This window comes from Symphalangus syndactylus, chromosome 5, assembly GCF_028878055.3.
Source record: "Symphalangus syndactylus isolate Jambi chromosome 5, NHGRI_mSymSyn1-v2.1_pri, whole genome shotgun sequence".
NCBI classification, from domain to species: domain Eukaryota; kingdom Metazoa; phylum Chordata; class Mammalia; order Primates; family Hylobatidae; genus Symphalangus; species Symphalangus syndactylus.
Genome location: NC_072427.2, coordinates 90,599,714 through 90,743,892, shown reverse-complemented (window position 1 = coordinate 90,743,892; position 144,179 = coordinate 90,599,714). Strand labels below are relative to the sequence as shown.

General features: G+C 43.9%; 2 protein-coding genes across 3 annotated transcripts; one reads left to right on the top strand and one right to left on the bottom strand.

The window, feature by feature from the left end:
• Positions 1 to 35,641: 35,641 nt before the first annotated feature.
• On the bottom strand, positions 35,642 to 50,367 carry LOC134736827 (putative uncharacterized protein B3GALT5-AS1). Its single transcript, XM_063640589.1, is given in 3 exon segments — positions 35,642 to 35,926; positions 47,557 to 47,643; positions 50,272 to 50,367. Coding segments are annotated over 3 exon segments (441 nt in total). The 5' UTR covers positions 50,341 to 50,367.
• Positions 50,368 to 50,984: 617 nt separating this feature from the next.
• Positions 50,985 to 102,128, top strand: B3GALT5 (beta-1,3-galactosyltransferase 5). Of its 2 annotated transcripts, XM_055276962.2 has the most exons (3): positions 50,985 to 51,046; positions 97,351 to 97,510; positions 98,165 to 102,128. In XM_055276962.2, exon 3 carries the CDS (start codon positions 98,165 to 98,167, stop codon positions 99,098 to 99,100), a length of 936 nt encoding a protein of 311 aa, XP_055132937.2. In that variant the 5' UTR covers positions 50,985 to 51,046; positions 97,351 to 97,510; the 3' UTR covers positions 99,101 to 102,128. The 2 variants fall into 2 exon arrangements, with proteins under 2 accessions (XP_055132937.2, XP_055132938.2); XM_055276963.2 differs by lacking the exons at positions 50,985 to 51,046; positions 97,351 to 97,510 and adding an exon at positions 95,488 to 95,499.
• The last annotated feature ends 42,051 nt before the right edge of the window (positions 102,129 to 144,179 follow it).

The window sequence follows — 144,179 nt, the reverse complement described above, 5'->3', positions numbered from 1 at the left end:
GTTGTGGAAAATACCACGCTCTGCGGCAGTTCTAGGTATGGCTGCAGACACTGCCACATCCCGAGACAGATCGCCCTGAGCTCTTCTAATAAGAGACAACTGCTGGGTCCTGTCTGGTGAGTAATCGAAATTGCCTCTTTCCAGGGCATGTGACCCATTGTGACTCTTCCTGGAGAGCAGCAATCAAGACTAAAGTATTAGTTCCTGGAGCTGCAGGAGACATTCAGAGTGGCATCTGTTCTCACTGGTTGGCATCCAGCAGAATTGGTTCATTTCAGCCTGCAATCCTCTTCCAGTAAATCCTCTTCTCCACCCCCATTTACCTATAAGACCCCCTCCTCCCTCTCCACTTCCTCCCTCTCCCTCTTTCCCTTCCCCTTTCCCTCCCTCCTTGTTCTCTTCCCTTCTTCTCTCTCTCTCTTTGTCTGCCTCCCTCTCTCCTTCCTTCTCCCTCCTTCCTCCTTCCTTCTCTCTCTTTCCTCCCTCCTTCCCCTCTCCCTCCTTCCTCCTTCCCTCCCTCCCTGTCTCCCTTCTCCCTCCCTCTCCATCTCTCTCTCTCATTCCTGCTTGGATGTCATGTTCAGAGGGCTGAGCTGGTCACCCTCCTCGCTTCTTGGCACATTTTTAGTGTGGCTTCTTGCAAGACTCTCACTTGTTTGGTTCTTTAATTTCCTTTTATAACAGCAACAACAATTACCCAACCCTTCCAATGTCACTTTCAGACCAGATGCTGTTCCAAGGGCTTTATGTACACTCACTGTTTGCTCGCCACTTACAAGTGTTGAGATGGATTCCACCGCGGCCTCCAGCTGGAGGAGCTTGCTGAGTTGCATGTGGCGTCAGGGCTAAGCCCAGGCAGTCTGTTCCTTTGATTTGGGCTCTGCACTGTCCCCCTTCCCCTCCCCTTAGGTTTAATGGATATCATTTTGTTACGTGTTCCTACAAAATGGATATCGTTGTTTTGTAGTCATTTTAAAAACAGTCAAGAAATTATTGTTGTAAATGTCTCCGTTTCTTATTTTCTCTAAGCCATCACTTCTCTTGGAGGCCAGGTACTTTCCGGTTCCCCCGGAGGAAATCATTTCACCCATCCTTTCTTCCAGTGGTGGACGCAGAGTGCTTCCAGCTCTCTGTCCTACAAATAAAGCTGTGACAAATATTCTCAAATATGTCTCCACAAGGGGCCATGGGGACATTTCCATGGCCTGGAATCAGAAATGCCAGGCCCTGAGGTGCTGAGGCCTAATTGGTGAGCTAGGCCTGACTGTGCCCAGCCTCCCCTCCCACCAGTGGGCACAGTTCCAGTGTCCTTCCATCCATGCCCGTGCTTGGCATCAGCTGCTGAATTTGTGCCAGGCTAATAGGTGTGAAGTGATTGTCCATGGTATTCATTTGCATTTCTCTGACTATTGATGATGGCCAGCATCTCCCCCAGTGCGGGTGGCCTTTCGTCTGGCTGCATTTCAGTAAACCGCCTGTATACATTTTACCATTAGAGCTGCTGGAATTTTCTTGTTGGTTTGTGGGGTTTTTGGTTCTGTATTTCTATTTTTTTATCTGGTAGATTTTATCTGTTGCAGAATCTTCTCCCTGTCTGTCATGTATTTAGTTTTGTCCCCAGGGTGACCATTTGGAACAAAACTCCTTCATTTTCATATAATCCAATGTACTAATATTTCTGTACAATATTTCCAGTTCATATTGGAAGTTTTAAGAAGTACTTCCCTATCTACAAGTCATAAAGATATTCTCTGACATGTCTTTCTGTTATCCTCACCCTTTCACCTTCCTCAGGCAGGTATTCATTCTGGAGCACATGATGATTTCTGTGTGAGGTAGGGATTCAGTCCTATTTCTATTGATTGATACAGTCATGGTCTCTTCAGCACTATGTACCAACCATTGTCCTCTTTTCCTTATCGAGTTTTGTTCCCCTTTACTATATGTTAAATCCTTTTCAGACACAGGTTTCACTCTGTACTCTCTGTTCTGTCTCCTTGACGTAGTTTCTACTTTGTGCAGCTTGCTTGCTGTCTTTTCATTACCATAACTTTGAGACGTGTTTTAATGCCTAGCAGAACAAGCCTATTTTACTTTGCTTTTTTTTTTTTTTTTCTTTTTCTTTTTGAGACAGGGCCTTGCTCTGTCCCCAAGGCTGGAGTGCAGTGGTGCAATCATGGCTCACTGCAGCCTCAATCTCTGGACCTCAAGGGATTTTTCTCAACTCAACCTCCCAAGTAGCTGGGACCACAGGTGTGCACCACCATGCCCGGCTAATTTTTGTTTATGTTTGTGTGTGTGTGTGTATTTTGGAGATGGAGTTTTGCCATGTTGTCCAGGCTGGTCCTTAACTCCTGGGCTCAAGTCATCCACCAGGCTGGGCCTCCCAAAGTGCTGGGATTACAGGTGTGAGCCAGCTGTGCCTGGTCTCATTTGACTCTTGGCTTTTTAAAAGTTGACATAGCTTTTTTTTGTTGTTTTTTGGAGACAGGATCTTGCTCCGTTGTCCAGGCTGGAGTGCAGTGGCACGATCTCAGCTCACTGCAACCTCCACCTCCTGAGTTCAAGTGATTCTCCAGGCTCAGCCTCCTGAGTAGCTGTGATTACAGGCACACGCCACCATATCAGGCTGATTTTTATATTTTTAGTCGAGATGGTGTTTCACCATGTTGGCCAGGCTGGTCTTGAACTCCTGATCTCAGGTGATCTGCCCGCCTCGGCCTCCCAAAGTGCTGGGGTTACAAGCATGAGCCACCGCACCCGGCCCAACCTAGCTCTTCACAGACCTTTCTTCTTCCATGTTATAATTAAAATAAGTTCACTGAGTTTCTCAAAACACCTGCCTGTAATTTTATTGCAACTGGATTGCGTTTATATCTTAATGTAGGGAGAATGACGTCTTTATTCTGGTTTTCACCCATCTAAGTGGCATCTTTTGAGGATTCCTGACATTTTCGCATCTATTAACAAGGATCTAGAATGTACCCTGAGTGCTTGAAGTAAAGCCTTCCTATGCCTAGCAGGGAGTGCACCTCTCCTGGTCTCCTACCCTCCACCAAGAAGGATTTCAATGAGGCTCTGGAGAGAGGCATGGCAGCTGGGGGGAAGGCCTCCCTCGGCAGGGGTTTGAGGGAATCCTGATCCCCTCCTAGGCCCCAGCACCCCGTGTCAACACACGCACTGGCCCTGGGTCCACCACGGCTTCCCTCTGAGTGACTCTAACTTACATACATGTCAATCACCACGGATGCCCTGGAATTCTAGGTGGTTCCTCATCACTTTCCCGATCCTCACTGTGTCTGAGTATCCCCAATATCCGCTGCATTTCTCATTCCTGCCCAAACCCTTGCCTTTCCACTGTTCCTTCTAGAAAACACTCTGCTGGACCTGGAAGTGGGGCAGGGGTCCCTCCTGCTTCTTCTTGTCCCTTCTGGACCTCTCTAAATGCCTCCACTTTGCCTCATCCCATCAGATCGCATCCCCCTCTCCCCCTGGCTGCAGCCATCTGCAGACTGCTCACTTCTCAGTGACTGGGGCTCCTGGTTCCCTGTCACTCTCTCCATCACCACTCCAGCCTTAATTCTGCATGATTTCAGTCTACGTGGTTGATTCTTCCAACAAGGAACCTTCCAGTTCCCCGAATCTCTCTCTTAATGATTGTGTCATACACAACCCCTCCTGCCTGCAACCCAAGTGCCTCACTCTTATGGTTCATTATATCTTAGACTTGTGCTGTCCAATATGGTAGCCACTAACCACTAGTGGCTATATACATTTAAATTAGTTACAATCAAGAATAAGTAAACATTTGATTTCTTAGTTGCATTAGCCACATTTCAAGCGCCTGTGGCTAGCAGCTACCTTGTTGGCTAGTGCAGATATTGGACACTTCCATCATCACAGATAGTTCTATTGGAACTTTCTAGCATTGCCCTGGGCTTTGTCATTACCAGTCAGTATAATGTCTCCATAATCCTAGCTGGACATCTCCACTCCCTGCCCACCACCTCCTGGCCTTGCCGTTCTTCTCTGTCTACTGCCTGAACTCTGCCAATCCTTGGACCCTTCAGCAACCTGCACACAACTCATGGACCCCTTTCCACTGTCCTTCCCCTGTGGGCCCTGCGCCTGTCCTCATTCCTCCTCACTTGGTTAAATGTCCTGGTCACACATGATAGTCACTTGCTGCCATGTTTCCAGTTCCCTGTTGCTGCGCTTTATTGCACTTGTTATTTTATTGCTCTTGCTTGCTCAGGCCGTGGTGCTGATTTGACAACTGCAATTTGCCATGTGCTCCTCGTTCATGCCGATTTAACAGAATGGGGCTAGAGAAAAACACAACTGCACCCACCGGTCCCACTTACACGAATGACCGACATCATCAAGTGGGCACCTGCACGCCCCTGCAAGTCCGCAGTGCTGTGTATTCCCGGCGCACTGGCTTTTCCATTCTCCTAGATGAAGATGCCAAGAGGTTCTCCTCTTCTCAGATTCCCACCATCCTCTCCTTCTTCCTGTCTCAGCTGGTGATCTTGCTTCCTTCTTCACTAAAGACACGAAAGAGAACGTTTCCAAACTCCCACTGCACCTACCCACCCACCTGTGTCTGCATTTATATCCTCCATGTTCCCTTCTGCTGCAATAGAGATGAACTGCCCAAGCTCCTAGAGTGGGGAAGTTCTCCTGCTTGTGCCCAGGACCTGTCCCCTGTTACGTATTGAAAGGTGGGCTGTGGCGTGAGCCTCCCCTCCCTCTCCTACGTCATCATTTCTATCTCTTTCCTGGCTCATAAGTGCACAAACATGCTTTCATTTCTTCCACCTCAAAAAAGATAATCTGTTGATCCCACTCTCCTCCTTAGCTATTGCCTATTTCTCTGCTCCCTTTTACAGAAAACCTCTGAGAGAATTGTCCATACTTCCGGTTCCTAGTTCCTCTCCTCTTGTTCTATTTTATTAAGGAAAATGTTTGTTTCAGAATAATCTTAGATTTATGGAGATGTTGCAAAGGTGATATTCTCATTTGAAATTGCTGTAATCAGGTTTTCTCACGCCTCTCCCCAAACTGCTCTTGTCACTGTCATCGATAAGCTCCCCTTCACCAAGCTGCAGCGAGGAAACCTCAGCCTTCAGCTTCCTGAAGCCATCAGCAGTGCCTGGTGTGACTCACTCTCCGCCCTCTGCCTGCTTCCTGGCCTTCCGTGGTCTACCACTCCAGGTTTCCCTCCTGCCTCTCCAGCCGCTTTCTGTTTTTTTTTTTTTTTTTTTCTCCTTCGCTCTCCTGCCTGCGTCCCCGTCCTGGGACCTCTTCTCTGTCTACACCTGCTCCCTCTCTTCCCAGCTCATGGCTGTGGATACAAATTACATGCACACGACTTACACATTTTCATCTCCACTTCACTTCCCACCTGGACTCCAGACGCCTTGATCCAGCTTGCGGCCCGACCTCTCTGCTGGGATGGCTGCTACACAAACAACACATCCAGGACAGAACCTGTGGTCTCCCTCCCGACCTGCTCTCTCCACTTCAGTGGCAGCTCTACGTCTGTAGCTGCTCAGGCCAAAAACACTGACAGTCCCCCCGGACGCCTCTCTTTTTCTCACACCTCATAGCGAATCAATCAGGAAATGCTGCTGAGTGGCCCTCCAAAATACTTCCAGAATCTGACTGCCTCTTCCTGTCTTCCCTGCTGCCTCTGTGGTCCAACCCTCTTTGCTCTTCCTAGATATTTTCTGTACCTTCTCATTGCTTTCCCATCTTCCCTTACACTCTATCTGGAATGATTTTTTTTTTTTTTTTTTTTTTTTTTGAGATGGAGTATCGCTCTTTTGCCCAGGCTGGAGTGCAATGGTGCAATTTTGGCTCACTGCAACCTCTGCCTCCCCGGTTCAAGCGATTCTTGTGCCTCAGCCTCCCAAGTAGGTGGGATTACAGGCTCGCGCCACTGTGCCCAGCTAATTTTTGTATTTTTAGTAGAGAGAGGGGTTCATCATGTTGGCCAGACTGGTCTCGAACTCCTGGCCTCAAGTGATCTGCCCGTCTTGGCCTCCCAAAGTGCTGGGATTACAGGCATGAGCCACTGTGCCTGGGCTGGAATGATTTTTAAAAATGTCAATCAGAAGGTGTCATTCCTTTGTCCAGTGGCCCCTCATTTCTCTACACATCGTCTCCTACATCTCCTGCTCATTCACCCTGCTCCACCCAGACTGGCCTTGGCTTTGGTCCTTGAATATGCCAGGCACATTTCTACCTCAGACTCCCTGCACTGGCTACTTCCTCTGCCTAGAACACTCTTCCCCGACGTATCCCCATGCCTCACTCTGCTTTTTCATTCAAGTCTTTGCTCAATTATCAACCTCTCTACAAGGCCTACTTTGGCAACCCCCTTCAATCTGAGACCCCCTCTCCATCATCCCTAAACCCATTCTATTGCACCCATGAAACTTACATTCTTATACTACCCTATAGAATTTATTTCTTATATTGACTTTTTATTTTCTCTCTCCCACTAGCATTTAAACTTCTGCTCATTCTAATAAGGAAGGAAAAAGCAATCAGAGATTTAGGAATTGGGAAGGAAGTGACAAATCTACCATTTTCTGTACCTTCTAAGAAATACGAACAGATCAAGGGACAAAGCTCTTGAACTAATGAGTGGGTTCAGAAAGAACACCAGAAACGAGCTTACCCAGGCTGGACTCAGTGGCTCATGTCTGCAATCCAAGCACTTGTGGAGGCCGAGGCAGGAGAATTGCTTGAGCCCAGGGTTTCGAGACCAGCCTGGACAACATGGTGAAACCCTGTCTCTACTAAAAATATGAAAAATTAGCTGGGTATGGTGATGTGCATCTGTGATCCCAGCTACACAGGAGACTGAGGTAGGAGGATCACCTGAGCCTGGGAGGTGGAGGCTGCAATGAGCCATGACCTTATACTACATTCTTATACTACCTTATAGAATTTATTTCTTATATTTACTTTTTATTTTCTGTCTCCCACTAGCATTTGAACTTCACGAGATCAGAGATTGGTTTGTTATTTTGCTCTACCTTTAGACTCCAGTACAGTGCATGGCACCGAGCAGGTATGCAACCATTTTTGTTGCATGAGCGAATGTGTCCTGTACAGAGTTTTAATTAATGTTTTTTTGTTTTCCACAGAGAGCTGTAAATTCTTGGCTATATTAATATCTTGATACTTACAGTTTTAGTTCTTTTTTAGTGGCATCTTATTTTTGACGTTTTCTAGTTGCAATGTCATTGCATTTTTGCAGGGTAAACTCATTTCTTTTGTTGTTGTTGTTGTTTTTGTTGCGACAGGGTCTCGCTTCGTTGCCCAGGTTGGAGTGCAGTGGCGTGATCATGGCTCACTGCAGCCTCGATCTCCCAGGCTCAGGTGATCCTCTTACCTCAGTCTCCTGTGTAGCTGGGATCAGAGATGCACGCCACCATGCCCAGCCAATTTTTTGTATTTTTAGTAGAGACAGGGTTTCATCATGTTTTCCAGGCTGGTCTCGAACCCCTGGGCTCAAGCAATTCTCCTGCCTCGGCCTCCCCAAGTGCTTGGAATGCAGACGTGAGCCACTGAGTCCAGCCTGGGTAAGCTCGTTTCTGGCGCTCTTTCTGAACCCACTCACTAGTTCAAGAGCTTTGTCCCCTGATTCTGTTTGTATTTCTTAGAAGGTACAGAAAATGACACATTTGTCGCTTCCTTCCCAATTCCTATATCTTGAGTTGCTGTTTCCTTCCGTATTAGAATGAGCAGAAGTGGTATCATGGACTTCCTTATCTTATCCTGATTACAGGCATGAGAGTGCTTATAGCATCTCTCCCTTGATGTTTGCTGTAAGATTTTGGTATACAAGCTTTATGAAGTTTAAGAAACTGATTTCTATTCCAGAGACCTTTTAAATTATAAAATATACACCGAAACTTGTCAAATACTTTTTCATTCCTGACTGAAATGGTCATGGGGTTGTACGTACTTTTAGTCTATGAATGTTGTAAATTACATCGACAGATTTTTCTTTGCTTTCCTAGAATAAACTCTATTTGGTCACATTGTATTTTTAAAAAATACATAGAGTTAGATTTAGCTAGCTAATATTTTATTTAGAATTTTTGCTAAATAAATGATTTAGTAAAATAAAGAACAAAATGAGTTTGCAAATATAGATACGTGTGTGTGTGTGTGTGTGTGTAATTTGCGTTGTTGTTTTCTGGTTTTAGAATTAAGATTACATTAGTCTCTTAAAGTGAGTGTGTCTGATTTATTTTGCTCTTTTAATATTTTGTGAACATCTTAGGTTAAGATAAGATAACTTAGGAATTAATGGTTTCTTGAATGTTTGGGAGATCTAACAAGGGAAATTGTCAGAGACTGGAGGTCTTTTGGTAGCAGAGATCTTTGACCACTACTTCAGTTTCTTTAACGTTTACTCTCTATTTGTCTTTTTTTCCTGGTGCCAGGTTTGGTATTTGTCTATCTGTCTCCCCTGCTGCACCCCAAGTGAACCTTCCCCATCCTGGGCAGGCACAGCTCCCCTACTGCACCTCAGGTGTCTTCAAAAGCACTTTCAACAAATTGAAAATAGACAGGTGGGACTTGATTACACTAAGGAGCTTCTGGAAAGCAAAATAAACTATCAGCAGAGTAAACAGTCAATTTTCCTAGAAGTAGATCCTTTCTAACCTAGGTCCCCAGATTTATTAGTATATGGGTGTTCTTACACTATTTCAAATCTCATTTTGCCTATAGTTATGTCCCCTTTTTATTTTATATTTATTTATATATTTTCTCTCTCGGTCTTTCTCTTCTTCACTATTTTGATGATTCTTGCCAAAAATATGTCTTCTTAATTTTTGTAGGTCTGGGAATCAGATTCTGAGCCTCTGAGATTTGTGTGCTGGGGACATATTGAAGAATATTTTCTTTTGAGGGGTGAGAGGAATATGATTGGGTGGAGGGGGAAGGTGAACTGTGATTGAGTTGCCCTTGGTTGAATGCAGGCCATCAGTGGATGCTGCTAGGAGCCCTGGAGCTAGGATGGCCCTTGAGAGCCATCCCACTGAGGCAAGGGGGCTGAGCCTTTGTCCCCACTCCACCTCCTTCATCAGATGCAGGCGGTCCCAGCAAAACCTTAGGAAAGGCAGCTTCCTTTGCCAAGGGCGATTCCTGGACGGCTCAGTGCTGAAAAGGGTAGGGTAGGGGACCCAGGAAGTACACAACAGCATCTACTATCTCACATTCCTGGAGCATCTACTGCAGATCGACTCAGATCTACTCCCTTCACAGAGCAATGTGCTTTCAAAGGTGTGCTGAAACTAGCTTGTAACAGATTGTGACAGCAGATTGTTAGACTTTTCAGGAATCTTGCAGGACAGTTGTTAAGCCATTGGTAGCTTGAAATAGGCTATGGAGGAAATTTTTACACCATGGTAATTGGCAAATGCTCCAAGTTAGTATCTTTCCCCCCTTTTTTCTAACAGATGATGTAGCAGCACATAATCATGCTTAATGAAACAGCTGCACCAGCATTCTGGCTAATCTTCCTTCCTGGGGAAACTCAAGAGAGTCCTATAGTCCTGCAGTCTTTATTGCTAAACTTATCTCAAAGTCACAGTGGGTACTCATCTTCTCCCTCCACCCTTACACGTTCTGTATTCCCCTGCCCTTGGCTGAGTAGCACTTCTGGTCTAAGTGGCTGACCTCATGGGGGTGACCTGGACCCTCATCCCTAAGGAGTCTGAACACCTGGCTACCATGTTAACACAAAACTACACTTGGACATTTGTTGTCAAGATTGGGCAGGGGTGTAACAAAAGACACGCAGTGGATCACCTGGGTGCCAATGTAATCTTCCCTACCGCCACTCATGACAGTAGTCTTACCCACCCCAACGAGCAGGGTCAATGGCCCCTGCTGGGAGGGAAATACCTTCCTGTCTGGTTGGTCTCTTGTCACAAGAAGCTTAAAGAGAGTGGGCCAAAACCACAATGGGACTCTTACTGTGTGCCCTGGAAGAAGCATTCCCTCTCTGTCAACTAGGACCTTACACTCACAGCACCTGGAGTGTGGGCACGAGAAGTACAAATTTCCCAAGCAGATCGCGGAGAGTAACGGGGAGCAGGGCCACTCTGTCCTCCCCCTTTTGTTCTTGTGACCATTTATCGGAGACAAACTACCATATGATGGTCCTTCATGAAGGGTTTAGGCTGCCTCCTGGAGGATGGTGGTTCATCTTTGCAGGTTAACGCCTCCAAGCTGATGCCTCAGTTGCATCTTCAAAAGGTGATTCCAAGCCTTCACTAAATTAGCAGCTTCCATGTGTTGTGTTATATGATAGGACCAAGGGATTGCATGCTCAGGTATACACTGCCACACTTCTTTTATTGTAAAGTGAGTCTCTTGACCCACAATATGCAATGTTATGTAGGCTGTTTAGTTGGTGGATAAAAAAGTGTGTGTGTGTGTGTGCGCATGTGTGTGTGTGTGTGTGTGTGTGTATAGTTTTATAAATTTTATCAGATTGTGATGCCGGCTAAGCTTTCTAGGCAAGAAAGGCAAAACCATACTCAGAAAATGTGTTGGTTCCCATTAAGATGCATTGCTGCATCAGAAAGGGGTCTGATGTAATTAACTCGCAAAGACGTGTCTTGTTAGTCTTCTCCAGGGATGATGGTATCTTGGAGGCTCAGAGGTAGTCTCTGTTGCTTGCAAATTGGACATTGGGTAGTAGCAGTAGTTAGATCAGCTGGTGAATAGGAGCCCATGCTTTTGGAATCATGTGTAAACTCCGCCCCTGCCATTATGACTCCTTTGTTCAGGAGCCTGCTAGTGTGGCTGGTGACAGAGGCTGGCTGCAGTAACTGGCCAGGTCATTCTGCCCACTTGGTTGTTTAGTGCCCTTTTCATGGTGAATTCTCTCCCTGGGGCATTGACATGTGATCGAAAGATCTCCCTTGTGTCCATTCACTTGCTTCTTCCAAATTCTCTTTTCCAGGCTCTGAATCAAGCAGCTAAGATATGTGGTATTGAGTCTAGGTCTAGGCTTATTTTGGGTCATTCATCTCTGTCATTTGCTTGGAATGTATATTATTTTCAATTGATCTAAATATTGAAACATTGACCAAAAATAATTTTAAAATTTAAAAAGAGTAAATGAAAATTTCCGCATTTAGTTTTCTTTCCCTGACTGCACGTGCTATGCTTATGAGGAAGAACTGGAGACTTAACTGACAATAAGTTAAAAGTGGGACAAAACATAAGGCAATGGAAATGCTCAGGCCACATTGATAGAAAAACTGTGTCACATCGTTTCCTTCGTTGCCTGGGTGGGCCGACAGCACTTAGAGTGCGCATCCATTTATGGGGGTGACGTATTTTCCGAAGGGATGCCCAGATTAGACCAAGCCCAGGACTGGTTACAGGAATGAGAAACATTTAACTGAGAAGGAGAGAAATTTTGGGTGAACTTGTTGCCAGAATAAAGTGATGCATTAGTGCTGGCCCATGAATCAACTGCATCCAAATCTGTGGAGAAAATTCTAAAAAATCCCCATTCCTAGGATGAAACCTAAGATCGTGCCCAGCTCTAAGAATCTGTTATAAGATAAGGGAGTTGTGTTTTTACAGGCTACCACGAAGAATCAGGTACAATCCTGGGGAGCATGTCACAGTTCATTTGGGCTGCTATAACAAGAACAGAATACCATAACCGGGGTGGCTTGTACACAACAGACATTTATTTCTCACAGTTCTAGAAGTTGAGAAATCCAAGATCAAGGTGCCAGCAGACTTGGTGTCTGGTGTAGGCCTGCTTCCTGTTCTTAAAGGGCACCTTCTCTCCTGTGTCCTCACATTATGGAAGGAGCAAGGTGGCTTTCTGGGACCTCTTTAATAAGGACACTAATCTCATTCAAGACAGCGCCCTCCCCATGACCCTAATGACCTCCCAATGGTCCCACCTCCTAATACCATCACACGGGCAGTTAGGATTTCAACACATGAACTTTGGGGGAGGGACCTAAACATTCACACCATAGAGGAACATTACCACAGAAGAATAAACTGGGACCCACGTAGAACAGGTGTAGGTGTAGAGTGATTCAAGTAAAAAAACCCAAACCAAGCAAATAACCAGGTGTAGCCATGAGTAGAACAGGCTTCCTCCTGCCGTGGAAAGCTCTGTGTCGTTAGAAGTATTTAGGCAAAGTGTGGGTTGTGGGGATTCTATTAAAAAGAATTCCAGCTTTGGGAGGGAAGTTAATTTGGGAAAGCTCAAAGATTCTTTCATTTATTCAACATACATTTGCTGAGCACAAACTATATGGCAAAGGTTATAGGGCTGAAGAAGACAAGTCCCTGCCCTCTGGGAGCTCACATTCTGATAGAATGATTTCAACAAAGTCCAGATTTAAAGAATGTCAAAATAGAAGGAGAATCCTAAGGCATGTATTAGGGAAAAATTTCACTTAGAAATAAATGTATTCCTATGTTTCTAGCAAAGAGTTAACTGGAAAAAAAAAGAAATAGGAAAAATTGATTTTAAGTGTGAATTTAGGCTTTGGAAAATTGGCAGTATATGAAGTGTTATCAAGTATTCTGAATACACACACACACACACACACACATATATGTATTATATAAATTTAGCATTGTTATATTTAATAGAATGAAATCATGGTGCTTAATTAGCCCACAAATGGAAGAGAATAACAGTTTGGCAGCCCTACAAGGGAAACATGTGGGCATATTTCCTCTCTTACTCACTGGCCTTGGTAAGGTGTTGGTGCAGGCAGTTAAGCTTTTGAGAAAAGGATGCTGACTCAGGAAGGTTTTTGAGCTTTCCTTGAGCTTCAGTAAGAGGAAATTTAAATTTGAACATTCCCTTGCTTCCGTGATTAGCTTGGAAGTCATAATAAGAATAATGTCATTGTATTAAATGTATTCAAATGCTATGGTTTAAAAAAGTAGCTTAGGGCTCTAAAGAGTTCTTTGGTGTTCTTTTTGAATTTAATATTAAATTTTAAAAACTTAAAAAATACACAGATTAGGACTTCTATCAATGATGTAATCCACATACCCCAAAACTATTGTTTTTTTTTTTTTTTTTTTTTTTTTTTTGAGACGGAGTCTCGCTCTGTCGCCCAGGCTGGAGTGCAGTGGCGCAATCTCGGCTCACTGCAAGCTCCGCCTCCCGGGTTCACGCCATTCTCCTGCCTCAGCCTCTCCGAGTAGAAAACTATTGTTTTTTTATGGCAAAACAATAGTTTTGCCACAGAAAACAGAACGAAACAACTAGAAATAATAGATAAAATACAACCAAGATTCTTCTAAAGGAAAGTTCCACTTGCAAGAAAGTGAGGGACACCTTCAGGCCAAAACAGAGCAGGACCTAAGGAGCAGAGCAGTCAGAGAGGAGTGATGCTGCTACTGCCTTGGGAGGTTTGCTCATCTTCCTAACCAAGGGGTTAGATTTTAATATCCACGCTGGGAAAGGAGCATCGTGCTGGGCCAGCTTATGGTAGAAACCTGGAACTGAAAACATTTAATATCAGGTCAGGACCCACAGAGTGCTGCATCTTCTATAAAAGGGCAGATTTGAAGAATAATCTGCCCACCAGGGCAAGTGATAAGGAAGCATGTCTGCTGTGGCTCAGGCTTTGGGTGGGAAGAAAGGAATCTGTTCACCTGCCCTCAGGTAGGGGTGGGGCTTGCATTTTCTCTACCTGCAGAGTCTGACAGCCACCAACCCATCCAGCTGAGCAACGAACTAAGGTGGTCTAGGCTGATAATTTCCCTTGGTGTCTAGCAGAAACAAACAGCTTTGTGGGGACACACTCTTAAATTAGACCACACAGCATAATTACAGAGAGAGCTCCACTGAGATGAGCTCACAATTAGAAATGACAGAATCAATTCACCATGCAGGAATGTCAGCAGGCATGTCAGCACAGGACAGGACTTTTAAGATACTCAGGTGAAAGAATACTTGTTACACACCATGAAATACTTATTTTTAAAATAATTAAGGACATTAGAAAGAATGAAAAAAGAAAAGAGACACAAAAAAGGCCAGAAGAATTGCAAAGAAATCAAATAGAACTTTTATAAATGAAGAAAGCTATTGAAATTAAAACCTAAATGGGGCAAAGAGCCAAATAAATGAAATAAAAATTAGATGTGAAGAAATTATCTAGAAGATGAGAGAGAGAATATAAAGGCAAGGTCAATAGAATGGAAGACAGAGAGAGATCCCAGCAGTTGTTTAACAGAATTTCCAGAGAGAGATAATAGAAGAAATAGAGGTAACATTCGAAGAAATAATGGCTGAGCATTTTCTAATTTCCATGAAGGAAATGAAACTTTAGATTCAGGAAGCACAATGAGACCTAAGCAGCATAAATTTAAAAAAAGAAATCAACATCTAGACACACAGCAATGAAATTACAAAACACCAAAAACAAAGGTCCTACCTAAAAGTAACCGGGAGCAAAGTCAGGTTAAATGCAAGAGACACAGGACGTTTGGCACCATCAGACTTCCCAACAGAAGCAATAAAAGTCAGAAGACAATAAAGTAATAATAAAAATAATTGTCAGCCTTATTTAAGGAATTGTTATGTTCTAAGTGCTTTACATTTATTATCTCATTTAATTTTTACAGTAACCCTATAAGATGTGAGCTAATATTATTCTTATGTTTCCAGTGAGAAAACTGAGGCACAGAGACTTTGAGTCATTTGCTAAGGTCGGATAGCTCCTAATTGGCAAAGTCAGGATGGGATCCCAGGGATTCTGACGATGGAGCCTGTGTTTAATAACCATTATGCCAAACGAGCATTTTCAAATATCTGAGAGAAATTACTATCAATCTAGAATTCTAGAGCCAGCTAGCGATCATTGAAGAGTGAGTGCAACATAAATGGAAAGTAGTAGACCCTCAATGAAAAAGACTACTAAAAAACAAAAGCACAGGCTACATAAAATAAAAATAATGAAGACTAGTTTTGGGCTATAAATGAGGTAAGATGCAATGCAGGACAATAATGCCATGTGACCTGGGGAAGGGTGACTGGAGTCCACATTGTGATGTTCTTGCATTGCAGGAGGACGAGAGAGATTGGACTAACTTTGGACTTTGTATATGTCTATAGACATATGCCTAGTCTAATTTTAAAGGATACTAGCAAAAGGATATGTCGGAAACAAGTACTCAGCATAGCCAAAAGAAACCCGCACTTAGACAGAAAATTTCTCAGCAAGGTACGTTTACTTCTGCAGAAGGGTGCTGCTTGAGCCTGTTGCAATCGCAAAAGCACACTGAACAAAGGAGGAAAGGAGTTTTTTTTTTTGAGACGGAGTCTCGCTCTGTCACCCAGGCTGGAGTGCAGTGGCGTGATCTCGGCTCACTGCAAGCTCCGCCTCCCGGGGTCACGCCATTCTCCTGCCTCAGCCTCTCCGAGTAGCTGGGACTACAGGCGCCCGCCACCACGCCCGGCTAATTTTTTTGTATTTTTAGTAGAGACAGGGTTTCACCGTGGTCTCGATCTCCTGACCTCGTGATCCGCCCGCCTCGGCCTCCCAAAGTGCTGGGATTACAAGCGTGAGCCACCACGCCCGGCCAGGAAAGGAGTTTTTAATCCTAACGCAGTTCCTGTTTCTGTGTCCTTCTCCTATTGGCTGGGGTTGGACCACACAATCTAAGCTAATCCCGATTGGCTAAGACTTAAACTTTTTCCAAAAAGGGTAAATGTGCTATTTGCATTTGAAGAAGAAGAGGGGTAGGATTGATTTACAACTTATACAGCTTATGACCAGAAAGTTGAGTCTTTGAAGAGGAACTTAGTTGCCCCAACAGATAGAAAGAGAAAATAATTTCCAAACTAATCTAGGGAAAAATAGGAATAGAGGAAAGTTGATTTATCTGATAATTATTTTGATGAAGTATTCAGAGTTGTATTGATTTTCTTTTCCTGGGTTTTTATTTTTGGGTGTGAATTTACATGTGACCTTCATGTTGAGAGGAAGGACGCTAACTTTTATTGAGTGCCTACTCTGTGCCTGCTGTTTTGCATATGTTATTGGAGTCAATCTTCACAGTAAACCTGTAAGGGAATTAGTATTATTCCCTGTTTACAGATAAAGAAACCAAGGCTCGGAGAGTTTACATAACCTGCTCACAATTATAGAGCTTTTGTGAGCCAGAAAATAACTTCAAAGTCAGCTGTCTGACTCCAAGTCCAGGATATTTCTCCACTTTACTAGAATTTCCAAACCCCTGAGGAGCAGAGAGCTCTGAAAAGGAGCTGTGGAATCCCAGTGTGCCCTCAACCGTGGGAGTATCCTGGATAAAGAATCTCTGTGTTCCATTTTTTTGTGTAAATGTGTGGAAAGGCCCTTGTGAAATAGAAGGTGCAAATTCATTTAAAATCTAGGCGGTCTTTTGTCAGTGTTTATCTTCTCAGGCAGCAGATGTTATTATGTGAAGGGATCCAGGACCTCTTTTTTTATGTGAACAAAAAAAAAGCAAGCAGTCTTCTTACTAAATACATGGGAATCCCTGAACGTGGTTTTTCACCCAAGACCCATAAAAACCCCAGGGCATTTGCACTGTAAGGGGTGCTTTCCGCATGGCTCTGTCTCCACTGTCAGAAGGGCACGTCTCCACTTCTGCTGCCTTCCTAAGAGATGCCAAATACTCTATCTGATATGGCTTGGATTTGTGTCCCCACCCCAATCTCATGTTCAGTTGTAATCCCCAGTGTTGGAGGTGGGTCCTGGTGGGAGGTGATTGGATCATGGGGGCGTTTTGAAACCGTCTTTGGGAAATTATAACTGAGGAAATTATGACAGTGAAAGAGATCAGACCTAACCGACCCTACCTTGCTTCTAACCCTTAAGCTGTCCTTGTTCATTCCTGGGTATAGGCCGAACTAACTTTGGGACGGAATTCAGTTCATCGTTTGACTCTAAAACAAAATTGTCACAGCCCTTTCCCTTTTTGCCTGGGAACTAGTCTGCCTTTGCGGGACTAACAAATTAGCTACAAGATTAGAAATTACAATTTAAGGGTTATGCATCGTCTGGCTCCAAGAGTTTGAACCTCACCAAATTGCTCCTGGGGATAACATCACTATTGTGAAACCTAAGATCAGTGCTTGAGATATTTTGCAGACCCTGCACTTGACGGGTCAGCTGACACCACCCAGACCAGTAATCTGGCCCAACCAGTTCTGCCATCGCACCCAGGAACAGAAGACATTGAGAAAACCTAACTTCGACTCCCTATGATTCTATCTCCAGCCTGACCAATCAGCACTTCTCACTTCCCAAGCCCCTACTCACCAAATTATCTTTGAAAACTCTGATCCCCGACACGGATTTAAGTAATAATAAAACTCTGGTCTCCCGCACAGCCGGCTCTGAGTGAATTACTCTTTCGCCACTGCAATTCCCCTGTCTTGATAAATTGGCTCTTGTCTGGGCAGCGGGAAAGGTGAACTCATTGGGTGGTTACAGTTTTCTCATGAACGGTTTAGTGCCATCGCCCTTGGTTGTGACAATGAGCGAGTTATTGTGAGATCTGGTTATTTAAAAGTGTGCGGTAGCTCCCCCTTCTCTCTCTTCTACCTGCTCTGGTCATGTAAAACGTGTGCCTGCTTCTCGCTCTCCTTGTGTCATGACTGAAAGTTTCCTGAGGTCTCCCCAGAAGCTGTCAAGCTTCCTGTAGGGACAGGGAGCCATGAGCCAATTAAACCTCTTTTCTGTATAAATTACCCAGTCTCGGTATTTCTTTATAGCAACGTACGAATGGACTAATACACTGCTCTTTTCGGTTTTAACCCTATATGCCGTGACTGATCTTAAGATTTTAGTTACCAATGAAGGATTCAAATAAATCTCTACCTATGGCTTCACATCTTCTGATCTGGATTTCAGCCTATCCTGCACTCATTCATTCATCCATCCATCACTTGTTGAGGGCCACTGTGTGCCAGTCCTGTTTCTCAGTGAACCTGCACATGACCCTTTGGTTCAAGGCTGTCGGAGGGGCTTGTCCAAGGTTATGAGCTTGTAAACAGAAGGGCCTCATCTTTAGATTCATTTTATAGGGCTCCTCCCACTTTACTTGTATTCACTTTTATTATCTCCTCTCTGTCCTTGACAAATCTACATGTTGTCTAAATTGATATATGGTGCAATACTTTCTGCACTTTATCAAGGGAGGGTTGCAGTTTGCTTTTCTGTAACTTTTTTTTTTCCTTGAGGTGTTTGACCTGCGGTGTGTCTGGCCAAGCACTGCCATGGATTAAATCAGTCCTGGGACCAAGCAGGTGGGATTCCCAGACATTGCCAAGGGGAAGGACAGCTCAGGCTGGTTTCTTGCCCTGGCAGGACCATAGCTGTGGGGACATTGGCGAGGGTGCAGGCTCTGGAACTGACTCTTGGGGGATCTGGAAGGACAGCTGACTCAGCTGAGTGTAGCCTGAAGGCCTGTGTCCTAGGGAAGCCGGTTGGATGAATGGATTTGAGTCAGAACAGAGCCATGTTGTTGTCATCTTTAGACCTGAAGGCTGTCCAGGGAGCGAGGCGATCTGAGCAGAAATGGGCTCTACCTGGCCTAGTTTTGCCAGTGCGGTACTAGCTGCTGCCTGCTGCCTCTATGTCCTGCCTCACTGAGTGTCTGTGCTTTCTTTAACACGGAGTTGATTTTGAAAGATGACTTAGCAATAAGCTGTTCCTTTTTTTTTTTTCTGATGCTTTTTAAATGACAACATAAATGCAAGGTGGGCAAGTGGGCCTAGGGACAGTTACCTAACTCTTGGGAGGAGGTGGCAGAGGTATTTGATGCTACTGCCCCGGCTGGCTACTTAGTGTCCTGGCCAGTGGGGCAAGGTCTAGGCCAAGAGCTGTGAACAGATCCCCACACCACCAACAGGTGGGAGTCCCTGGAAATGGGGATATTGCAGGTTAAGTCTAGGAGGAATGTGTGTGTGTAGATGCGAGGCTGTCCTGCCGAGGGGCCTGTAGAGAGCAGTCGGGATGCCCTGGCTACTCTGGTTTTGTCATTTATTATACGACATTGGCAACGCAGGTGGTAACCTTTGATGTGGTCACTTTAGTAAAGCCATACTTTAAAGAAATGGCAAATTCTCCATCTTTAGGTAACTTTGTAACTGATCACCGGGCAACTCAAGGGTGTTCAGAAATGAGATGGCCTATCACATAGGTGTGCTGGCAGAATAATGGCCTTGCAAAGAGGTCCACGTCTTCATCCCCGGAACCTGTGACTATGTTAGGTCACATGGAAAGGCAGATTGAAATTGCAGATGGAATTAGGTTTGGTAATCAACTAACGTTAAATTAGGGAGGTTATCTTGGATTATCTAGGTAGGCCAATTAGAATCATGAGGGTTTTTAAAAGTGGAGGAGGGAGGCAGAAGGACCAGAACGATGACAGTGTAGGGAGGACTCAACTGGCTGTTGCTGGCTTTGAAGATGCAGGAGGGGGTCAAAAGCCAAGGCATGAGGGTGGTCTCCAGAAGCCAGAAACGGCAAGAAAATGAATTCTCTGCTAGAGTGTCCAGAAAGGAAAGTAGCCCTGCTGCTGTCTTGATTTTAGCCCCATGAGACCATGAGACATTTCTGCCCTCCAGAACTATAAGATAATAAATTTGTGTTGTTTAAGCCACTGAATTTGTGGTCATTTGTTACCGCAGCCGCAGGACACTAATACATTAATACAGTACACACGAGCACGAGCTCAGAAATCAGACAGGCCTGGGTTTACATCTTGGTTTTGTCTTAACCAGCTGCTTATTCTTGGGTAAAAAAAACAGAACCTCTCTCAAGTTCCAAGGAGCATATAATATTTTCTCTATTTTACAACTTTTATTAGAGTCAAATGGGGAAATGTACACGTTGGAGAACAAATAAACAATTACAAAACAGAGTCAGTTAAGAGTCAGTTACCATCATGTACCACATAACATTTCTGTCAATGACAGACTGCATGTACAACAGTGGTCCCATCAGATTGTAATATAATTTTATGTGCCGTTTGTGGGTTAAGATATGTTTGGATAAACAAATACTTACCATTGCATTGCAATTGCCTACAGTATTCAGTAGAGTAACATGCTGCACGTTTGTAGCCTAGGTGTGTAGTCAGTTGTGTCATCGAGTAGCCCATAGCAATAGGCTGTACCATCTACTCCAGGTGTGTGGTATGCTATGCAGTAGGCTATGTCACTTATGATGTTCACACAATGATGAAATTGCCTAAGGACGCATTTCTCAGAATGTGTCCCCTTTGGTAAGCGACGCATGACTGTATTTGCTAGTGGGAAAAGTCAGGGTTTTTTAACTGCTAGAGATGAGGAGTTCATGGTGATTATGAGAGTTAAGCCTTAAAAACTGCCCTCTACACAGGATGGGATGAGTCCATAAATGTTCCCAGTCTGTCAAAAGAAGACTAGTTGTTCACTGTCAGGAAACAACAGGCAGTTTTGATAATTCAAATGATGCTATAAATGGAAATCACCTCTTCCAATCCCTCCTTTTGGGAAGGCAAATTATCACATTTTCAGGTTGGCACTATCATCTTGGTTTCCGTTTATCATGGAATTAGAATGGTCAATAAGAAATAAAAGCCTCATGACTAAACAATGGTAAGCAAATTAAATGTAAACCATATTACTATTTAGAGTTATTGTAATAATAAACAGTATCAGAATAAAGGAAAATATCCTCCTTTAAGATATAATATATGTAAATTTATAGGAATATCATAAATAATCACTTTAGAGTAGAAACTTATTATAGACAGAGCATTGACAGACCTCTAGTGTTCTATTTTAAAACATAAAGTGAATTATAATTATCCTCAAAAAAGGATAGTTAAATGTAGCAACAAAATCTCTCTTACAACAAGTGAATTGGTAGACTATTAACGTATCAGTTTTTGTGCGTGAACATACGTGTCCTTCTTCTTAACCTGAAAAGTGTGTATTCACAAAGACATAGCTATGTTAATAATATATTGCTTCTATATAATTAAGCTAGGAAGATTAAATTTCTCTTTTAATTAGTTAGGATTTTCTCTCTTTCTTTCTCTCTTTCTTTCTTTCTTTCTCTCCTTTTTCTTTTCTTTCTTTCGACAGAGTCTCGCTCTGTGGCCAGGCTGGAGTGCAATGGCGCAATCTTGGCTCACTGCAACCTCCACCTCCCGGGTTCAAGCCATTCTCCTGCTTCAGCCTCCTGAGTACCTGGGACTACAGACACGTGCCACCATGCCCAGCTAATTTTTTGTATTTTTAGTTAGACGGGGTTTCACCATGTTGGCCAGGATGGTCTTGATCTCTTGACCTTGTGATCCATCCGCCTCGGCCTCCGAAAGTGCTGAGATTACAGGCATGAGCCACCGTGCCCAGCCAGGATTTTCTTTTTTTTTTTTTTTTTTTTTGAGACGGAGTCTTGCTCTATCACCCAGGCTGGAGTGCAGTGGCCCGATCTCGGCTCACTGCAAGCTCCGCCTCCCGGGTTCACGCCATTCTCCTGCCTCAGCCTCTCCAAGTAGCTGGGACTACAGGCGCCCGCCACCACGCCCGGCTAATTTTTTTTTGTATTTTTAGTAGAGACGGGGTTTCACTGTGGTCTCGATCTCCTGACCTCGTGATCCACCCGCCTCGGCCTCCCAAAGTGCTGGGATTACAAGCGTGAGCCACCGCGCCCCTGAGTTTGATAAGCAGAAGAGCTCTCAAGATAGTTTTGCTTAATCAAAGTCTGGAGAATACCAAACAAACTCAATTATTTTTGTTATTTTTCCTTTTATACAGTGAAGTAGCCAATATACACATGTATCAGTGGCTACTCAGGAAACCCCAAAGACATTTTAGGTGTAAAAGACATCTTAGTTTATGATTCTAAATTTGGAGACTAAATTTGGGCAAAATGGTATTAAAATGATTAGTCAGGATAGATTAGTCACAGAATAAGAAATAGTTGTTATATTGGTATCCACATTAGCAAGAGTGAAAATACATATTTAAAAATTAGCATGATGAAAGTTAACACAAGGGGATTAATAATTAAGAATTGTAATTCTTTCTAAAGATGCATCTGTATTGCCTCATCTAACATAACCTAAGACACATACTTCTGGTGCTGGCCAATATGAATTAAGCCCAGTATAGCTTATTTCTTCCACAGATTACAACTAATAACTCCAGGCAAACACAAACAGCAAATACCTGATGCTACCCAAAGCAATCGACAGATTCAATTCAATCACTGTCATTATACCAATGACATTCTTCACAGAAATAGGAAAAACAACCCTAAAATTTGTATGGGACCATGAAAGACCCCAAATAGCTAAAGTAACATTGAGCCAAAAGAATAAAGCTGGAGGCATCACACTGACTGACTTCATAATATACTACAAAGCAATAGTAATAAAAACAGCATGGTATCAGTATAAAAACAGACACATTGACCAATGGAACAGAATAGAGGACCCAGAAATAAATCCATGTATCTATAGTCAATTGATTTTTGACAAAGACATCAAGAACATACATTGAGGAAAGGACGTATTCTTCAATAAATGGTGCTGGGAAAGCTGAATAGCCATTTGAAAAAGAATGAAACTAGACCCCTATCTCTCACCATATAAAAAATCAACTCAAAATAGATTAAAGATTTAAACATAAAACTAGAAATGATAAAACTACTAGAAGAAAACAGAAGAAATACTTCAGGACATTAGTCTAGGCAAAGATTTTATGGGTAAGACTTCAAAAGCACAGGCAAGAAAATGAAAAATAGGCAAATGGGACTATATCAAACCAAAAAGCTTCTGCACAGCAAAGAAAGCAATCAACAGAGTGACGAGATGACCTGTTGAATGGGAGAAAATATTTGTAAACTATTCATCTGGCAAGGAACTAATTTCCAGAATATACAAGAAACTCAAACAACTCAACAGCAGAAAAACAAATAATCTGATTAAAGAATGGGCAAAAGATCTGAATAAACATTTCTCAAAAGAAGACGTAGAAATGGCAACAAGCTATGAAAACATGCTCACATTAGCAATCATTAGGGAAATGCAAATCAAAACTATAATGAGCTATCATCTCACCCCAGTTAGAATAGCTGTCATCAAAAAGACAAAAAATAACAGATGCTGGCAAGGGTCAGGAGAAAAGGGAACCATATACTACTGGTGGGATGCAAATTAGTATAGTCACTATGGAAAACAGTATAGAGATATCTCAAAAAACTAGAAATAGAACTGCCATATGATCTAGCAATCCCACTACCGGATATTTACCCAAAGGAAAAGATCTCAGTATGTCAAAGGGCACCTGCACTTTCATTTATTGCAATACTATTTACAATAGCAAATATTTGAAATCAACCTAAGGCTTCACCAATGGAAGAATGGATAAAGGAAATCTGGCATATATATGGTATATGGTATATATATGTGTGTGTGTGTGTGTGTATGCTATTCATCAATTAAAAAGAATGAAATCATGTCATTTGCAGCAACATGGATGGAACTGGAGGTCATCATATTAAGTGAAATTAGCCAGGCACAGAAAGACAAACTTTGTATGTTCTCACTCATTTGTGGGAACTAAAAAAAATTAAGCTCATAAAAGCAGAGAGTAGAATTTTAGTTATCAGAAGATAAGAAGGGTAGGAGGGAAGGGATGATAGGGAGAGACTGGCTAATGATATAAAGTTACAGCTACGTGGGAAGAATAAGTTCTAGTTTTCTGCAGCACTGTAGGATGAACATGGTTAACAGTAAGTTTTGTCCAAAAAAGCTAGAAGAGAGGGTTTTGAATGTTCACAACACAAATACATGATAAATCTTTGAGGTGATTGATATGTGAATTATCCTGATTTAATCATTATAAATTGCATACATGTATCAAAATATCACTCTATATCCTATAAATATGTACAATTACTACATGTCAACTAAAAAGAAAAAGAAAAAAAAGCAATTACCTGATGGCTCTGAAAAGTAAAAATAGTAGGCAAATTCAGGAGAGGAATCAAAGCCTGAAGAAGTGACCCAAATGAGGTAAATTCTCTGTTTTCTTTCTTCCTTTCACCTTTTTTTTTTTTTTTTTTTTTTCTGAGGCAGAGTCTCACTGTGTCCCTGAGGCTGGAGTGCAGTGGTGCGATTTCAGCTCACTGCAACCTCTGCCTCCTGGGTTCAAGCAATTCTCCTGCCTCAGCCTCCTGAGTAGCTGGGATTACAGACACATGCCACCACACCCAACTAATTTTTGTATTTTTAGTAGAGACGGGGTTTCATCATGTTGCACAGGCTTGTCTCAAACTCCTGACCTCGTGATCCGCCCACCTTGGCTTCCCAAAGTGCTGGGATTACAGGCATGAGCCACCACGCCTGCCCTCTTTCACCTTTTATCTTTGACCTGTGGGTGGTCCTAGTCATGGAACTATGCAGAAGCTGTGGGCAACAAGAACCTGATGAAAAGCCCCATTTTTCTATCACTGTCTGAAAAAAGGTGGGCTCTGCAAGCCTGAGAGTGTAGAATGAATCTCCATGTTTTCCTCTTTCAATTTTTCTCTTCTGACCATGTCCCAAGATGTGGCTCTAGTGTGGAACGATCTGGAATCAACATTGACAGCTTTGTCTTTCTGGCAGGGAGAAGAAACTGGAGAAAGAGACCTCTGTGTTCCAAAGAGTGATTTTTTCTTTCTCCTTTCTCTTACTGCTTTACCTTAAATAGAGCTCTATTTGCATAGAACTCCATGGCAGCAATGGCAGCAGCTAGAACTCTGATAGAAATTTATTTTTCAGAACAGAAGAATAGACAAGGGCCTCTTGGCACCTGGGAATGTGGAGATAATTCTGACGTTGAAAACTGAACTGACCTTGAAACTACTGCCAGAGAAGGTGAGAAAAAACTTATGGTCTGAATGTAACCAGGTTGACTGAATGCTTAAATAACAATGTTAAGAATAAAAAAAATCAACATTCTTCAGAAGATTTTAATGTGACCCAGAGTCATATTATAACATAATATTCAACCTATCCAGGATACAATGCGTATTTACTGAACATACAAAGAACCAGAAAAATGTAGCCAATTCTCAAGGGAGAACACAATCAACAGATGCCAATCCTGAGATTACCTGAATGTTGGAATTATCAGACAAAGACATTAAAGCAACTATTACAATTATACTCCATGAAGTCAAGGTAAACACTCTTGAAATGAGTAGAAAGTTAGACATTGTCAGCAAATAGAAAGTTTAGGACTGAGAAATACCCTCATCTGCAATTAAAAGAGAAATTACTGGATGGGCTCAATAGCAGAATGAGGATGACCAAACAAAGAGTCAGTGAACCTGAAGAAAGATAAGTAGATTTGAAGAATAGAAAGAATAAATTAGAAAGAGAATGAAGAAATCTCTTAGTCAGTTTGTGCTACTGTAAGAAAGTACCGTAGACTGAGTGGATTGTAAACAATAGAAATTTATTCCTCACAGTTCTGGAGCCTGAAAGTCTGAGATCAGGGTGCTGCCATGGTCAGGTCATGGTGAGGAACCTCTTCCAGGTTACAGATAGCCATCTTATTATTATAATCTCAGATGGTGGAAAGAGTGAGAGAGCTCTCTGGGATGTCTTTTATTTTATTAAAAAATTAAAAAGTATGTATTTAGAAAGTACAAGTGCAGATTTCTTATGTGTATATATTATATAATGGTGAAGTCTGGGCTTTCTGTGAACCCATAACCCAAACAGTGAACATTGTACCCAATAGGTAATTTTCAGCCCTCACCCACCTCCCATCCTCCCATCTTTTATAGTCTCCAATGTTTATTAAAGAATGTCTTTTAAAAGGCAACTAATCCTATTCATGAAGGCTCCACCCTCGTGAACTAATCACCTGTCAAAGGCCCCACCTCCTAATACCATCACTTGGGGGTTAGGATTTCAACATGAATTTTGGGGGAACACAAACACTCATTCCATAGTAACAAAGCTTCAGAGACTTTTGGAACAATACCAAAAGATCTAACATTTATGTCATTGGAATCTCAGAAGAAATATAGAGAAATAATGGGGCAGAAAAAAATATTTAAGTAAATTCTGGCCAAAAACTTCTCAAGTTTGGTAAGACATAGCTGTTTAGGCTCAAGAAACTCAGTAAAGCCTAAACAGGATAAAATCATGGAAAAGAATATATAAACACAGAATAATAAAATTGGTGAAAACCAAAGAAGAGGAAAGAATCTTGAAAGCAGTCACAGAAAAATGAAACTACAAATGGGAGAACAACTTTTCAAATGACTGCAGATTCCTCATCTGAAACCATGGTGTACAGAGGACAGTGGAACAACATCATTAAAGTGCCAAAAGAAAAAAACAGTCAACCCAGAATTTGATAGCCAGTGAAAATATTCTTCAGGATTGATGGCAAATTAAGGAATTATCAGATAAATGAAAACTAAAGAATGTGTCACCAGCATACCTGCTCTAAAAGAAATGCTAAGGGAAATTCTTCAGGCTGAGAAAAAATGATATCAGAGGGATACTTAAAACTTCAGGGCCGGGCCTGGTGGCTCATGCCTGTAATCCCAGCACTTTGGGAGGCTGAGGTGGGTGGATCACGAGGTCAAGAGATCCAGACCATCCTGGCCAATATGGTGAAACCCCATCTCTACTAAAAATACAAAAATTAGCTGGGCATGGTGGTACATGCCAGTAATTCCAGCTACTCAGGAGGCTGAGGCAGGAGAATCGCTGGAACCCGGGAGGCAGAGGTTGCAGGGAGCCTAGATAGTGCTACTGCACTACATCTTGGCAACGGAGTGAGACTCCGTCTCAAAAAAAAAAAAAATAATAAATAAAATAAAAAAAATAAAAACAAAAAACTTCAGGAGTGAAAGAAGAGCAACAGAAATGGTAAATATCTGGGTAGACATAGTAAGATAATTTTTTGTTTTTAGGTATTTAAAAATATATATGGCCGTTAAAAGCAAAAATGATAACACTGGTAGAGTTTTTAATATGTGAAGAAATGATACATATTACAACTATAATAAAAAGTGAGAAAGGCAAAAGAACCTATACGGTTGTAAGTCTTCTACATTTGACTTGAAGTAGCATCAAATATGAATTCCAGGTAGACTGCGAAATATACATAAGGTCTATACATATACATATATACACACATTTATATACAATATATGTATATATTCATTTATATGGTAAGCCCACTATGATGACTAAAAAACAAAGTACTATGTGATGTTGTTAAAAAGCCTATAGATGAATTAAAATGGAAATCTAAACACAATGAAGCCTCGGAGGCAGAAACACTGGAATAAAAAACAAAGAAATGAATGGAAAACAAATAACATGGAAGACTTTTTTTTTTTTTTTGATGGGGTTTTCATAAATTTATTATTGAAAAATAGCTGTCTTAATAACAGTGACATAATAATACATTTTTGTTATTGTTGTGTGTTTTACAAAGCCTCATTTTCTCCTAGGAAGCAACATGATGAAACTGACTTTTTGCTTGAATATATGATTTTAACATTTTTACACCTTTTCATGGACTACACTGTCTAGGTAAGGGTAAACATGAAAAGCTCCCCGAATTCTCTTCACACCTGGATACAACAATGGGACCATATTAACATAAGCCACACCATAACATGGAAGACTTACTTGACCATATTAATAATTATGTGAAATACAGGTGATCTAAAAATACAAATTAAAAATCAGAGATTGTCAGTTGGGACAAGAAAACAAGACCTAATTATATGCTGAGTACAAAAAAATCAATTTCTAATTATAATGACAGGTTAAAAATAAAAGGATGAAAGTATCAATCAGTGGTAACCTGGAGTGACTACATTAACATCACACAAAGTAGACTTCAGAGCATACAAAACTTACCAGGAATAAAGAGGAGCATTTGACAATGATAAAATGGTCAGCTTACCAAGAAGAATAATCATCTAAATGTGTATACATCTAAATTTTAAAATACGAAGCTAAAATGGATAGAGTTAAAAGTAGACACAGACAAATCTATAATTCTGCTTGGACACTGCAACATTCCTGTCTTAGTAATTGAGAGAGCAAATAAGTCAACAAACTATAGAAGACTTGAATGATATTATGAACCAATTTGATGTAATTGACATTTATAAAACACTCCACCCTACAGCAGCAGAATACATATGGTTTCCAAACATACACACAACATTGAACAAGACAGACCATATTCTGACCCACAGAACAAACCTTAACACATTTAAAATAATCGAAATGTTGAAAAGTGTCCTCTGACCATAAGAGAATTAAACCAGATATCAATACAGAAAGATATCTAGAAAATCCTTTAATACTTAGAAATTATAAATAATCCATAAGTCAAAGAGGGAGTGACAAGGGAAATTAGACAATTTTGGTTGAACCGAGTGTAGAAAGAAACAAAATCTATTAAAATTTGTAGAATTCTGATAAAGCTGTAGTTAGAGGAAATTTTAAAGCATTAAGTGCTTTTATTGCAAAGAATAAAAGGTCTCAAATCAATAATCTAAGCTTCCACCTTAAGAAACTAAACAAATATGTTAAGCCAAAAACAAATAGAAAGAAAATATAGAGTATTCTAAAGTTTATTTGGAAAGGCAAAGGAACTATAATGCCAAAACAATTTTGAAAAAGAATGAAGTAGGGCCGGGGGTGGTGGCTCACGCCTGTAATCCCAGCACTTTGGGAGGCAGAGGAGGGTGGATTGCATGAATCCAGGAGTTTGAGACTAGCCTTGGCAAATATGGTGAAACCTTGTCTCTACAAAAAATACAAAACTTAGCTGGGCACAGTGGCACGTGTCTGTAGTCCCAGCTGAGCCCGGGAGGTCGAGGCTGCAGTGAGCTGAGATTGTGCCACTGTACTCCAGCCTGGGCGACAGAGTGAGACCCTGTGTCAGAAAAAAAAAAAAAAAAGAATAAAGTAGGAAGAGCCAGTCTATCCAATTTCAAGATTTATTTTATAGCTATGGTAATCAAGAGAGTATATTATTAGGAGAGGGGTAGACATATAGATCAATGGGAATAGAATAGATAACCCAGAAATAGACCCAAACAAGTATGGCGTATTGATTTTTTTTTTTAACTTTTAAATTCAGGAGTACAAGTGCAGGTTTATTACATAGGTACATTTGTGTCATGGAGTTTTGTTGTACAGATTATTTCATCACCCAGGAATTAAGCCTAGTACCCATTAGTTATTTTTCCGGATCCTCTCCTTCCTCCCAACCTCCACTCTCTGAAAGGCCCCAGTGTATGTTGTTCCCCTCTATATGTCCGTGTGTTCTCATCATTTAGCTCCCACTTACAAAGTGAGAACATGCAGTATCTATCTGGTTTTCCGTTCCTGTGTTAGTTTGCTAAGGATAATGGCCTCCAGCTCTACCCATGTGCCTGCAAACATGATCTCATTCTTTTTTATGGCTGCATAGTATTCCATGGCGTATATGTACAAGAAAATGTGGTACATAAACAACATGACTTATTGATTTTTGACAAAAGTGCACAAGCAATTCAGTGAATGAAAGAAAGATCGTCATTTAGGTAAACAGTTTAAACAATTGGACATCAATAGGTACAAAAGTAAGGCTTGGTTTAAGACTCACGATTTATTTAAAAATTAATTCAAAATGGATTGTGGCTTTAAATGTAAAATGTAAAACTCTAAAACTCTAAAACATTTAGAAAGAAACATAGGAGAAAATCTTTGAAATCTAGGGCTAGGCAGAGTATTCTTGGACGTGACACCAAAGGCACAATCCATAAATGGAAAAATTGGTAAACTGGACTTCGTCAAAATTAAAAAAACTTTCCCTTGGTGAAAGGCCCTGTTAAGAGGGTGAAAAGACAAGCTACACACAGGGAGAGAATATTTTAAAGCCACATATCTGACAAACAACTAATGTACATGAAGTTAAAATCCTAGTATATTATACACGTGTACATACATATACATATTTATATAAAGAACTCTCAAAATACACATAAGCAGCTGAATGAAAAATAGATCAATGGTATAAAGAGAATTTCACTGAAGAGGAGATACAGATGGTAAATAAACACATGAAAAGGTGCTCATTAGCTTTTCTGGAAATTCACAGTGGGCTATCACAACACACCTATCACAGTGGCCAAAATAAAATACCACCACCAAATGCCTACAATGATGTGGGGACACGGGGTCACTCATGTGGTGTTGTAGGAATGTAAAATGGTGCAGACACTCTGGAAAACAGTTATAAGAATTAATCCCTCTTATAGAAATATCTATTCAAATTCAATTTATGATTTAGTTTTTTGAGACAGAGTCTTGCTCTGTTGCCCAGGCTAGAGTGCAGAGGCGCAATATGGCTCCCTGTAGCCTTGACCTCGTGGGCTCAAGTGATCCTCCCACCTCAGCCCCCCGAGTAGCTGGGACCATGGGCATGAGCCACCACACTCAGTTAATTTTTTTGATTTTTTTTTTTCCCCTGTAGAGATGGGGTCTTACTATATTGCCTAGGCTGGTCTGAAACTCCTGGGCTCAAGTGATCCTTCTGCCTTGGCCTCCCGAAGTGTTGGGATTACAGTCATGAGTCACCATACCTGGCCCAAATTCAATTTAGTTGAACACATTTTTGTAATCTTAAAATGTATAAAAGCAATGTTAGTTTAAGACCAGGGGAAATTAATATAGGAAATTTAAGAAGTTCAGATTAAGCTTTCTATGAGGAAGTAAATAAACTAAATGTACATAAATTAGAATATTATACTACTATTGTTTTTATACTATTATTAAATCAAAGAGAAGGCAGATTATCAAAATGGTTTAATTTTTTTTTTTGGGACAGAGTCTTGCTGTATTGCCCAGGCTGGAGTACAGTGGTGTGATCATTACTCACTGCAGCCTTGCACTCCTGTGTTCGATGGATCCTCCTGTCTCAGCATCCCGTGTAGCTGGGACTACAGGCACATGCCACCTTGCCTGGCTAATTTTTTGCAGAGACAAGGTCTCACTATATTGCCCAATCTGGCCTTGAACTCCTGGCCTCAAGTGATCCTTCCTCCTTGGCCTCCCAAAGTTCTGGGATCACAGGTGTAAGCCACCATATCTGGCCTCAAAATGGTCTAATTTTGAATGATTCATCTTGATTAAACATTTTTTGTTTGAGAAATTTCTGTCTATACGGATATGTGTGTATAACTCTCTCTCTTTAAATTGTTAACAGTGGTGATTCAGCTGTGACCCTTCTTATGACCCAAATATGATTAGCCAAGGCTATTAAATCAACTCTAGCTAAACCTTTCTTTTTGCTTTCAGAACTGCAGTCTCAATAAGAATATTTTACTTAAAAGAACCAAAACATTTGAAGCATTAGGCATTCATATTTTTTTCTTTTGGATTTATTCTATTTAAAATTTATATAAGTGCTTACAAGGCTGTATAAAGCATTTATTACAAGAAACTTTGTAATCTGACACTTTAATTTTCTTCTATTTAGTGTTAACTCTATCTATCTGAACTAGATAATTCTAGAGTTTGCAGATAATGGCCATTGCAGAATTGAAATAGTTTCTTAAGGAGTGGTGGGGGTGGTGTTAACCATTTCAAGCTCAGCTGTCCTAGGCTGAGCACATCAGGGACATAGAAGAATTTCCCTCTACAGCCTAAGTCCTGGGAAAAGTGGCAATTTTTCATCTTCTGACATATCACAGACACAACGAAAACAAACTGAGACTGAAACCTCAGAGGACAAGACTCTAGAGTGGATGTAGTATATACTGCTTGGGTGATGGGTACACCAAAATCTCACAAATCCCCACTAAAGAACGTACTCATGTAACCGAACACCACCTGTTCCCCAATAACCAGTGGAAATACAAAATTAAAAAAAATAAAAAATAAAGTCTCACAGGAGACTACTGATCAGTTACAACACAAGGCATGAGCTGTGGTACTTGGACAGCTTAGCTTCAACAAAACAAATTGCAGTTTCAGTGAGAAATCCAGGAGCACTCTGAGCTCAGTTGCCTCTGCAAGGCACCCAGGCTGCAGGAGAGTTGGAAGACCAAGCCTCAGCACTTGAGGGTTCCAGGAGCTGTGCTTTTCTGCTTTACAGGTTCCAGCTGGACAATCTCAGTGGACTCACCAGACCGTCCAAGAATAAAACAAAGACCACCGGTGCTAAATAATACAAAGCCATCTTTATTATTTTGACAGGGAAAGGAACATATGCCAGTGAAGAAATTTGCTGAGTGGTGTAATGATTAATTTTATGTGTCTACTTGCCTAGGCCATGGTGCCCTGTTCTTTGTTTCAACAACATAAAGATATTTTTTAGATGTCATTAACATTTAGGTCAAAAGATTTTGAGTTAAGCAGACTCCATAGTGTGGGTGGGCCTCCTCCAATCAGCTGAAGGCCTTAAGAGAAAAAGACTGACCTCCCCTGAGCAAGAAGAAATTCTGCTGCCAGATTGCTTTTATTTATTTGTTTGTTTGTTTGTTTTTTGAGACAGGGTCTTGCTCTGTGCCCAAGGCTGGAGTGCAGTGGTGTGATCATGGCTGACTGGAGCCTCCTAACCTTCTGGGCTAAAGTGATCCTCCCACCTCAGCCCCCTGAGTAGCTGGGACTACAGGCATGTGCCACCATGTCCAGCTAATTTTTAATTTTTTTTGTTGAGCTGGGGTCTTGCTATGTTGCCCAGGCTGGTGTCAAACTCCTGAGCTCAAGTGACCTTCCCACCTCAGCCTTCCAAAGTGTTGGAATTACAGGCATGAGCCACCATGCCCGGCCCAGACTGCCTTTCAATACAACTCTTCCCTGGGTCTCTACACTTGATGGCCAGCCCTGCAGATTTTGGACTTGCCAGCCCCTAAAATTGTGCGAATCAATCCTTAAAATCGGTCTCTCTCATTCTTTTCACAGCCTATTGTTTCTGTTTCTCTGGAGGACGTTGGATAATACAACTAGTTTGCCGAATAGAAAACTCTGGGGGTGTTAACTGCTAGAATGGGGAAGTTCACAGTGATGGGGAAGTTCACAGCGATAATGCTAATTAAGCATTGACTTTTGTCTTCTAGACAGGATGAAATTATTCCATGGGTCTATATGCAGTCTGTCAAAATAATTCCCACTGCTCATTGTTCAGGAAATTGTCTTCTGTGAAGTCCAATGGGTTCTGACATCCCAGGTCCCAGATACTCATACTGCAGCTGGTTGGAGCCAGCCAAGATAAAGCACAACATCCATTTTGATAATGACTTGGCAAGTGCTGCTGTAAGTGGGAAGATTTTCTTTCCTCTAATTTCCCACCAAGATTTTCTTTTGACTAATGTATACTCAGCATACATGAGTTCTCAATAAAAATTGTGTTTTCTTTTTTCTTTTAAGATTCAATAGCCATAAATTGCCACACCAAGGAAATAAGGCTAGAGCAAAAGGAAGGCAAGAAGTAAACATTAAAGAAACGAAATAAGATTTTTCACTCTTTTCCCTCAGTGCACTGATGTATTTTAATGTCAACCATGGCCAGAGACCGTTGAGGTATGAAGGGTTAGAATTTGGGTCTTGTTCATACTTCCTGAATCCTCCATCGAGAAACCTGAGTGTTAATGACTGACTTGTGCTCTCTGTCCCAAATTCTTTTTTTTTTTTTTTTTTTTTTTTTGAGACAGAGTCTCGCTCTGTCGCCCGGGCTGGAGTGCAGTGGCGCAATCTCGGCTCACTGCAAGCTCCGCCTCCCGGGTTCACGCCATTCTCCTGCCTCAGCCTCCGAGTAGCTGGGACTACAGGCGCCCGCCACCGCGCCCGGCTAATTTTTTGTATTTTTTAGTAGAGACGGGGTTTCACCGTGGTCTCGATCTCCTGACCTCGTGATCCGCCCGCCTCGGCCTCCCAAAGTGCTGGGATTACAAGCGTGAGCCACCGCGCCCGGCCTCTCTGCCCCAAATTCTTATGTTGAAGCCCTAACCCCCAATGTGACTGTATTTGGAGGTAGGGCTTATAAGGGGGTAATAAAAGATAAATGAGATCAGAAAGATGAGACTCTAATCTAATAGGATTGGTGTCCCTCGAAGAAGAGGAAGAGGCATCAGAGACCTCTATCTCTTTCTGCTGTGTAAAAGGCCATGTGAAGACACAGCAAGAAGGTGGCCGTTTGAAAGTCAGGAAGAAAGCCCTCACTGGGAACCAAATTTGCCAGCACTTCGATCTTGGACTTTAGTCTTCAGAACTGTGAGAAAATGAACGCTTGTTGTTTAAGTCACCCAGCATGTGGAATTTTGCTATGGCAGCCCACGCAGACTAAGACACTGAGACAGTCTCTCCTTTGGACCACTGATTGAGGGGAGTCAGCTTGGCTTCTCTGATCTAATAGTTTTGCTCAGTGTGAAGGTGACACCAGGCCAAAGACACATTGACTCCATCCTTTACTTGTGTTTTCTTGTAAAATATAGAGTCTGCCACACCCTGGCTTTAAGTCTTTTGGGGTTTTCTCAGTGACTACATGATCACATTCTAATTCTTCAGAAAGTCATTCAAAAATCTTCACATTATGTGGCCAGGCATGGTGGCTCACACCTGTAATCCCAGCACTTTGGGAGGCTGAGGTGGGAGAATCTCTTGAGGCCGGGAGTTCAAGACTAGCCTGGCCAACATGACGAAACCCTGTCTCTACTAAAAATACAAAAATTAGCCAGTGTGGTGGTGCACACCTGTAGTCTAAGCTACTTGGGAGGCTGAGGCATGAGAATCGCTTGAACCTGGGACACGGAGGTTGCAGTGAGCCAAGATCTTACCAGTGCACTCCAGCCTGGGTGGCAGAGTGAGACTCCATCTCAATTTAAAAAAAAATGTCCTTCACATTAAAGCCCCAAGCTCCTTCTCTTCCCACATCACTTTCCGCTCTATGTCCTCTGTCTTCTAGTACATGGGCCCTGTATTAATCCATTTTCATGCTGCTATGAAGAAACACCCAAGACTAGGTAATTTATAAAGGAAAGAGGTTTAATTGATTCACAGTTCCACAGGGCTGGGGAGGCCTCAAGGAACTTACAATCGATGTGGAAGGGGAAGCAAACTTGTCCTTCACTTGGCTGCAGGAAGGAGAGTCCTGAGCAAAAGGGGGAAAAGCTCCTTGCAAAACCTTCAGATCTCGTGAGAACTCACTGACTTATCACAAGAACAGCATGAGGGTAACCGCCCCCATGATTTAATTACCTCCCACAAGGTCCCTGCCCCAACACGTGTGGGTTACAATTTGTATTACAATTCAAGATGAGATTTGAGTGGGGACACAGAGCCAGACCATATAAGGCCCTGTGTAGTTGGCAGAATAATGGTCCCCCAATATACCTGCCCTCTGATCCCTGACACCTGTGAATATGGCACATTACATAGCAAAAGGGGCTTTGCAGGTAGAATTAAGGCTGCAGACCTTAAAATGGGGAGGGTATCCTGGCTGATTCAGGTGGGTCCAATATACTCACGTGCACTCTTGAAGATGAAAGAGGGAGGCAGACAACCCACAGAGAATGGAAGAGGCAGGAGAGAGTCACAGTGCAAGAGGGACTTCCCGCGGGTGCTGGCTGTCAGGATGAGATGGGCCATGAGCCAGGGAGGGCAGGCGGCCTCCAGAAGCTGAGGGCAGCCCCTGGCCAACAGCCAGCAACGAAACAAGGACTTCATTCCTACAACCCCACACAGCTGAACTCTGCCAGCAGCCCCGGTGAGCCTGGACGTGGATCCTCCACCAGAGCTCAGCACTGATGACATCTTGATTTTGGCCTTGAGAGACGAAGCACAGAAGCCAGCAGAGCCCGTGAGATTTCTGACCTCCCTTAAGAAGTGTAAGATAATACACTTGTATTGTTTTAAACTATGTTAGTCGCAGTTTATTCCAGCAGCCACAGGAAACATTGCCCCCGCACGTGTCCTCATTTGCATTCTTTCTTGCGTGCTGATGCTGCTGCTGGGAACACCTGCTCTTTAGCTCGCCATTAAGTTAAAATCTCACCTGTCCTGGAAGGCCCAGCTTCTACGGCCATCCCTGAGCAGCACTGCCCTGCCCTTAATGACAGAGCAGAATGAATCATTCTTCTCTGTGCTTAGAGAATTTTGCGTCTATCTCAATACAGTGCATGAGGTGAGTGGTTAGCATCTACGCGATGGTCGCCTTTTGCTGCACTCTGACCCTTGTCCCTAGCCCGGTGCCTGATAGTCTGCTGTCAATCAGATATTTATTGGGAGGCTATGTTGTGCCATACAGATGTGTCGTAGGTGCTAGGTATATGGGGATGCCTAAATCAGACCCAGGGCCCTTCATTCTCTCATGGACCTTCTAGGCAACACATATTTAGTGCCTCATAAACATCTGCTAAGTTAATTGAACCGAGGCCTCCTAGAGACAAGGAAGCCACAGTCACTGGGAAGCAGGATTGGCCTGGTCTCTCTGTCAGGGCAGCCTCATATACACGCACACATGAGTCTTCCTCCCACAGCATGGGCCATCTGCCATCTGCGGGAAGGTGTGGGGCACCAGGAATGCTCATCGCAGGGTTGTATCTGGTTCAGCCATGATTTGCCTGGGGCATGAGAGAGTGCTGCTTCCCTTTTTCTCCTCAAACTTCCTTTTTATAAGGTGACTGCAATAATATTTACACACATAGATTCCAAAAGGCTTTTTTCACATTCACCATGACATTTAATTCTTATGATAAACCTAGGGTGCACATGGAAGTAAAGCAAAGAAAACATTTGACTGATTACAATTGTATAGCTGTTTTATTTAGTCTTTCCTGCTGAAAAAGTCCCTAGTTATATAACTACAAGTTAATCAGGGGCTGCTAATGGGCTAGCCTTTTTCTTTAATGTAGGCATTTACAAGAAATAGCTGAAGCTAAGGTTTGCTTATGTTTGGAAATCAAGCAAGATCTACATCTCTTATGAGGCCTAACTGGCTTTGTCTGTGTCTGCTCAGTAGTGTACCCAACCACTTCTGGCTTGGAGCTGTTTGGACCGGGGTTTTAACAAATAAAATCTCAACTTTTATGGTGCCTCAGTTTACCATTTAACAGAGGCCTCAGAAGAAATCCACCCTGCTGACCCCTCAGTCACAGACTTCTAGCCTCCAGAACTGTGGGCAGACAAATGCCTGTTAGTTAAGCTGCCCAGTCTGTGGGTCTTATGGCAGCCCAAGCAAATGAATCCACTTACCTGTGGCCTTATTTAAGTTCCCTTCCATCCCTGGCCTCTCTGCCCCCAGTGTCTACTTTAATCTCTGTGACCAAGTCCCCATCTCCACAGTGCAAGTTGGGGGCCAGGCTGGCTCAGCTGGGCCTTGAGCTGGCATGGGGTAGCCCCAAGGCTGAAGATTCACCAGTGATAAACAGAGACACGGAGAGACATATGTCAGGCTGAGCTGGAAGCTGGGTGGGAGAGTCAGGGGCTCAATGCCAGAGAAGAAGCAGGAAGGGTTTCCTGTGCAGCAGGGGTCAAGGGTGGATAGAAGCCTCAGCGTGTGCACAACAGACATGAATTGGAAGCTCCTGGAGCCTGCAGGGAAAGAAGCTGAGGTTTCCAGCTGCTTGTCCCAGTGGTTACCTCTGTGTGCAGTGGACCTTGCTGGCCAGAGGTGAGGCAGCTGGGCTGGGAAAGCTGGGAGGAGACCCCCCAGCTGCGGTGACATCTTTCTTCATGCTCTTCAGAGTCACGATTCACACACTTCTCCCCCTTCTTCTTCTGGGAGCCGTCTACAGGCTGGGACTGCTTCTTCTTAAAGACCTCCAGGATGCACCCTTTGTTTGCATCCCAGCGTCCAGCACTGTGCCAGACACAGTAACTCCCCTGTAGGTGCAGGTTGAACAAAGGGATCAATTAGGAAATCAGTTTGCATCTGTCAGTTTCCTTTCAGTTTTATGACTTTTATCTATAAGGCATAATCGGTTTGGTGGAATGACTGGCCAAGATGGCAAAGCCAGGAGGAATTTGCAGCAGAGATTTTTACCCTCGTTTTGCATTTAGTGGGGTCAGGTAACCTGTGGGTGATTCTAGAGGATGGCTGATAAAAATATTCTTGGTTCCAAAGTTTTCAAGAGCTCTGGAGGCAGGTCAGGCATGAAAACTGTGAAAATGATGGCTTGTCCTGTAGAACTCTACAAGGAAGAATTGGCTGAGTAAATTATTGAATAGCAGATTTTTCTTTCCTTTCGTTTCCTTTTTTTTTTAACCAGTGGGAAGCTGAACATCTCAGGACAGGTATTATTATCACTAAAAAAATAGACGTCATAAAATTTATAGTGCTCCATTTAGAGATTGGAAGATCTAGGTGTTAAGCCATTTTCTAATGCTATAAAATAAGATTAATGATGTGTCTTCTTTAATGATCCCTTTTTTAAGATTAAAATCTTTGATGTGGACAATGTTCATTGCTGTTCCTATTTCGAGGCCTGGGTGAATCACCTTACCTTCTCTGTCTGTGACAGATCCCTGTGTCCACTGCAAAGTTCTACCTTCCCATTTATTGGGTTTCCTAGGTTTTCTAAATTTATTGATTTAACTCTAGTGTTTCAATTTATTCCAGAAATTTATTCACTAACTGCATGGCACTGCACTTTCTTACACAAGGGAGTTCTTTGATGGTTGACAGTGGAATTACTGTCAACCATCAATAGGAATACATGAATGTGTCCTGTTGATAGTTCTGTAGGTAGAACTTGGGTAATATGAGGGATCCTGACTTGTTTGCACAAGGCTCCCAGTGAGGATGTATTGTTGAAATTTTAATTGTAATTCAGTGGATAAGCAAGAAATAATAGTTCAGAGGATCGTTTCCCAAAGTCCTTTCATTGTGACCAGGGATTAAAGTAAGTGGCAAAGTCAACAAAAATGCCACCCTACAAATATGGAGCAACCCTCCCCACTCCAAACTACCCCCACCCTGACTCCTGGAGCTTTGTTGTGGCTGGAGGCTGCTGTCCCTGGCAGTGCTGCAGCCGTAGACACTGCCTGCTCATGGGACAGATCTGTCTTGTGTCTCAGCACACAGCCTAATGTGCTACTCCTTCTGCAAATATCACTCTCGTTTCAACATAGCTCTTCCATATTTTAACCCGAATGGCTGATGCTGGTTGTATTCAGCGATGGGAGAGAGAAACTAGAGAAAAAAAAGGAGCTGCTGCTTCTTCCTCTGTTCTCCCCCCTCAGCCAGCATGATGCAGAAGGTCAGCTCCTACAGGAGGAGCAAGCAGGCCAGGACAGCTTCAGCATCCACTCTTGTGTGACTTAACACTTACATGGTAACACCATGTGAAGTTCGTGGACGTAAGAACGAATGATACCGGGTCCTCTCCCCCAGATGCGATGAGCAGCATGCAGACCAAAGGACAGCGGTCCCCACAGTGCGGCGTGCTGTGTGCTGCTGCAGAAGGAGGGACAGACATGCCTGAGGATGAAGCCACTAACTGGGAGTGGGGGAGAGAGAGAAGGGGCCATGGGATGTGGGTTTTGATGGCTGGACGGGAGTTTCCTAGGGATCTGCAGGAGGGAAGAGTGGGCAGGACAGAAATAAATAATGCCGGAGTTCTGTGTCACAAACGGTGGACTGTCAGCACGGCTGGCGGGAGGGGCCGTGCAGCACCCAGTCAGCAGTAAGGCTGGGTGGGCAGCTCAGGGCCAGACTATGAATGGGCTTTCTAGTGTGCATGGCTCTGGCCAGGCACAATCATGGTTTTCAAGCAAGGATTTGATTTAAATAGATCAGATTCTTCTAACGTGGGGCTCAGGAGGGAGACCAGGCATGGGGTGGCTGCAAAGCGCCTGCCAGAAATGGTGAGGCCTGGGCTGGGGTGGACAGAGGAGCTGGACCCAAAAGACATGCCTAGGGAGAAGTGACTGAGATTTGTGAGAGAGTGAGATGGGAGACCCGCAGCTTCTGACTGGAGTGTCGAGTGGATGGTGACACCGTGCACCCAGGAAGGCAGTGATAGAAGGTCCAGCGGGTTGGTGGGGAAGCTGGTGGAAAGGCCCTTGAGGCATCTGCCTGCCTTCTCTGCTTTTCACCCCTTGCCCTGCCCTTGTCAGTCTTGTGAGCCTTGGTGAGCATCGGGGAACTTCACCGGGAGAGGCAGAGCCATGGCCCAAGCTCGGAGGCGATGCACAGGAGGAGTGTGGCCTGGAGAAGCCTGCCCGTGCCTCCTTCTGTGGATGCCAGCAGTGGCTTGTGCTGGTGTTCCCAAGCTTGTGCATTCTATTAGCCTGTGCCAGGCCACAGGCCAGCAGCTGGGTCTCATCTGAGCAAGGAAAGCTTCCCGCTTTCCTCTTGCATTTCTTTAGACAAGGCATATGGTGAACTCAGTCCTTCCCCAGCTGCTTCTGAGGGATGTGACAAAGCACAAAGTGCGGAGATCTCCTGGTTCAGGGACAGAGGGATCTAGTGCCTCAAAAACGTGACATGAACACTTGGCTTTTCTTAAAACACTCCTCATTTCTTTCCTAGCATAGCAGTTATTTTCTGTCCTCTGGGCTTTGGTGACAGTGTGATCTGGCTCCACAGATGTCAAAAACCCAAGTTTATGCAAAGACTTTCACTTCTCAGGCTCCAAAGGCCTCAACAAGCTTCCCCTCATCTGTGTTCATGGACTTAAATTTCATGTTGTCAAATGAGTATCAGGTAATGGCAGAAATAACGCATGTATCACACATTTATTGATTTATTTCCCTTGCATTTATTTTACTTTAGAACACCGTTACCCAAAGCAGAGCTCTTGAAACTCTCGTCCTACAACATAATCTTTGAAAAATGGGTTTCATTTTCAGATGCTTGGGAAATATTGCATTCCCTATGCTCCTCTTGCACATCAATTGTCAGCTCACAATAAAGGCTCTGAGAAGGCCTGCATTATAAAACTGTGCAGACAGGGTCTCCCCAAGTTGTCACACATGAGATCCTGGACTCTGTTTAGTGGTTTTTGGTTTTTTTCTAAATGCATTTTGAACAGCCAGGGTACAGACTTCCGTGAAGACCACCCTAGAACGCACAAACCACGCAAGCCTTTCTAAGTCATGTTGTTGAGTCTGTAAAACAGGAGGAAATTTGGGAAATGGGTGGCAGGCCTTTCCTGGCCCTCAAGAGAAGATCTCCCTCCTTTTTGCGTCGATCTCCCTTTTCCATATTTACTTTGCCTCGAATTAATTTTTCTTACTGCTCTTCACCCTACTTCTTGGTGTTTTGCCTCAGGTGAAAGTAGGATAATTAGTTCCTTATCTCTGTTTTAAAGGAATTTCATCTGGCTTCCAGCTCAAGGGCTAATTATGGCTTTATGGATTTCCTTCTTTGAAATACATCTATGCTAAATACTGCCAGTTTCTCATTCACTTCAGGCTAAAGTGGGAAGCTCTGTAGGCCTAATTCTCTCCCTTCACTGTAGATTCATACTGTTAATGATAAAAAGGGGGAGAGGAGGCTGGGTGTGGTGGCTCATGCCTATAATCCCAGTACTTTGGGAGGCCAAGGTGGGCAGATCGCTTGAGGCCAGGAGTTCAAGACCAGCCTGGTCAATGTGGCAAAACCCCATCTCTACAGAAAAGAGGCAAAAATTAGCCAGGTGTGATGGCACACACCAATAATCCCAGCTACTCGGGAGGGTGAGGTGGGAGGATTGCTTGAGCCCTGGAGGTGGAGGCTGTAGTCTGCTGAGATTATGCCACTGCACTCCAGCTTGGGTGATGGAGTGAGACTCTGTTTCAAAACCAAACCCAAAACAAAAACCAACGAAGTCCTAAGCCAGCCCAAAAAGTGGGAGAGAAATTAGGTGCACTAACAAGGAATATGTGCATGTTATAACTTCAGGCTATTTCTGTTTGTCAGGAGATTGCTTTACCTGGGCCAATTATTTGGTTCCTCTGTGGCTCAGTTTTCTCATCTGTAAAATGGGAGAAAAACAGCATCTACCTCACAAAATTGTAGTGAGAAAGAAATGTCAAGCATTTAGAATAATGATTGGCACAGAACTTTAATAATAATAACAACAATAATAATACATAATATTACTTCTAAAAAGATACTTAAATGAGTTTTTCTAAATTGACATCTAAGTCTTTTTCCCAGGCTTTACTCAATAAAACCAGTCATGATAAATCCTGGAAAATCGAGCCTTAACATCACAGTGTTATTTTATTTTTTAATTAGTTAATTAATTAATTTTTGAGACGGAGTCTCACTCTTTAGCCCAGGCCGGATTGCAGTGGCGCTGCCTGGCTCACTGCAAGCTCTGCCTCCCAGGTTCACGCCATTCTCCTGCCTCAGCCTCTCAAGTAGCTGGGACTACGGGCGCCCGCCACCGCGTCCGGCTAATTTTTTGTATTTTTAGTAGAGACGGGGTTTCACCGTGTTAGCCAAGATGGTCTCGATCTCCTAACCTCGTGATCCACCCGCCTCGCCCTCCCAAAGTGCTGGGATTACAGGTGTGAGCCACCGCACCCGGCCAACATCACAGTGTTATTAATTCACCAAGCATTGCTGGCACTTTTTACTTTATTTTGGAGATCCGAAAATGCTTCTGGGCTGGACACTCATATAGCAGAGTGAGCGAGAGGTCCTGGGGGGAATTTGGAAGTCTGAGTCCTGGTTCCCAGTCCGCCACTTCCTAGTGATGAGCTCCTGGGTCACTACCAAATGACCAGCGCTAACGTGCACTGAGGGCTTACTAGGTGTTGAGCAAAGATCAAAGCACCTTTCCTCCATCTCCATTGTGGACACGGGACAGTGAGGTGACAAGAGGTGCTCAGTCACCAACAAACCTCAATTTCATCTGTGAAATAATAACACCTCCCACTCATCCCACCCAGTGGGATTATCAGAAGCTCGAATGACATTGAGTGTCTAGAAAGTACTTTGAAAGCTGCAGCATTCTGGTGGATGAAAGTAGGAGGTCCTCAAATTTTCACTTAAAAGCTTCTGGTTGACACGTGATTTCTCCCTTTTGCAGGAAGCTGACAAGAAGCATGTTGCTGAGTGATCCTGGGTTCCCATCCTCCGCGCCCGTGCATCCACGCGTGGGCCCAGCCAGCAAGGAGAAGTCTAACAGGCAGGAGGAGGGGAGACGCAAGGAGCCCCCGCAGTAAGTCACAAGAAGCTGCCTGCACTCTGACTTTCTCTGGCTTTCTCAGCATTTTGTATAGGGTTCCCTTGACTGATGTAGGGGTTAGAAGTGGAAGGAAAGGTCCCTCTCCCCCCATCTGGAGGTGTTGAAGCAGCACTGGGCAGAGCCCAGGGTGGTACCTCTGGGGCTACGGCAGGACAGGGGTGTTCAGTGGGCTGGAAGCCCCCATCCCTAACAAAACATCTCTGACATGGTTTAAGACATTGGAGGTCCACACACATTTCATTTGAAAAAGGAGTTTCTAACTCTTAAAAAGACAGAAAATCACCAATGAAGTCCAGCCCTTAGTGAGATTCAACTGACCTGTCCTCTGCACTCCATCACATTTTAATTTTTTTTAATTTTTATTTTTTTGGAGACAGGGTCTTGCTCAGTTGTCCAGGCTAGAGGGCAGTGGCATGATCATAGCTGATTGCAGCCTTGATTTCCTGGGCTCAGATGATCTCATCTCAGCCTCCCGAGTACCTGGGACCACAGGTGTGTGCCACCAATTAGGTGTGCGGCTAATTTTATTACTTTTATTTTTTAATATATACGAGGTCTCGTTGTGTTGTTCAGGCTGGTCTCCAACTCCTGAGCTCAAGGAATCTTCCCGCCTTGGCCTCTGAAAGCACTAGGGTTGCAGGCACGAGACATCATTACATTTTATGGAGGTTCTGTTTGCTTCTGCACCTTGGTCTAATCCTATGGTCAGTTATCACCAAGTTGGTCTCTCTTATGCCACTGTATGTTCCTGAAGGAGAAACAGTTTATTTTTCCTTGTGCCCCACCTCAAAGGATGATCAACATATTAAGCCAACACTCCAGAATGTATAGGCTTCCAATCAATGCGCTGTCTTGCGAATGGTCCCAGAACTACCTTCTCTTCAATATACCTCTTTTGACAGAGCTCAGTGTACAGGAAAATCTTCTCAAATGCAGAAAAGTCTTTGAGTGTGAATTTAATTTTCTGTGCATCAAAAAATCATTTAGCACTAGGAAGACAGCCTCTCTGACAGGAACGGTGTGTGCCTCTGAACAACGGGTTCCTTGAGAGCGTAGGGCATGATTCTGAAGGCTTCCTAACATGAAAAGCTGCTATGCTGGTTGAAAAAAAATCAGTTCTGTTATTTCAGAATTCTACTTTCTGCTTCCTTCCCAATCATACAAGCTACACGACATTTAACTCTGTGTACTAGGCAGTTCTGCAAAGGAACAGGCAGTCCTTGGGTCTGGGTTGAAAACAAGAGCTTAAGTCCAGTCTTTCCAAGCACTGGTTAGCTGCATGCAACATGGCACGTCCACGGATGCTGCATTCTGAAGAAGTCAGGATCACTAGCAACAGATAGAAAGAGACCCTGGGTGTGATGGCTCATGCCTGTAATCCCAGCACTTTGGGAGGGATCTCCCAAGTCCAGGAGTTTGAGACCAGCTTGGACAACACAGAAAGACCTCTGTCTATACAAAAAAAAAATTTAAAAAGACCACGCTGGGCCACATAGTGAGACTCTGTTTCTACAAAAGAGATCCCGCTCTCCCGTTTTTTTTTTTTGAGACACAGTCTCACTCTGTCACCCAGGCTGGAGTGCAGTGGCACGATCTTGGCTCACTGCAACCTCCACCTCCCAGATTCAAGTGATTCTCCTGCCTCAGCCTCCCAGGTAGCTGGAATTACAGGCATGCACCACCACACCCAGCTAGTTTTTATATTTTTAGTAGAAACGGAATTTCACCATGTTGGTCAGGCTAGTCTTGAACTCCTGGCCTCAAGTGATTCACCCGCCTCAGCCTCCCAAAATGCTGGGATTACAGGGGCTAGCCACTGTGCCTGGCCCTTTTTTTTTAAGGGTCTGTGTCTCAGTATGTTTTCCAGCTGCTCTGGAACTCTTGGTCTCAAGCAATTCTCCTGCCTCAGCCTCCCAAGTAGCTAGGATTACAGGTGCACACCACCTAGCTTAGTTTATCCCAAATTTTTAAATAGAAATTTTTATTCGCTTCTCTGGAAGAAACATGAAAAGGACCAAAGCAAAGTGGTTTTCACTTGTTTGTTTGCATTTTGGAAGTGAGATTGCCTCAAAGATCCTCTTTCCCAATATTACTATAAATTAAACTAACTTTAAAGTGACCAACTTTCCTACAAAGCTTATTGTACTATCTAAAGGCCTTGTGGTCTAAAAGCAAAAGATCAAATCATATGTTTTAAAGATGAATGGTGCCGTTGTTATTATGTGGATGTTCACTATGTTTAGGCTCTGTGTTGCGTTTTACTCAGTCACTCATTTAAAAAATTTATTTGTTAATGCATCACTTCGTTTATTCACTTAACACCTGTCTTGAGTGCTTGCTACATCTCAGGAACTGTGATAGGCATTGGTGGAAACGGAAGTCAGTGAGATACATGAAGGAGGCTAGTAGTAAAGACAGAAATTAAGACAAGCAAACACAAAAATGCCTGAGAATTCGCCGGGTCCTGTGGCTCATACCTGTAATCCCAGCACTTTGGGAGGCTGAGGTGGGTGGATCATTTGAGGTCAGGAGTTCGAGACCAGCCTGGCCAACATGATAAAACCCCAACTTTACTAAAAATACAAAAATTAGCTGGGCGTGGTGGTGGGTGCCTGTAATCCCAGTTACTCCGGAGGCTGAGGCAGGAGAATCGCTTGAACCTGGGAGGCGGAGGTTGCAGTGAGCCACGATCGCACCACTGCACTCACTCCAGCCTGGGTGACAGAGCAAGACTCAGTCTCAAAAACAAAAAGCCTGAGAATTGTTGTGTTACCAAAAAGAAAGCACAGAGTGCCACAGGAGTCCTCCGGCGTTTGGCTGCACCATCTTTCTATAAGCTTTACAACAATGCTGTTATCATGCCCACTGTGCAGATGGGGAAACTGAGGGTGGAGCTTACTTACGGAACAAGAGTTTGCAAAACCAAGTTGACCAAACTCTGCATGTTCTTACCACTCCATCTCCTCCTTGGCTTGGAACTTCCATGCTGAAGATTCCAGATGGACCTTTATTTTAGAGACCTTAAGAACTGGCTTAGGTTTATATGCTCCAGAGCTCACTAGAAATGTCAGGGAAGGCACAGCCGTGGGGAAGGGGGTGCATTGTGCCAAGAATTTTGCACATAAGAAGCCAGCTCAACAGTGAACGGTGGTGATCATTTTTCAAGTGTTCTTGGTTTTTCACGTGTCATAAAATTGCATTATTCAGGAATAATCCCAAAATCAAATTAAAAACTTCTATGAAAATATGAAATGGAAAGCTTACTGATGTATGCTTATAAACTGGTTACTATACTTTCTCTGTGGCCTCAGGGCTGGAGGGCTGTGTTTTTTCAGAGGTGACCAGGGACCATCCAAACACAGCCTCCTTCCGCACTTCTCTTAACCAGCGTAGACTCTTCTGGTCCCATTCAGAGAGTGAATTCTTTCATTTTCTGGGAAGGTGTGGTCCCACCTACTTACAGCAATGAGGGGCCACCTTCATCCTAACCCATAGGGTGCAACTGGCCACAGCCTCGCCTATCCGTATAATGCACAATTGTCATGTTATAACCACGTGGGCCACCCTGGCTTGGGCCCTGTTTCCTCAGCCCCCTGGGAGGGGTGGTGGTCATAATCATGTTCTGTAATCCCAATGAAGGCTCCCACCCAGTTGAGGAAAAGTCAGCCTGTTTGTTGGGGCAAGATTAGCCCACATGGGCAGGGTATCCCCTCAATGAGGCAGTGGTGCGGCTCCCAGGGGCCCCAGGACAGCAGCCACGCTGCCGGCACACACCTCAGACTCCAGGCAGCAGCTGCTACCTCCAGGGTTCAGCTCCCAGTTCCCCGGCCCACTCTGTTCCCACCCTTCACTTTGCTCCAAGAAAGCTTTGTTTCATGCTTCAGAAAACTGCTGTGGGCCTGGAAAGCCTTCCAGGCAGAGGCATTCTAATTAGTATTGTGACTTCTCTGGGAAAATCATTTTCCAGGCCTCAAAGAACCTCTGATGATTCTCTAACTTTTCATGAGGGTCCCTGGGACATCTCAGCCATGAAGCTCGTTCCACTTAGGTTTTTGAATCAGAAATGCGGGAATTTTCCGCTGGTAGTGGCTGGAGCTTCCTTGAGATGAGTGAAGAGCAAGCGAACTCTCCCACCTCCCACCATCCCCAGCCTGGATCAGGAGGGGAGAAGGAACTTGCTTGCACATTTTGCAACCAAACCCCATGGTAGAAAAGGGCCCTCGTGGTGGGTCTTAAGATAGATGAAAGGAAAAAAAAAAAAGAGTCCTCGCTTGCTCCATTTCCCCAGCCACTGCCCATGGATGCCATCAGTTGATCCCTCCACTTACTTATTCAAGTATTGCTCCAGCATTCCCTGTGTGCCAGGCAGAGGCCTCTGCTGGGGTGCAGTGGTGCACCTTGAAGTCCCATTCTGGCAGGGGAGACAGAGCATGGACAAATGAACAAGTGGACCCCGAAATGTCAGGTAGCAATGCTGAGTCAGAAGGATCAAAAGCAGAGGACTGAGTTGTGTGAGGGCGTGTGCACTAAACAGGGCATCAGGGAAGGGGACGTGGTCTCTGAGCAGAGATCTGGTGAAGTCCAGGACAGTCCCATGAATATCCGTGAGAGGCTTGGTCCAGGCAGAGGGCAGGGAAGGAGCAGGTCTTGAAACGACATGGGCCTGGCCTGCGGAAGGAGCACCTGAAGCCTGGCATGGAGGGAGGGACTGGCCGCAGGGAAATTTGACCAGTGGCTCCTTCGTGCGGTGCAGGACTGGCAGCAGGGGACTTTGACCGGCAGCTCCATCATGGGGCACGATCTTCTAATCTCTGATAAGTGGCCGTTTTCCGTGGAGCTGTCAGGAATAAATGTTTTCTGTAGCTATTTGTGGATCACTGGGTCCTGCTCCTTTCTACGAGAGCAGCTGTTCCTAATTGGGTGTGACTTTGCTCCCCATGGGATATTTGGCAAGTTTGGAGACGTTGTCACAACTTGTGTGTGTGTGCAGCGGTGCGCATCCAGCGGATAGAGGCCAAGGGTCCTGCTAAGCATACCACAGTGCACAGGACAGTCTCACAACAAGGAATTATCCAACCCAAAATGTCAAGTGTGCTGAGGTTAAGAACCCTGAAACCAAACAGGAGTGTCAGTGAGCATGGGGAAGGTTGCACGTTTTGACTGACAGTCACTGGTACCAGGCTCTGGAGGGCCCTGTGGGGTGATGGAAGGCATATGGGGAAGAGGTGCTTGGCCTCTGCAAATCCTTCTCCCATGGGAGAGAAGTTTGCATGGCTCACAGGTGAGACCCATCCCCACAGTGATGGGGACAGAGCAGACTACTGCCTGGGCCACTGCCTCGGCCTCTCATACAGTTTAGCAAAGACCAATGTCAGAGGCTGAGACCATGAGCTCTGGCCTAGGATGGATGGATGGATGCTTTCACTTTCTTGACAGGTATCTCCAAGACCCAAGGCCATGGCTAGCCCATCTCACAGTGGTGCTCACTGGGCTAAGCAATTTGCACACATTGACTTACGATCTGCCCTCTGCTACAGCCTATTTTCTACATGGTAGTGCTGAGCAGTGAGCAGGCACATTCCTGGTGCAGGGTGTTTGCCTTTGCTGTGATCTGATCTGCCTGGAATGCTTCCTCCTCATTTCTGCCCTTTCTCCATGGGGGTCTCAGCTGGAACACTGTCCCCATGCAGAGGCCCTTTACCCCTCCAGTTAGTTTCCCTCATCCTTGTTTTTATACCTCTTACTAGCCTAATTGAAAACAAGCTACTCAAATGAAGAAGTCATTGTAGTATAATTAAATTACTCTGGTCTTGGAAACAAAAAATGGAGGACTCTCCTCCCCAGGACAATTTCAGGGAAGAAGCTTCCAGCTCCACTACCAGCACCCAAAGCTGAAATTCTACTTAAACGATTCCCTGATTTTTATACTTGGAGCGCAATAAATGTATTTTAACTGGTTACATTTAACATATAAATGTAATTTATATGTCGGTATTGACATATATCCAGGCTTGGCTTCTGTGGCCCCTGCTGAGACTGGCCCCCTGCCCCTCAGAGCACAGCTCTAAGTCTCAGTCTCCCAGCGCCCTTTCTCTGGCTCCTGCACCCTCCTCCCCGACCACCTTTATTAAAAAAACACCTGCCCCATGTCATAGCCCCTCAGGTGCCGGCTCAATTGAGGTGTCCGTGGCTGGACAGAGGTCTGATGTGCTTCTTGGTGCAGGAGGTGCTGGATGGGAAGGGAGGAAAGGGTGGGAAGGGAGTGGGGGGACAGCAACCGGGGACTGGGAGGGAGAGGGCAGGGGGCACCCTGGAGGGCAGGCAGGCTCACCTCCTGTCTCCTCTGGGCTGGTACCCGCCCCACTTGATGCTGCCTGAGGCGGCATCCTGTCTGGCCCTGCTCAGCTGTGAGTGTGCCAGGCCCGTATGGTTACCCCAGGAAACGGGAGCTGCACAAAGCCACGTGCAGAATCGCGTGGGAGTTTAATAATCCCAGCTGGTGATTGCTGCCCCACGGCTGCGTTCCTCCCCATCAGACCCCTCATAGGCTTCCCTCCAACCCGACGCTCAAGCTTCCGAGGCCTGTCCGTTCTCTGAAGCAATTCTACACATTTTAGGCTCTGGACTCCATGTTCCTAATTTGTTTTTGGAGGGGGGGGGTCTCTCCCCACTTCCCTATTAGCTCACGTCATCTTTGTGCAAGAAGGATCACATGTCAGCCGTGGGGAAGAAAGGGCTGGCACTGCTCTGAAGCTGCTGAAGTTATGACATTAAGGAAAATAAGCCAGCTTCATTGGGCTTGGGGTAGGCGCCTGAACACTGGGACTTTTAAGAGCTTCCCAGAAGATTTTACTGCAGCCAGGGCTGAAGATCACTGAATTGAATGATATGTTCTCAACCCCTTAAAAAATGTATATTTGTCTACATAAATATATGTCTATTTTTCCTGCCAGAGAAAGGTGGGGTCCCACTGGATTCAGCTCCTGCGACCCCTTCCCCACCCCCGCGCTATGGCTGTGGCACATCAGTATTCATTCACCTGGGGGCCGCCTGTGGCTGTGTGACCCAGGACAGGCCCTCTGACTTCTCTGTGCCGGAGTCGTCTCATCCCGTGAAATGGGAATCGTCAAGGCATCTACTTCACTGGGTCGTCACTGCGCAGCCCCATAGCGCCCCACGCCTTGTATGACTGGCTCATTCCTCATAATCAGGCCTTTTGCTGTGAAGGTAGCATCTCTTTTTAAAAAGATCTGGTTGTGGTGGTGGGGGGGGGCGGGGGCGGTGTTCCTTCCGGGGGCATCTGGGGTTTGAGAAGCGCAGGACCCCGCAGCCTTCCCTCTCCTGTGAGTGTTTTCAAAGTTAACTTTGGGACGGGAGGGCCGGACAGAAACTCAAAGAACCGGCCTCAGGGGATCTGAGCAAATTCCACCGTCGTCAATTCCTGGTGCTCCGTGAAAGATGCTCTTTCCCTCGGGGCTTCGGAGCCGGAGCATTTGTAGACAGTTCCTGCCTCTTCCCTCCGGCTGCCGGCCTCGGGGTCCCGCCGCCTCTCGGAGCCGCCCCCGCGTCCCCCAGCCCGCGCTGCCACGCGCGGCCGGCCGGCCTCCTCACCTATCAGATTTCCTGTGCGCATCGCCGCGCGCTCCTCCCACCTCCTAAATGCGGGGCGGAGCGGGGCGGAAAACCATCCTCGGCCTGGACCCAGCGCCTCCGGGGACCGGCCGCGCGCCCCCTGCGTCCGCGGGCCGGGATGCGGCTCTGAGCCCGAGGCGGCTTCCAGCCCGACTGGGCCTGCCGGGGCTGCCCCGCGCACGGTAAGGCCCGGGGCTGGGGCGCGGGGCGCGGGGAGCGCTGGCCGGGAGCGGGGGGCCGGGTCCTGCGGCGCGCGGGGGCGTGGGTGCCGGGCGCAGGCGACCGCGGCGCGGCCGTGCACTGCAGGCGTGCTCTTCTGTTTTCCTTCGTTCCTTTTAAATGAAGGGAAAGAAAATTGTTACAGACCAAATGTCATCAAACTTGGTGTGAAAACATATTCATTTATAAAGTCTTATCGCCACTCACGCCACGCACCGAGGAAGTTGTGTTCCTGGGTGGGCACGGTGCGGACACAAGACTTAGGGAATCAGCACTGGATGGAAACACCACACAATTAAAAAGAATGGCCTAATCTGAAGCAACAACAACAAAACAAACTCTGAAGCACCCTGCGGCAGGCAGCTTCTGCATCGTGGGGGTTGTGGAAGGGGCTGATAGGCAGGATCGTGAGAAACACAGCTTTTCATTAAGGGATGACACCAGGGGTTTTGACTTTGGGAGGACCAGAAGGGAGTCTGTAGGTCATTGCTAAATACAGTGAGGTACCTTAAGACTCCGTAATGAACATTATTTTAAAAACAATATCTGTACCAGGTGTGTGTGTGTGTGTGAGTGCGTGTGTTTGTGCGTATGTGTGTGCATGTGCACATGTGCTCTCACATACACCGCACCGTAGGTTTCCTTCGTGGTTTTGTTTCATTTTTTGTTTAGGTTTCTGACTCTTCAGGGATAAATACAGCTTCCAAATAATAGCAACTGAATCTGCAATAATCAGATGCTGGAAAATTATTTTTCACTGGTCCTTTATGTTAGCATAGCAAACTTAAGTCTTTGTTATGTGTGGCCACCTATTGTAAATATTAACATTACTTCTCATCTCCACATCTTCCTCATTTGCTATTTTTGTCTTTTTCAAAGAGATGGAGATGGAGGAGGAGTAGACTTTAATGAAGATACAGATCTGGGGAAGTGTCATGTTTCGTTGAGTGCCTGGGGTGGGCAGTGGCTGCTGTTGAGAGTATTTCACAGACGTAGGAAGTCCTTAGAGGGGCATTTCTGGGTAAATGCATGGTGATTCTGCCCATCTTTACATGTACCTTTTGTGGTGTTGCTACTTTAAAACAGGTGCATGTAATATGCAAATTTGGTTTCAAAGGGAGAATTTTATGTCTTTTAAGGAACGATTGCATGTGTATTAAGTCTTGTTTCCTATCTCCTTTCATTTTTTCCTTCTCTTTTAAAGTCAGTTCGTCTGAAGTAGTTTCTTTGTTAGGTAAATTTAATAATAATAAAAATCTGACGTGTTCAGGAAGGAGCTCAGTGTGAGGCCCATGGACATTACCTCCTGGAAATGCAAATCGAAAAGATGTTTCACTCTGCTGTCACCTCAGAAGATTGACAAAGACAAGGCTGTCTTTGCAAAGCTTCTTCCAGACAAGGGCATCCCTTCTTTTGTAGGATTTCTAAGTAGGTACTTTGAATAAACAAGGGCCACCTTTAATAGTTGGTTTTATGAGATTCTGCATACCTCACCATGGCCAAACTTCTCCACACGGATGGTAACCTTCATCCATTCAGCAGAGGACACGAGGGTGTAGCCCTCCCTCCTCTGTCCCTGGACAGCTACAGATTCAGGCCAGTTCAGACGGGTCCAAGAATTTCAGGGTCTCCATCTTGTCCTTCCTGGGCGTGGAACTGAGCCCAGTACTGGCATCCCAGGGGATGCCCCCCATGCATGCTTGTCCATTTAACTGGGTGTCTGATCAGATTTCTGCTTGGTTTTCTGCCAGGCCTAGAGCCTGATCCTGAATCCTGGTTACAGTGACTTTGAAAAGCTGCCTGGGCTTTATCAGCTTTTCTCCCTGCGTGACCGGGATACTGATGAGGATGGAGTCCCTCCTTGGACCTGACAGACGTCTATCTCCCTGACTATAACAGCCTTGTTCCTGGGCCCCTCCCAAGCTTCATGGCCCTGGATAAACCCAGGTTTGCAGCCTGTGTTCATTGCTCTTCTGTTGACCTTTCTCCTTCTACTCCTTACTTTCCTCTGCTGCCCCTTCCTGCTCCCAGGTAAGTCCTTGGACTTGGTGAGGGCTCCCCTATTCCTTGTTAATTCCAGTTTCTTCTCTTTTGCCTTGGCCTGAGGATAGGGTTCCATCAAGCTTTGTGGCTGACCTCTTCCGAGTTTTGATGACACTTCTTTGCCCGTGGAAGGAGGGAGTTAACTGACCCTGTGTCTGAAGATGAAAGGTGAAGGGGTGGGTAAGATGATTTATAGAGATTTTGAGAACTAACATGGCCTTCAGTTGAAAACCAGAATTAGGAGCTCTGAGTATCGTGCAGGTGCAGTGAGATTCATTTGAAAAACAAAACAACTGGAATTTTTATATCTAATTTTGAACATCATCCCCACATCCTCAATAGAAGACATCGGAGCCAGAAGTCGTTTGGGACCAAGTTGGGTAAATAAAGTGGCTGATCATTCATTCACACGTTGAATAAATATTCTTGCAGAGATAAATAGCTCAGGCTCTGCAGCCAGATGACTGGGTTCAAATCCCAGCTTTGACAGATACTTGTTATATGACCTTGGGCAAGTTACTTAATTTCCGTATGCCTCAGTTTCGTTAACTGAAATCGAAGAGAATAATAGTACTTATTTCATAGGGGTGGTTGTGAGGATTACATGGTTCTGTATATAATAAAGAACAATAGAACGGTGCCAGGTATATACATGCTACTTAAGTTATAGCTGTTGTTGTTATTATGACTTCTTGTTGTGTGCCAAGCACTTTACCATGCTGAGTAATAATTGTTTTGGATCAAGAATGAGGTACGGAAAGAAGGAAACAAAACTAGTTGTTTCTTATTGAATTTTAAAAAATAATACGATTTGAAAAGTAACTCCCAAAAAGTTGTGAGAAGAATATTGTGAGCAACAGCAGAATTATTTTTATAAGATGACTAACATCAGGGGAACGATATTTCATTTGTTATTTAAATTTTGGTCCCTGTCTTTTTGTTTAAGCTGTAGACACAGGCGGGAGCATTGCTTGAGTCCAGAAGTTTGAGACCAGCCTGGACAACATAGCAAGACCCTGTCTCTGAAAATGAAAGAGCTCTGATTCTTTATAATTATTGGAAACCATTCCTCAGTGTTCCTATTCACATTTGCAGTGCTCTCTCTCTTTTTCTTTTTCTTTTTTTTGAGACGGAGTCTTGCTCTGTCGCCCAGGCTGGAGTGCAGTGGCGTCATCTCGGCTCACTGCAAGCTCTGCCTCCCGGGTTCACGCCATTCTCCTGCCTCAGCCTCCCGCGTAGCTGGGACTACAGGCGCCCGCCACCACCTCTCTCTCTTTTTCTTACTGTTTCTAATTTATTCATTTTTCCATAGAGGTGTTTTGGTGATCACTGTGCTTCCTAAACTCTGCAAGTTCCCTTTTTAATCTCATTCCGTCTCCTTGTCATCGCTTGTGGCTCTGTTTTGTTGATTTCCTGTTCTTAGTTTCTTATAGCAACAAATCATTTACTGTGAAAACTTGTAATCCACTGCTGGGAGTATATTTTCTTCCAGACTGTGGCTTCTTCACTTGTCTTTTGCACATTTCCTTTTGTTTCATTTCCTCCTTCCTTTCTAGTATTTTTGCATATTTGCTCTGCCATTTCTTTCTTTGTCAAGCATTTTTAACAAGGGCAGGTGCAGCTGAACTTTGAGATAACAATTTTTTGGACTGTCCTCGATTGCTTCTCTGCTATGGGAACATCTTTTTCCTTCCCAGGGCTTCCTTTGGTGTCCTGGGGATGTGGTTTATCAGCTTTTCTGTGGCCTGAGGATAGGAAGGAGCAGAAGCAGTGGGAATGATGGATAATAGTGATTGGTGGATTTAGTCTCTATTCATTTTGATTAAATTTACTAAAATTTATAGTTTTATTAAAAGTTGCTCTCAGGACACACTCAGGTTTTGGACTGCCCTCAAATTCAGGATGTAACTTGGAGGCATTACATTTTTTATTTTTCAAATTTTGAAGTATTTCAAACATGCAGAAGTGAAATAATAATAGAAAAAGCATGTGTGAGTCCACATCCCAGCTCTATTGTGTCCTAACACTTGGCCATACTTGCTTAGATTTAGAAGACAATATGAAAGCATCGTTGAAGCTCCCTCTGTCCCCTCCCTAGTTCTCCCCATCTCCTTTCATCCCTTCTCACTATCCTGAATTATTACTGTCTTTTCCGTGTGTGTTTCCACATCACTTCTATGTATAAATCTGTGGTTAATTATGGTATTGAGTTCAATATTTCAAGCTCTCTAAAATGGTTTCGTATGGTCCTACTGCAGCTCTTTTTGATTCATTGTTTTCAATATTTATCCATGTTGAGACATAGCTTGTATTAGTCCATTTTCACACTGCTATAAAGAACTTCCAGAGATTGGGTAATTTATAAAGGAAAGAGGTTTAATTGATTCACAGTTCTGCATGTCTGGGGAGGCCTCAGGAAACTTACAATCACGGTGGAAGGGGAGGCAGGCACATCTTACATGGCCTGAGAGAGCAAGTGAGAGAGTATGTGAGCGTGTGGGAAAAACTACCATTTATAAAACCATCAGATCTCATGAGAATTCACTCACTATCAGGAGAACAGCATGGGGGAACTGCCTTTTAATCCAATCACTTCTCTCCCTGGACACTTGAGGATTACAACCGGAGATGAGATTTGGGTGGGGACACAGAGCTAAACCATATCATAGCTGTAGTTCAAGCTTGTCCAACCTGCAGCCCAGGATGGCTTTGAATGTGGCCCAACACAAATTCATAAACTTTTTAAAAACATTATGGGATTTTTTTTTAAAGCTCATCAGCTATTGTTAGTGTTAGTGTAGTTTATGTGTCGCCCAAGACAATTCTTCTAATTTTGGCCCAGGGAAGCCAGAAGATTGGACACCTCTGTGGGTGTAGTTCATTCATTTTCATTGCTATATAAAATGTTAGGCTGAGGTGGGAGGATCTCTTGAGCCCAAGAGTTTGATACCAGCCTGGGCAACATAGCGAATCCTCATCTCTATCAAAAAATAAAAATAAAAAATTAGCCAAGCGTGTTGGCATGCACCTGTAGTCCTAGATACTTGGGAGGCTGAGATGGGAGGATTGCTTGGGCCCAGGAGTTTGGAGATGCAGTGAGCCATGATCACTCCAATGCACTCCAGCATGGGCAACAGAGCAAGACCTTGTCTCTTAAAAAAAATTATATTGTAGGATTGTACTATGACTGGCTCAGCTATTGTTTTGTTAATGGATGTTTAGATGATTTTCATTTTTCATATAAAATGCTATAATAAACATTCTTATACATATCTCCTTTGCATACACGTTAGAGTGTACTTTAGAGTACATACCTAGAAAAGATGCATTGGGTGAAAAAGCATCTTTCCTAGATACTGAAGAATGTTTTCCAAGGGATTTGTACCAATTTTTGCTCCTACATACTATAACTCAGTTCCTGTTTTTCCACAGCTTTCCCAACCCTTAGAATTATTGGATTTTTAAATTTTTGTTATTGTCATGAGTATGAAATAGAATCTCAGTGTTTTAAGGTGCGTTTTCCTGATTCTAGTAAAACTAATCATCTGTTTGTATATTATGGATCTCAGCCATTTGGATTTCCTTTTCTGTGAATGTCCTGTTCATATATTTTGATCATTTTTCATTTGGAATGTCTTTTTCTTATAGATCTATAGAAGCTCATTTAGAAATTCTAGATCCTACATTTTAGTAATATACATTGCAAATATCTACTCCGTCTGTGGCTGGTGTTTTTACATTTTATTGAACAATAGGTTTTCATTTTTAATTTGGTGAAATTTACCAAGTTTTTTTTTATGGTTTGTGCTTTCTCTTAAGAAGAAGCTTTTCGTCTTATGAAATTCTTCCCCACTCTAAGGCTATAAAGATTGTCTCATATACTGTATTTTTTGCTAAAAGGCTTCAAGTTTTGCTTTTCGCATTTAGGTTTTTAATCCTCCTTGGATTTATTTTTGATATGTTGTGAGTTAGGGATTCAAATTTGATTTTTTCAAATGAACAGTCAGTAGTCCTAGGTTGTTAATTCAATACTCCTTTTTCTGGCGATTTGTAATACCGTTTTTGTCATACTTGTGTAGATCTGTTTTGAGGCTACTTATTCTATTTTATGGTCTGCTTGGGCTGCCATAATTAGATACCATAGACTGGATGGCTAAACAACATAAAATTATTTTTTCACGGTTCTGGAGGCTGGAAGTCTGAGATCAAAGGTGCCAGCCTGATCAGGTTCTGATGAGGACCCTCTTCAGGGATGCGGGTACATCCTAAAGATTCTGTCTGTGTCCTTACATGCAGAATGAGATTCCTTTCTTCTTCTTATGAGGCCACCAACCCTATTGAATTAGGATCCCACCCTATGACCTGATTTAACCTTAATTACTTCCTAAAAGCTTTGTCTCCAAATACAGTCACATTGGGGTTAGAGCTTCAACACGTGAACTTTGGGTGGACACAATTCAGTCCATAGCATTGGTTTATAAATCACAAGTATCTTATTGATGTAGTAAGTTTTTAAATATACTAGATCAAGTTAGGTCAAGTTTTCCCATCTTGTTTTGCTTTATAATGTATTTAGCTATTTTTTGCCTTTTAGTCTACATACGAATCTCAGGTTCAGTTGTCAAGTTCATTTCCAAAATTTGTAGGTTTATTTTTGAGATCTCTGTTCTGTTTTGTCATGATGTATTTTGTTTGTTTCTGCCCAAACACCACAAGTTTTAATTGCTCTGACTTTATAATATGTCTTGGTCTGGGAAGGTAAGTTACCACTTTGTTCTTTTCAGCCGTTCTTTTTCTTTTCTTTCTTTCTTTTTTTTTTTTTTTAGGCAGAGTCTTGCTCTGTCACCCAGGCTGGAGTGCAGTGGTGTGATTTCGGCTCACTGCAACCTCCGCCTCCCGGGTTCAAGCAATTCTCATGTCTCAGCCTCCCAAGTAGCTGGGATTACAGGCATGTGCCACCATGCGTGGCCAATTTTTGTATTTTTTGGTAGAGACGGTATTTTTGGTAGAGACAGTATTCACTATGTTGGCCAGGCTGGTCTCGAACCCCTGACCTCAAGTGATCCTCCTGCTTCCGCCTCTCAGAGTGCTGGGATTACAGGCGTGAGCCACCTGCCCGGCCATAATATTCCTAATCTTCAGACCTTGTTTGAATTTTTCCAATTTTCCTGTAATGTCCTTTTTCTGGTCCAGGATCCCAGCCAGAATCCCATATTGCATTGGGTTTTCACGTTGCTTTATTCATGTTCAATCTGTAATAGTTCCTCAGTCTTCTCTTTTGTAAACTTGACATTTCAGAAGAGTTCAGGGTAGTTATTTGTAGAGTATTCCTCAATTTGGAGTTGCCTGATATTTTCTTATATGCAGATTGAAGTTATGCATTTTTGGTAATAATACCACGGAAATTTGATAAATGTGATACATTTTCTATTGGTTCTGATATTTTACATGTAGAGTCTCTTGGATGTTTTATGTAGATAATTGTATTAGATATTTTGGTTATTTGTGTCTTTCTAGCACATGGGAGGATTTTGCTTCTCCCACCTCTTGAAGTTACGCACAGCATGTGGCTTTTCCTGGCCAATGAAAAGGGAGCTAAAGGGATGTGTGCTGAGAAATTGAATTGCAGGTGCATGATTTCCCAGCTCTCTTTGCTCTGCTTGTTTAAGCACGTGTTGATATGAGCATACCATTAGATCAAAATAGCATACGATAATAAACCAACCTTCGTATGCTTGCCTTCAAGAGTAGCCTGAATCAGCAATTGATTTTGCTTATGAGAAGATAAACATGCAGTGTTAAGACCCCGAGATTTTGGGGTTGTTTGTGGCGTAACCTAGCCTATGTGGTCTGACATAATAATCATATTGTCTATAAACAAGAATAGCTTAGTTTCTTCTCTTTCATTTCTTATATACATCTTTTCTGGTCTTATTCCATTGGCTGGGACCTCAAGGGCAACGTTTAATAAAAGCAGTGACAGGTTAGGTACAACGGCTCATGCCTGTAGTCCCAACATTTTGGGAGACCAAAGCAGGAGGATTGCTTGAGGCCAAGAGTTCAAGACTAGCTTGGGCAACATAGTGAGACCCTTTTTCTGAGAAAAAAAAGTGATAATGGACATCCTTGTCTTCACCTTCACCTTAATGGGAATGCTTTCAAGTTTCACTATCAAGTATGTTTGTTTTAGATATTTGATGGATACCCTTTGTCAAATTAAGAAAGATCTCTTTTTTATTATGAATTGGTGCTGAATTTTATTGATTCTTTTTTGATGTAGCTTTTGAAATAATCATATACTTTTTCTTCCTTTAATTTACTGGTATAATTTATTAATACATTTCTTGTGTTTTATTTAGGACCTTTCCATTTGTATTCAAAAGAGATATTGTTCATAATTTTCTTTCACTATCCTTGTCTGAAGTTGTGTATTTTTTCTCTGTCTCTTGGAAATGGCTTGTACAAAAAGGTTTTTTTTTTTGTTGTTCCTTTAAAATTTGGTAAAGCCCACCTCTAAATCTTTCTGGGTTGTTGCATTGTAGAGTGGAGGCAGTGGACTTCTGATGACAGATTCATTGTTTATTTAGGTTCTATTTCCTTTTGTTTATTCAGGTTCTATTCCTTTTCAGTGAACTATGTTAATTCATGATTTGCTGGAAAATTATTTCAAAGTTTTGAAATGTATTGGCATAAAATTATTCATAGTATTTTCTTATGATTTAACATTTTAAAGGTTTCTCTGTTGCAGACCTTTTTGACTTTAAATATGATTTATTTCTGTCTCTTTTTTTCTTGTTAAATCCTGGTAAAGTTTTATTTGCTTTATTAGTTTTTCTGAAAGGAACAGTTTTTGAGTATGTAGATAATTTCTTTGGTTGTTTTATTCTGTGTATCAATGACTTGATAGTTATATCCTCGTCTTTTTCTTTTTCTTACCTTTCAAATGTTTATTGCTTTTTTTCCTAGCTTCTTGAAGTAGATGCTTAATGTATTCTACATATTTATTTTTTGACCTATAACTTTATTTCTAAAGAATTTTTAATTGCTGTCCACAGGTTTTGATATGTTGGTCTTTCATTGTTATTTGGTTTAAAATATCTATTATGATTTCCTCTTTAAGCCATAAGTTTTCTTGAGGCCTACTTTTGAAAGTTTCAAAACATACGTTTTTCTCCAGTATGTTTTAATTGTTGATTTTTAATCCCCATAAGTGGTATGTGTGCAATTGAAAAGAATGTTTACTTTCTGTTTCTGTATGTGTTTAATAAATGAAGTTTATTTTCATTGTCAAATCATTATTACTAATTTTTGTTCTATTTGGTCACACGTTTCTAAGAGAAATGGGTAAAAATACAATTTATTCTTAGAATGCTATCAATTTTTTGTTATATGTTTTGATGCCATGTTGTTGAAGCTTACAAGTTTCTAAAGATCTATATTATACTGTCTATATTATAATAATATATGGTGAATTGCTATGTAGTGTTGATACTTTTGGCTTGAATTCTTTTTGCCTTACATAGCTGCACTAGGGGTTGGTTTCTTTTTCTTTTCTCCCCCTAACTAATAGCAAGTATCTTTCCTGCCTATCGTTGTACCTTTACTTTGGGTGTGTCATTTGAACTCGCATATAGCTAGATTTTTTCCAACCTGATTATTGTGTTTCTGAGCAAGTGAACTTAATCTATTTATAATATAATTTCTGAGGCCTTTGGATTTAATTCTTTTATCTCATTATGTGTTTTCTTTTTTATACCTTTTTTCTTTAGTTCTCTTTTCTTCATTTTTTGGTCTCCTGTTGGATTGATACAGTTTTCTATATGCCCATTTTACTTCTTTTGCTGGTTTTCAAACTGTAGACTGTATATATATTTTTAATGATTGTATTTCATCTTGAATCATGTATTTTAACCATATATAAACATTTTTGGTATTCCTGTTATTTTCTCCATCATGACAAGGACCTCAGCACAATTTAACTAACAACCTTGTTCCCTTATTTTGTAACTATTCCTTAGTTTGAACTTGTAAATTTTCTTTTCTTTTCTTTTGTTTTCCTCCCTCCCTCCCTTCCTTCCTTCCTCCCTCCCTCCCTTTCTTTTTCTCTCTTTCTTTCTCTCTCTCTCTTTTCCATCCATCCCTCCCTCCTTCCTTCCTTCCTTCCTTCCTTCTTTCCTTCCTTCCTTTCTTCCTTCCTTCCTTCCTTCCTTCCTTCCTTCCTTCCTTCCTTCCTTCCTTCCTTCCTCTGTTTCTCTCTTCTTGGGTAATTTCCTATATTTTTGGATGTTTTAAACATGAAAATGTAGTTATTTTTATGGGCATAAATTAGTTAAATTTAATGATATATTTGATCAATTTCTGTGCTCATTTTTGTGTCCTGTATCCCTTGACATACACCCGAGTTTATGCAACTTCTTGCTGAACTGCATTCATTAATAATCCTGTTATTGAGGCTACGTGGGTGATAAGCTTTCTTACTATTTCTGTGTTTGAAAACATTTTAATTATGGCTTTGCTTTTGCATATTAGTTTAACTGGGTATAAAATTTTAGATGGGCAGTTACCTCCTTCCAGCATTTTGGTATCTTCTATATATATTATTGGTCATGGGAAATGGCTATCAGCTTAATTGTGACCGTTTTGTTGATAATTTACCTTTCTCCACGTTAGCTTTTAGGACTTTCTCATTTTCGACGTTCTGTAGACTCATTATGATGTGGAAGATACAGGTTTATCTTTATTTATCATGGTGAGTACCTAGAGTCCAGTTTTGATTTGAGGTCTCATATTTTCAATTCTGGAAAATTCTCAGCTGATAAGTCTTCACATATTTTTTCCTCTGCTTCTCCTCCATTCCTTTCTTCAGGAACCCTTATCAGAGTAAGCCAACCCTCTTAATGTATCTGCTACGTCTCCTTTGTCTGTCCGATAAGTCCTGGTTGTTACTGAAGACAGTCATCTCTGGGGAAGGAGAATGATTCTCCTTTCAGTCACACCCTTCCTTCTGTCTGTGAAAAGTGGAATGGCAAGTCTGAAGGTTTTTTTCTCATTTATCTCCAGAGGATCATTTCTCTTAAGTCTCCTCTTCACCACCTCTGTTTACCTTTCTCCAATCTGGGAAGGGAAACTATTAATGAAACTTTGATGAGTTTCAGTTCCTCACCCCTTTTCTGCATTCGCTCCCCCCATAAAACTTACACGTAAAATTCTGTTGTTTTCGGTGTTTTTCCCTGGCCACGACTTTCAAGGAGTATTCCAAAAGTTGTGTCCCTTTGTTTGGGTGCTGCTTGTATATTTTTGGCCAATTTGAACTTACTTTTTTCATTTCAGTGTGGGCAAAGTAGAGAAACAAATGCCCCCAGGCCCTACTACACATTTGAGCAATAATAGTTGTGAATATTATTCAACTCATCAGCAGTTGCTTGGAGTGGGTGTTCAATGGCTTGGTTTTGTAGGGACTCTGGCACAATGCCCAGGTGTCTGGAAGCTTTGAAGAGAAACAGGTGCCTATTATAATTGGACATAAATGAAGGAATTGAGGAAATTGAATGAGGCAAATGGTGGAGTGCTGGTTTTACTGAGGTGGAGGTGCTGATGGAAGGATGGTGGTGGACATTCCATAGACACAGCCTGTTGTGAATGCTGCACAGAGAACTCTCAAAGGTTTTCTGGAGAATCCATAAATAACTGAATTTGGATTTTTCAGAATTTGGCTTCTTCAAGGATAAAAATGTGCAAATTACCTCTTTGCTAGTTGTTAGCTAATCAGTATACCTAAAAAAAAAAAAGTGCAAAAACAAAATCACCTCCTCCAAGGCGATAGTTTTTTTTTTCTCTCTCCATCCTCACTCTCTTGAAAATCTTGTTTGTGCTTCTACTCTGAGACTCAGTTTACCATCTGACTCCCTCCCAGGGAGAAAATCATTTGCATAAAGGATAACTAAACTACATGGAAAATGAGGATTTTTCTCTGGGTTCTTCTTTGACGGCTGTCTCTCAACTCCACATTGTAGACTATGGTGTAACACTTATGTCCAATATTACACACATACTTTTTCAGTTTCCTGTTTTGGTGACTTTTAATACATGCCACTTACACATGTCTAAAGGAAGCTCTTTCATTGATGTCTGTAGCCACCTATGGCACAAAAAGCCAGGTGGTTTGTGCATGTTATTCCATCAGGTAGAGGGAGGAGTTTTTCCAGGCTAATGAAACATGATGATGCCAAATGGTTAGTGAAGAGTGATGGAGTTGGAAAGCAGTTTTCGTGTGTGATCAGTCGTTCTGAGCCTGATGGCTCTACCCCGCCTGCTGACCACCTCGGTTGACCGGGCTGCAATCCCACTCGGTCCATCTTTTATTTATCTGATTTCCTCATTAGTCCATGGGCTGTGTTCCTCACAAGCTTGGATTCTTTTCACCTAACCTAGCTGCACTAGGGGTTGCTCACTTTGTTTTTCCTTTCCCCCCTCCCAACTGTGTGCAGGCATTTGCAGCAGTTTATTAGTTTCAAATAAATTTGGGTAATCTTGCCTGTGAGTCTCCTTTTTGAGATTCATTCTGCATATTAATTTTGGAAGGTTTCCAAAAAGTCCTCAGTAAAGAAACCTGCCTTCATTTGATTTAACCCAGTGGTTTCCCAGTTTGCAATCCTACCTTCCTCTCACCCCCGCAGGGGCGCACACAGGGACTCCTGATGTCTGAAGGGGCACGGTTAGGGAAACTGCCTCCACCTGCAGAGAGAATTCCATGTTCCCCCTAGTCCTAGTCTTGGCTTCCCTTCAAGCTCTTGATGTTTTTTTTTTCTTTTCTTCATAGTTTTTTTTGGGGGGTATAATCAATATTATACATGTCGTCTGTAAAGTTTACAATTCAGTGAACCCCTAACTCTTTTAAAATTGTGGTAAAATAGACTTAATTTAAATGTACCATTTTAATGACAGTTTTGTGGCATTTTGTCCATACACAGTATTGTGCGACCTTCACTACTGTCTAGCCCCGGGACATTTTCATTACTCCAGAGGAAATCTTGTACCCATTATCAGTCATTTCTCCTCCCTACCCCCAGCCCCTGGGAACCCCCATTCTATTTCCTATTTCTATGGATTTTGCTACTCTAGGTAGCCCATGTAAGTGAAACCATACAGTATTTGTCCTGTTGCGTCTGGTTTATTTCATGTAGCATGTCTTCAAGGTTCATCCATGTTGGAGCATGTGACAGAATTTCCTTGCTTTTTAGGGCAGAATAGTATTTCACTGTGTGTATATACAGCATTTTGTTTCTCTATTCATCTACCAGTGAACACTCGGGTTGCTTTCACCTTTTGGCTATTGTGAATAATGCCACTATGAATATGACTGTACAAATATTTGTTTGAGTCTCTGCTTTCACTTCTTTTGGGCATATGCATGGGAGTGGAATTGCTGGATTATATAGTAATTCTGTTTTAAGTTTTTTGAGGAACTGTGATATCATTTCCCACACTGGCTGCACCATTTTATATTCCCACCAGCGGTGCACAGGGGTTCCAGATTTTCCAGGTTTCCTCGCCAACATTCGTTATTTTCTGTTTTTTTTTTTTCATAATTGCTATCCTGGTAGGTGCAAAGCGCTGTCTCATTGTGACTGAGATTTGCATTTACCAGTGGTTGGTGATGTTGAGCATCTTTTCATGAGCTTATTGGCCATCTGTATATCTTCTTTGGAGAGATGTCTATTCAATTCCTTTGCCCCTTTCTAAACTGGCGTTTTTGTTTTTTGTTGTTGACAGACTCCTAATTCTTAACAGATATGATGCTCTCACTGTGATGAACTTGACTTCTGGGAAGCTGCATTCATTTCTCTTCTACTTTCCTAGGCCCATCATAATTCTCCAGCAGTCGTCATTTCTTATGTTCCTCGCTTGTCCTGTTCTCAGGCTGGACCTAAGAGCTCATTCCCTCCCGTCTCTTCTCACATTCCATATCACGGACTTTCTTCTTTTCAGCTGTTGGTACTGTGGAGGGGGGTATTTTATTGAAGCCAACTGCCATGATCACCTTCCTTTTCCTTCCTAAAGGATTATCATCTGCTTTCTGATTTTAGCCACAGTAGCTTGACTGAAGTTGCATTTTGGAAGTTCGAGGCTTCTGGCTCCCAGATTTCCTGTAGAATTGATACTGGTGACTGCCCTTTGTTCTTGAGACTTCTTTGGTCTCTGGGACACTTCCCTGTGGTGCCATGAAGGGGAACGAGCAGGAGGTTTAGGGTGCAGACTTTGGGGTGCATCACCTGGCTTCAGATGCTATCTTTGCCCATGAACTCACTCTTGGTAAAGTCACCCTGTGGGGTTTCTCCTTAGTGAAAGAGCACATTAACACCTACCTTGCAGCTGGTGGTGAGGATTCATTGGGAAATCACATGAAAAGTACTTAGAACAGTTGCTGGCAGAGAGGAAGTGTTAACAAGGTAGCCACTGTTAGGGCATTAAGCTGGTTTTGCTCTTGTATTCAGTCGATCCCCTTTCACCTCCATTTCCCCCCAACCTTTTGTTTTCTAAATTCTGTTCTTTGCTGTTCATTTTTCTGCTCCTGGACATTTTCCCATTCTTGCCATTTCAATATTCCTCTTTACACAGGAGATTCCAATCAAGTCCTCTCTCTACCTTTTATTTATTCATTTATTACTTATGTGTGTTTGTTTATTTACGATGTAAGGAAGCATAGGGTGGAGACGTGCTAGGATGTCTAAATGCTAGAAGATGATACATCTTCCTAGCTACTTGACAGGTAGTCTTTTGGACTTTAAACACACTTTAAAATAAGTGACTTACAAGCACCACTTTAAAATACTAAACATTTTCATTTTAAAGCAGCATTACTGGTATTATAACTATATGTGCTTCTGCACATCAGTGTAACTGTACACAGATTTAAGAGGAAATGATAGGCATTTATACTAGTCACAAAACAATAAAACCAGGGATTAACACTAAGTTTGATAAAGATCATTTATAATTCTAACCACTTAGAAGTAAGAAAATTAACTATGAGGTCAAAGGAGAAATTACATGTGCAATAACAGATTATTTATAAAACAAAACTACTGAGAACACTAGACATGATAGACGAAGACTTTAAAATCATTATTATAAATATGTTAAGCAGACAAAGACTTTAAAATCGTTTTTCTAAATACGTTAAGCAGACAAAGACTTTAAAATCGTTATTCTAAATACGTTAAGCAGACAAAGACTTTAAAATCGTTATTCTAAATATGTTAAGTAAATTAGGGGAAATGATGAACCAAATGGGTGAAAATATGGAGAAATCAGCATAAAAATGTAATCTCTTTTTAAAGTTTATATAAACTTATGGGGTGCACCTGCAATTTGGTTACATGCATAGATTGTGTAGTGGTCTAGTCAGGGCTCTTGGGGGGGTATCCATCACCCAAGTAACGTGTATCGTACCTGTTAAGTTATTTCTCATCCATCCCCTCACCCTTCCGAGTCTTTGTTGTCTCTCATTCCACTCTCTACATCTGTGTGCTCACGTTTTAGCACCCACTTAGGGATGCTCTCTCAACATTTTAGTGGGAGGCTTCTTGTAGCACAAAACGGTGCCTAAGGACATATTTCCTGGAGGACGTTTCAACTCTTGTCACATCACTCCACATCAGCTGCCACTGGCTCATATACGACCGTGTCAGCACTGTGTCAGAGATGGAAGAATTTGACCTTTCACCAGTTTCTGTGAAATACATTGCTTTGAAGATGAAATCACAAATGTCATCCTATACAGGGGACCTAATGGGACCATGTCAAGCGATTATATCTTGAGCAGATTTAAGTCTTTAGAATGGTCTAGATTATGACCTGAGTTCTTACTGGTCTCTGGATTCTATGAAGTACTTGTTTGATTTTCACAAGATCTTTAGGAAGTAGTTAGTACTATTCTCTCATTTTACTTTTCCATTCTTATTTTTAGAGAAAATCAAGTTTTAAGAGGTTAACTGTGCCCAGAGTCTTGTAACTAAAAAGTGGTTGACTTGAGATTCCACCCAGTTCCCTTGGATTCCGCACGCAGAACTCTTAACATCCTTTTTTTCTTTTTTAAGATGGAGTCTCGCTCTGCCGCCCAGGTTGGAGTGCAGTGGTGCCTGATCTTGGCTCACTGCAACCTCCGCCTCCTGGGTTCAAGCAATTCTCCCTGCCTCAGCCTCCTGAGTAGCTGGGTCTACAGGCCCGCGCCACCGCACCCAGCTAATTTTCATATTTTTAGTAGAGACGAGGTTTCACCATGTTGGCCAGGCTGGTCTCGAACTCCTGATCTTAAGTGATCTGCCAGCCTCGGCCCTCCAAAGTGCTGGGATTATAGGCGTGAGCCACGGCGCCGAGCCTTAACATCTTGATTGTATTCTATATGTGCCATTTCACATGGTCTATTTCTCATTTTTCTTGTTCTTTTTTCTTTTCTATACTGATTAGATACACTGGAGCTTAATCCATTTTAGAGTGTGAGTGCATAGTGCATATTTATCAGTAACATTATGTTTTAATATTTGAATTAATTCAATCCTGCTTTTAATTTTATTATTCCTGCTATTTTCTATAAAACTTTTTGTAACTTTCTGTAACTTTTTAGAATTTGTTTTCTAAATTATTTGAGAGCTTAGTCTTTTTCTTTCTTTCATAATGAACATGCTTAAGGCTAAAGCTGCCTCTGAAAGCAACTTTGAATGCATTAAAGGAGTCATATCTAGTGTTCTTATTAGTTTTGTTTATAAATAATTTGCTATTGCAGGTGTAATTTCTCCTTTGACCTCATAGTTAATTTTCTTTAAGTGGTTGGAATTTTAAAATGATCTTTATCAAACTTACTGTTAATTCCTGGTTTTATTGTTTTGTGACTAGTATAAGTAGGCTATCATTTTTCTCTTAAATCTGTGTACAGTTACACTTATGTGCAGAAGCACATATAGTTATAATACCAGTAATGCTGGTTTAAAATGAAAATGTCTAGTATTTGAAAGTGGTGCTTATAAGTCACTTATTTTAGTATAAGCTTGAATTTTTTCCAACTGATTTTGAAAATTTAAATAGAATATATATTCTCAATAAAATTTTTAGAGTAAATGATTAGTTTTGGGTTTTGTGGGAAAACGGTCCTAGCGTATTCTCTAACAACCAACACTCAAAGCCAGATACCTGTGAAAAAACTGACGTGTTTTAAATGGAAAAGGAGACCTCTCCAACAAACCCATCAATGTTTAACAATCTTAATGAGCTTTAAAAAAGTGTCATATTTTAGCTGTGAATCACTTCACGTTAAAATCTGTGGTTTTCCTGCCAAAGTTATCTTTAGTAAATGCTATGTATTGGCAGCCAGATTTGGAGTGAAGTGAATGTGAGTGAAGCTGGAAGCAGTTTCTGCAAGAAACCCAAATGTTGGAGGGGGGTTTTCCGAGCGTCAGAGTCCTAGGTCTCTCAATACCCCCTTTGGCACTCGTGGCCACACTCTTCCGCCATGCCCATTACAGTGACTCACTCGGAACTGCTTGGGAATCAGTGACTTGGGTGAGTGCAATATCTCTTTCACATATTGCTGGCTTCCTCCGTCAACCCATAGCATCTGTGCTGGGTTTATGCTTTCAAGTGAGAAACGGTGAAATACACAAGGGGATGGCTTGCACTTGACTCCGGGATGGTGTTTGCATGTCAGCGTTTTCTTTCACATTAAATTGAGTGGAGCTAAACTCATTTGGTTTCAGTGAAGGTAGTTTCTGTGCATTCCCTGAAAAGCCGGGATTGCTGAGAGTGGTGACCAGAGGAGAGAAGGCCATGGGGAGGTAAGGTGAGGCAGGAATACTAGAGGGTGGGGCAGGGCTCAGCTCAGCCGCGATGCTTCCCCAGCAGCCTTCAGGCCTTTCATCCCATCATTTCTCTCCTCTGATAAGTGTCTCTGCTTTAAGAGTGTTTGCCAGACAGAAATAAAAATCGATTGGGGGAAAAATTATATGGAAAAAAATTTTCCTTTCAAAATATTCCTAGAGAAGAGAGGAAGCACGCATGGACAGAATGGATGAGATGTTCTTGGGGCACAATGCCATCTAATGTTGCTATTATTGCATTTGCTGCTTAGCAAAGTACATAGAAGGCACATTGCAAATATTCAGGTATTAGCTGTGTTGGGTAATTGTTTTCATTTAGTAAATGTATTAGTTTGCCGGGGCTGGCATAGCAAAGTAGCACAAACTGAAAGCCTTAAATAACAAAAATTTATGATCTCACAATTCTGGAGGCTGAAATCTGAAATGAAGGTCTCAGCAGGGTGGGTTCTTCTGAGGGCGCTGAAGGAGAATCTGTTAGGTGTGTCTCTCCAGGCTTCTGCTGGTTAAGGGCAATGTTTGATGTTCTGTGGCTTGTGGAGCATCTCCCTCATCTCCGCCTTCATCTTTCCTTGGTGTTCTCTGTGTGTGCCTGTCTGTGTCCAAATTTCCCCTACTTATAAGGACAGCAGGGATATTGTATTAGGGGCCCACCCTACTTCAGTATGACCTCCTCTTAATGAATTATATCTGCAAAGATCCTATTTCCAAATAAGGTCACGTTCTGAGGTAATTGGGGTTAGGACTTCAGCACATGAATTTTAGGGGAACCTAAATCAACCCATAACAGTAAAGATTTATTAACTCACTTTAGGAAGCTGATATTTATTTAGGAAGTAAATGTTTATTGAGCATCTATGATGTGACATGCTTGAGGTATTGAGATTTAAACAGATATGCTTAAATATTTTCCTGTATCCAAGTCACTTTTAGTAAAGAAGTAGAGAGACATAAATTAATAACTAGAATATGGCAGAGCTGTATGAAGGCATGTACGAGGAATAGTGTTGGTACCAAGAAAGGGGATGCTGGTGAAGCCTACTTTTTAGGGGAGGTGTCAGGGAAATGTCACTGAAGGGGCTCCATTTGGGCTGTATATGAAAGCATTTAGAGGAACCCCAGGGCCGTCTAGACAGAAAACACAGCGTGGAGATCTGACATGAAAGGGTGTGTTCGCAGGACTTTCAGCCATCTTATACGGGAGCGTAGTGTCCACTGGGAGGTGATGGATTGCCACTGTGAAGTTTCAAGTGTTGGAGCGAAACTGTTGGACTTGTGGTTTTGAGAAGTTCTGCCTGACAGCCTGGTGGCTGGCATGGAACTGGGCTGTCAGGTACCTCTTATTTTCCATGTCCATCCTGTTCTATTCTACTAGTAACTGTCTGTCTTTTCCAGCATTTTCCAAGTCTTCCCTTACCCTTTACGGTCATTCTGCAAAAGGAACAAGCTGGTAAAAGCACTTTTGGGAGACTAGGGAAAGGAATACGAATATTCCTATGTTAACTATTTTCTGGTCCCAAGTAGGCTATTGGTGACCTGTGGTATGTTCAGATAAGCAGTGGGAGTGGAGGCCGGAGTACAGTGGGTTGATTAAATACGTGGTGGATGAAGTGGTGCCAGTGGTGAGTACAGGCTGTCTGTTGCAGAAGCTTGATTTGGAAGGGAAAGAAAATAAGAGGCTGACAAGGGGATGCCAGGTAATTGAGGTAGGGTCTGTTGAATGTTTTTTGGGGGTGAAATTTTGTTTTGTGTTAACAGAGTAGAAATTTGCAAAGGAAATGGCCCTCATTTTAACAGAAAAATCCATACCATTTGCATCCCTCATTATTAATATGCACTGGAACTTCATCCATTGGACCTGGTGAAGAAGGCAGTCACCGTCTCACCAGGCTGGAAGCCTGGATTTTGGAATGTGGACATTTCCTACTAGAGTGGCTTGAAAATCCCCTTGGACCATTCTGGTGGTAGGGATGGGGGTATGAATGGGTGCTCCTTGAGAGGAAGGAATGAGCCAAGAGGGATGGAGCCCGGGGATGCAGGGAGAAAGTGACCTTTGTTTTATGGTTATGCACTCTATCCAGTTTATATGTTTCAGATGATCTATTCAACAAACCTTTGTTTATCTCTTCCTACTTCTTTCCCACTGAGCTAGGTAGGTCCTGGGGTTCCTGTGAGTTCGGGAGCTGTAGTCAGGAAGTTGCAATATCTCATCATTCTCATGCTAATTTTTTCCTGACCTGAAGATTTCCATTGGAAAATGATGACTGCACTCTTCTAATAGAAGGCTAAGTGATTTAGGCCTAGGAGCAGGGAAATGGTGGCTGTGGTTCCTCTAGAGGGGGAAGAGGATGTAGACAGGTAGTTTCACCCAATGCATGAGGGCCACAAAGGTTTCTGTTGACCTCTGGTCTTACACTGCAATCCCTTGGTAACAAGGAAATCATAAAACTAGGGGTGACTCATCACCACTGTGCTAAGGTGTTTCTGAGTTCAAAGGGAAGAGTCAGTTTAACTCAGTGAAATGGTTACTTTTTGTAATGACATTCATTTCCTTGGTTCTTTGCTTATGTGACACCTGCATGTACAAGATGGTTAACAGAATATTGCTATGGAGGCACTTTGACAAGTCCTGAACCACCATCTGGGTGAGAATATTTGTAACCGGCACAATACTTATACATGAGTAGCCACTGTGAAATGGGTTTCTGAGGGACGATGCTATAATTTGCTTTCTTAAGAGCACTGACTACAAAGACATCTCCTAAACTCTTTCTTTGTAAACTTACCAGAAACCCTTGTATCCCCATGGATGAAGCCAGAGCTTTTCAGTGGCTCAGGTTTCTCCTTCTAACAGTGCTTGAAATTCCTTCCACAGAGAATGAAGCTTTTAATTCTAGAACCAATGTTCAGACTGTGCAAAGGCATGGATTTAAGGTGACAGCTATTAACATTGGCAAGGTTCTTTCTATTGTGTAAATTGCTTTCACATATATTTGGTTTATTTTGCCCTCCGGACAGTCCTGGGCTTCATTATTGAGTAACTTATTTTCTGTTTGAAGAAACGGAGGCTTAGTGGTTTAAGAAAGCTGATTAAAGTCAAATGGCAAGGATGGGGTAAGTGATGGAGCTCTAGGCACTGGGTGTCGGCCTCTGTAATATTTGTGTGTGACTGACTACACAGCTCTCCTTCTGAGTCATTGGCTTTTAAGCTCTTTGGAACCACAGTAAATTCCTTTTACCTGATGACTCAGTACACACATATGACCCACCAAACAGTATTTGCCTTGACCATTCCCCATACCTTTTAATATTTTATTCCACCCAATTCTGTTTTCTTTTCAACGTCTGGTCTTATTAAATTGACTTGGTGATGCACTAATGGGTCATGATGCAGAATTTGAAAAAATTACACTCAGTTCCTTCCCTAAGAAGTAGAGGAAGGTCAGAAATGGAGGATGGTGGGGAAGGAATGGGGCGTGTGTTTTTCCGGGGTGGGGTGGGAGGGAAATGGCCTCTCACGGCCCACTTCTCAGAACTGCTCCCATGTCCCGATCCGACTTCAGAGGTGGGAAAACATTGGGAGCTGGTGAGGTGGGTGGGGAACATCACTGTCTGCCACACCTCTCGTTTCTTGTGTTCAGTCCACTTTTGTGGTCATCGTCTGTTGTGCTGGTTGGCTCACTCTGCCCAATTCTTCCTTCTGGTTGCCAGTTCTCTTCATATGTCTACTCTTTTATTGTGGGTCGCTCACATCTATAAATGATGGTCTAGGTTGTACAGTCTCGGAGGTTCAAGTGGAGTCTTTTGGCAGCTGTGCAGGCCAGCGTTTGCATCCCTGCGGGGGCTGCAGGGGGCCTTAACCCTCCCCCATCAGTGCCTGGTTCTCCGATCCTGACCAAGCATCTTGGTCTCAAAGTGTTGCCTGGAGTCTGGATGTGGGAATCTGCTTCAGGCCAGGCCAGGTGATCTTGAACCCGAGGAACAGAAATCATCACGTTTGCTCTATGTCTATCAGAAAAACAACTCAAAGCACATTCCCTGTTCATGTTGGGGCAGTAGAATCTTCCCATTTTCCCAGAGACAATGCGTAATGGCAGGTCAGAGGAAGCTCTGTGATCACCCTAGAGAGGAAAACGGCAGGCGTAAGAAAGCATTCATCATCTCTAGGCAGAAATCACCCACTTTTTACAAGAATGTCCCACTGTGAAATCAGAATGTTCTATCATGCCATCTGCAATGAAATTGAGGGCCCCCGCAAAGCCCACAGTCCAAAAGACATGGTAGCATAAGTTAAATGGCAATGATTGCAATTAACAATGGCAGTCTCTCAAGAGTGGGCATGCCTGCGGGACCCGTGTTGATACTTGGATTTGGATTTTTGCTTGTTTGTAGATTTTGGGGGTCATCTTTTGTTAGCGTTGGGAGGTAGCTGTGTGTGGTGAAATCTGTGGATTTTTCCCACAGCTAGAGGAAATAGGAGGTTGAGGGCAAGAAGTGCCATGGAGAGTGAAGGTGTGTGAGTCAAGAGATGATCCTGTGAAGGGATGCCTGCTTCTGAGAGTCTCTTCTGCCATGTTAACAAATCACGGATGCGTTTGAGTTTCCTGTCTGGACATCCATGGTTTGTTATTGTGTCTGTGCTACTTTCTGAATAGGGATTATCTTCCATGCTCTTTTTTTGTTTTTTTGAGATGGAGTTTTGCTCTTGTTGCCCAAGCTGGAGTGCAATGGTGCGACCTCAGCTCACTGCAACCTCTGCCTCCCGGGTTCAAGCAATTCTCCTGCCTCAGCCTCCCAAGTAGCTGGGATTACAGGCATGTGCCACCACACCCAGCTAATTTTGTATTTTTTTAGTAGAGACAGGGTTTCACCACGTTGGTCAGGCTGGTCTCGAATGCCTGACCTCAAGTGATCCACCCACCTCGGCCTCCCAAACTGTCAGGATTACAGGTGTGAGCCACTGCACCCGGCCTTTTCCGTGCTCTTAATCCTCACATACCTATCTCCTGGGACCAACTGGCTTAATGCTGGGATCTGTGTTTATTCACCTCCAATTATCAGTTCTGTGCATGTGCTCTTAGTTTCCTTTTCCCTCTTCTCTGCATAGCTTTTTTATTCCCTTTGATACTCCAAGATTAGAATCTTTGCTAGGACCGGGACTATATCTTTTGCATTCTCTTGTCCCAACAACTAAGATGGGACATTTTATGTTGTGGAAATGACAAGTTTCTGAAATTTCCATCTGTGGACATGATCCACCATAAACCGCAGAAGTTAAGTACTGGAATGTTTACTATCGGGCAATTTGCTCATTATCTCTAAGCCTCAGTTTCTCATCTTTAGAGCAGGGATGGTAATATCACATGGAATCGTTATGAAGTTAATTGAGAAAATGCATGTAAAGGATTTAATGCAGTGCTTGACACGAAGAGACATCACTCCATTATTGATATATTAACTTCCTCAAGAAATTAACAGAATGAACCAGGATAACAACAGTGTGACCATGCTGTGGCCTGGAGAGAAGGTGTGGAACTGCAGCTCTGCTGGGAGGGGCTGTGAGGAAGGAGCTAAGCAGAGAAATGTGGCTTTAGCCAGGAGAAGCCAGGGAGGGATCCTGGGAAGAGAAACCCTGACCCCTTTCCTTGTTGTTGCTTCCCAGTGACCAAATCCAGAGGACACTGGCCAACAAGGCAGCCCCAGATGATGGCATTCACAGGAGACAGGCTCCTGTGGCTTAGATAGGGACTGGCACATCTTCTTGAGGGGCTGTGCACACACCTTATTGTTGCCCACAAATTCCCTGTTTTCCACCAGAGTCCTTGGCCTGACCAGTCCTTCCTTCTGTACAGGATCGCAGGATCCTGGGACTGGAAAGGACCCTGTGATCACTCTCCTCACCCAGTCTCTTCATATGGAGGGAAGATCAAGGTTGTCTCCTGTGTGGCCTTGGTGGCGGTCAAATGGGGTTCTTTTTATTGGTGTTGCCAGAGTCTGCTGGGGAGCAGAGCACACAGAGCATGCTCAGAACGTGGTGGTGGAAGGGATCCACTGTTTCTCATGATTTTTAGCCTTTACAGCGCCACCACGTTTTTACACTGAGCCACATGTTGTCTTTCTCATTCATGGGACTGTTTCTTGCAAGTGTCTTCCTCTTAGTGTCTGTGTTTTTGGAGAGATCCTGCCCTCGAGAACAGGGGACCTGTGCTGTGCTCCTCTTGATCCCCTGGGACATTTACTATTAGGGCCGAGCACATGGGGCCAGCACATACTTTCTGAATTAAATTTCACAAGGATTACCTGGAAAGCTGTGACTTTTTCCGAGTCCTAAAACCTAGGAGCACTGTTGGTTCCTCCCTTTTCCTTTCTAGGGTCATTGTGGCAGATGTCTGTTCCTGCACTTGCAGCTCCATGAGAGGAGAAAAGCCCCCTTCCTCTCAGCAGGGCCATTGCCACTCTGATGGGCATTACAGGGAATCCTCAAGATGGAGGATCTGTGTGCGTTCCCTCTCTGGAGGGTAGAGACCAGGCATTGCATGCCAGAGCCCATCAGGTACGAGGTAACACCCAGTCCAACCCTTGCTGGCATGAAACCACTGTGTACACTCTTGTCGTGGCAGTCAGCTGAGGCTTACAGCATTTTGAACTGAAAAATCTTCGCTGCTTCCCTGTTGTATGCAGGAAACAGCTGCCTGGGTATCTGTCAGTCCTGCCGTGTTCTGTGTGTCCCAGGCTCCTTGACGGCTGCCCTGCCCAGGGCTTCCTTCCTGGGAACACCTAGCAGCACTGCTCCCAGCTGTGGTTGCAAAGACAAAAGGAAATCCCAGTCAAAAGGAACAAAGGCCATTGATTCATTAACTTGCCACCAGGGAACCCACCTGCTGTGGCTTTTCTTGCAGCAGGATTCAGAGGTGCGAGAGAGGACAGTGGTTTTTCTAGAGTCAAAAGGGAATACTTGACAAGTCTTCTCTTAAGGTGTCAGTTTTAGAAGCAAGGGGACTTAATTGGTCTTAGGGTACATTGGGCAGTCCATGGTTTGGCTGCAAGGGAGCAAGTGAGCCCTTTGGGGACATTTCGAAAGAGGAAGGATTATTTACTGTTAGGGGCGGGGAGCAGGAAGCTTTCCGTGGCTGGATGTTTTCTGGAGCAAGTCAGGGTCAGGGTGTTGCCTTTTGGGTCCACCTGTCATAATGTCCTTGCCACACCGGGCCATTTCTCACTTTTATGTCTGTTTGATACGGAAGAGGGGAAGAGAAGTGCTGGCAAGGGAAGGGCGCGGTCCCTTTAAATGATACTGAAGGGGGAAGGGCGTGGTCCCTTTAAATGATACTGAAGGGGGAAGGGCGCGGTCCCTTTAAATGATACTGAAGGGGGAAGGGCGCGGTCCCTTTAAATGATACTGAAGGGGGAAGGGCGCGGTCCCTTTAAATGATACTGAAGGGGGAAGGACATGGTCCCTTTAAATGATACTGAAGGGGGAAGGGCGTGGTCCCTGGTTAGGGCTCCATCCCCAGGCCTGTGCCCACGAACCTAGGTGAGGACAGGCATTTTTGTTTTCCTGCCCAAATGTTGCATTTCCCCAAGACCACCCTGGCCTGCCACGCCCCCATCCTGAGCCTGTAAAAACCCCAAGACCCTAGCAGGCAGACACGCAGGTGGCTGGACGTCGAGAGGAGCACATCAGCGGAGGAACACATGGGCGACTGGCTGTCAAGAGGAAAGCACAGACAGGCACCGACAAGCACCAACAGGCACCGGCGGGCTGCAGGTCACCGACTGGCAGAAGGATGCGGAGGTGGGCTAGGGCAGTCGGGGGAGGGCCCAGGCCGTTCAGCGGCCTGACTCCAGGGGAAAACCATCTCCCACCTGGCTCCCCCATCTGCTGAGAGCTTCTTCCATTCAATAAAACCTTGCACTCATTCTCCAAGCCCCACATGTGATCTGATTCTTCCGGTACAGCAAAGCAAGAACCCCAGGATACAGAAAGCCCTCTGTCCTTAAGATAAGGCAGGGGTCTAATTGAGCTAACACAAGCCGCCTACGGGCGGCTAAACAAAAAGAACACCCTGGAACACACGCCCACTGGGGCCGCAGCAGTAAACATTCATTCCTAGACACTGCCGTGGGGTCAGAGCCCCACAGCCTGCCCATCTTTATGCTCCCCTAGAGGTTTGAGCAGCGAGACATGGAAGAAGCGAGCCACTCTCCCATCACACGCCCTGAGAGGGGGACAAGGGAACTTCTCCTGTTTCATGTTGACACAGAGGTGGGGTATGTGACTAGGAGAGGGATTGTGTTTGCGAGAAGTGAGCGATGGGTGGATTGCGTGCTGACTGAAGCCAGTTTCCCATGTACAGCTCTTCAATCTTAATAGTAGATGACAAAACTGCTAATGGGACATTGGGCTGGGTGGACCTCTTTCCCACAGCCTCGCTCCCATATTACCAAGAAATGAAGGTCCACGTAAATTTCTGCCGTGTAGACGGAAGCCACTTATTAAACCAACAGAACAGGTCATACTCCATGGAGTTTGTAGGTGAGGTGCCACCTCTCTTCCTTTAGGTCGCCTGACTTTGCCTAGCATGAAAGGTAAGTTGTAACGTGTTGCAGAATTGTGATTCTGTTTCCCTTGCAAGCAGCTTCAGGCATCTGGCATCTTTCTTTCCCTCCCTCCCTCCCTCTCTCTCTCTCTCTCTCTTTCTGTCTCTCTGTCTCTGTCTCTCTCTTTCTTTCTCTCTCTCTCTCTCTTTCTTTCTCTCTTTCTTTTTTTTTTGACAGACTCCCTCTGTCACCCAGGCTGGAGTGCAGCGGTGCGATCTCTGCTCACTGTAACCTCCGCCTCCTGGGTTCAAGCAATTCTCCTGCCTCAGCCTCCTGAGTAGCTGGGATTACAGGTGGGTGCCACCACGCCTGGCTAATTTTTGTATTTTTAGTAGAGATGGGGTTTCACCATATTGGTCAGGCTGGTCTTGAACTCCTGACCTCATGACCACCTGCCTCGGCGTCCCAAAGTGCTGGGATTACAGGCGTGAGCCACTGCCCCTAGCCCAGCACGCATCTGGCATTTTCTAAGTCAGTGGCCCCTGCATCCTGTAGCTCTCCTAGTGGCTAATCTGAAACTATGGGATGCAGGGCTCTTTAGAGCCTCCTCTCTTCATGCACGTGAAGTGAATGTTGTAAAGGGCTAAATTACAAGCTGTCAATCAATAACTATAAAATGTAAATGATGTAACTGTAAAATATAAATAAATAACTGTAAAATGTACCTGGAGGGCTCGTTAGCAAGCCTCTGGCATGGACAAGGATACCTGAAGCTCCTCTAGTTGCTGCGTGGTAGAGGGTGGGGTGGGCTTTAAAACGGTGTTATTCCCATTTGACAGATGAGGAAAGCGGAGGTCTGAGAAGGTAAATAACTCACCTGAGCTCTCACTGTTAGTGACAGGCAGAAACAGCCTTGCAACCAGGCTGCCTGTGTTTCATTCACACCCACTGTGGAGCACATGCTTTAAACGACCGACCATGACTCCAGGTGGTGGGTGGTGTCTTGTGGTTGATGAGCAGGGTCCCCCCAGCCCTGCGCCTCCTGTCTTGGTTGGCTTGTCACCCTAGAGAGTGGCTTCATAGGAGCCTAGTTGCATCCATCCCTGCCCCTGACGCCCCTTTCTCCCTCGTGCTCCCTGGTTCAGACCCTCTTCCCCAGGTCCACAGTTGCTCTCGCCCCACGGGTGAGAAGTCCAGCTCTTTTCAGGATCTGTGTGTCTCAACATAGGAAAACGCCTTAAGAGTACCTGTAAGGCGGTCAGTATTTGGGCCTATCCTTAAAAGTTCTCAAACACATTTTGAAGGAATTAAACAATTATTTGCCCAGCCTGTACTGAACTTCAAAACTATGAGGTCTTGTAAAAATGAATTATTTGATGATAAAGTGGATTCTATCAAGAAAGATGAAATCCATTCTATTTTTTTTTTTTTTTTTGAGAATGAAGACAGTTTTAATATTGCCTTTCCAGTATGGATGCTTTTTTTGTTTGTTTTTCAAGACAGAGTCTTGCTCTGGTTGGAGTACAGTGCTATGATCATGGCTCACTGTAGCCTTGACCTCCTGGGATCAAGTGATCCTCCTGCCTGAGCCCCCTGAGTAGCTGGAACAATGGGCCCATGCCACCATGCCTGGCTATTTTTTCTATTTTTTGTAGAGATGGAGTCTCACTGTGTTGCCCAGGCTGACCTCGTCTCGAACTCCTGGGCTCAAGCGATCTACCTGCCTCAGGCTCCCACAGTGCTGGGATTACAGGTGTGAACCACTGCACCCAGCTGCATTCTTATTTCCTTTTCTTGCGGTGTTGAATGGTGAAGACTTCCAGTATAATATAGGGGTGAGAACAGATATTTCAAGGTTGGAAGATGCCAAAAAGTAGTTTGCCATTTGTAAAGAAAGTTTGGGATATTAGCTAGAGTTATGCACTACTACAAACATGATAAATCTCACATTATTAAAAACATGAAGTTAAAATCCATAGCAGTTGTATTTTAGCTTCTGACACTACAGAACTGTGTTTATGCCTGGGATTTCCACAGTTAAACTGATTTTATGAAAATAAGTGTCAATGATGTCTCTTTAAAACATTAAAATAAATAAATTAAAATTTTAAAAGCTGAAATGTGATATGAGATTGATGCCCTAAATTCTTGCTCTAACTTTGTTTACTAGAATATTAGCATTATGGAATTTAGATGAAAAAAGTTCTTAAAATTAAGCTAGTCTTATAGTCCATGTAATGCTTGAATTCCCTTTACCAGGTTTTTTAATATCTTCATGGTAAATAATTAACTATTCTCTGGAATAGCTCATTCCACCTTTAGATTTTACTAATTGTTTGCATAACCATTGTTAAGTCTTCGATTGAATTTGATCTCAGTATTTTCTACCCACTGGTTCTTGTTCTAGTCTTTTCTTTCTCTGAGACATGTTTTCTAAATGTTAAGCATTATAAGTGACATTGAAAATTCTTCATATTCCATCATATAATTCTTCATATATTCTATCATATAATATATGCTCTCTTTCTCCTGGTCTCTCTCTTCTGAATGTCATTCAGGCTTTATAAATCCCTGGTAAAAGTGAGACATATAAAACTAACTGTCCAGGAGTTTTTTTGATTCGTGTTCTAAACGCTGTGCTTTGATAGCCAGACTAAGAGGACTTTTGCTGTTTTGGTAGCAAATCCCACAGCTTCAAGTGGAATTAATGATCCCCATTTTACATATGAAAAGTAAAGAGGCACAAGTTCTTTACAACAGAATACCAATTTGACTTGTCTGTGTTCTGTAGTAGCTTGCTCCGTAACTGTTACTTTCCATAGGAAAATCTTCCCTATACCAGGCTACATGCTTCAAGCTTAAATAATTAATTTCTCCTTTGGCTAGTTTCTCATCACATCCATTCATTCATCAAGTGTACACTGCACTTGGGTTCAAGGGCTCTGAGCTAGGCACGGGAATTATCAAATGAAGAAAGCAAAGGTCAGCTTCAGAGACGTTCATAAAATAGTGTCCTAAAATCCTACAAGAAAACCTAGGCAATACCATTCAGGACATAGGCGTGGGCAAGGACTTCATGTCTAAAACACCAAAAGCAATGGCAACAAAAGCCAAAATTGACAAATGGGATCTAATTAAACTAAAGAGCTTCTGCACAGCAAAAGAAACTACCGTCAGAGTGAACAGGCAACCTACAGAATGGGAGAAAATTTTTGCAATCTACTCATCTGACAAAGGGCTAATATCCAGAATCTACAATGAACTCAAACAAATTTACAAGAAAAAAACAAACAACCCCATCAAAAAGTGGGCGAAGGACATGAACAGACACTTCTCAAAAGAAGACATTTATGCAGCCAAAAAACACATGAAAAAATGCTCATCATCACTGGCCATCAGAGAAATGCAAATCAAAACCACAGTGAGATACCATCTCACGCCAGTTAGAATGGCCATCATTAAAAAGTCAGGAAACAACAGGTGCTGGAGAGGATGTGGAGAAATAGGAACACTTTTACACTGTTGGTGGGACTGTAAACTAGTTCAACCATTGTGGAAGTCAGTGTGGCGATTCCTCAGGGATCTAGAACTAGAAATTCCATTTGACCCAGCCATCCCATTACTGGGTATATACCCAAAGGACTATAAATCATGCTGCTATAAAGACACACGCACACGTATGTTTATTGCGGCACTATTCACAATAGCAAAGAGTTGGAACCAACCCAAATGTCCAACAACGATAGACTGGATTAAGAAAATGTGGCACATATACACCATGGAATACTATGCAGCCATAAAAAATGATGAGTTCATGTCCTTTGTAGGGACATGGATGAAACTGGAAAACATCATTCTCAGTAAACTATTGCAAGGACAAAAAACCAAACACCGCATGTTCTCACTCATAGGTGGGAATTGAACAATGAGATCTCATGGACACAGGAAGGGGAACATCACACTCGGGGTACTGTTGTGGGGTGGGGGGAGGGGGAGGGACAGCATTAGGAGATATACCTAATGTTAAATGACGAGTTAATGGGTGCAGCAAAACAACATGGCACATGGATACATATGTAACAAACCTGCACATTGTGCACATGTACCCTAAAACCTAAAGTATAATAATAAAAAAACCTAATAAAATAAAATAGTGTCCTTTATATTACAATATAATGACTGCTATAAAGAAGCATATATAAAGTTAGTAATAAATGATAATACATTATTGATCTCTGCTTTGGGGAAACTGAGAGGATGGGACATTTCCTGTGAAGAACGTAGGAATGGCCGAGCTGAGAAGGCATGGAAGGGCATTCCAAACCCAGGGACCTGCAAAGACAGAGCAGTTGAGGTACGGTAACTTAAGGAGTTACACACATTGAGGTTCCTCTTCTTAGATAGCTCCTATTTGGATTTTCAGGTTTCTTTTTTTGTTTGTTTGTTTTTGGATATTTCTGTTTGCTGTGTCTCTTTCTTTGGAAAGTACTTGCAGGATCAGCTGTTTTTGAAGACGTCAGAAAATACAGACAAGAACATTTTCCTCACTTTTTAAAATGGATTAACATATGGAGGAAGTGGGATAATTTTGATTTTGTCGTAGTCAAAATAGCCTATTTTAAATATTTTGTTGGCTGGGCATGGTGGCTCACGCCTGTAATCCCAGCAGACTGGGAGGCTGAGGCAGGATCATGGCTTGAAGCCAGGAGTTGGAGAACAGACTGGGCAACATAACGAGACTCCCATCGCCACAAAAAAAAAAGAAAGCTGGGCATGGTGGTGTGTGCCTTTGATCCCAGCTACTTGGGAGGCTGAGGCAGGAGGATTGCTTGCTTGAGCCTGAGAGGTCAAGGCTGCAGTGAGCCAAGATCGTGGCACTGCACTCCACCCTGGGCGAAAGAGTGAGAACTTGTCTCAAAAAAAAAAAAAAAAAAAAGATTTTGTAAATGTTCTTTACTAATGGGATAGACACAGTGGGGAGGGGTAGCTTGAGCCCATTACATGAATGAAATGGAATGAGTACTAAACTGGACTCAGTGGGGCCATAGGAGAGCCTTGTGGAGACGCTGACGGAGATGGGCAGCATCGCGGGATTGAAAAGCCTGTCAGTGCAGTTTCATGTTGATGAAAATAAAAGCCTGGGCCGGGCACAGTGGCTCACGCCTGTAATCCCAGCTACTTGGGAGGCTGAGGCAGGAGAATCACTTGAACCCGGGAGGTGGAGGCTGCAGTGAGCCAAGATTGCGCCACTGCACTCCAGCCTGGGCAACAGAGCGAGACTCTAGCTCAAAAAAAAAAAAAAAAAAAGCAAAGCAAAGCCTGTGTGAAAAGCCTTATCATTAGCTCTCCTGGCAGCAGCAGCTGCCTTGCCTGCCTCTGCTTTCGCAGCTGTTTTATGTAGGTGACAGGCGGACAGGAGAACAATTGAGCTTTTTCTTCTGGTTGAATTTGCGTTTCCTCTTTCATTTGTGGGTTATTGTTTGAAAAGAAGTGTACCCACATTCTCTGCTCTGTCAGCATCTTCCTTCCCAAGTTTTGAAGCGTGCCACAGATTGCCAGGAGACAGCTGAAATTTTTAAAGCTTTTTATTATGTGTGCTTAAAGACGGGGGAGAGATGCTCCTTGCTGAGGGAAAGGTGCTTAGCATTTGGCAAGAGGAGGTCATGCCTGCTCCCCCGACCTTCCCGCAGCTCCTCGAGGCTGGTATGCAGGGGGAGTATGAGTTTTGGCCTGCTCCTCTCTTTGGCTTATTTTGTAGTAAAATTCCATGTTCTTGTGGAAGTGATTGACACTGATAGTTCTGTCAATCAAGGAAAATGACCAAGGCAAGTCTCAATCATTTCAGGAGGTTTATTTGCTAAAGTTAAGGATGGGCGCCTGGGAGATAGGTCTATGCCTTTCTCCTAAGATGATTCTGAGGTCTTCAGTATTTACAGGGGAAAGGGCAGGATATTAAGGAATAGGCAATTTTCATGTGAGAGGTGGGTCATTCATGCCTTTGTCTGGCTCGGTGAATCTGCATTTTTACATAAGGTAACGTAGACAGTAGGGCAGAGTGTTCAATCAGATATGCATTTGTTTCAGGTAGGCAAAGAGACGACTTTGAGTTCTGTCCTATGTCCCCCGCACCTGTGAAGATGAGCTATTTATTTACATTACCATGTTGAACTGTAACAGAAATCCTGTAGCGTAAAGAGCTTGCAAGGAGTTTCCCTGTGGGCAAAATATGAGGGAGGTATGTAGCTTTTCATCATTGTCGCCATCTTATTTAGGAACCCAAATGGGAGGCAGGCTTGCATGACCCAGCTGCCAGCTTGACTCTTCTCTTTGGCTTAGTGAGTCTGGGATCCCAAGGTTTATTTTCCTCTCACAGTTCCATTGCAAAAAGTGCGAAGTTCACAGTGATGGGAAACACTGTCTGACCTTCGAAACGATGGCATGTATCCCTAGAGAGAGTGAAGGAATGTCTTGTGTTCTTCTAATGCACAAGGAGGGAAAGGGAGCTAGTATTATTATTATTATTATTTTTTTTTTTTTGAGACAGAGTCTCGCTCTGTCACCCAGGCAAACTCCTACTGTGTGCCATGAACGCTTTCATTTAATTCTCACATCAACCTTCAGATTGGACATTGTGACCTTTTAAAAATGAGCTTGGGTTGGGAGAGAAAAAATGATTTGCTAAGATTATCCAGAAGTGACTGGAAGACCCCAGCACTGGCCTCCCCAGGGTCAGAGGCTTCTACCTCCCCACCATGCTGCACTGACTGTCTTGGGGGGATGGATGTGTGTTGACTGGCTCACCCCCCTTTCTTCTCACTCTTCTTATACTGCCCGGGGTGGATTGTGTTGTCAGATGATTGGCCCAAATTATGATGCAGTCGTAATCAAGAGCATGAGCCCCAGGGAATGGAGGCGTCAGGCATGACCTGGTTAGCAACGTGCTCCCTAAGTCACGGCTGGAAGACACCACGTATTTCTCTGCTGGCCTGTATCCACTCACCCTGCTGCTGACATCTCTATTGCGTCCAAAATCATACTTTCCTGACCGTTCCCGGAGTCTTATTTGGTAGCCACAGGCAGTGGGCATATAAAGGCACAGTTGCCCTCCTCCTACCATGAGGTTTGGTCCAGGAACAGAGACAACTTTCTCAGCTGATGTTTTGTTTCTTTTCTCCTTTTCTGGGAGGAGGGAATCTGACCCTCAGGTCTCACCCTGAGTGTGCAGGCTTTTCTTTGCATTTGGAGGGAGGCAGGAAATTCTCCTATCCTGGTGGACTCAGCCAGAGATGGCTTCTTTTTCTTAAGTTCTTCCTTATCAGAATTTTCCCAGCAGGAGGTAGCGGTTCATGATGAATGCGTTGGCTTCCTCACATCTGGAAAATAACCAGTGGGCTCTGCCCCAGCAGTGGTTTGGTGTGGGTGGCGCCTCTCTGTGGCTGACACCACGTGGTGTCTCCCTGTTTCACATCTGCGCGAGGTGGCTTGGACATACCGAGGTGCTGGAGACCAGCAGCACCTCCTGGACTAGCTCCTGCCAGAGTCTCTGCTGGCTAAGAGGCAAATTGGGGGAGTCATACTGGACTTGGAATAGAGACCTGTTGTCCCTGTTCCAGTTGGGACAACCTTTGAGAAACACCACACCCCAAGGGCAGGCAGCGGTCAGAAGGGGAGAATAATTCACTGTCAGCATCCCTGTTAGCCAAACTGTCCCGACCCGGGGCAGATCACTTTGTTAGTATAATAGTTTTTACTCTGTTAAGCAAAGGTCCCCACATTAAAACATGTTCTCAGTGAAATCTTAGGCTTGGACCCTGATCCCGCAGCAGCCCTCTGCCTCCCAGCACAGGTGGGATGATCTTGGATGCATTTATTCTTGCCCCTTGCACGGCTGGAGTAAAGTGCTTATGAAAACATCTCTTTTATTGATTCTACATGCTTTTTAAAATTCCATTTTCAAGATCGAGAACAGAGAATGCGTGGTGTGACCGAAGGTCTCCTGCTGGTGTGGAAAGGTGGCAGCCTCCCTCTGCAGCTTTGCCCGGAAGCTGGTTCCCTGGACTACTGCTTCTCAACACTCCCAAGGAGCTCCCTTTGGCTGTAATGACCCACCGGCCTCCTCTGTATGAACAGCACGGGTGGAACTCTTGATGTTACTTCTTCCTCCGTTGAATAAGCCAGATTCTCTTTTTTCTGAGAAATAATTGAAGTCTTTTGCAGTGTACGTATGCAAAATTACCTAACGCTGTTGAATTTTTCGTACAACAGTTTCACCTGGAAGAGAGGCCATTGAAACCAAGCATTTGTGTTCAAGTAAGAAAAGGTATCCAAGTCACAAAGAAACATAATTTGGCTTTTGGAGACATGGGCAGCTTCATTTCTCAATTGTTTATTCGAAAGTCTCCACTGGGCTTCTAAGTGCCACATCCTGTCCAGAATGATGAAAGATACAGAAAATGGTGCCTGCTGGCCTTCTGGAGTTATTGACTAGTAAGAAAGGTGGGTGGTATTCCAAGGTTTGTACCAAGAATTAATAAAATACAATCCCAATAATTAAAGTGATACAGTACAATATGGGGTGCTGTGAGTGGTGAATAAGGAAATGAGGATTAAAGGTAAGGAAGAGTTAGCTGAGCAGAGAGAGAAAGAAGAAAGCAAAACTGGGAAAGAGCAGGAGGATCAAGAACTGAAAGGGGGTTGGGTGCAGTGGCTCATGGCTCTATTTTCAGCACTTTGGGAGATGGAGGTAGGTGGATCCCTTGAACTCAGAAGTTCGAGACCAGCCTGGGTAATATAGCAAAACCCCATCTCTAGAAAAAATACAAAAATTCCCCGGGTGTGGTGGTGCATGCCTGTAGTCCCAGCTACTTGGGAGGCTGAGACAGGAGGATCGCTTAACCTTGGGAGGTGGAGGTTGCAGTGAACCAAGATGGCACCTCTGCACTCCAAACCTGGGTGACAGAGTGAGACCCTGTCTCAAAAAAGCAAAACAAAAAAAAACCAAAAACTCCACACAGCTGAAAGGGAACAAGGATGTCCTGATGGCCGAGAGGCAGAGGAAGTCCCTTGAAACAACAGGACATTGCCAGCCAACTGAAGGAGTCTTTGGTTCTCATCTTGAGGATTGCCAAACTTGTTTGTCAAGAGCAAGTTCTCAAGCCTTGTGGAGTTAAGATGGCTTCGTGTAGCACAATTAAATCTGAGCGCTGGAAATTGCTTCCATTGCCTCTGGTTTAGGGTGCTTCATATAAATTGAAATTCAGCAGGCCAGTTTCTAGAATGATCATACTCCCTTGTTTTAATTAATTAATTAAATTTTTGGTTCTTGGGCCTCAGTCTCCTGAGTGGCTGGGATTACAGGTGTGTGCCACCATGCCCGGGTAATTTTTGTATTTTTTGTAGAGACAGGGTTTCACCTTGTTGGCCAGGCTGGTCTTTAACTCCTGAGCTCAAGCAATCCACTGACTTCAGCCTCCCAAGTGCTGGGATTATGGGCGTGAGTCACCATGCCCGGCCCCTTGTTTAAAATCTTCCTCTTCCTTCTCCAACCCTTTGTCTGTGGTTTGCATGCCGTCAAATTCTTCATGGAGACCTTACTCAAGCAGCCTAGGGTCTATGGCTTTACCATTAGGGCAACAAGCTTCCAGAATAATCTGGGAGAAGTTGTTCTTTGGGAGAAAACACTTGTCTTTGTTTTCAGGGTGTTTTGTATGGGGTTAAAGATACCATCCTCCTGTTATCTCACTAGATGTAGACAGTTGAAAAGCTTTTACAAAATTTTCAGAGTTTTCTAATGTGGTTGGTTGCACAGAATAATTGGCAGCCCTATTAATGATGTTCTGGTGATCCTCTTTTGCTATGGTATTAATTTGTTTAGTTTAGTTTTGGGTCAGAAGAAAGACCTCAATGATTTGATTCTTAGCTTATTGGGTAATCAAATCTTACTTTTTAAAAAAAAGTCCGTTGTAGATTGGCCTTCCTCAGTCTATAGACACCATATTTGACACTGTGGACAAAATTGTTCAAATAAAATCATTCAGTGTTATTTGGGTTATTAATCAGAAAAGAATGCATCAGAGATTTAAAAGAATCGGGTTATAAAAATATTGACTGTGCTTTTGGCTGCTTAGAGATTGGGAGCTGCAAGTAAAGGTACTTAAGTTAAGAAAAAATAGAGCTTCAGCAGGGGGTAGATTGTTGAGTGAGGGGAGGGGACAGGACAGAGCCTGAATGGAGGCCAGACCCTCCTAGCATGTGCACCTTCTCTTTCTCACTGTCCTGAGTCTGAGTCCCAAGGCCAGGTGAGGTCGTCTTCTCTATGTTTAGGTTCTACTCCTGTGTGTCAGGACCCCCTCCTCAAAAATTCCTGTGTTAAAGTCCTAACACACACTATCTCACTATCTTGTTTGCAGGTGACAGCTGCAGGTGACACGAGAGCGCTTCCAACAGGGTGTGTTCCTGCCTTCACCAGTCAGCTGCAACAGGCAGGCACAGGCTGCTTCTGAGGCTGTGTAGCCAGGGCAATACCTCACGGAGCTTCCTGTGGCCACAGCAGCAGCAGCATCTGCGAGCTTGAAAGGGGACGATGAGTGAGACTTTTGTCCACAGTTCTTGGTTGAGCCGCCACAAGCAGATGGGAAAGGCTGAGAAAGAAACCATTCCTCCCTGGGTGGGGACGCTTGAAATTCCCTTTCAACCAAGGGGAGGCCACAAGCCCCCTGTTCATACCTGCGTGCAGATGCCAGCGCCTGGCTCGTTGGTGACCAGCAAGGGTCCCAGCTGAGCCGGAGTGCTCTCCTGTGGCTCTAGTGGAGCGGCCACAGGATGCCGGAGAGATGATTCAAACATCATTTAGATGGGGGAGCCGTTGAAATAGACTTGACAGTTTATTTTGCTTAGTAGAAAAAAATTTAAAAATTGTCAGCTACTATCACCATTTTTTAAATAAGATTAAAAAATGTATTTTACAAAAAAAAAAAAAAAGGTAAAAATGAGCAGCTCACCATGTCGCACTTCTTCCACCCCAGCGCCAACGCCCTCACTCAGCCGTGGTCCAGCCAGAAGACAAGGTCAGATAAAACAACCACAATGAAAAAAAAGAACAAAAAAAAACTTTTTCTAGAGTGGCTGGGAATGAGGCCACCATGACATCTTCCCCTGAATCGCTGCCATCGTGGTTTTGAAGTGTGATGGTCACTCAGCTCAGGAGTCCCCGCCATGTGAGCCTGTCCACCACTGTCCACCCTTGGTGAAAGAAGACCCTGAGCACCCCAAAACATGACGTCCTTATTTTCAGGAACATCTAACTGAAATTGAGCCCTTCCTTTCTTTATGAATATAGGCACTGTCTTAGTTCCCTGCGGCTGTGGTAACAAAGTGCCTCAAACTGGGTGGCTTAAAACACAGACGTGTGCTGTCTCAGGGCTCTGGAGGCTGGAAGTCTGAGACCAGAGTGTCAGTGGGGTTGGTTCTTCTGGGGGCTGTCAGGGAGCATCTACTCCAGGCCCTCCCGCAGGCTCTGGGAGTGGCTGGCTGCCTTTGGCATTCCTTGGCTGGGAGACACAAAGCCTTGAGCCCTGCCTTCCTCTTCACAATGTGTTTTGTCTGTGAGTCTGTGTCCAAATTTCCCTGAAGGGATACCCGTCATATGGGTTAGGGATCCCCCAATGACCTCATTGAAACTTAGTGTGGAGCCTGTCTCCAAATAAGGTCACATTCTGAGGTATTGGTGGTGAGGACTTTAACATGGGAGTTTTTTGGGAGGAGGCCCTCACCCACAGTGGTAGAACTTGTGACTTTGTCACCGAAAGAAATCACTTATTTTCACATCACACCGTAGTAGCAGTGGACATCTCCAAATACCGGCGAAGCTAGTCCTGCCTGCAAAGTTAAGGTAGTTTTTTTTTTGTTTTTTTTTTTGTTTTTTTTTTTATCAGATCCAGAGCTGGAAATCATTATTAAATGAGGCAATGAAGAAGTGTGTATATTATTCTGGCTCACTTTTAAAAATATTTTGATCCATTTATTTCAACATAATTGATTTCCCCTGTAATTGTGTATGTTTTGTATTATGCATGTAAAAACGTTATTCAGAGGAGTTCACAGGCTTCACCCAACTGTGTTGAAAGGACCCATGATGTAAGGACATTTGTGGGGGGGCTCGTGGCTCCTTAACTGGCTCTGGAAAGAGCCTACTTCCCATAGTGAACCCTGTGAGGTCCAGTTCTGTTCCTCCCCGCTAGAGCTCCAAGAGAAGGTCATTGTCCTTGTAGCAGCAGGTGCCCCCCAGGCTGGGTTCTCACTGCAGGTGCCAGTGGACTCTCAGTAGGTGTGACCTGGATGTGAGTGCTGAGCCAGGAGTGAGGCGCTCAGCACCTTCTGGACCACACTTCCCACTCTCCCTGGGGTTCAAGTCAGGCCATGGAAAGTGTACACCCTGCTTGTCATATAACTGGACAGGTGGTGGGCAGAACGCCTCTGGCAAGGTAGACCTTGAAGGCAAAACTGAGTTGAGGTTTGTTAGAAGTTCGGACAGAAATAATTACCGTTGGGCATGCAGCGCTTCCCAACCGTTCTGTGAGGCAGGCAGCGTTATCGCCAGTTTGGCACAAGGACACAGGTGTAGAACCTGTAAGTGCCCTGGGCAGTGCTACACCACCACTGTGTTTGAGCTGAGCTGTGAACCAGGGCCTTCTGATTCCAGATTCCTCATTCCTTTCATCCTAGCAGGCTGCCTGCGGTTAGCAAAAGGGGACTCCTGTATCTGCTCTGCAGCTTCTTCAGCTGATTTATAATGGAAAACAGAGTAGATACTGATTTGGCAATTAATGAAATATTATGAGAATCATCATAGCAAACCTCACAGCTTAATCAAGGATCCTGCCTTCCATATCTGGCCAACTGATGTATAAAAGCAGCTGCGAGAACTTCAGAGCTGACAAAAAAAGCAAACTCCAGAGTTTATTTCCTGGAATCTATTTTGTGAGACACTGGCCCATGAAATGCTCTCCCCAAAAACAGTCGGATTTGTGGTCAAATAAATTTGGGCAATTCTACAGAACATGTGTCTTTTTCAGAGCTTTATTTTTAATTAAACTTATTTAAAGATATTAACATGGTACAATTTGCATATAGTGAAGTGCACAAATCTTAGCTGCATGGCTCCATGGGTTGTTACATATATTTCCACCCGTGTAATCACCACCCAGATCTAGAATAGAATGTATTCGTCTCTCCGAGGTTCCTCTGTTCCCTTGCAGTCAATAATTCTCCACCAAAGGTAACCATTCTGCTGACTTCCTTCATCACTGATAAGTTTTGCCTGGTTTTGAACTTCATATAAATGGAATCATTTCATGTCTAAATCTTTTCACTCAACGTAACATCTGTCAGATTAATACATCGCGTGTCAATAGTTTGTAGTTTTTATGGCTGTGTAGCATTTCATTCATCCATTTTGCTGTTGATGGAATTTTCTTGACTAGAGTTGTGTTATCAATGTATTGCCTCTTGGCTGCAAATTCACCCTTTTTGCCGGGTCTCTGGAAATGGGTCTGGGCCCTCTAAATATTTTTCCTCTGCAATCTGGCTCTTGAAGCTTACCAGTGGAGGGTCCTGGAGAGGCATTGCAGGGGAAACAGTTTTTCCTTCCTGGTTCAGGGACACTGGCTTGGAGTGGTGTTGCAGGAGTACTTGGCAAGACAGCAGTTTCCGCGGGTATGCCCGCTAGGTGTTTTGTAGCAGAGTGCGTCTGTGAGACAACTGGTGAACTGCTTTCCTGGCAACCTAGAGGGCAGATTTCTGGCAAGTTGCAGAGGGTGGATTCCAAACATGTTCCTCTAATGTGGATCTGCAGTGATGTCTCTGCCATTCAGTGGGCATAGCTGTGCCCTTTCAGTGGGGTCTAGATCTCCGCCCTGGGGTTGGGGGCATTTTCTCAGTTGCTCAATCTCAGCCCTAGGGGCAGTGACCATTCCTTATATATGGTTGTATATTCTTTGGAGCTGTCTTGATTTTATTACTGTTAGTCTCTCATTACTCCACTCCCTTATTATAGTAAATGATTCTTTGTATTTGACTTTCCCTGTACTATGTGGTTTTTCTCTCCTGTTTGGATCTAGATTGATACAACAATTTTTTGCAATTATGAGCAATGCTGCTGTGAACATTCTTGATCATGTCTTAGTGGACATAAGCAATAATTGCTGCTGGGTCTGTGTGCAGGAATGATTTGCTAGATCATAGCACATATGTTTAGCTGTAGCAGAAACTGCCAAGGTATATACAGCTTTCCAAAGTGTGTTAATTTACATGCCTGCTAGCAAGGTAGGAGAAATATAGTTGCTTCCCAAGTATCTGGGATTACAGGTGTGTGCCACCACTCCTGGCTAATTTTTTGTAGAGACAGGGTTTTGCCATGTTGTCTAGGCTTGTCTTGAACTGCTGGCCTCAAGTGACCCGCCTGCCTTGGGCCCCCAAAGTGCTGGGATTACAGGCATGAGCCACGATGCTTGGCTTCATGATAAGACTTCAATGGACGAGGAGCTGCCTCTGAAGGTGGTTTCTTGAAATGGAATCTACTCCTGGTGAAGATGCTGTGAACATTGTTGAAATGACAAGAAGGAATTTACAGTGTTACATAGAGTTAGTTGATGAAGCAGTAGCAGGATTCGAGAGGACTGATTCCAATTTCAAAATAAGTTCTGCTGTGGGTAAAATGCTATCAAATGGCGTCGCATGCTACAGAGAAATCTTTCATGAAAGGAAGAGTCAATTGATGTGGCAAACTTCATTGTCATCTTATTTTAAGAAATTGTCATGACCCCAACCTTCAACAACCATGGCACTGAACAGCCAGGAGGCATCCCCATTGAGGTGAGACCCTCCACCAGCAAAAAGATTATGATTCTCTAAAGGATCAGATGAACATTAGCATTTTTTTAAGCAATAAAGTATTTTTACCTAAGATATGTGTGTTATTTTTTAGGCATAATGCTATTACCCATTTAATAGACTCCAGTATATTGTAAACATAACTTTAAATGCACTGGGAGGTAAAAGTATTTGCTCTATTATGATATTTGCTTTATTGCAGTAGTCTGGAATGGAAACTATATTGTCTCTTGGGTACACCTGTGTATAGAAAGAAATTTATTATGAGGAAATGCTCATGCAATGATGGAAGCTGGGAAGTCCCAAGATCTGCAGTCAGCGAGCTGGAGACTCAGGAGAGTCGATGGTGTGGCCCCAGTCTGTGTTTGAAGGCCTGAGAACCAGGAGAGCCAAAAGCTGGCAAGCGCTGGACCCAGGAAGGGCTGATGTTTCAGTTCAAGTCTGAAGGCAGGAAAAGACTGAAGGTCCAGCTCCAGGCAGTCAGGCAGAACTTTCCTTTGACTCACGAGAGGGTCAGCATTTTGTTCTGTTCAGGCTGTCAACTGAGTGACCCAGAAAAGCTGGCAGATAACATTCACCATCACGCTGCAAGAGCTGCAGAACCCCCTCTGCTTCTAACACTGACGCTCAGCCCTCCTCCAGTGGGCAGGGAGCTGGATGCTGGGAGGACTTGGTGTTGCCAGCCCAGTGTGGGCCTGGGCAGTTGCTGAGAACCTCCCTCCACCCTGTGACTTCTTAATGACTTAGAGGGTCACCCTGGTTGCTCACTTCAGCTCACTTGGGAGATTCTTTCTGCTTGAGGCCGGGGGTAGGTCCAGGTCTTATGGGGTCTGAAGCTTATACAATTGGGGTGGGGGCATTCCTCTTCAAGAAAAAGAAAACAGTGGAGGTGAGTTGTCCTGCAGCTTAGCTTCACTAGTCTCATGGAAAATTTGCCTCCGAAAATGTCTTTCCTCTGAGAAAGCCCAGGCCTCCAAAGTCCCGGTCAGTCTGGGGTCAGCTGTGGGGAGGCTGCAGGCCACGTGTCACGCAGGAGTTTACGCCATCCCAGTTTCCAGTGGAGAAGCATCGTTCTCATCCACCCCCGTCATGCTCTTTTCCACCTTCCCCAGGGGAAGGGATATTTGCAGTCTTTACAGCGAATCCACTGAAATGTTAAGGTGGGCACGGGGGTCTGGGGTCTTCGACCTTGTTTATAGCATGGTGCCTATTACTGGTCGGGTCTGTACAGGCAGCTTCCGCCGGCGTTTTTCACCAGGCCAGCCTAGAGTAGAATGACCACGTGTTAAAATATAGATTCCTGGGCCGCAGACCTGCCAGAATCTCTGTGAGATGGAACCTTTCAACCTGGGTTTTAAACAAGCCTCCTGGGTGATTCTGACACTCACTGGATTTGAGAACCATGGGGTTGTTCAGACAGCAGGGACATTGATGTTGTTCCTTCTGCATTCCCGGTGATGCTGTTCTGTTCTCCCAAGGCCTGTGCAGTGGTGAGAATCTCCAAGACAGTGATCTGGAGCGGGTGTCCTGAAAGCAGACCCGAGCACTCAGGACTGCCAACACCTTCCCTGGGTTTCCTTGGTCTGGAATTCCCATCCCCTGGTTCCACCTGTTACATCACACCTCCCCTTCAAGGACCAGTGCAGATGCCACGTCCTTCACGGGGCTCAGAATGCTCACCAGCTTCCTCTCCACCGAGGGCCACAGCCCCTGGAGACCCCTTGAGCTGAGTGCCTTGTCCTTGCATACTCTTTCTGACCTCAGCCGTTGTCCCTTCACTCCAGATCTCTCAGATCCAGGAAGTGCATCTTGAACTTAACTTTCCAGACCCTCCCTTCAGTTTTCTAGTCCTTAGAGAGGTGGACTTCTGATTCCTTTGTCTCTGTGCCCTGTAGCCTCAGGTGAGGCTTAAGGCAAAGTCGAGAGTCTCAGGACGCTGCACATGCCTGGGGGTGGGGGGACGGGGGTGGCGGTAGGATGCTGATGCCCAGATTTCCCCTTAGAGAGCCTTTCCCTGTCTTGACGGCTCTAGCTTTGTGTGTTATTTACTTGTTCTACTTTCATTCAACATATACCCAGCAACCAGCTTATACACAGTTCTCTGGGGTTTCAGGAGGGGTGTAAGACATACTCCTTGCCCTTCAGGCACTACGGCCAGAAGGGGGGCAGTGACCTAGGCAGATGGGATACACTCAGAGGAGGCTGCAGCAGGCAGAGGCAGAGGAGAAGGGAGGTCTACACGTTCTGCACTGTATTTATCTCCTTCAGTTCCAAGATTCTCTCCTGGCATCTATATTGCTCACGAGTTACAGAGCAAAGCCTGGTGTGATGGTTACTTTTAGGTGTCAACTTGGCTGGATTAATAAATACCTAGAGAACTGGTAAAGCATTATTTCTGGGTGTGTTTGTGAAGGTGTTTCCAGAGGAGATTGGCTGTGAGTCAGTGGGCTGAGTGGGGAGGATCTGCCGTCAGTGTGGGCAGGCACCGTCCATTGACTGGGCCCAGACAGAACAAGAAGGCAGAAGAAATGTGAATTCCTCTCTCTCTGCTCGAGCTGGGACATCCTTCTTCTCCTGCCCTTGGACATCAGAGCTGCAGGCTCTCTGGCCTTTGGACCGGAAGATTTATACCAAGCAGCTTTCTGGGTTCTCAGGCCTTTGGCCTTGGACTGATAGTTACACCATTGGCATATCTGCTTCTGAGGCTCTTTGGACTTGGACTGAGCCACACTCTTGGCATCCCAGGGTCTCCAGCTTGCATGGCCTGTCACGGTATTTCCCAGCCTCCGTAATCACGCCAGCCAATTCTCCTAAGAAATTTCTTCTCATCGATCTGTCTGTCTATCTATCTATCTATCTATCTGTCTACCTACCTACTTACCTACCTACCTGCCTATCTATCTTTTGATTGATCTACCTACCAATCTGTCTATCTATCCATGACCTGTTGGTTCGATCTCTCTAGAGAACCCTGACTAGTACACCTGGAGTGCAGAATCTGCTGGAGAAACTGCCATTCCATTATTGACTGGCCGGTCAGGCCATACAGCCTGGTGGTCTAGATGTGTTTGGAGGTAGGGCTTCTGTAGCACAGACAGTGCCTGTTCATGGCTCTGTCCCAGGTAAGGCAGAACTAGCTTGTGCTGAGGGCTTCTGCTTTGCAGCTGGCCTGGGGTGGCTAGGATCTGGGGGCACAGGCTGCCCTTTCCAGGCTCTGTCTGCTGGTGCTGCAGGTGCCCCTGCCTCCTCCGTCAGTGGAAGGCTGGCCCCCAGGTCCTCTTTAGGCACAATACAGACTCAGCCAAAGATGCAGACGCCTCATATATGAGGATTCTGAGCTGTGACTTCTGGTGGTGGTTTCTTGGTAACTCCACTTTAGGCAGGAAAAATGTTCAATTGCCCGTGAAAACAAACGACCCCGGGGGCTTTGGCCAGTTGGGTGTGGCACCTGCTCTGCCTCCTGGGAAGCAGTTTGGCCAATGCACTGCATGAGGTGAGCGCCCATCCCTGGGAATTTAGATTCCTGTGAAAGGTCCTGAGAAAAGGCACATCAGAGAGAATGAGAATTTAAGGTTTACTGTTAAAGCAACCCATAGAAAAAGAGCAGAATTATTCAAGCAAGGAAACAAAGTAGAAAAATATCTTCTTTCCCTTCCACTTGGTTTTTATGCTTCTCTCTAAAATGTATTGTGGGGGAGAAAGCAGCCCCCCAATCCCCCTAATCAGCTGCACATCCTAGCCATGCAAATCAATAATGAAAGAAAGAAAGAGAAAGAAGGAGAGAAAGGAAAAGTAAAAGGAAGGAAGGAAGGAGAGAAGGAAGGAAAGCAAGAAAGAAAAGAAAGAAAGAAACTTTGCAGCCTGCTGGAGCACCAGTTCAGACAAGTCCAGGTCTCCTGCTTGCCTCCTGCTGTGATTCCTCTGAAGTTGCTGGGGGCAGGAACTGGGCAGGAACTCCCCAGGGGTGCGAAGCAGAGCAGGTCGTTGGCCAAGTTTGCCTCCAGGAAAGAGGTCTCTGGAGAGCGAGCTGGTTCTAGAAAGCTCCATTATTATTTCATGTTGCTTTTGGCGAATATATGTAGAACAGAATTTTGACAATGAAATTTTCAGGTGCTCTTTTGGCCATCAAAATAACCAGCTCTTGGCTGGGCACAGTGGCTTGCCCTTGTAATCCCAGTGTTTTGGGAGGGCACGGCAGGGGACTGTGTGAGCCCAGGAGTTTGAGACTAGCCTGGGCAACATAGTGAAACTCCATCTCTACAAAAAATACAAAATTAGAAGAGTGTGGTGGCGTGCGCCTGTGGTCACAGCTACTTGGGAGGCTGAGGCAGGAGGATCGCTTGAGCCCAGGCGTTGAGGACTGTAGCGAGCTGTGATTGGGCTGCTGTGCTCCAGCCTGGGAGACAGAGTGACATCTGGTCTCTGAAATAAAATTTAAAAGCCCAAACCAACTCTGCTTTGCACTCTTTCAGTTTCATTTCTTGCTGTCCTCTCTGTCCTCTCACCCAGGAAAACATTTTTAAAGTGCCGCTATTGTGTTAAGAATTGGATTTATTCTCTGTGTTAAATTCTCTCAGCGTTAACTACAGACTCTGTTATGTAAATAAGGTAAATGATCAGGATGAGAAGTTAGACTGTAATCGATGAGTTTGTCATGTCTCTTTAAAAAGCTGCTAGGTGCTCTCCTAACTTATTAGGCTTGAAGGATTCTGGGGAATTGGCATATTGTTACTGTTGTGGACTTTGTTTGCCATGATCATAACCATTTTACAGATGAGAAAAGTGAGGCTGGGATTGGGGCTCAAATGCTTGCTCAGAGTCACATAAGTAGGTTGGAAGGTGACACTACAGACACGGTAAATTGTGAAGGCCTGCTGGTAAGGCACGAGTGAGTTGAATGACACTCTTTTTTTTTTTTTCCCTAGTGATTCCTGTCAGAATCACCATTTTTGGTAAACAAACCAAGCCCAGAACCTGATAATTGTGGAGCATTCTACACTGACAGTTCTTTGAGACAAATTTCCTCTTGGCATTTACACTGTGGCTTTAGCTTTCAAACCAGAGGTTCCTCTTACCCAGCAAAAAGTGAGTTATACGCTTTCTTAATGTTATAACATTACCATGGATGATCCTGAACTTGCCGAGGGTAGCAGAGACGGGTGGGCAGAAGAGGAAAGAATCAGATTAGAGACTGTAAAAAGTAACGTAAAAAAAAATAATTCTGGCAGAGACAGAATTTGAAGGTACTTGTGCACATCAGAACACTGGACTTGCTTTTTTTTGGGAGCAGGAATGCCGCTTAATTAGATCAGAGAAGAATGCAAGTGGTCCATACATTTAGATCTACAATGCATGGTTTCCAGACCTGCAGCTTTTTTTTTGCTGCGCTTCTTCACGGAGTCATAGAAGGGCAGAGCTGGAGGACCGAGTTGAGTGAGGGACCTGGTCCCATATCCCTCCAGACAGGCAGTCGGAGACTTCCACAGGTTAAGGGCTGCAGAGCCTGGACCAAGGCCCAGAATCTCTGAGCTTTTTCTCTTACACCATGAAGTGACAGATGCTGGCAGATGTCAGACCTCTGTGCTTAACTGTTTAACCACACAGCACCCGACTTCTGTATTCAACGAGGTTCTAGAGTTTCTAAAACACAGGTCTCCTCTCCCACCTCAGCCTCCTAGCATAAAACTAGACACATCCTCATGCTTTTGAGGTCTAATCATTGGATTTTGTTCCTTTCAGATGGCTTTCCCGAAGATGAGATTGATGTATATTTGCCTTCTGGTTCTGGGGGCTCTTTGTTTGTATTTTAGCATGTACAATCTGAATCCTTTCAAAGAACAGTCCTTTGTTTACAAGAAAGACGACAGGATCTTCCTTAAGCTCCCAGATACAGACTGCAGCCAAACACCTCCCTTCCTCGTCCTGCTGGTGACCTCATCCCACAAACAGTTGGCTGAGCGCATGGCCATCCGGCAGACGTGGGGGAAAGAGAGGACAGTGAAGGGAAAGCAGCTGAAGACATTCTTCCTCCTGGGGACCACCAGCAGTGCGGCGGAAACGAAACAGGTGGACCAGGAGAGCCAGCGACACGGGGACATTATCCAGAAGGATTTCCTAGACGTCTATTACAATCTGACTCTAAAGACCATGATGGGCATAGAATGGGTCCATCGCTTTTGTCCTCAGGCGGCGTTTGTGATGAAAACAGACTCAGATATGTTCATCAATGTTGACTATCTGACTGAACTGCTTCTGAAGAAAAACAGAACAACCAGGTTTTTCACTGGCTTCTTGAAACTCCATGAGTTTCCCATCAGGCAGCCATTCAGTAAGTGGTTTGTCAGTAAATCTGAATATCCGTGGGACAGGTACCCGCCGTTCTGCTCTGGCACTGGCTACGTGTTTTCCGGCGACGTGGCGAGTCAGGTGTACAATGTCTCCGAGAGCGTCCCATACATTAAACTGGAAGACGTGTTTGTGGGGCTCTGCCTCAAAAGGCTGAACATCAGATTGGAGGAGCTCCACTCCAAGCCCACCTTTTTCCCAGGGGGCTTACGCTTCTCTGTGTGCCGCTTCAGGAGGATTGTGGCCTGCCACTTCATCAAGCCTCGGGCTCTCTTGGACTACTGGCAGGCTCTAGAGAATTCCCGGGAGGAAGATTGTCCGCCTGTCTGAGGGGAGCCCAGAGGCACATCGGGACAAGTTTCAGATAACCCATGGGGATAGTTTTTGCAAGATTTTGGGAGGGGGGCAGGACAGAGGATGCGGTTCTGTAGTGCTGAAATCCACGCCAGAATGTCGGTGTTCATGAAGCCACTGATTCGTTCCCACTTGGTGCCCCAGGCAATAATAGGCCCCGTCTCTTGGGCACGCACACTCTCTATACTAAGTGTTCGGCATACACCTCGATTTTCGCATTTCAGGGGTCAGTATCCTATGACATGATGGGTGTTACCATCCCAATTTTACAGGCAAGGAAACAGCAGCTGCGAGAGGTACAGAAACTTGTCCCAAGGCCCCCAGCCAGTAGACACAGGAGCAGGAATGAAAATCGAGCACTGTCAGAATCTGGTGGGCAGCCCCTGACTTGAACCACTCCCACATGCTGCCTCCCTTAGGAGGGGACACTGATGATGAGTTCTCCGAGCCGGCATCCTTCTGTCCCTGTCCAGAGTCCCCTCCACCTCAGCTCCCAATCCTTGTGCTTTTTGGAGCTAAGCCTGGGATGACCAAATTCACCCCAGCTCCTTCACTCACAGGACTGGATGTAGCTGGGACCGAGTCCGTGTTATCGGCTCAGTACTCAACACAACCCAGGTTTCATCCCAGGAAATGTCCCCACGGTGGACGCAGCTCACATGCTGAGGAACACCCAGCTCTGGACAGAGTTCTTATAAATGTATAAATTAGGCTCAGAAACCACTGCGTTCTGACCTGCTGTACAGACTGCCCACACTGCTGACCTGCCTAGCGAGCAGGACATCACTTCTGAGCCATCTGCTGCTCTCTCGTTTCATCACCCCAACTGTCCCTTGTTTTTGATCAATGGGGACCAACCACTGCCCCAGGAGAACTTCAGGGCTCTCAGTTCAAACTGAAGGACAGTTGAACTCAGACGTGGTTCATGCGGGATTCTGGGAGCTTTCTGGGAATTCAGTCGGAGTCAAGTCAGGATGCTCTCAAGGACCCCTCGGGCTCAGAGCTCTAAAGTGGGCCCTGGTGAAGCAGGGTGGTCCTGCGTCCACTTCCCAAGCCTGAGCCAAGCTCATCTTGATGGAATTTCTCATTTGGCCGAGGAACAACTGAACTTTGTGGTTTGGTGTTTAGCCTTCAGTTTACTCTGCTGCCTCCTATCCAGAGGTTTGTGCGAGCCCGTTTTGCAGGGTTGTGTAAAACCAAGGCACTTCTTTGGTTTTGCCCATTCAGCCACGGTCACGTGACATGCAAAGTAATCTTGCTCCTAATTATAGAAATGATTTGTTTTTTATTTTTTACTTTACCAGACTTTACTTTGTACTCAGAGAAGAGGCCTCACGTGGCTGTGTCGCATATAAATGTTGGACTAAACTCTTACTTGAACTCAGGAAATGTTACTTGCTGCAAAATGGTTTTGACCATGTTCAATTGCAAAAGTACGTCTGATATCCTATTTTGCATACCATTTCTTGTGTTTGGATTAAGCTGCTTCTTCGTAGATGTGTTTCCTCATCCTGGCTGCTCTGAACGCACTGGGTCATGTTCAGAAAAGCCTCCTTCTCAGGTGGAAAAAATCAGGGACTGAGCTTGTCTTTTGAAGCCCAAATTGAAGAGCCACGCCCCTCCGTTCCATAGGATGGGCTGCCTGTCATTCTGAAGATGACCGTGCTTTGAGGGAGAAGTTGTCTGTCTGGCAGTAGGCCTGCGTCTGTGTTTCGTGGTCTACCTTGTCAGGCGTGTGTCTGTGTGGCCACTGGTCTCAGTCGGTGAGGCTGGTCCAGCTGCTGCCTCTGTGCGACTGGCTTTGGGTCTGGCCTTCACAGCATCAGCTCACAGCCCACAGGTCCAGGGACAAATGAGGACAGGTGTGGGCTCTCCCTACTGCTTCTGTGTGTTCTTAAAGGATTTCCTTTGAGACCCATTGTTTTCCCCATTGTTTCCCCTCCCCTCCTCTCCCATCCCCTCCCCTCTTCTTTTTTTTTTCTGACAGGGTCTCACCCTGTCACTCAAGCTGGAGCGCAGTGGCCTGATCTCGCTGCAGCCTTGAACTCAACAAGCCTCAAACGAGCCTCCTGCCTCTGTCAGTGTGTAGTTGGATTACAGGTGTGTATTTCTTTATACAATGAATAATTCTTTTTCTTGAGGAAAACATTATTTCATGAATCTAGAGCTTGAAGGAACCTTAGAGCTCATTCAATCCTGCCTCCTCTTTTATGTGGGATGCAAATGAGGCCCGGAGAGACCTAGCAACTTGCCCAGGACCTTCCCAGCTTGTTTGTTGCAGAAGGAGGGTTCCAGCGCAGCGTGGGTTTCCTGGTGCTGGCTTGTCTGGACGTGAGAGTGAGACACGATGTGAAAGCATGAGTGAGGAGGCCAAGCGCTGCTTCCCCAGGAACACCCAGCGCTAGCTCCAGAGTGGGACTGGAGAGGTCTGGGTTGGCCGGGCCAGGGCTTCACCGCAGGCACCCAGAGAGGAAGGATTCTGATGGGCAGGTGCTGAGGTAGGGGCTGTGTAGGTGCTGCCCCATCTACATGCTCTCAATGAGTTTTCCGGGGGCAGGGACCCCCAGTTGCTCAGGTTTACAGATTAGGAAACTGAGGCAGAGAGAGAGAGGGTGAACAACTTGTTCGAGGTTACACAGGTGAAAAGTGGTGGAAATGGGGTGACCTAAGCTGCCCTGTGGCCTCCCCAGCCACCTGCTGACGGAGCTGCAGGAGCACATTGCATTGGCTGCTCCCACTGCCTCTCTGGGGTGCCTCCTCAGACTCCCCCAACCATGTACGCCTACCCCCAGCCCCCAAACCTCTGTACTCTGCCTTCTACTGTGACTGTGGCAGGAGCCACTTGGCCCCCATGGTGCCAGAACCCCTGGTATTGGACTGACTCCAGCTCTTCTTCCACAACTCCTGATGTGGCCTCACTCTCATCCTGCCACCTGCTGTCCCCTCTGCTGGATCACCCCATAAGCGCACAGACACGCTGCCGTTTTCCACCTGACCAGAAACGACCACCACCTTCCCCGACCCCTTCCCTGACCCCCTTCCCCGTCCCGCTGCCCCATCCTGTTGCGTTTTTGGTGGAACCCCACACGAGAGTTTTGTCTGTTGCCTCATCCTAATCCTTCCCTTCTTTCCCAAATGCCATCTCATCAGACTTCTGCACCCCCACTCCACCCACATGGCCCTTCTCAGGGCACCCACGGCCCCCTGTGGCTGGGTCCTGTGGGCAGTTCTCTTCCTCCTCCTGCTTGACGTGGCGAGTCCTCATCACCAGCTTCCAGGACACCGGGTGCTCTTGGTCTCCCTCCTCCTTGCTGCTCGCCTCTTCCATCTCCTCTGCTTGCTCTTTCTCTTTGCTCTGACCGTGATGTGCTGGAGGATCCTGGGCTCTGCCTGGGGCCCCCTTTCTTCTCTGGTTATACCCAGTCCTCCGAGGGGCCCACCTTGTCTCATGGCTTTAAATATGTTGATGATGTTTCCATTTATCTCCCGCCTAGAACTCTTTCTTGCTCTTCAATCCACTGCCTACCTGATTTCCCATAGTGCACAATCCAACACTCACCTTCTGATTAACTGCCCCACATCCAGCCCATCTGCAGCCATTCCCGTCTCAAGTAATGGCCACTCCATCTTCCTGCAGCTCAAGTGGGAAGCCCTGGAGCCATTCCGACTCCTCTCCCATCTGGTGCATCAGGAAAGACTGTGGGAACTAGCAGGAGCCAACCACCTCCTGCCCCTCCACTGCGACCACCCTTGTTCAAGCCCGCATTGCCTCTCACCTGCATTCGCGCAGCTGCCTCCAGACCCTCCCTCAGCTTCCACTGTTGCATCCTTTGGTCTCTTCCCAGCAGCATCCAGAGTGATCCTTTGAAACTCTCACTTCTCTGCTCAAAACCCTCCTGTGGTTTCCCATCACCAAGGATATGAAGGATAAAAACCACATCCTTCATACCGTTGTCTACCTGCGATTCCCTAATCGCGTCCCTTTGCTCACTCCCTCTGTCCTCTTGCTGTTCCCTGAACAGCAGTCTGTTCCAGCCACAGCAGCCCCTTTGCCCTTATGTGCCCATCCCCATCGGCCTTGGCGCTGCCCGTCCTCTCTGCTGGGAGTGCCCTTTCTTCAGATGCTCTCATGCCTTGCTCCTTTGCCTGGTTGACATTTGGTCAATGTCATCTTCTCAGTGAGGCCTACCCTGACCTCCCTGTAGGAAAATGCAACTCACCTCACTCCCATACCCCATACCTTATATTGTTTTCCTTGCACTTACCAATTTCTAACAAAGCATGTAATATCTCTTTATTATAACATATCTATATTTTATGGTTTATGTTTCACCGACTTGAATGTAACCTTTGTGTGGGCTGTGGGTCTTTCTCTGTTTCCTTCACTGACGCACCTTGGATTCTTAGCATTGTCCCAGCACGTAGTAGATGCTCAATAAACATTTGTTGAGTGGAACTGAATGTATCAGTATGGTAGGTGGGTTTTAGAAGGGAATGGGTGAACCAGGACTGAAAAAAGAAATATTTTTCAAAGCAAGCCAACACTGTGGTTTCACATGAGTCAGTACGTAGGAAATGGGTGCGACTCTGTGACCCGAAAACCTAGAAATGCTCCACAGCTATGCTCTTCACCCCTTTTCTTCCAAAACGGAAAACCTCACACAAGGCGGGGTGGACAGAATCTCACGGTGCCGTCTGTGTGCCTGTCTTCCAGCCCGACACCTGGCCCGTCCTGTCTCATCTACACTGTCATGCAAAGTCTTTTGTTTGTTCGTTTGTTTTTGAGACAGAGTCTCACTCTGTCACCTAGGCTGGAGTGCGGTGGTGCAATCTTGGCTCACTGCAACCTCCACCTCCTGGGTTCTCGTGCCTCAGCCTCCCGAGTAGCTAGGATTATAGGCATGCACCACCAACCAGCTAATTTTTGTATTGTTAGTAGAGACGGGGTTTCACCATGTTGGCCAGGCAGGTCTTGAACTCCTGACCTCGGGTAATCTACCTGCCTCAGCCTCCCAGAGTGCTGGGATTATAGGTGTGAGCCACCACACCCAGCCATGTTTCAAGAATTTGTCGTTCAGCTCAGCACTTAGCGGCAGTGGGAAGACCAGACCTCCTGACCCTTCAGCCTGATGGCATCCACCATGCCTTTAAGAAAAAAAAAAACAAAAAACCCTAAATGTATTTAATTCCTGCTCCTTTCCAAACACACCATTGTAACCACATAATACACTGCGTGAAAAGAGAGGAAAGAAAAATCCAAGTCAACAATAAGTTGCCAGGCCTTCTTTCCTTGAGCCCCATATCCCACGCCCGCCGTGCTAACCTCTGGCTTGCCGCCCACACCTGTCTGGATTCATCCCGACTCGAGCCGCCTCCTCCTAACTGCTCCCACGGGCCTGTCTCTGCCACTTTCCAATCTGTCCTCCACTTGACATTTAGAGTAATTTTTTAAAACAGCAAATCTGATTAGGAAACTCAGAGGCCCAGGGAGGCCAGTGACTTGCCCTCTGGCACCCTGTCCTTAGGGTAGACCTTCCTGGCACAGGGTCAGTGAGCCCCGAGGCCACCTCCCTGCAGGCTGCAGGAGGGTGAGTGTGGCCAAGAGCAGCAATTATCATTGCTTCAACTGTCATTGCCTATTTAATGAGCTTCGCAGTGCCCTCAATTTGCTAAGTTAACTTTGACCACGCCGTCCGTGAGAGGTCTGAGTGGTGATTTCCAACTCCCGCTGGGCACCGGGTGCTGCAACGGTTATCCCGAAAGGCTGGCACGGAGGGCTGAAATGGACTTGGAAAGCGAAATTAATTAATTTTCATGTGAGTTTTTGATCCCCTTGAGTGTGGTTATTTTTGTGCAAAAAATTATCCCGATGTTTACTTTGGTTTCAAAAGTAATTTATTAAAATTCCTTCCTAAGCTTTAAATTTCAGCTAACAAATATGAGAAGGGCCCCTGGGAATGGTAAGAATAAGGAAGCATTGTGTGTGTGTGTGTGTGTGTGTGTGTGTGCGCACACCCCAAGGTTGTGCAGCTAGAATAGCTAGAAGTGCAGAATGTGGATTCTGTCCGCTCTTTTTAGGGCACAACTAGCCCTCTGCACCTGTAGAAACTGTACTGACATACAGCCTTGCAGAGCCTCCAGCTTCCAGGGTGGCAGGAGCCATGGAAAATACAGACCCACCAGGTAAGGAGGTAACTGGGACACCAGGTTACTGTCTACCTGGTGGGGAAGCTGGGGAAAAGGGCCCATGGGAGGATACTAATTGGGGAAGAGGAGACCTTGCTTCCAGGGCTGGGCGACCCACTTACGGAGGCCCCATTCCGTTTACATCTCCGCTCAAGCCTCCGCTTCCGGGTTCCAGCCCTGGCTCTGCAACTTGCTAGCTGTGGCCCCAGGTGGTCATTCTCTCTGCACCTCAGTCTCTGCATCTCTATAAAATGGGATGATAATAGTGTTCACCTCAGAAGGTTGTCAGAGGTGTGGAAATTAAGATAATTCACATTGAGTTCCTGGCACGGCTGTGCAGGCTGAATGCGTGGGTGCAGGCTGAATGCGTGGGCTGCTATCGCGATGTTGTAGCTAATGTCCTGCAGTGGTTGCTCAGCAGCAATGGGTTTGCTTGGCTATTTCCTGATTTGGGGTAAATAGATCCAGAGACCAAGGCTCCATGTTATCCCCAGCACCAGGCTGACCCCAAGTACCAGAGAGGTCTCCATGGCCCCAGGCTGCAGAGGACCCAGGTTACAACTTGCTCAAGTAGACCCAGGGTCTAGGCTTATCCTAGTAGATCTTGGTACCAGGCCAGCCTCTGTGACCTGAGACTCCAAGACCACCATTGCAGACCCAGGCTCTAAGCTAGCCTCTGCAAACTCAGGATATATATTCCAAACATCCCTGATTTGGGGGGAAAGGTCTGTGTGTGATTTGCAGAGTAACGCCATGAAGAAGGAGGTCTTGTGAAAACACTGTGGTGTGGAGTGCCCAGGTGTGAAACGGTTGTCTCAATGGAAGTTGTAGCCTCCTCCTCCCGTGACGTCATCCTCACATGTGTTCAGTGTTAGGCAATTTTCCCCCTCCTGCTCTGAATAAGTGCGAGTGAGAGATGCCTGCGGGAGGGACAAGCTTGCGTGGCACCCAGCTGTGGTGCATTTAGAGGTCAGCCTCAGCCCTCCAGTGTGACCTTGGGCATACCCGTCACCCCCGGGGCTCTGTTCGCAGGGGCAGGGTGTGCGCTCTGGAGTCAGGCTGCCTGGGTTTGAATTTTACCTTCCTCGCCAAGTCCTGTGAGAGGCAAGTGACTTATCTTCTCATTGCCTCAGTTTTGTTATCTGAAGAATGGGACCATAGTAGTTCCCGCCTCGTGGGATGATCATGTGGGTTAAATGAGAGGATGAGTATAAATTGCTCAACATCCCATGGTAGGTGCTCAATAAATGCAGGTGCTTATGATTATAGTCAGTGTTTGGGCTGTGAATTTTGGTGGATTCTATGGTGGTGTATACAGCACTATCTATCAGTGTACCTGTCAGTGTCTGGTGATCTCTGTGCAAATCAAAAACTCTTCAGATTGAGTCTGTAGGGCTTTGTTTCAGCTCTTGTTCTTTTTCTTCATTTGAATCTTTCCTGGAACTCTTGGAGAAGTTCTTCTGTTCATGACATTCTCCACAATCAGAGCACTGTGTTCTTGACCCTCTTAATTCAGAATATGTGAAAATCTGAACGAGGTAAAAGAAGTTGGAGCTGGAAGATGCCTTAGAAATTATCTACAGTATTTTTTTTTTTCAAGATAAAACCTTCCTTTGACAGGAAAGCCAAAGCTCAGAAAAATGGAGTGACTTTGCTAAGTCCTTCAGCGAGTGGCACATCCAGGATTAAAAGCTGGCATCAGAAATCCCATGTCAGACATTCATTCTTTTATGTATTCATCTGTTGAGTGTTCAGTGCTTTGACCGGGCATCCTGAATGAGGGTCAAGCTGAGGTTCGAGGCTGTGGGTTTTGCATACAGAGCTTTCACTGGGTAAATACACAATGCTGAGAAGATTATCAGGGGCACCTGATCCCTTGACAGCTGAATAAAGAAGCATTCCAGTGCCTTCTCTGTGGGCATCGTAAGCCATGTCCATCCATACCTGCTGTTTCACTGAAACCCCACAGCAGCCTCTGGATGGCACCATTCTTATAATTATGCCCCTGGATTTAAGAGGAGGAAACTGAGGGGCAGGCGACTCAGTGACTTCCCCAGGAGCTCAGACGTGGTGGAGACACAGCCCCTCGGCCTCCAAATGCTGCCTCCTGCAAGCAGCTTTGCCTTTCTCCACTTGGCACGGTGGTGAGTCCTCCAATATATCTGCTTTCACAGGAAGCTTGGGACCAGCCCTGCCCAAGGAGTGTGGCATCTCACCCCTTTTCCTGTCTGCTGCCACTTTTTTTTTTTTTTTTTTTTTTTTTCAAGTGTTGACATGAGTCTCAGTCTGCCCCTTTCTGGGCTTGTTTGACCTCCTGGGATTTGGGGCTTAGTTATCTGTGTCATTCCCAAGAACCTCCTGTTTAGCTGGATCCCCTGACCTGTCCTGTCCTGGCCAGCCCTCTCCTGAGGTCACTCAAGTTTCCAGGTGGCAGCCCAAACAAGTGTCTGGCTTCAGAAAATAAACTCTTCAGTCCAGCCCACTTTCCCTGTCTCCCTATCTAATGCCCTTGCGAAACAAGCCCGAGGGCTCCACATTCAGACTGTGTGTGTGTGTGTGTGTGTGTGTGTCTATGAGAGAGTGAGACAGACAGATCCGAGGCTCTAATTAGAGATATCATGCTCAGTGGAAGCTGGTTCTGAACAATGTTAACTGCCCCACCCGTGTCCGTGAAGGGCAGTGCAAGAGCAAGGGGTGGTTTAATTACCTGAGATGTAAAACATCAGACACCCCCACTGCCCTCCTCAGCTGTTGGGGTGGCAGGGTGGAGTTGAGGGCCTCGCTTGTTTTCACCTTTGCACAATCAGTCACACATTTGTTACATGACAGCTATGTGCCACACACCCATGTTTAGTAAGGTGGAAGCCAGCTGCAGGCGTGGTCCACAGTTCCAGACATCTCTGAAGGATGTGACGGCAACTTTCAGGCAGAACATTTAGAAAGAGTGAAATAAAGTGAAACAGATCAACCAGCCTATTGAGTATCTACGTGTTTTTTTACAAGCAAGAACTGGGGAGGCAATACTATTTAGAATCCTTGATAAACAGTTCCAAAAGAAAAAAAACCAGGCTTTGGTGGCTCTCATGGGCCCTCCATGCCAAGAGTCTATGGCTCTGTGATATATTAAATCAGGCTTGTTAATTATTTAATCGAACAGCTGCCATGCACCCTCATTTTAAAAACAGACAAGGCAGTGTTTACCTTTTCTCCATGTTCTCCATTTGGAAGTGTCTTAGTTTGTTTTGTGGTGTTGTAACAGAATACCACAGACTGGGCAATTTATAGACAATAGAAATTAATCTGGCTCATGGTTCCAGAGGCTGGGAAGTCCAAGAGCTTGGCACTGGCCTCTAGTGAGGGCCTTCATGCCGTGTCATGGTGGGCAAAAGAGCAAAACTTACTTTGATAAAATCACTCTTGCAATAACTGACCCTCCTCTGATAATAACATTAATTCATTCATGACAGCAGAACCCTCCTGACCCAGTCATCTCTTAAAACGTCCTACCTCTCAACGCTGTTGCACTGGGGATTAAGTTTCCTTACACATGCACTTTGGGGGACACATTCAAACCATAGCAGGAAGTATTTGCCTTCTCATAACATTTTTTTTAAATAATTAATTTTCAGCATCTGTTATATCAGGACGGACTTATAGCAATTTCCATGGCTGTGTCTCTCCTGGCAGATTTTTTTTTTTTTTTTTTTTTTTGAGACGGAGTCTTTCTCTGTCCCCCAGGCTGGAGTGCAGTGGTGCGATCTCGGCTCACTGCAAGCTCCATCTCCTGGGTTCACGCCATTCTCCTGCCTCAGCCTACCGAGTAGCTGGGACTACAGGCGCCCGCCACCTCGCCCGGCTAATTTTTTGTATTTTTAGTAGAGACGGGGTTTCACCGTGTTAGCCAGGATGGTCTCGATCTCCTGACCTCGTGATCCGCCCGCCTCGGCCTCCCAAAGTGCTGGGATTACAGGCTTGAGCCACCGCGCCCGGCCTCTCTCCTGGCAGATTTTAAAGTTCTTCCAGCCTGATTCCTCTCTCTGTTTGGGTTTCTGGCGTGGTGCCTGCTGGAGAGTAGATACTTGATAATTATCTATTGAGTTCTCAGGGCATCTCTCAAAGGTGGTATTCAGGCACCCACAGGGCAACTCCCATCACAAGAAAGAATGGTGGCCTGGGAGTGAGCTGTAAGGTTCCTTCAAACGTCAGTTCCTGAAGCCTCTTTTATTCATTATTGTTGGGGCTTGTTTTTATTTCTGTTTCGTTCTACGTGACCCCAAAATCTATATGTGAACACTAGGAACTGTATCATGGGCTGAGGTGTATTTGAAGTAAACTCTTAACTATGTCTCTGGGATATGAAAGGTGCTTACGTTCTCTGTTGGAAATGTAGAGAGAAGGATTTGCAGCGTGTGGCCCCTGGGAATGTAGAGGCATGAATTTCTGCCTGTTTTCCTGCTGTTGAAATCTGAGTGCTAGGAATGGACCTCTTGCTCTCAGATTGGCCTTGAAGCTGAAGGGAACCTGTCCACCCTCCGCACAGGGCAAAGAGCCACGCCAACAGGAGGAAGTTGGAGTGCATCCTGGCACCTGCCAATCGGAAGACTGACAAAACAAAAAAAAATTAGTTTTTAATTAATTTAAAAAATGATCTTCCTACTTATCAGACACAATCATTTTTAAATATGAGCAGAAAAAGGAACTCCATAGCCACATGCAACATTTTGTGTCATACTATTTCACATCATCTCTTCTACCTCCATTCACTGGTCAAAGAAGCGCAGAGTTAAGTTGGCCAGTGTGGCGTGGACACAGCCAGGCTCAGACCCTCCTGCCCGCGAAGCCAGCATGAGGTCTGTTGGCTCAGGGGTCCAGTCCCTGGGTCCCTGAAGAGGTAAACGAAAGACATACTCGTTCAATTCGGCTCCAGAAAGTATCAGATGGGAAATAGGTGACTTGTTTTACCTGGTCAAATAAGACATCACTAAAATCTACCATGACTGGAAATTACTTAATGCAACCAGAGGAGACTTTGCGGACAAATTTTACTTTTCCTAAAAGACACGAAATTAAATTTACATGTCACTGAATGATATTTGAAACTGTCATTTCCTTGTATATTAGGGGGATCTGCTAGACTCTTATGTCATCGTATTTTGGAAATGGGTGTATGTCCTTATTATTGGTTAATAATCATTTATTTTTAACGAAAATTAAATTATGAAAACAATGCACTTAACTGGGTGAGTTTTAGGTTGTCGATTGATGTGATAATTCACTCTTCCCGAAAATTTGGCAAGGTAATGGTCTGAATCGGACAATCCTTTTGTTTTTACATTGGTGTTTTCTATATTTATTTTGTACCTGGAAAAGATTTTTAAAATTTATTTTGATTTTATATGTGTAGAAAAATGTACTGAACAATGTTGACATGCTTATTTTTGTAAGAGATGGGTACTTCTTGTTCCCCTTGGATTTCGGAAGCAAAGCAATGGGACCCTACGCTTCGGAGTCTTAATGGGGTGGGGCAGTGTCCACTGAGGTGTCCTGTCGGGAATGACAAGTCTAGGGCAGATTATGAGGCAGGCATCCTTTGGAGTTCTTCTCTCAGGTATATTTTAACTAAAAGCTATCATTTAAGTTGAAGAAATCAAGTCTTGTGAATCGATACGATTGTACTTCTAGAGTCTTTGATGATAAGTTGTCTTTGCGGTGCAGATTGTCTCCTCGATCTTTCAAAGTGTCATTTAAATGGAAATAAATGTCTGAAACACATGTGTGTTTCTGACTTAATCACGCGTGGGTCACCGTTCCTGCAGTACTGCAGGCCTGGAAATCTCTGCCCACCGATGCTCCTGGCAGGCTGCATCCAGGGCCCGCTCAGAAACAAATTTGGAGTTGGAGGCGGCAGGGAGGGAGGGGTGCAGCGCTGTGTGTGGGGAAGTGGTGGATCCTGAAGGTGGGCAGGGGGTGGTGCAGCTTCAGAGGATGAGGGTCCCTCCTGCTCCCTCCCCACCAGCTGGCCTTGCCATCCCCCTGTGGCAAGGTTGGGCTGTCCCTGGCCCCTGGAAGGCTAGTCCTTTCTCGCTGGCTGCTCCCTTCTCTGGGACTCCATGCCCACCATCATCTCCTCTCCCACAGTGGCCACTCCTCCCATCTAGAACCTTCCTCAGCACACAAGCCTGCTCTCACTGCCCACTCAAAGATGACTTGCTGGACTTCCCCCTTTTCTAGTAGTGCCCCTCTCTCTTTTTTCCCTTAAGGCTAAAGCTCCTCCCAAGAGTGGCCTTCCCCTCTGCTGCCACCTCAGCTCCCCTCTCCTTTCCCCCACCACGGCCCTGAAATAGCTGTTGGGGCTGCACCAGCACTTGGGTTGGGTCAGCACCGTGTTACTCTGGGCGCTTGCCTGGCCAGGCCTTGGCAGCGCCTGGCACTGGAGCCTGCCCTGCTCCCTCCCGCACCCTCCTGGCTCCAGGACATCTCAACCTGTTGCCTTTCCTCCCCTCCCAGCGGCTTCCTCCGCTCTTTTTGGCTCACTCTACCTCCTCGTCCCGCCCTCTCATGGTGGAGGGCCCTGGCTGAGACCCCAGGCCTCCCGCTCGCCATCAGCACTGCCTCCCAGTCAGAGCACCTGTCTCTCCATGTGTTCGTTTGTCTTAGGGCCATGGAAACAGAACACAAGCCATCCAGCTGAAAAGAAGCGCAACAGGAGTTTCTCTTCCCATAGTCTTGGAGGCCAGATGTCCAAGATCAAGGTATCGTCAGGGCTGGCTCCTCCTGAGGCCTCTCTCCTTGGGGTGTGGATGGCGCCTTCCTCCTGTCTCTGCACATGGCCTCTCCTTTGTGTGTGTCTGTCTCCATTTCCTTTTATATTTTATAAGGACACCAGTCACATTGGAACTGGGCCCACTCTCTTGGCCTCATTTTAACTTGATTACCTCTTCAGAGAACCCGTCTCTGGCTACTGGAGGTTGGAACATCAGCAGATGGATTTTTTTGGCAGGGGTCACGATTCAACCTGTAACATCATGGGTTTCAATTCCATCTCTATGTTGATGGCTCCCAAATATGGGTCACGACCTCTGACCTTTCCGAACCCCAAACCCAGATATCCCACTTCCTGTTCAGCAGCATCACTTTGATGTAAAATGGGCAAAGCTGAACTCTCACTTCTCCCCTTTGGACCGGCCTCTCTGCTATCTCGATATTTCTGCTGCCAATGCCTCACGCTCAGGAGTTTGCTTTGGCTCCTGTCTTTCCTGAACATCCTGCAGCAGCAGGTCCCGAGCCTCCTCCGGGGAGAAGAGCCTAAATCGGGCCATTTTCACTGCCCTCAGCCCCCCACCCAGGCCGCCGTCATCCATCACCTACACTTCCGTGGGGGTCTCCCACTGAGCCTCCCTGTGCGTTCTGTGACTTGTGTGTGGCCTCGTCTGCACAGAGTGGTCTCTGAAATGCGTGAATAAGATCGTGGACCCCTGCTGCTGATTGTTCTAGAAGTTGTTATTTGCCTTCAATGTGACTGTGAAGTCCTTACCGTGACTCACAAGATTACCTCTGGCTCCTGAATGCCCCTGCAACTCCCCACCACACCCTGCCTTTCACCCCTGGGCCGGCACACGGTCCTTGCACTTTCCTCCAGCCAGCCCAGCCCCTTCGGCCCCGTCACTGTCACGTGTTTCCCCAGGACCTTCCCACGGGTGCCTCTCATGCCATAACAGGGCACCACAGACGAGTCGGCTTCAACAACAGACCTCGGTTCTCTCACAGTCCTGGAGGCTGGAGTCCCAGATCAAGCCGTCGCAGGGCTGACTCCTCCTGAGACTCCTCTCCTGGGCTTGCAGATGGCCTCTCCCCCTTGTGTCCTCATGGGGCCGTCCTTCTTTGTCTGTGTCTTCATCTCCTCTCCTTACAAGGACACCTGTTTGATAGGGTCAGGGCCCAACCTGACGACCTCATTTTACCTTGATGACTTCTTTAAATGCCCTATGTCCAAATACAGTCACATTCTGAGGTGCTGGGGGTCAGGACTTCAACATATGGATCTTGGGGGGATTCAATTCCACTCCTAACAGCCCCCCCTCCTCTGTGAGTACTTCTTGCACCCTCCCCTTGTTCCTTCAGTGTGCTCTATTTTCTTCATGTCACTCATCCCTGCCCACATTTTACTGGACACTTATGCATCTCTTGTCTCTCCCTATGGACTGTAAGCTCCATGAGTGCAAACACTGCCTTCCTGCCCACACTCCATGGCATTTACATGGCATTTACAGCGGTGCCTCCCACCCAGCAATCCGTTTTTCTGAACAAATGGATGAGCCTGTGGTTTGAAGGACTTGAGTCTGAGAGTGTTTGACTTTAGGAGCTGGAGGGTGGGTCTGTGACCGCACTGGTGAGGACTACCTGGTGGAGGGGCGCTGAGTGGGCCCCAGCCAGGAGAGGGTGTAAGGAAAAAGAGCAGTGGTACCTGCCTCCCGTCATGCAGTGTCTTGGAAGAATGAATGTGGGGGCATATTTCATTTCATGCCATTTGAATAGCTACTAGAATTATCCCCACTTTACAACAGACACAAGTGGCCTGCATTAGATTATTAAGAACGCCAAAGGAGAAATAAACCGTGACATCAGCCATTCCCTCTACATGGCCTGATGACTTTCTCTAGCCACACAGCATAATGATTGAACAAAGAAATGCCCTCTCATTGTCATCAGGCCCTTATGCAATTGTGCTATCCTGTGAAGAACCATCAGGTAGGTACAGGAAGGAATCACTTTGGCAGAAAACCACAAGAACGACGCACTTATGACTGTCCTTAGGATTCCAGGTAATTGCGGTTTGTGTGTTCAGACTTACAGTGCCTCCGAACCATGACGAAACGTTCTTTTCGTCAGGCATCCGTGGTCAGGAACATTGTCTCTGGCAGGCCTCTCCCAGCTCTCCGATGACAGATGCGTCTGTTTATTCTCTGGTTGTTTGAACAGTGCTGCGGCCCTGCAGGCTTTTTTGGGGTACTGTCCTTTGTCGGTGCAGATGGAGACTGGAGCTAACAATTAGATTCCCTTCAGTGATGAGAACCTGGCTGCACTTCAGTTAAGAGACTATTTCTATCAGTGCTTTTAGCAGCGATGCTTTGGGTAATGCCTGCTCATCTCAGGAAAGAAACAAGAGCGTCAGACAGGGGAGGGACCCTGGAGATCCTCTGGCCCAACCTCTCTATTGTACAGACGACGAAAAGCACTCACAGCTGCCTTGTCCACAGGAAACGGCATCAGAAACAAAGCCTTCCTACTCGTGTCTCTGTAATTTTAGCTGTTTCTGGATATTGAATGCCACAATAAATAGCACGTAAGATGTTACATTGAAAAACAAAACCTTGGCCAGGCGCGGTGGCTCACGCCTGTAATCCCAGCACTTCGGAGGCCGAGGCAGGTGGATCACCTGAGGTCGGAAGTTTGAGACCAGCCTGGCCAACATGGTGAAACTCAGTCTCTACTAAAAATACAAAAATTAGCCGGGTATGATGGTGCATGCCTGTGATCCCAGCTACTCGGGAGGCTGGGGCTGGAGAATCACTTGAACCTGGGAAGTGGAGGTTACAGTGAGCTGAGATTGCACCACTGCACTCCAGCCTGGGCGACAGAGTGAGACTCCATCTCAAAAAAACAAACAACAACAACAAAATCCTTTCTGTGTTATTTGCTGATCCTGCCATATGTCGGAGAAGACCATAGTTAAGACTGTATATAAGAGTAGAGAAAACCATTCTATTCAGAGGCTTAGAAAGTTTACTTTTTTGCCCAAGTCATACAGCTAGAAATTGACCCTGGAGTTTTAACTTCAACTTTAGTGCATTAAAGCCTAGAATTCAAAAACCAAAGGTGTACATCTCGAAGGAGGCACGCTGTGATTCTGTGTTCAGACTTCCAGTCGCGTACTGACTGGCACTCACTAAGCATTCATCACATTCATCAACGCATTTTAGTTGGATGCTTATCATGCACCACAGTTCCTGGTGTCATGAACTTCTTTTCTGTTTAAGAAAGTGGTTTGTAAACAGGCCTTTACAACGCCATGTGATACTGCCGGGTGCAAGTGGGTGCACACAGAGAGGGCACCGACAATGTTTTTTGCTTGTTTGTTTGTTTGTTTTTGAGACAGAATCTTGCTCTATCCCCCAGGCTGGAGTGCAATGGTGCGATCTCGGCTCACTTCAATCTCCGCCTCCCGGGTTCAAGCGATTCTCCTGCCTCAGCCTCCCAAGTAGCTGGGACTACAGACACATGCCAGTGTGCCAGGCTAATTTTTGTATTTTTAGTGGAGACGGGGTTTCGCCATGTTGGCCAGGCTGGTCTCGAACTCCTGACCTCAGATGATCCACCCACCTCGGCCTCCCAAAGTGCTGGGATTAAAGAAATGAGTCACCACCCCGGCCTCCACCAGTGTTCTTGAGAGGCCAAGAAAGCTTTCCAGAGAAAGTGAAGTCTAACCTGAAACCTAAGTAAGACCCAGTCGCATGGGAGGAGAAGGGGGCTCCATGGAGAGAGGCCAGCATGTGAAAAGAAGCAAGGGGGTGGGGAGCTGAAGCAGGGGGCTGGGGAAGGCATGAGGTTCAACACAGCAGGAGCACTGAATCCAAAGTGGTAGGATGCAGAGATGAGGCCCGTTATGGACTGAATGTGCCCCTCCCAGATTCGTATGTTGAAGCCTTAATCAGTAGTGTAATGGTATTAGGAGATGGGGCCTTTGGGAGGTAATTCAGTTATGGGGTGGAGCCCTCATAAATGCAATAAGTGCCTTTATAAGAAGAAACACAAGAGAAATGACCTCTCTCCCTGCCATATGAGGACAGGGCAAGAAGGCCAAGAAGGTGACTATCTGCAAACCAGGAAGAGTGGGGACCATGGCATGCTATAGAGAATACTAAGGACACAGGGCAAAAAATCTGGTGGCAGAAATCCAGGCTGCACACTGACTATTGGTTTTAATCTTAGCTCTGGACCTTGAACTTTAAGCAAGAGACTTAGTCTCTCTGAGACTGGGTCTCTACAAATTTTTTTTTTTAATCGGCAAAATAAAGATAACTATCCTTTCTTTACCTTCCACCCAGGGACACTGTTGTCCCATAAGACCACCTGTGCATAAAAAAGAAAAGCATCCCTCTCTTCTGGCTTTTCAGCTGGGTGTCCTTGGGAAGGGGACCTCCTGCATGAGCTTCAGTGATGGCTGCATGAGTTAGCTAATGCTATGTAATGAATTACCACTCCAGTAGCTTAAACCAACATTTATCATTGCAGAATTTCTTTGAGACTCTAGGCATGGTTAGTTGGGTGTCTCTGGCACGGGGTTTTTCATAAGGCTGCAGACAAAGTGTTGGCTGGTGTCTCATCCGAAGGCTTGACTGGGGATGGGTCCTCTTCCCAGCACAGTCAGTGTTGTTGGCAGGACTTAGTTCCGTATTAGTTGGGACTCTACCAGAGAGAGACAGCACCAGCAGGAGATGTATTTCTGTCCATATCTGTATTTGTAGCTCTACCTCAGTGTCTTTATTGCAAGGAATTGGCTTGTGCAATTATAGTTATTGGCCTGACAGGTCTGAAACCCACAGGGCAGGCCATCAGGAAGGGCAGGCTGGAATCCTTTCAATGCTGCAGTCTGCAGGTAGAATTTCTTATTTCTCAAAGGAGCCACAATTCTGTTTTTTAAGAACTTCTGGTTGATTGGCTTAGGCCCACCCACATTATCCAGGATAACCTCTCTTGTATAAAGTCAACTGATTATAGATGTTAACCACATCTACAAAATAGCTTCACAGCAACACCTAAGCTAGGGTCATATCAAATCATGGGGACTGTAGCCTGGCCATAAGGACACACCAGCCTGATCATTACAAGTTCATTCCTTTGCGGGTGTGAGACTGAGGGTCTCAGTTCCTTACTGGCTGTCGACAGAGTCCACCCTCAGTTCCCTGTCAGGTAGCTCCCCACACTCAGCTCACAACACGGCAGGTGGTGAATCCATGCAAGGCCCACATCACAATCTTCTGTAGCCTGACCATGTAAGATGCAATGACCTCTTGTTTCTCTTGTTGGATTCTATTCATTAGAAGTAAATCTCCTGGTCCCACCCCTACTCAGGGGGAGAGGATTGCTTCAGGGCCGTGAGTAGGAGTCTTCAATCACAGTGGCCCTACTCAGTCATTTCTGGGGAAAGTATCTGAGATGATATGTGTGAAATAATTGTGTGAGCCTGTATGTAAATATTAGCTAGAACCACAGGAAATTGTTTATTTTTCACCTACAAAAATGGCTCACCTAATGTAAATGATTATAGTAAAATAGGGGACGGAGAGGGCATAAAACGAATTTGTAATATTGGGGGAGGACCAGACAAGAATGAAATGTTGGCTAAATGGCAACGAAAACAGACAGAACCTGGGGGTAAACAGGGGAGAGAGAGAGAAAGAGAGAGAGAGAGAGAGAAGGAGGTGCTGCCGATCATAGTAGGTTTAAATTGGGCTTATTTTTCTTTCTATATATTGTCTGTCTGTCTATCTATCATCTATCTATCTATCTATCTATCTATCTATCTATCTATCTATCTATCTATCATCTATCTTCATCATCATCATCATCATCTATGTGTTATCTAACTTCATCATCATCATCTATGTGTCATCTATCTATCTGCCTACCCATCTATCTAATCTGTCTTGTCATCTATCATCTGTGTATTAATCTGTTATGCATTTTGTACTGGTCAGATGCTAGGCTTTACTTGAGCCTACAGTCATGCAGCATGTAACAATGTTTTGATCAAGATGAACTGCCTATATGATGATGGTTCCATAAGATTATAATGTAGCTGAAAAATTCCCATGGCCTAGTGATGTCATAGCTGTTGTAACATTGTAGCTCAGTGAGTTTGTGGTGATGCCAGTGTAACCTACTGGGCTGCTGGTTGTATAAAAGTCTAGCACACACAATTATGTACAATATATAATACTTGATAATGATAATAAACAGCGATATTACTGGTTTATATATTTACTACACTATACTTTTTATCTCTTAGAGTGTACTCTTTTACTTATATTAAGAAAGGTAACGATAAAACAGCCTCAGGCAGGTCCTTCAGGAGGTATCCAGAAGAAGGCATTGTTATCATCGGAGATGGCAGCTCCATGCCAGTGGGACAAGATGTGCAGGTGGAAGACAGTGATATGGATGATTCTGAACTTGTGTAGGCCTAGGCTAATGTGTATGTTTGTGTCTCAGTTTTTAACAAAAAATTTAAAAAGTAAAAAAGCAAAATTAAAAATTAAAAATTTGGGAGGCCAAGGCAGGTAGATCACGAGGTCAGGAGATCGAGACCATCCTGGCTAACACGGTGAAACCCTGTCTCTACTAAAAATACAAAAAATTAGCCGGGTGTGGTGGCATGCACCTGTAGTCCCAGCTACTCGGGAGGCTGAGGCAGGAGAATTTCTTGAACCTGGGAGTTGGAGGTTGCAGTGAGCCGAGATCGTGCCACTGCACTCCAGCCTGGGTGACAGAGTGAGACTATGTCTCAAAAAAAAAAATTAAAAATATAAAAGGCTTATAGAATAAAGATATAAAGAAAGAATAAATTTTTGCATTTCTGTATATGTTTTATGTTTTAAGCTAAGTGTTATTACGAATGATTCAAAAAGTTAAAAAATTAAAAAGCTTATATAGTAAAAATGTTACAGCAAGCAGGGGTGAATTTATTATTGAAGAAAGAAAAATATTTTTATAAGTTTAGGGTAGGCTAAGTGTAAGTCCACTCTATGATGTTCTCATGACAAAATTGCCTAAGAACACATTTCTTAGAATATGTCCCTGTTGTTATGCATCACGACGCTATTTACAATGCAACACAAGGCCAGTGCTTTAGAAATGTTTTGTCCGTACCTTGAGAAATGAATTTGTTTTAAATTTGTAGCACACTGCCTGTGAGATAATAGTGGTGATTGTGTAATTCAAAAGTGACTACCCGTAGATGGTACAAAGGAACGAGTTGGATAGATGAGTTAGAATCTAAACCTCTCTGAGAACATCTTGTTTTATAAATTTGACTTTGTAACAATGTGAATATTTTTATGATTATACACCAAAATAAAAAAGTAATTTCCAAAGTTTATTGAAAAAAACAAAATAAAACAAATGAACTTCGCTGTGTATTGACTTTGTAGTATGGTAACATACGGTTTCACAGTATTTCAAGTGACTTTAAAACATGGTACCTTGCCTACCCTTAGTAGGATAAACCCTAAAAACAAAAAGCATGGCAAAAAAAAAAATATTTTAAACTCCTTTCAGGGATCTTGTCTGTGGTGGTAGAGTTGATGTGGTCATTCCTAGACTATTATATCTGTAATGTGAAATGAAGCAAGTGAGTAATTACATTGAGAACCAGAATGTTCAGTGTTGCTGAGAGGAGATGCGAATGTAAGATCTATGAGGTTAAATAAACACTCTGTTGCTCCGAACTTGATTTGGCAATATCAAGCTACACTCATGATGTAATTTCTTTCTGTCTTAAAAACATTTCCTTATTTTTGTCTAGGCTGCAGGACTAGAGACAATGAATAATCCTTCAGCAATGAAGACTCTCACTGTTCATACTGTGCTAAAAAAAACAAACCCACAAACAAAACACACAATCTAGAGATCCTTGAAGAAATGGCTGATTTCAGAATTGAGGTAGAAATTGTAGAAGATAAGCTTGAAATATGTTATCCTACCAGAAAGCAGGCAAGCCAGCAAGCACTATGGGATCACGTCACAAAGACTCAGGAGCCTGTAGTCTATATAACAAGCCTGTAGTCTCATTGCAATTAGTTGTAATAAGAATAATTAGACTAGGTGCAGTGGCTCATGCCTGTAATCCCAACACTTTGGGAGGCCAAGGCAGGAGGATCACTTGAGTCTGGGGGTTCAAGACCAGCCTAGGCAATGTAGTGAGACCTCAATTCTACAAAAATAAAAAGTTAGCCCAGGATGGTGGCATGCACCTGTGGTCCCAGCTACTTGAAAGGCTGAGGCAGGAGGCTCACTTGAGCCTGAAAGGTCAAGGCTGCAGTGAGCCATGATCGGGCCACTGTACTCTATGCTGGGCAGCAGAGTAAGACCCTGTCTCAAAAACAAACAAACAAACATCACTGCATTGGAATCCCATTAGTTGTCTAATGATACTAAAACGCACACACACATCAGTCATATTTAGAAAGTATCAGGGGACCAATTCACTGTTTTTGGAAGTATAAACAAAGAGAAAGGGTGTAACATGTATCCTGATTTTTCTATATCAAATCTGCATATCAGAGGTTGGAGAACCAGAGCTTGAGAGTCAAATTGGGCCTTCTGCTCTGTTTTTGTGAACAAAGTTTTATTGTAACACAGTGGGTTTGTCTGTGGCCTCTCTCACACTATGGCAGTAGAGCTAAGTAGTTGCCAAAAAGACCATATGGCCCACAGAGCCAAACTTATTTATCATTGGGCCCTAATGTAGGTTGAACCCTGCCTTAGGGTATCTATATATTTGACGAGGGGAGCTATCCTTTTTAAAAAATAATTTTATTTTTAATTTTTGTGGGCACATAGTAGGCATTTATATTTTTGGGCACATGAGATATTTTGATATCAAGGGAGCTATCTTTTAATAGCTGTATTGAAGATAATAAAAAAGGAGTGATAGACTATCACCAACTTGCAACTCTTAATACAAATAGGGGAACAAATTAATAATTATAAATGGTTGCTAATATTATTGAAGAGAGACAACCAGATACTAAAGACTTTCTCATAGAATTGCATGATACCACCCATATTAGTCCATTTTCATGCTGCTGATAAAGACATACCTGAAACTGGCAACTTATAAAAGAAAGAGGTTTAATTGGGCTTACAGTTCCACGTGGCTAGGGAAGCCTCACAATCACAGTGGAAGGCAAGGAGGAGCAAGTCATGTCTTACATGGATGGCAGCAGGCAAAGAGAAGCCTTGTGTAGGGAAACTCCCCCTTATAAAACCATCAAATCTCATGAGACTTATTCACTATCACGAGAACAGCATGGGAAAGACCTGCCCCCATGATTCAATGACCTACCACCAGATCCTTCCCACAGCACATGGGAATTCAAGATGAGATTTGGGTGGGGACACAGCCAAACCATATCACTGCTTATGAAATATTCTTGCAAAAACAAAAACAAAAAAAATCATACCTAAATCAGGTCAGACTTTTATATCTAACTACCAATCTACAAGAAATCCAGGGGACAGAAGAATCTCTTGACTAGCAACACAGGCAATCAGCAAAGTCTCGGATGGTGGGAAACTACGGGACAAACAACTGGGTTTCTTCCACAAATATATTGTAAGGAAAAGAGAATGCAGTGGTGAGATGGGGAGGAGCTTATGGATTAAGACAGAAAGAAAGCAACATTGTGAGCAATTGCAATTTATGGCTGTTTCTTATCTTCTGATTACAACACAAATACTCTGATAAAACATTTGTAAGTGGGGAAAGTAAACACATTCTAGATATTTGATAACATCACAGAATTATTGTTAACTTTTGGATGTGATAGTTGTGTTATGGTTGTGTTTAAAAGAGTTCTTGTCTTTTACAGATGCATACCAGAATTTTTATGAACAATGAAATATCTGGTATTTGCTTCCAAATAATTTGACGTAATTGGAAGGAAGTGGGTGGGTGTGTCAATGAAGCAGATAAGTTGATAATATTGAAGTTGGCTAATAGTTACATGTAGGGTTGTCATACTATTTTCTCTACTTTTATATATGTATTAGTTTTCTGTGGGTGTTGTAAGAAATGACCACAAACTTAGCGACTTAAAACAAGATTAAATTTATCTTACAGTTCTGTAGATCAGAAGTCCAACATGAGTCTCATGGTGCTAAAATCATGGTGTCAGTAGGCGTCTTCATCTGTTCTGTGCTGCTATAACAATACCGGAGGCTGGGTAATGTATAATGAACAAAAACTTATTTGTAATAGTTTCAGAGACTGTAAAGTCCGAGATCAATGGGCTGGCATCTGGTGAGGGTCTTCTTGCTGTGTCATCCCATAGCAGAAGTTAGAAGAGCAAGGAAGGGTAAGAGAGAGCAAGAGATCAAACTCAAAACCTCAAGCCTTTTTATAATCAACATTAATCCATTCATGAGGGTGGAGCCCTCATTACCTAAACGCTTAAGGCCTACTTCTTAACACTGTTGCATTGGGGATTAAGTTTCCAACACATGCCTTTTGGGGGACATAGTCTAGTTATAGCAGTGGGCAGAGCTGCATTCCTTTCTGGAAGCTCTGGGGAGAATGTTTCCCCGCCTTTCCCAGCTTTTAGAGGCTGCATATTCCTAAACTTGTGACCATTTCCTTCACCTTCAAAGCCTCAAGGGCAGGTTGAGTCCTTCTTATGCTGCCGTCTCTTTGGGTTCTCACCAGCCATAAAATATCCTCTGCTTTAAAAGCCTCCTGTGGTTACACTGGGCTCACTGGTTAGTCCAGGATAATCTCCCCATCTCAAGGTCAGATGATTAGCAACCTTAATTTCCCTTTGCCATGTAATCTAACATATTCACAAAGTCTAGGAATTAGGGTGTAGATATCTTTGGCGGATGGAATTATTCTGCCTGCCTACTACATTATATGTTAGACATTTTCCACAATAGAATGTAGAAAACAATAAACAAAAGTTACCCGAGGAAAAGCACACCCTTCATTTTTTTATTTAGACTGTGTTTATTAATTGTCTGCACAACCAATTAAGCTTAGAGCAAAAGTTGAACATGGTCCATGGTAGTAAGAATATTAACTTTGCCCTATTTATGACACTAGGAGGAAAATGCAGATGTTGTAATCTCATCACTATGTAGATTGCATCTAAAGCATTGAATAGAAAGAGGAACCATTATAGGATGATGCTACAGGTAAAATTTAGTTTGCCTAATTTATTGTCTTGTTTTCAAAGCAAAACTGTAACGTGGTGGTGAGTTATATAAAAAGAAGCTAATTGATAGGAAAAAATCAATTAAAAATAGCACTTTACCATTATAAAACATTTGTACTCATTCTCATTCAACCTCACAACAGCCTTTCTGTTGGGCAGGATATGTGTACTTTTTTCCTTTTGCAGTTGAAGAAGTTAACTGAGACTCTGGAAGTAATGACTTGTTTTAACTTTTCTCGGTTAACTGACAAGATGAGGAGTGGGACCCAGCTCTTTTGATTCCACTGCACCAAACTGCTTTGGTAACCACCAGAGAAACGCCGGGATGTGTTCAGAATACTCTATTTATTAAGAAAAAGATGAGTGTAACTCCATATTAAATTTTCCATAAACACTAGACACACCAGGTATAAAATTTAAGGTATCCGTTTAATGGTCACTGACATTGGGATTTCTCCCCAGCAGCCCTTCCTGCTCAGCTCTCACATCAGCCTATGAACTCTGACTGTGAACTCCCAGTGCAGCTTTTTTATTTCCCAATTAATAGAAACAGCATCACTAAATCCCGTAAGTTTCCTTTTCCGTGTACAACAGAAGATGGCGTTTCCCAGCTATGCTTGCAATTAAGCTGAGGCCATGTGACTGGTTCTAACCAGTAGGTTGCAAGCACAGAGTCAGGCATGGCTTCTGGATTGAAACATGGAAGAGCAAGTGTGAATTCTCCATACTTTTTTTTTCGCCCTTAATGGTGATTTTTGAGGCCACTTGTTGACATGGTAGAGCCCCCGGTTGGAAGTGGCTTAGGTTTCAGTGCACCACTGAGGTACTATTTAACGCCAGTTTCAGAGATGTTAACACCATAATTAAGAGTTAACCAATTATGAAACAGCGTGTGTTTCCACTACAAAATCTGAGACTCTCGTAGCGGGCAGGGGTGTGTATTCAAGTTAATATTTCTTTGTTCTACAGTCTGACATCAATGTATCTTTTTTCTTATTAAGGATTCTTATTGCCATTAAAGAAAAAAATTGCTTGGCAAAGATGAAAATAAATAGAGACTAAGCAATATTTGTAGCTTGTGAGAATTATAAAGACAGGACAAAAGAATAATATAACTGGATTAGAAAGATAAGAGTGCGTGTTGGAGATTTGCCCTGTCATGGGCAATTATGCCTAAAGAAAGCAAATTGTGCTTGTTGCAGTGAGATTGGTGAGATGTAGGCCCATTCTGACTGTGGACGGCAGCATGCCTTTCCACCCCAGCCAGAGACAGCGGGCACAAGGTGGGGCAGGTGACCTACAGCCCTTTGACTGTGTCACTCTAGGGAACCTCTGCTCAGTCAGCTGTTCAATTTACAACCCTTAGATTAAGACCTGTGAAAACAAGATAAAGGGTAAGGAAGTTTTCTCCCAGCAACAATGCAATAAACTGAAATTAAAGTAGATAATCTAACATCTTATGTTTGTGTACTGTTAATGATTTACAAAGCATTTTTTCTTTTTGTGCCTCAGGATTACTCTGAGAGGTGGGCAGAAAGATTAAACCTCCATTTCCTGGAAGGGTGCGTAGGATTCGCCTTCATGTCCCTTCCTGGCTTTACTTAGCACTCCACACTCTTTTCCTTGTTTGTCCATTTACAGATAACACTTTGGCAAATTGTTCTCCACGCAAAGTGTGTTAAGCTCAGTTCATAACTCATGAACTCCTGTAGATTCCCCAGCTGCCCTTGCAATGAGTTTGGGACCAATTCCTACTGGCCGTTGACTTAAGATAGAAGGCATTTAAGAGCCACTGTGCCCTGTCCAACCTTTTCCCTGCTAAGCTGACCTTGGAGGCTGTGTATTCCAGTTGACAGTGTAGCCCACGACATCCATCGGCCTTAGGAATCAGAAATTAGCCTGTCCTGTGTGAAGACACTGACATTTCAGGGTTTATTTTGTGGTTTCATCATAACACATCCTATCCTGATTAATAAAATTACTTACTCTCCAGCCCTTCTAAGCGTATGATTAAGAGATGTTTCTAAGAATCCTTGGAAATTGGGGCTCTGAAATTGGAATGCGGAAACACTCCAGAACACAATCAGTATCATTTCCACTTTTAACTTTACGTGAGTTTTCCCATAGGCAGAATTTTATTTTATTTTTTATCAAAATCATACATTTACATAGTGTAAAATGTTACTAGTGCTATCAGGCTTATGAGTACTGGCAGCAGCAGCTCTCTGCCCCAGCCCTTCTCTCCCAGGTCTGATTGCTTTCTGCAGTTTCCCCTGGCATTTATGTCTGTATTTGTAAATAATACACTTATTCTGCTGTGTCATTTTCTATTGTTTCAGACATTTTCTATTGACTTTCTACTACTGCAGATGAGGATTCAGCCACCCTTTCCCCCTCACCACCACTGCACCTCCCCCATCTTCTCATTATATCACAATTTTTGGCTAAATCTGAATTTACTATTTATTATTTATAACCATGTAAATATTGCTGACTGCTAGGACAAGTAGTGTGCTTCGATTACATATATTTTTTTTTCTGTGAAAGTTCCTCTTTATTTTTTATTTGCTTAGTTTGTGTATGTAGCCATCAATAATGCTTCCTCCCTCATTCAAGCACCGTCAGTTCTAGCTTCCACATGGCTGAAGGTCATGGATCATTTTCTGATTGGAGCCTGTACTCATGGCACTTGCTCTTCCTCCCACAGTTGGATCTGGCTGGGTTGCTCCCCAGCTGCCATCTCAGATCTCATTTCCTGGAGTCCATGTCTATCTTCTTTTTGGTTTATACTCTTTTGTGAATGGAGCACACCCTTTTGGAGTTTCCAGAGAAAAGGTGCATGAAAGGTGAAACTTTTGATATCTTGCTTATGTGGAAATGTTTGCTGATATTGCTGTGGATAGTTTGATAGTCTAGATTTGGAAAAAATGGAGTAGAAAATAATTTCCTTCCCAGTACATCTCTGGAAGCACACACTGGGAGTGGTTGCCCTTGAGGAGGAAAACAGGTTAGGGATGGAGTGAGACTTACCTCACTATATAACCTTTTGTACTATTCAACTTTTAGAAACCATTTGTACACACTGCTTTATGAAACTTAAATAGACATTAGTAAACAGAAATCATGAGCAATATGGAGAATATACCGCCCCCAGTTTACCATGTGCTGCATTATATTTAACATTTAGTCCCATGAGCAATGCATTTAGTGCAATACAAGAATTTTAGCATTGAAAGGGTTTTCTATAGACCAGAAATGGTGTAAGCCCAAACATGATCATAATTGCATGTTATAATGGAAATTCATAACCTTGTTATCTCAGAGCTTTTAGAAAATTTATGAAGATTTGGAAATTTTAGGGAAAATGATCACATGTAAACCAAATTTTGGGCATCAAAGATGGAAGGAGATTGGTCTCCAACAGTCTTCCTATATCCTGAAATTCTCACTGCCATTACCATTACCATTGCCATTGCCATTGCCATTGCCATTGCCATTACTATTACCATTACCATTACTCTTCCTAACAATGCCACCCCAAACCATTTCCACAGAAACCAGGTTGCTTTAAGTGGGCTTTCTTGGACTTTCCCAGTTCAACTAAATAGCAACTCTGCAGAACGGTAGGCATCTCCATGGGCAATGCAAAACAAGAAAGCTGACATTTGGCTAAGGGCTTACCTGCAACAGTTACATCATGTTACACAAAACTCGGAGTTAAATGAGCATATGAGAGGGACATGGTTCAACCTGTATCTTCTGTGAAATGCTCTTCTTGCTGTTACATAATATTTTACATGTTTATGGGGTACCTGTGATATTGCATTGCATGCGCAGGCTGTGTAATGATCAAGTCAGGGTATTTGGCGTATCTGTCACCTTAAGCATTTATCATTTCTATGCGTTGGAAACATTTCAAGGCCTCTCTTCCAGCTACTTTGAAATATACAGTACACTGTTGCTAATTATAGTCTTCCTACTGTCCTGTTGAACATTAGAACTTATTCCTTCTATGTAACTCTATGTTTTTATCCACTAACTGACCTCTCCTCATCCCCCTCCCACCCATACAACCTTTCCCAGCCTCTGGTGTCTATCATTCCACTGTCTACCTCCATGAGATCAACTTTCTTATCTCCCACATATGATTGAGAACAGGTAATATTTGTCTTTCTGTGCCTGGCTTATTTCACTTAACATAATGACTTTTGATTCCCTCTATGTTACTGCAAATGACAGTTTCATTCTCTTTTATGGCCACATAGTATTTCCCTGTATATATATATATATACCATGTTTTTAATGTGATATGTTTCTTATTATAAAACGCTCTCAGGCTTGTCCTTAGGCATTAGAACATTTAGAAACATCTATCTATCTATCTATCATCTATCTACCTAATCTATCATCTGTCTATCTATCATCTGTATCTGTCATCTATCATCTATCTATCCATCTACCTAATTTATCATCTATCTATCCATCTACCTAATCTATCATCTATCTATCTATCTACCTAATCTATCATCTATCTGTCTATCTATCTATCTATCTATCTATCTATCTATCATCTATCTATCTATCATCTATCTATCTGTCTATCCTACTCCCTGCCATGGTCGGCCCAAGAGCACTTTAAATTACACAGATAATCTTTTCTAATGCTTCCTGCTTTTCCCAATAATTGTAGGGGAAAATGGCCAAGGAGGAGCCTTCAGTGGATACATACATGAAATAATTTAAAATGTTGACAAAAGGTAAATTCCCATAATCTAGAGACAGAGTGGTTCTTAATCTAGAGAGTGGTTCTCAACTCAGGCTGAACACTGTAATGACCCAAGCACCTTGAAAAATACTGATGCTTGGGTCTTTCCTGAGAGATTTTGATTTAATTGGTCTGGTTACGTCCTGAGCATCAGGAGTTTTAAAAGCTCTCCAGGTGATTCTAACGCGGCCAGGCCTGAGAAGCACTGCTCTAGGGAGGATACTGACCTCTAGAGATGGAAGTGAAAGAGGTCATTATTTATTTCCGACAGATCATAGCCACTCTTGTCTTCATATATTTATTTATTCGGCAATACAGATTTTCCATCAGTTTTTTTCCATTTAATAGACTTTATTTTTTAAAGCAGTTTTAGTTCACAGCAAAATTGAGAAGGTACAGAGATTTCCCATACACCCCTCTCCCCATCCATGGATAGCCTCCCCTGCTATTGATGGTCCCCAGCAGAGTGGTGGTGCATTTGTTACAATCAATGAAACTACACGGACACATCGCTATCACCCAGGGTCCATAGTTTACATTAGGGTTCACTCTTGGTGCTTTATAAATTCTATGGGTTTGGACAAATGTATAATGACATGCATGCACCTTATCACATCATGCAGAATAGTTTCACTGCCTTAAAAACCTTCTGTGCTGTGCCTATTTATCCCTCTCTCTCTTCTGGCCCCTGGTAACAACTGATTTTTTTAATAGTCTCCATAGTTTGCCTTTTCCAGAATGTCGTATGGTTGAAATCATACTGTGTGCAGCCTCTTCAGATTGGCTTTTTTCACTTAGAAATGTGCATTTAAGTTTCCTTCCTACATTGTTGTAGCTTGTTATCTCATTTCTTGTCTTTTCAGTGCTGAATAGTATTTTCTTGTTTTGAGGTACCACAGTTTATCCATTCACCTATTGCTTCTAAGTCTTGACAATTATGAATAAAGCTGCTATAAACATCTATGTGCAGTTGTTGTGCGGACCTAACTTTTCAGTTCCTTTGGAAAGATACCAAGGAGTGTGATTGCTGGATCATACAGTTAAAGTGTGTTTAGTTTTGTGCAAAACTGCCAAACTGTCTTCCAAAGTAGCTGCACCATTTTGCATTCCCACCAGCAATGAGTAAAAGTTCCCATTGCTCCACTTTCCCACCAGCATTTGGTGTTGTCAGTGTTCTGGATTTTGACCTTTCTAATAAGTGTGTAGTATTGTTAACTATTTATTTACTATTTGTTGGATTTTTTAAACTTTTATTTTATTCAGGGGTACATGTGTAGGTTTGTTATAGAAGTAAATTGCTTGTTGTAGGGGGTTGCTGTAAAGATTATTTTGGCTGGGCGCGGTGGCTCACGCCTGTAATCCCAGCACTTTGGGAGGCCGAGGCGGGTGGATCACGAGGTCAGGGGTTCAAGACCAGCCTGACCAACATGGTGAAACCCTGTCTCTACTAAAAATACAAAAAAAATTAGCTGGGTGTGGTGGCGGGCGCCTGTAATCCCAGCTACTCAGGAGGCTGTGGCAGGAGAATTGCTTGAACCTGGAAGGTGGAGGTTGCAGTGAGCCAAGATTGCGCCACTGCACTCCAGCCTGGACGACAGAGCGAGACTCCATCTCGATTAAAAAAAAAAAAAAAAAAGAAAAAGAAAAGGTTATTTCACCACCTAGGTAATAAGCGTGGTACCTGATAGGTAGTTTTTTGATTCTTACTCTCCTCCCACCCTCCACCCTCAAGTAAGGCCCATTGTCTGTTGTTCCCTCCTTTGTGTCTGTGTGTACTCAGTGTTCAGCTCACACTTATAAGTGAGAACACGTGGTATTTGGTTTTCTGTTCCTGTGTTAGTTTGCTGAGAATATTGACCTCCAGCTCCATCCACGTCACTGCAAAGGACATGATTCCATTCTTTGTAAGGCTGTGAAGTATTCCATGGTGTATATTATATGTACCACATTTTATTTATTCAGTCTACCATTCGTGGGCATTTACATTGATTTGATTCCATGTCTTTGCTATTGTGAATAGCGCTTCAATGATCGTATGTGTGCATGGGTCTTTATGGTAGAATGATTTATATTCTTTTGGGTAATGGCATTGCTGGGCCGAATGGTAATTCTGTTTTAAGTTCTTTCAGGGGTCACCACATTGCTTTCCACAATGGCTGAGCTAATTTACATTCCCACCAGCAGTGTTTAATCATTATTGGATGTAATTCCTACTTAAAAAGAATACATGCTAAATGCTCTCCAGACTTAATTAGTGTTGCGTTTTTGGTGTTATTTGTCTTTCATCTGCATTTTCACATTAAAAAATGAAATATACATGAAACTTGAAACAACTACAGTTTAATGAATCACTATAAGGCGAACGCAGGAAACCATAACCTGGTCAACCAGCACTTAGAAGCTCCTTTCATGCCTCGCCTGAAAAATAACTCCTGATTCTTTTGATAATCCATTTCTTGCCTTTAGAGTTCTGCCTGTGCATGTATTCCTAAACAATCTAGTTGTTTCCTTGTATTTAAAAATTGTTTAGCTTTGTAGCTATAGTTTACACATTACTGTAGGATGTTCCATTGCGTGAATATGACATAATTGACCCTCTCTATTGTTGATGGACGTTTTCGTTGTTTGCATCTATTGGCTATTATGAACGATATGCTTTGAACAGTCTCGGTGATGTCCCCAGTGCCCAAATGCACTAACTTCCTTAAAGCGTATGTTCCTAGTGTGGCATTGCTGGATGATGCATATTTTCAACTTTAATACAAAATATAAATGGATTTCCAGATTGATTATACTAATTTAGCCCCACAAACAGTATATGAGAGGTCTCATTGCTTTAAATACTCCATAGCACTGGTCTTCCCAGTTCCGTAGTGTTTACCAGTATGGTGGGTGGGTCACAGTGTTTCCTTGAAGTTTTAATTTGAGTTTCCTCAATTAATAAAGAGACTCAGAATATGCAGCGCATGCTTCTGTTGCACTGTGTTACATCGCCTTGGCTCACCATCCTTTTCTTGGATTTTATTTGCCGTTCCTTTTCCTACTCCTTGAGGTGGGTTCTCAGCCCATTCATTTCAGCCCTTCTTCCTGTCTATCTGTGTATTCAGGGCTATGTGTTTCTTCCTACACACAGCTTTAACTGCAGCCCACAAGTTTTGACATGTAGTATTTCCATACACTTTCAGTTAGGTAATGTTTATTATCTAACTGATGAGGATTTCTCAGGCACGTGCATTAGATCACATTTGTTTATTCATGATATTTATTTTTACTATCTTTTGGTCTGCCTGTTCTATCAATTACTGACAGAAAAATGTTAAAATTCTCCCATAAGTATTGTGGATTTTGCTTCATATAGTTTGAAGCCAAGTTATTGGATATATAGTAATCAAAAAGAGTTGTATCACCTTGGTCATCTGAGCGTTGCATCATTGTGAGTGACCCATTTTAACTCAAGTAATGTTTTGTGCCTTCTACTCTTGTTGATTTTAATATATCAGCTTTATCTTTCTTTTTGCACGCTGTATTTTTCCTATCCTTCAGTGTTCAACCTTAGTATATCCCTGTATTTTACGTGTATCTTTTGTAAATAGCTTACAGTGAGATTTTTTTCTAATCCAACAGTTTTTATGCCTTTTAACTGGAGTATTTAATTTGTTTACATTTAATATAATTATTAACATATTTGGATTTTCCATTATTTTGAGCTTTGTATTTGTATTACCTGTTCTGTTTCCTTTTTCTCTCCCATCTTGATTTATTTTGGGTTTAATTATTTTTTTCCCTCTAATAGTTTGGAAATTGTGAACTCTGATTCTATTGCTTTAGTGGTCACTCTGAAACCACACAACCATACTTCTTTGATAAGAATCTAGAATTAATCAATGCCTTTATCCTCTCCTTGGATAATACAAAGAGATTAAACATGTTAATTATAATTATTCTCCTCCTGACACGAGTTAATGTTGTCACATATTATAATCCTCTCATTTTAACACCATTAATTGTTATTATTATTATTTTATAGGTAACGTTTACTTATCTTTGCCCATCTCAGACCTTCCATCTGGAATTGTTTTCCTTCTGCGGAAAGTGCCTCCTTGAAAATTAATATAGAATTGGGAGTTAGCAGTTGCTTTCTTTTAGGACATTGAAGATTTCATTCCAACCACCCTTTGGCTTCCATTGTTGCTGCGAGAAACCAGCTACTGGTCTATCATTTCTTTGCTTTAAGATTTTTTTTCCTTGTCTGGTATTCTGCATTTTCACTATAGATATGGATTTATTTTTATCTACTCTTTGTGGAAATCACTGGACTTCTTGAATTGCTGATACTTCCAAGGCTGTCTTTTATAATTTGAACTTAGGGAGCGTGGGCGTCTTGGAATCTGTATCTGAAGTCTTACGAGTCTGTTTTGCCATTTGTTATTCTTCTCCACAGTGCCTTGTGTCCTTGTGTGGTTGACTTCCTTTGATTGGGCGCTGATCGTTGCTCTTAAAATTATTTGTGGGATTCCCTGAGGGCTAGGATGAAAGTGCCTGCCTTCAGCTCTGAGGTCCGCTCCCTAGGCACGTAAGTGCACTACCTTTTGGTACGCTTCAACTTCACAGCTTGAGGTTTCTTGGAATGCTCCAGTGTGGTGGATCTGGGCTTCAAATCTGCCAAGCACCTGCCCACTTTCGGACATATTTTCTCCTTTCTTGCTTTTTTATATTGCACTAAGCACCAAAGGCAGCATTCTTCACAGCTGTTTGTGGGTGAGAGGAAAGAAGCAGGCTCACCCCAACCCTAACTGTGGAGCTGTGTATGGTTGCAATGAATGTGCTAGGATCCTAATAGACTCGCAAACTTTGGTGGGTCCTAAATTTTAATTTCTGTCCCTCCCAACTCTGTGAATCTATCAAAACACAGCTTAATCTTGCAATCTGGACTGGCAGAAGGTAAAGGGGATCAAGCATTTCATTGACTTCTCTGGGGTCTTGCTTTCCTTTAGGTCTGGACTTGGTCATTCATCACTTTGTTGTCAATCTTCATGCATATAAGAAAATGTAAAAAACATTTAGACAGCATTTTAAATTATTTCCAGAAGATTATTGATCTCAACAATTTAGCCCAGTATTGTTCAAGAGTATGTTCTGTGGGGATGGAAATGTTCTGTATTTGAGCTTTCCAATACGGTAGCCACTGCCTTCTGTGGCTATTGAGCACCAAAAATGTAGATAGCACACCTGATGAATTAAATTTTTTATTTTACTTGATTTAAAATTTACATAGCCACATGTGGTTGTGGCTACCCTATTGGACAGTGCAGCTCTAGCCCATAAACAATTACCAGAAACAAGAATGCTTTTATTCTTTGGATTTCCTTTGGTTGAGCAGACAACTGCCTGCAATGCATCTAGCCCAGCTCCCAGAATCTTGGTGAAACATAGTGGTATTTTTGGGTTTACTTAAATTTCCTATTCATATAGTAAGGCTGTATACTTTATATAAAACATAAAATTTTTGTTTTATTAAAAGATTATTAATTAATTAATTAATTTAGAGACATGGTCTTGCTCTGCCATCCAGGCTGGAGTGCACTGGCATGATCATAGCTCACTGTACCCTTGAACTTCTGGGATCAAATGATCCTCCCACCTCAGCCTCCCAAAGCACTGGGGGGAAAACGTCATTTTAAGTGTCACCGTAATGAGTAGGTAGAATGCCATTTCTTAAGATGAGTCACATTAAGCATAGGAGAGATACATACTTTATGAATTTTTTTGGTCACAAACTTCAGTACAATAAACTACAGTTTGCTTGTCATTCCAAGGCCAACCTCAACAACATAAGCCCTGTACTTAGTCTTAGAGAAATATTTATCTAGATAAATAAAAAAAGCAAAGCAACAAAAACATGAATGGAGTGATTTTCCACCTGGCTGGCTGCTTCCACACCTCTCACCCGGTGCAGGCAGCAGTAGGTGTGTGGAGGAGGGCAATGATGTGTCTCTCAGCAAGAGTGTCTCCCCTTCATAGTCTCACAAAACTCTGTTGCTTCTTGCTGGGAGATGAAAACAGCTTGAGGACAGGGTTTTTGTCTCATGTGTTTGTTCCGCTCTGCAGAACCAAGCTTTGAACTGTACTTCATGCACTATGGGTGCACAGAAAAGATTTTCTTGGTGAAACCATTTTGGTGCCGTTGTCTTGTCAATTATTAGGAAATCAAAAACAGCACAGAATTATTATTTCCTCCAGTGTTCTGGAGGATCCTACACTTTGCAGCACAGCAGCTGGCTTTGTCTTGCTACAGCCTCCTCCCTTCATGTTTCTGTGGTAACAGATGCTCACCTCTGTTGACAGGGTGATCCAGGGCTGGCCAATCAGAGTGCCTCACTCCCTGCTCTCTGACCCTGGAATTGTTCGTGGCTGGCAGCAAGCCCAGATCAGAGTCCTTCTTTGAGGCTGTTCTTACCAGAATCTCAGGAGACCCTACATGCATCCCTCGGGGAGCCACAGGAGTGGGGGCCAGCTGCTTTACCCCATAGTCCTTGCCATTTGGAGAAGGCCTCTCAGTAGGAGGAGAGAAGGACACCAAGCAGGGAGGCGAGAGGTACGGGCGATGGCAGAGAGGATCCCACTGGTGTCTGGTCCCCAGTCCCCGTTGCTGAGGCCCCCGGAACAGGCCAGTTTCTCTAGTTCTTCCAGTTCTTTGAACTCTGCTAGTATCCTTTCAACAAGTTAATTTTCTGTTATAAATGATCCTTAATTGGGTTTCTGCCACTTGCAAAAAATATCTTTTATCCTAAATTGTTAAAATGAAAAGTGTGTGTGTTGGGGGCACATTTTCAGGGGAAAGAAAATTCCCACCAGCTTTGGAATCAGCTGAGGTGGATAAGCATATTCTTCCCCATGTTCTTCCAGTACAATTCTTTTGTCCCTCTGTTTCTTCAATCTTTTTTAGTAGACATTATCCTAAAATTCAAATACCAAGTGCATTTCTCATCCAAGATGAGCTGTGTCACCAATGAACAAGAAGAGCACCAGCATTGTGATTTTTTTTTTAAAAACAGAACTTTCAGGGTGCAGAAAATTTAGGGCCACACTGTCATCGAGGGATAATCAGTGTTTTTGGTTGGGTTTTTTTTTGTTTTTTTTTTTGTTTTTTTGAGACAGTGTCTCGCTCTGTTCCCCAGCAGTGGCACAATCTTGGCTCACTGCAACACACTCTGCCTCCCGAGTTCAAGCAATTCCCCTGCCTCAGCCTCCTGAGTAGCTGGGACTACAGGCATGGGCCACTACAACTGGCTAATGTTTGTATTTTTAGTAGAGACGGGGTTTCACCATGTTGGCCAGGCTGGTCTCAAACTCCTGGCTTCAAGTGATCCACCCACCTCTGCCTCCCAAAGTGCTGCAATTACAGGCGTGAGCCACCACACCTGGCCTAGTTGTTGTTTTCATTTGCCCAAGACATACTATTCTGTTCCTCCCCTCAGTCCCTCTGTCTGCAAGTAAAACATTGTCTTTTTAACCTAAATACAAGAAACATGATTCGAACTCAATATATTGACATGTTCACCAAAAGTTCATGGCAGCACCTTTCATACTAGCCCCAAATGGGAAACAATCCAAATGATATAATGGATATATTGTCATTTGTTCAGTGGGATACCACACGGCAAAGAAAAGGAATGAACCAGCGCCACATACACCAACGTGGGTGACTCCCACAAATGTGATTTAGAGTGAAAACCAAACACATAGAGAGAATAAAATGTGTTTACATAAAGTCCCCAAACAGACAAAACTAATCAATGGTGTTGGAAGTCTTGACTATGGTCATTGTCCCTAACCTGTGAGAGGAAGTGAGTTGGAGGAACTTGCAGGGACAAGGTGGGGAGCAGGGCTTCTGGGCTGCTGACCATGTTCCATGATGTGATCTGGGCAGTTACCCATGTGTGATTACTTAGTAAGAATATATCAGTTTGTGTGCTTACAACTTGTGAACTTTTCTGCATGCGACTTATGAATAAAAAAGTCTGAAATAAAACCAATACTCTGGAGGGAAAAATACCGTAAGGAATGAGGAGTGTCTGGGGAAAGCTCCCTGTGAACTACTCAGACATTCGCTAAGGAGAAAGCAAATGCAAGTTGGATGGGATAGTGGCTCAACGGAACTCATAGGGGAGAAATTATTGGCATTGAGAGGATGAGTTCTTCCTCTGAACTCCCTTGGAGCTTTGATATTGGCCTGTCATTGGAATTTGGGTGGGCAAGCCTGCTTTATGATAAAGACTGAAGTTCTTCAAAGGATCTCCAAATAACTCAGTCTTTTGCTAAACTTCTAAAAAATGAACAATTAATCAGTTCATCAACTCTCAGAGATTGTAAAAGCCAAAATGATTTAGATAAAACAGGAAAATCAGAGCAGAGGAGACAGTTATGTCATATGAGAAACCTGTTCACTACTCAAGTTGGCCCTGACGTCAGGCCAGGAATACAGAGCAAGGTTTGCCATTGTTCTGCCCACCAAATGCTCTTTTCTAGTCCTGATGCAAAATGGTGGTCTCTATTTAGACCTGAGGCACAAAGAAAACATTTCAGGGCTGGGCACAGTGGCTCATGCCTGTAATCTAGAACTTTGGGAGGCTGAGATGGGTGGATTGCTTGAGCCCAGGAGTTCGATACCAGCAATGGGTCACATGGCAAAACCCCATCTCTACAAAAAAATACAAAAATTAGCCAGGCGGGTTGGCATGCACCTGTAGTCTCAGCTACTTGGAGGGCTGAGGTGGGAGGGTCACTTGAGCCCAGGAGGTCGAGGCTGCAGTGAGCTGTGACCGTGCTACTGCACTCCGGCCTGGGTAACAGAGCAAGACCCAATCTCAAACAAACAAAAAATATTTCAGAAGGGTCTTCTTCTCCCTATGCAAACTGCTAAGCCAGCAAGTCCCACAGGGGTACAGATGGAAGGGGCCTCTGCTAATCCCTGAGGGAGATGTCAGCTGGGGTTGTTATTACAAAGTTAGCATATACTGGGGAGCTTAGAAACAAGAGAAACGTGTTTCTCACAGTTCTGGAGGATGGAAGTCTGAAATCAGGATGCTGGCATGGTCAGGTTCTGATGAGGGATTTCTTCCAGGTTGCACACTATCACCTTCTTGCTGTAGCTTCTCATGGTGGAAGGGGCAAGGCAGCTTTCTGGGGGTCCCCATTATATGGGCGCTAATCCCATGCATGAGGGTTTGACCCTCATATCCTAGTTACCTCCCATAGGCCCCACCTCCTAATACCATCAACTTGGGGACTAGGTTTTAGCATCTGAATTACTGGGGAGAGCATACAAACGTTCAGACCTCAACAGGAGGCGAGCCTCTTGGCACCCCTGCTAGCATCCATCTGCAGCTGGGCACCCTGTCTGGTTCTCCAACGTCACTTGTACAAAATAGCGCACTCCTTCCCTCCAGCAGCTGCTCCTCTTCTTCCTCAGTCCCCCACTCAAATCAGGGGACCCTCAAGATTCATGGAATTGACCACTGGGTTGCACTGTCAGCTCCTATCTCCCCATCCTCCACCCAGTTAGTCACCAGACTCACCCCTCGCCTCATCTCAGTAATAGTGGTTCCCATCCTCAGCCCATGCTCAAGCCCCTGGAGAGCTTTGGAGTCACAGACACCAGAGACTCTGAGTTGTTCTGGGGGGTGTAGCATGGGCCTTCATACCTTAGAAGTCCTCCAGGTGGTTCTGATGTGCAGCCCAGGCTGAGAACCTCCACTCTGCAATCAGCCTGTTTCTCTGCACTGCTGGGCGGACGGTCCTCATTTCCTCCCTCATTCTCTCTCCTCCACACTACAGTTTCCTAACTGGTCTGCTTATGTCCAGTCTCCCTATTCTTGTTCGCTTGTCCTGACCTGTTGATATCCTAATTTAAACTCTAACCCTGACGTTCAAAACTCTCCAAAGGTCAGTTTCTGCCCACCTTCTCAACCTCGCCTTGCTCTGCCCACGCCATGCACCCACACCTGTAGGTACACAGGTCTGATCCCCTTTCATCAACCTGCTGCACCTTCCTGTTGAAACTCTCTTCTGTCGACACCCAGTCGGATCTCCATACCTCTGGGAAATCTTCCCGGATCATTCAATTATGTAACAAATCTCTTCCTTCTCCACTTCCTTACAGCATGTGTTAAATTTTTTTTTTTAATATTTAAAAAATAGAGGCAGGGTGTCACTATGTTTCCTTGGCCGGTCTCAAACTCCTGGGGTCAAGTGATCCTCCTGCCTCCCAAAGTGCTGGGATTACAAGCATGAGCCATCACACCTGGCCAAACACAGCACATTGTTAATGTCCAGGAAATACAATCTGCCCTGTGTTCCGTATATTTATGGATTTGGGCCGCATCCACTGCATATGATAAACGACCTTGCCTCCTCTGAATCTAGAATGGCAATGAAATTCCACTCATGGGAGAATTGAGAAGTAGCTGCTCAAATAATTTCTTTATTCTGTAGTTCAGATGAAGAACCTGTTTTTTTTTTTTTTTAACGGAGTCTCCCTCCGTCACCCTGGGTGGAGTGCACTGGCACCGTCTAGGCTCACTGCAACCTCCACCTCCTGGGTTCAAGCAATTCTCCTACTTCAGCCTCCCATGTAGCTGGGATTACAGGTGCCTGCCACCATGCAGGGATAATTTTTGTATTTTTAGAAGAGATGGAAGGCTTTCTTTAATGTAGATGTCCTGTGACTTTGAAATAAATGAAGTAGTCTATTCTGAACCTGAATTCTAGAGGCAATGGGATTTGAATCAGTGTTGGAACATTCTTTCCACACCCTTTTCCCCTTTTGTTACTCCACTCTAAAGGCTACCAGGTAGAAATATTCCATTTCACCAGCTCCTTTGCAGCTAAAGGGCTCTTTACACAATTCTGGCTGATGAGATATAGGCAGAAGTCCCCGGGGAGAACTCTCCTGTGCTTTTCCTCTTCTGTCTTCCTGAAATGTAGATGTAATAGCTGGAGGGGCAGCAGTCATCTTTTCACCTTTAGAGTCACATGATGATGATAATGAAGCTGAAGGCAGTAAACACCTTATGAGCAGCTTTGTTGGCTTTGGACTTTTACCCTTAAACTCGATGTTATGTGAGAAAATTAACCTTGTTTCTTGTTGAAGCTATCCTTTGTCAAGTTTTCTGTTTTTGAAAAAAAAAAAAAAGAAAGGAAAAGAAAAAAGCCTTATATCTCCATGCTCTCTCACACACTTGGGAGAGTGTTCTTAAACTAGCCTGCTTTCAGTTCATGCATTAGAAACAAAGGTGCACTCTTAAGAGCAATAAGATAATTAACAAGTCTTTTATTTCCTGCAGTTCATTTTCCTTTTACCTCTTATAAATCTCTTGCACTCATTAAAAGAACCTGCTGAGAACTTATTATCAGCTGAGCTCTGGACATAGCATAGTGAGCTGGCCACACAGCATCACTGGCAGTGGTATGCTGAGAAATGCTTGAGGGTAAGGAGACCTGGTTTGAGTATTTGTCAGTTTCTGTGATATAAACGCTCCCACCATGGTTGAGCCTCCAACAGAGACCTCGCTGAAGGGAGATTTAGGAAGAGATGTTCTCAGTTGGTTCTTGGGAGTCCTGGGAGCCGGCTGCACTACCCTCTGAAGACAGTGCCCCAAGAGAGCAGACCAGGGCCCTTGCAAAAATCATTTTCTTAAGGGTGAGCCTTAGAGTATAGCTTATCTATTGTATGTTGCCTTTGGCTCTTAAGCATTCTCCCTGGGATCTTGATTACACTATTAATTTGCTTAGCAAGGACTTCCCTCTGAGTATAACAAAATATACTCTGAGATAAAAGTCTTTTGATGGCCACATGCATCTCCAGGGCAAATAGCTACGAAGCTGAGCAGGTTTGGTCACAGGTCAGTGACTTTTCTTTCCTTTGAATTCTCCAAAAGTCTTGGCAAGAGCTCCATAGCCTTCCCATTTTCTTTTTTTTGTGTGTGTGTAATGCAGGTTATGAGACACACCACCCTCACTCTAATTTTTTTTGGGGGGGAGTTTAATAGATCCATTTTCTTTTTTCATAGAGTTATGTTTGATCATCAATCCAGGATCATCAATCCTGGGCTGATCTGGTGTTTTCAGAATTAAGATGAATTATTTCTACCATTAATCAGCTATTAATAATATAACATTTCCTTTTGCTGAAGTTTGTATAAAGAATTCTCTTACCAGGGAGCATCTGAGCCATAAGAAGCCTGCCACTCAGTGTTGCCAAAGGCAGACTTTTAATGATGTTAACTAGGGTGCCTCCCCTCTGTGGGTCCTCACCTTCCCCAATCCCACCCACCTGCTTGGTATCTTAGAACTTGCCTATCCTCATGGGTTGACCTGGTGAGAGCCTGATTATGCTCACATAAAGTCACAACTTCACTAATCAGGCCCATTAACTAGGGATTTGTTATACCTCAATGTGTTTAGCTCATGCTTTTTGTTATACTCTGAGGGAAGTGTTTGCTAAGCAAATTAATAGTGTAATCAAGATCCCAGGGAGAATGCTTAAGAGCCAAAGGCAACATACAATAGAATATAATTGATAATTTAGATAAATAGCATAGGATCTTTCCTGAGAAACATCTTTTTAGGCAAATAGTCTCAGATATTTGATATACCTAGAAATCATAAAGACCTTCTTCGGTTTGAGTTTTGATATGGGTTGGATTTGTGTCCCTGCCCAAATATCATGTCGAATTGTAATCCCGAATGTCGGAGGAGGAGCCTGGTGGGAGGAGATTGGATCATGGGGGCAGAGTTCCCCCTTGCTGTTCTCATCGATAGTGAGTGTGTTCTCACAAAATCTGGCTGTTTAAAAGTATGCAGCACCTCCCCGTTTGCTCTCTTCCTCCGGCCATGTAAGATGTGCCTTCCTCCCCTTTGCCTTCTGCCATGGTTGCAAGTTTCCTGAGGCCTCCTAAGCCATGCTTCCTGTACAGCCTGTGGAACTGTGAGCCAATCAAACCTCTTTTCTTTATAAATTACCCCGTTTCAAGTATTTCTTTATAGTATTGTGAGAATGGACTAATACAAATGTGCTCCCCCAAAGTTTATGTGTTAGAAACTTAACCCCCAACTGCAAAGTGTTGGGAGATGGAGCCTAATAAGAGGTGATTAGGTTCTGAGGGATCTGCCCTCATGAGTGGATTAATGTTGTTATCATGAGAGTGGTTAGTTATTGTGAAACTGGGTTGTTATAAAAGCAAGTTTGGCCCCCTTCCCTCTCTTGCTCTCTTGCTCTCACCCTCTCTTGCCCTTCTGTGTCCCACCATGGGATGACACAGCACAAAGGCCCATACTAGATGATGTTGCCATGTTTTTGGACTTCCCAGCCTCCAGAACCATAAGCCAAATACATTATTTTCTAGGAATTATTATCTTTATTCAATATTTTTTGTATCAATTTTCTTTTTTTTCTTTTTTATTATATTTTAAGTTCTGAAATACATGTGCAGAACATGCAGGTTTGTTACACAGGTATACATGTGCCATGGTGGTTTGCCTCACCCATCAACCCATCATCTCCATTAGGTATTTCTCCTAATGCTATCCCTCCCCTTGCCCTCCATACCCCGACAGGCCCCAGTGTGTAATGTTCCCCTCCCTGTGCCTGTATGTTCTCATTTTTCAACTCCCACTTATGAGTGAGAACATGTGGTGTTCGGTTTTCTGTTCCTGTGTTAGTTTGCTGAGAATGATGGTTTCCAGCTTCATCCATGTCCCTGCAAAGGACGTGAACTCATTCTTTCTTATAGCTGCATAGTATTCCATGGTGAATATGTGACACATTTTCTTTATCCAGTCTACCATTGCTGGGCATTTGGATCGGTTCTAAGTCTTTGCTATTGTGAGTAGTGCTGCAATAAACATATGTGTGCATGTGTCTTTATATTAGAATGATTTATAATCCTTTGGCTATATACCCAGTAATGGGATTGCTGGGTCAAATGGTATTTCTGGTTCTAGATCCTTGAGGAATCGCCACACTGTCTTCCACAATGGTTGAACTAATTTACACTCCCACCAACAGTGTAAAATTGTTCCTATTTCTCCACATCCTCTCTAGCATCTTTTATTCCTGACTTTTTAGTTATTGCCATTCTAACTGGGTGCTGAACCTACCACAGCTCAGCAAAGCCACTGTAGCCAGACTGCCTCTCTAGATTCCTCATCTCTGGGCATGGCATCTCTGAAAGAAAGGCAGCAGTCCCTACCCGGGGAAGGGGCAGCTGTGGGCGCAGCTTCAGCAGACTTAAATGTTCCTGCCTGCTGGCTCTGAAGAGAGCAGCAGATCTCCTAGCACAGTGCTCGAGTTCTGCCAAGGGACAGACTGCCTCCTCAAGTGGGTCTCAGAGCCCTGTGCCTCCCGACATCTCCTAGCAGTCGTCGACAGACACATCATACAGGAGAGCTTCAGCCGGCATCTGGTGGGTGCCCCTCCGGGACAAAGCTTCCAGAGGAAGGAGCAGGCAGCAATCTTTGCTGTTCTGCAACCTCCTCTGGTGATACCCAGGCAAACAGCGTCTGGAGTGGACCTCCAGCAAACTCCAGCAGACCTGCAGAACAGGGGCCTGACTGTTAGAAGGAAACAGAAAGCAATAGTATCAACATCAGCAAAAAGGGTGCCCAGACAAAAACCCCATCAGAAGGTCACCAACATCAAAGACCAAAGGTAGATAAATTTTGTTCATCAAAAATTACCCTGTCTCAGGTATTCTGTTAGAGCAGCAGAAAAGCAATTCTAACAAAGCTAGACTTCTTTTTGGATTATTCTATAATCCAGATTGGTGTGACTTCACCCTAAATTGTGTGAATGAGAACTTTGAGTATACTTCAAAGGCTTTTTCAGATGCAGAATTATATTTTATAAAGATTATATTAGTTTTTAAGTCTTAAGATATATAATCTTTTCAGATGATTCCAACTTAAATATGGGTAACTTGCTAATCAATTCACTTCTGTTGTTTAGTTTTCTTAAATTTAAAAATAGCATTTATCTGCCCACATAAAGACTTGACCATAAATGTTCATAGCAGTTTTTATTTACAGTTATCCAAATCAGAAACAATTTAAATGTCCATCAACAGAAAAATAAAGTTTTATTATGTTCACCCAATGAAATGCTACTTACCAATACAAAAGGAACAAACTAATGATACAAGCAACATGGATAAATCTCAAAAATATTATGCTAACCAAAAGAAGCCAGATATAAAAGTATCCATGCTATATAATTTCATTAATAAGAATCCTAGAAAAGTTTGATCTTACCCTGGGATCAGTGGGAAGAGGACAGGGTCCCAAGCAGATGCCCAGGAAGCAAAAAAAAAAAAAAAAAAAAAAAGGCTCTATTAAACTAGACACATTTTGATGTGCAGTTCCAGACCTTGGTGCCTACCCTGATATCACATGAAATGCTGTGTATGTGCACGGAGGTATGAGCAGTGATGTTCTAAAGCATTATTTTTAATGATAAAAACGGGTTTTAAATGTCCATCAGTAGGGGAAGAGTAAATACCCCAGATATTGTACATCTGTGTTGTGGAGCCCTCTGCAGTATTCACAAAGAATTAGATGGAATGCCCTTGGGAGAAAAAAATGTAAGTTGTAATAAAGCTCTATATTTTATAAATTTATCTAAATGTGGAGGGAATGGTCTGAAGAGAATCATACCATGTGATTATTTTAAGTGACCGTGTAAGGAACGGACATGATTTGGGGCAGGAGTCGGGGGGTCAAATGTCTTCTTTTGTTATGATACAGCTATTGTGAATACTGCTGTGATGAAAATACAAATGCATGTGTCTTTTTGGTATAAGGATTTATTTTCCCATTGGGTACAGATGAACATAAAGATTGCAATGTTTGATACTGAGGACTGTATCCACCTGATGGGATCTTCCTGCCTGCTGCATAAAGAAATGATAGCAGCAGTGAATCTGTATGGGTCTGCAGCCACTTCAATTCTTGACTCCTCAGAAGAAAGAATTTTTTTTTTTTTTTTTTTTTTTTTTGAGACAGAGTCTCGCTCTGTTGCCCAGGCTGGAGTGCAGTGGCGCAATCTCGGCTCACTGCA